The following is a 116,827-nucleotide window of genomic DNA, read 5'->3' on the forward strand; positions in this document are numbered from 1 at the left end:
GAGCAAATATGCCACCAAAGAAGGAGGAGTGGTAGGAGCCAACAAATAGGCGTGCCAGTTTAGTAAAGTCAAGTCTTTAAGTTCATAAGTAACCCTATGATCCCGAACATATCAAAAGTGAAGTGTTGTGCCAACCTAAACCGAGATAAGGATACATGACTTAGACTTGAAAACAAACAATTTGCAATGCCTCGGTCTTAAAGGCAGATAAGTAAGACCTTCTCTAATTACCAATATTTTCATTAACCTTCGTAACAAATCCAAACGCAAAACTAAAAATATGTGAAAAAAAGATCATGTGAAAGCCAAGACATAAAAAACCCGTAGTTCTGTCACCGAAATCATTTGTACCAAGTCCATGCTGTTTTATTAACTCTTGTAGTTGAAACCAATTGAAGGGGGGTGGGGTTGCTATTCAAGGGAATAAATTGAAACACTGAGTTGGCTTTTGCAACTGTTTCTGAAAATTGTACAGAGGAGTAGATCTCAAGAACTCATTGTTCCTGTAACAAACTAGGGTTCCATCAATTTACCCGGAAAAAAAAAAAATTTGTCTTTATCTGAATTTTTTTTGAAAGAAGACAAGCGGGTTGTTTTGCCACGAAAATTCACTATTATGGAAGCCGGAAAAACACATAGAGAGTTGTTATCTGATTTCAATAAGTTTTTTTTCCACCAGAGCCTCTCACCAAATTACCCACAAAATGGAAATAAAATTAGCGTTAATTGACCAAAAATCAACCTTTTATATTTAAAGCCTGAGTCAATCAAATTTTGTGGGACCCCATGCACCATAAACCCTTGCGGGGCCCTTAACATCTAGTTTGCCAAATCTTCCTCTGGTTGGAAAGCCTCACACATTTTCCATGAAAGTGACTAATGGGGGAATTAAAGGACCATCGGAAAAATATCTAGGCTGATTAAATAATTAACAACCAGTTATTCGTTGTGCTCAATTGTATGTGGGCATTGTAGGTTGGATGGATTAGAGAGTTTGTCTCTAGTTACTTAAGTTAAATGCTAACCTCTTAGCATGCGCTATGTGTTTGTTGCTGACGTTTCTCGCATGTATGAGTAAAAAATCTAACATATCAAATGAAAAAGAGGAAAAAAAAGAAAAAAGAAAAAAAATGCAATGATTACTTTACTTGTTTAGAAGGTTAATTATATTTCTTAATTTTTTTTTTTTATAATTGATAATCTACTTTAATCTACATGTATGGAGAAGAATTCAACTCAATCGCATCTAGGAAAAACTCATTTTTTGCTAATGTCTTATGCTTATTTTTTTAATCTTTTAACTATAAAAATTGTCATTTGTTCAACTTATATGAGTTTAACGATAGGATTTGACTACAATGCTTTTAGATGGTGATTGTATTAAATACATATATTCACATGAATTAATTTGATCTTCAAGTAGTAATTGTATTATATAAGTATTGTAATTAATTCTTTAATTGTATATTGAAAATAAATTGCTTGAATTTTTCTGGGTAGATTTGTCAAAACCACTAGAGAGTCATGAGAGAGAGACAGATACATACATACATATATATATATATGCATTTTTTAAATAGGTTTATACGATTGAAAAAGAGGATGAAAAAAGAACTTTGACTCAATGAGTATGTACAAGAAAAGGTTTTCATGTCTGGTAAAGAGAATTAGAAGTGGTTGATTCAAGTGTCTTGAAGTTTGAGACATTCGGTGGAGATACACAACCAATTTATGATTAAATATCATCTAAATTATATTTAAGAAAAATATTCATAATCTTCATTCTAATTTTTAATTAATTTTTCTAACATGACCAAAATGCAGCAAACGTTATAGCGCCACGTTAACTAGAACAAATGTACTCGCTCTGAAAAACCTAAGTCTCGAGTACGATTCCTTCCCCGTGAACTTTAGGTTGTTGCAACTTGGTTTTGTTTTGTAGGTCGGATTTGCCCTAGGGTTTTGAACAACTCAACCTCCATATCTGTGTTACTTGAGCCAGGCACCATGTTTAGTTTATGTCCAAAACAGGTATGCATTGTTTGCTTTGCCCAGACCATCCACTGATGCCATTTTTGGGATTGTATTTTGGGGTCGCGACTTTGCTGGTTTTGTTTGATGGACATTTCTAAATATATTTCAACACACTATTAATCGCAATTTTATTTTCCGTTTTATCTTATTTTGTATTAAGATTACGCATATGTAGAGTTTTGTCCAAAAATAATATCGGTGCAATCAGTAGCATAACTATTTGTTAAGTGTTGTGTTTTATTTTATCAACTTTTTGGTGCGAGATTGTTTACATTATTCAACATTTTGTGTCAATTTTTGCGCACTTGGAGTGAAAATTTTAAAAAAATTGTTACACATAGGTAGCTTACCCAGCTCAAGGCCAATGATTCCTAACTCGAGAGAACCTTAGTAGAGATGCCCTACCAACCCTAACAGTGTATAGACCTGAGCAAGGTCAGATGAGAATAAAATACAAGAGAGCACACTGTTATTAAAGTATTTACAGATGGCGTGATTAGTCCATACTCAACATGTTAATCAACACTTAAATAATAATATAATTATCGACAACCACGTGATATGGTTTACAAAATATGATTTAAACTGGTAGTCTCCCAAGCATAACCCTATTTCGAATAAGCATTAGTTTTTTCAAATCGTAAATTAGAATTTCAAGAATTTCACCGTTTATTTTTAGACAGAGAGTAATTGTCCCATAAAGATAGTAACGGACCAAAATTTTTATTAATTTTCAAATAGAGATGTACTAATCAAATAATTGGATGCATTTACAAACTTTTTGTTTCCCGAATATCATTTGAAGCAAATTTATTTGCATAAAAATCTAGTATACCCAACAGCAGATTAACGTCGCCCGAGTAATTATTTTCATGAAGTATATGATAAGTGAAATCTCTCCATAAATTCACCTTCTATAATGATTAGTTTGGTAAAACGAAGAAAATCATGATTAATTAGCTTGTAATTAATAAAGTGATTAACATTCCTAATTGACCTGGCACACTCATCGTGCAATCTAAGATTTGCTCCAAAACAGCCACGTGGTAGAGGCTATACTATCTGCTTTTTTAACCAAATAAACTCGCTGTTACAAGAAAAAACAGAGTACCGGCCAATCAATGCCAAACAGCAGAAGCATAAAAAATCCCATTTTCGTAAATAAAATGCATCCGGAAGGGCATTTGTTTGCTGTCATAAAGCCTCAGGAAACCTCATCCTTGCCACAGTACCAGTGGGACCCACATTTTGTCTGCTGGGATTAACCGATTAATCACTGCTTAAAATGGGAAAATCCGAGTGCTTTATGTGTTAATTAATCAGTGTTTTTGTAACAAACCTGGGCTCAGAAAGCTTTGGTGTGCCTCCTGCTGTTGCAGTAATGCAGGCGTTGCATATGTTACTACATATAATATATATTATATGTGTGTGTGTATATATTATATGTATTTAATCTGCTATGTAGTCTACCAAGACTTGTTTCATAATATTTTTTAATATCTGTACCAAAAGCAAGGAAGGTGGAGAGAATCTAGAAATGCCCATTTCTTTTCATTTCCTGGAAAACCTATATATATATAAATTATTGGTAAAAATATTGATGGAGAAAAAAAAAATAGAGAGAGAGAGAGAGAGAGAAGTGAAGAAAAAGCAGAGAATAAAAAGAGACCGGATGTTGACAAATTCCATGTCACTGTTCTTAGAAGGTCTTTTGTTTGTGTGAAGATTTCTTATCTGGGATCTCTCTCTCTAAGAAAAAAAAAACTCTTTCTCTCTCTAAAGTTCTGTGCTTTCTTTTTTTGTTAGAGAGAGAGGGGGATAGAGAGAGAGTGTGTGTGGCCCATCAGATCGAAATCTCCTCCTTTTCTTCAACCTGATGACGATCTAGGCTTCCTGAATGGTGTTTGCAAAAGCACCCACTTTGTTGTTCTTTTGTATAATTTCAGATATACAATTTTGGTTTTCAGCTGCTTTGCTATTTTTTTTTTAGTGTGAATTTTCCACCGCGTGAAAAGCTTCTTCTGAATGATTCAATCTGTTGGGGATGATGCTTTGAGGAGGAGAGGTGAACAAAATAGGATGTGGGTCTGAGGTAAAATTCTTATCTGCTTTCTGGGTAAATTGAATTTTCTGAATTCAGATAGTTTTTTTGGGTGATTTGATGAATTGAGTAAATTCAAATTCAGTATCAAGTTTTGGTAAATTGTTGGGATTTATGGGTTGAATGTTTGGGTTTATGGGTTTGTGCATTTGTTTCCTCATTGCAAGTTTTCAGGTTCTTTTCTTTGTTGATTGGTTTGTTGGAAAATTAGATTTTTTGTGTGTATGTGTGTGGGTAATTTTAGACTTGGTTACTGTAATTTCTGGGTTTCTGTAGTCTGCAATTTTTCCAGATCTGTTTAATTAACTTTTATTGCAGAGTTCAATTCTCGAACATATGATTTCTAAAAGTTCCAGTATGTTGGGCTTTTCCCCTCAAATTTCACTCTGGTTTGGTGATACTGTGATAGCTTGTCTCTAGTTATTGCTTATTTTCTTTCAGCTTTTTGGCCTTTTTGTGTCTGCTTCGAATTGCATCAGTTAAAGATACCTCTTTTGTTTTCTTGAAGCTCGCATCCATTAGGCTTGAGATTGAAGGGAATGGTAAATTTAGTTTCTATTGTTGTTGATTCATTGAGGTTTCTACTGTGGGTTGATTCCGTTTTGGTTGGATCGATACCCATTAAACGCAATGGGTTCTAGTTCGTTATAGATGACATCACTGATTTGAAATCATATTAAGTGTTCACTTGTGTGTCTTTTGTAAATTGAATGGATTGGTTTATATTTCTGGTTAACCTGTATAAAATGGTACTTGAGGTCTTTGTGCACGTGCTATTATTGTGCTGCTTTGGCGCAGTTCCTTCAGTTGTCGCTGATTTCCCTTGTAAATGACAGATGTGGATCCCTGCTCTTTTAGCAGCATTGTGTTTTTTTGGTCGAAAAGCAGCAGTATGTTGGATTTTTGTTCTAGATAGCATTCAAAGTCTACAAGGGGACAAAAGCGTTTGTTAAATTTTCAGCTGAAGCGCAGTAATATTCATAGTTGGGGCTCTCAAGCATGCAAAATTTTCTATTTTGGGTGACATGATTCATAAAATAGACTTTAGATAGTAGCTTTAACTAGTGATTTCATATTTGAGGCACTGCCAAGTTTTCATATTGTACAGGACTCAAGACTGTCTGGAGGCCTTTTTGTGTAGCAATCGCTTGCATTACTCTGACAGTTCTCATTGAAGATGGAATTCATGTAATTTGTTTCAAGAAACATTAGGTTCTCAGTTTAGCCATAGTGAAAGCAAACCACGTTGCTTTGTTGGCCCTTGCGCTGATTTTTGCATTAGAATTTCCTCACCTTTGTGTTCTAGTATGTACCAACTCGAGTGGTTAGCACTGTTGTCATTCCGTTCGTCCCACCTTATTTCAGGGTGGGAATGTGGATGATTTAATAGTTCTTATGAGTTAAATCTAAGCATCTTTCTTATTCAGGCTACTGTGTTACACTGCACGGAAGATTGTTGTTTCTTGTATATAAACGAAACTCATTTCCCTCTCCGGTCATATTAAGAGCCAGGATGAGTAGTTCTGCCAAATAGGATTCCTTGACGTGTACTTGATATCATTTTCCTTGTATAGTCCATCAGTTTCCCTGTTTGGTATGCCTTAATTTTGTCACTGAAGTATTGCTTTACTGTTTTCCTTTTCCAGGAATGGGGACAAAAATGGAGTGCAAAAGCTACATGCCCGGGTATTACTCAGTGAGAGATCTTAACGAGGATCCAAACAATTGTAGCTGGCCCTTATATTATGGAGATAAAACCTTGTCAAACAGGCAGTATTGCAACGGTTTCTTGCCGAGGGCCACAAGTGATGCTTTTCCAGGGTATGATAAGGATGTAGTCAAGCAGACCATGCTTGAGCACGAGGCCACATTTAAGAATCAGGTACTTACTTTCTTATCATACAATATTTCTCAAACCTTTACCAATTCTTTGTGATTCTGTCAATTGGATATCTTTGTAAATTAATTGAATTCTATATTTGTAGGACCTTAAGTTGGTATATTGACTGATTGAATCCAAATGCTGTTTGCTAATTTGTTATTCTACTCTATATAGTAGGAACTTGAACATTTATGGATTTTCATGTCTTCTAGGTGATTGAACTTCACCGGCTGTACAGAATTCAAAGGGACTTGATGGATGAAATAAAAATGAAAGAACTTAATAGAAACCAGATACCCATGGAAACATCATTGTCATCAAGTCCCTTAGCATCTCAAATTACATCTGAAGATGCTCGGAAATGGCATGATTCCAGCTTTCCTTTGGTAAACTCTGTTAATGCTGGACCATTGGTTCCAGGTGTTGAAGGTACCCATTCTCCATCTAGTGCTGTTAAAGGAAACAACCAAAAAATTGGTTTATTTCCATACCAAAATGGGATTAGTTCGAAAGATGTTGAGGTGATGGAGTCGAGACCCACAAAAGTGAGGAAAAAGATGTTTGATCTTCAACTTCCAGCTGATGTGTACATTGATTCTGACGAAGGGGAGCAGTTCACTGATGAGAAAGTTTCTGGCACACCTAGTTGTCAGCCGAATAAAAATTGTAAAACTGAACTCGAGGGTGGTGCAAAGCTCTTTTTTGGTGAAGGTGTGAAGACAGATTGCAAAGGACATGTTTCAAGATCTGATACATGTTTGAGGAGCACAAATGGTTTGGCTGACTTGAATGAGCCTATTCAAGTTGAAGAAACAAATGCTTCAGAATACGCTTATCCTCTGGGCCATGACTCTTATCAAGGAAAGATTCAGGGCCCCTATCAGGCTGCTAAGTCGAGGTCGCAGCTTTTAGGTTTGCCAAAGGAAATATCATTCAACAACTCTCATGTTGTAAGTGATAAGGTTATCCAGAACAACATACATTTGGAGAACGGAAGTGGAAAAGGGTGGTTTTCCCATGTCCTTGAAGCAGGTATACATGAAGTTTGGTGAAACTTTAAGTTGGTCCTTTATGACTTCTGCATTTCCTTTTGCTTTAGTATTCATATGTGCGATTATAGTATATTCTAGATTGTTTCAAAGAAATTGATAAAGAAATCAAAATTATAAATAGGAGTGTATTAGAAAACAACAAAGAAATATAAAAGATGAAATAAGGGATTAACCTGAACAACTTACATTAGTGTTCAGAGCTGCAGGATCACCTCATTCTTTCTTAATTTACGATGCACGTAGTTGGTGAATCTTTAGGCACCTGTTATGGGCTATGTTGCCATTCGGCTATGCTTTGAGAATGCTGCATTTCTTGTTATAGATCATTTCCATTATAAAAGTTAATTCCAGCTCTCATGTATTGTATTACAGGGCAAAGTAAAAGCAACCTTAAAACTGTTTCCCAATGTCTCCAAACGGAAAGGTTGCTGATATCGTCCCAGCCAATGCAAGGTTCTATTAACAATGTTCACGAAACTGCTTTCCATCTGACTGATAAAAGCAAGGTGGACTTGTGGAGAGAGAGGACAGTTTGTGTTGTGGAGGATTCGGAAAGAAATCATGAAATTTCCAATAATAAGCATCTGAACAATTTTGTGGCTTCTCATATGCCCAGTCCATATCATCCCGTTCTTCCTTCCTCAGATGTGGCCAGGCCGTGGACTCGCTCGGTTCCATCGTTGGAAAAGCCAGGCAGTGGCGTAAGCCAAAAGCCGTTATCAGTTCAAACTCACCCGTGTTTTCCCTCATCTGCTACCTTGAGCAAGAGTTCACAGTCATCAGTTCAGAGCAATGGGATTTTGGGAGATAGGTGGTATCTCAACAGCAATTCTAGTTCTAACCATGGTTCTGGAAGTGAAGTACCATACCAAAATGGGTTTCACCATGGTTCATCTTCAGGATCTAAGGAACTAGTTCGCTTCCCGTCTCTTAGCTACGACTATCAGAGCAGCAGTAACGATCACAATGGAGGCTCTGAGCACTTGAGGAGTCAGGGTTCAGCAGCGCACTACAAGGGTTCAACTTGCAAGGATGTGAAGTTTGCAAAGGAAGTAAACTTAAATGTAGTGCTTTCAAATAGCTCATCCGATGAGGAAATACCCCAGCAAGGTCTTAAGATCGTAGGGGTAGAACAAAAGCATGAGGACCATCTTGCAGCTTTGCCGTGGCTAAGAGCCAAGCCTTCTTCTAAGAATGAGTTTGCCAATGCAGGCAGAGTTTCAAAGACTGGTGTGGACGATTTAAATCAAGTTTTTGCTCAGGACATAGAATCAGTTCCTTGCGAGAATGATGTTGAGGCCAGAAGGACCGAACTTGGTGACAGCCTGTGCAAGAGAAAACTTCTTGGATTTCCTATTTTTGAAAGGCCTCATAATGCTAAGAACGAGTCCTATTCTCTTACCTCCCCGTCTGTGGAAAATAATAAGAGAAACAGAGGACTGGATATCAACTTGCCTTGTGATCCTTCAGCTCCTGACTTGGCCACACTGAATGTATCAGAAATTGTAGTTGTGGAAGAGAGAATAGATATGAAGGTTGCAAGTTTCAGACATGTCATCGATTTGAACTCGTATGTCAGTGATGATGAAGAATCTTTGAAATCTCCTGCTCCAAGCACCAGTGTGAAGATCACAGTAGGAATAGATTTGGAAGCCCCCACTGTTCCCGAGGCTGATGATAGTGTCGTTCTTGTGGAAGCATCTGCTGAAAAGCAGAAAGCAATGCCTTTATCATCGCTACAACACCCAGCTGAACCTCCTCAGGAGGAACTTGTGAGAGTAGCAGCGGAGGCAATAGTTGCCATCTCATCAACTGGTCCCCACAATCATACTGATGAATCCTCTTGCAGTCCACCCGTAGCTTCTTCAACTGACCCCCTTCTGTGGTTTGTGGAGATAGCTTCTACTTGTGGGAATGATCTTGAGAGCAAGTTTGACATTGTTGTGAGAGGCAAAGATGGCGATGATAATGATGAATCTTTATCAGACGCGTTTGATTACTTTGAATTTGTGACTTTGAAACTGAGAGAGACCAAGGAAGAAGATTACATGCCTAAGCCTCTGGTTCCAGAAAACTTGAAGCTGGAAGAAACAGGAAACACATTACTACCAAATCCACCCAGAAAAGGCCAGTCAAGGAGAGGGAGGCAGCGGAGGGACTTCCAAAGGGATATCCTTCCTGGTCTTGCTTCCTTGTCAAGGCACGAAGTGACTGAAGATCTCCAGACATTTGGAGGGTTAATGCGGGCAACAGGCCATTCATGGCAGTCAGGACTAACCAGGAGAAACTCAACAAGAAACGGTGGTGGTAGGGGCAGGCGACGAGCAGTGGTGAATCCCTCTCCCCCTGTGGAAACTATCCCAGCTTGCGCTCCGCTGGTACAGCAGCTTAATAATACCGAAATGGGACTGGAAGATAGAAGCCTAACCGGTTGGGGTAAAACGACCAGAAGGCCCCGTAGACAGAGATGCGCGGCAGGTAATAATCTCGCGTCATCCGTTCCTTTAACCTAAACAATGGGACGAGGATTTTAACTTATTGAGTTTCTATAGAGAAAAATTAGGGTGGTTGTTTCTGTGGCTGCAGGGGCTTGAGGTTGTCATGGGGATTGACTGCCCTCTGTACATTTCTTAGCCCAAAGTCTGGGTTGGTTTGATTTTTCTGTCTTTGGGTGCTACCATCTTTGTATTTTTCATAAATAATGTTGCATAAATTTTACTCCCGGATAGATACCAGTGTTCTTTTTGTGCTTCTCTTTGGGGAATTGAGATGTGATTTTATCATTTATCTCGGATGTAAATATCCTGCTTCTGATTTTTGTTTATTCAAACCAGTACTCTTCTTTAATCCGATCCGAACTTCAAAGTTCGCAGAAAGGAAATCCGAACTTGGGTGCAGAGGCGGGAGCACATATTTTAGCCAACTTGGCTACACCTCGGTCTACAATAGTAGCTAATTACTAGTACAAACACTATATCCACCAATACAAAAGGGGAAAAGAAAAAAGAGAAAAAAAAAAACACTCAACTGTAATAAAAGATACCATGTGGGATTCATTCTTACCGTTAAGTCACATGATAGGCTAATAATAACTTTGTATCAAACTCAACATTAAAAATCGAATATAAAACTTGTCTCAACAAGTGAAGAAGAATATCATGAAACCGTAGTAGAAATGAAGCGAAGATTTGATATTTTGATCCATTTTGTTATGTTGTTGCCACATAAGCGTGTAAAACAAGAGGTGGGTTACAGGTAACCACATGAGGTGCCTTGTTTGTTTGCGAATGAGGAAAGCGGTTTTAGTTCATTGTCTAACTTTTTACAGAAATTTGGGAAGGCTTTTGGCCAAACATGCCCCACCAATAAGCTTCGTTTAACTTGCAAAAGCATTGACAAAGGTGAAATTATCAAAGAAATAAATATTCTGGACCGAAAAGCATGAAAAATAAAAAAAGGACAAAAGAAAGCCAACAAGAATTGGCATTTGGCGTGTTCGATGCAATCTTAGCCAACCTATGACTTTATCTAACCACCTCGTCTCTGTATCTTCTTCCTTTTTTCAGTAATAAAGCACTTGAAAAGTTTGTTTCATTATTAAGATACCAAGAGAACATGAGAAATGCTGAGGATGCCTTCTTAAAATTGAACTCTTTACGACTGTTTGACACTTTATGTTTTTACACGATTGTTTATAATGTTAATTTAAAAATTGACGTTAATTGTAAGGTGACAGAAAGTCTGTAGAGAGTTCTAATTTTTTTTTTTTTGAGCAACAATATTATCTATCGTAAGAGGTGGGAGAGTGGGCCCAGCTTCATAATGGACTAACCATAATAATGTGATTTAAATTTGTCTTTGACGAGAATCGAACCTAAGACCTCTCAATTACAAATGAAGAGGAATACCACTAGAATGTAATGAGTAACGAGAGTTTACTTTTGAAAGAAGTCATCTTAGCATTCCTCAAAGAATATTTGTATAATTAACTTTTTTCTTATAGAAACAATAAATGCTAAAAAGACTCTTAAAATGAGACTATCTATGGACTCTCTGTCACATATCAGATTAACTTCAATTTTCATGCTAACATTATAAAATAATATGCTAAAAATATGTGAAGGCAGAGAGTCCATACACAATTCTACTTTTAAGAGAGTCTCCTTAACATTTCACAAAACAAAAATAATAATAACAAACCTGGTAATTTTTTTTTTCAGTTACGTCACTTGATATAACCAGAAATAACTCATACAACCTCATTGATCAAATAATTACTTGTACAAAATATGTTTTTATGCCATATTGACGAAAATATAAGAACTACGTTACGAATACTTTTGCGCAAACGTGTGGACTACTGACTCTTATTAATTATATGAAAATTTGAAATATCATTTAATTTGACAATATTTTTATTTTTTATTTATGTAGACTTACTTTGTAATATACTTATTCACAATAAAAAGAAAATTTCACGCTTGTTAATAATTAAAAGACTTTTTAGTCAAAATGGTTTTTAAAATTTGCATAATTTTTTTTTATAAGTATATCAATATTTTTACACTAGAGGGAGAGAGAGTTCGCTAAGCCACAAAATAGGCAACCTAATTTAGTATTGAATTTGTCATCCGCAAGATTCGAACCTAAACCTCTCACTTTCAAATGAAGAAGAATACCACCAGACCGTAATACTAAGGTCATTGAGATTTGAAATCAATAGAAGTGGTCCCTGAGTTAGTCTACCATCAACCATTTGGTCATTCCGTGAATTTTTATTAAATAAAGATCAAAATAACAAAAATACTCTCAATTTAGTAAACAACGGTCAAAATGATTTGACAAAAGTTCATGGTATTTTTGTCATTTTATCTTATTTAATGGAGATTTTTAGCAAATGACCAAAATGATTTGACAAAAGTTCATGGTATGTTTGTCATTTTATCTTATTTAATGGAGATTTTTAGCAAATGATCAAAATGATTGATGGTGGATAAATTGAGAAAAATTTCAGGAACTACTGTGAGAAGTTATGTAAATTTCAAAAATTATTTTGATTAAAAGCCTAATAAAAAATAAAAATGTAATGATATATTTTTTTTTTTTTTTTTTTTTTGTGGGCAATGAATTGATGTCCTAAAAAGAAATTATTATTGTTTGTACGAGAAGTTCTCAACCAAAGAAAACGTAAGAAAAAGAAGCACGCGAAATGAGGCGCGTGGGGAGGACATGTTTCATGGACTGACAGAGAGCGAGCGTGTGAGGAAGGGAGAAGATCTTTCGGGCTGTACGACGCGCTGCAGCAATGAGAGAGAGAGAGTGAGGTGCAACATGGGATGAATGATTGAATCATTGAATGGGACTGTCGTCTGTCGGCATCTGAGACTGAGAGTGGATTTGATTCGCTGGTACAGTGACTACTACCTCAATCTCTACACTCTCTTTGTCCCAATCATCCTAGTCAAGATCTTGCGTGTCAACCAAACAAAATCCCACCACCCTCCCTCCATCATGCCCACCCTCGTGATTCAGCTTATAAGACTGGATTTCAACTTGCGTCGTTATACAAAGTCACAATACATTTTTCACCATTATGATAATAAAATAAGTTGATGTCAAACTTGTCATCCTTCTGAGACTTATTATTTAGAAAGTGAAAAAAAATAAAATTGTAATATTAAGTAATATTATTTTCTTTCACTATCTACACCCTTGTTATTTTGGTTTTTTCTCTATAAATTTTATTAAGTTAAAATAGAAATATTTACATCTTAAACAAGGATATTAAAATATAGATATTCTTTCCAACTCCCCACCAATCACATTCCTTCCCTCACTCCCTTCTCTTTTTATTTGAGAATATTTTTGTTCATCACTCTCAAACGATGCTCACTATATTATTTATTATTATTCAATGAATTTAAATTTTGTAATTTATGAAATAAATAGATATAAATTTCAAATTTTAAATTTTCTAGTAATAATAATGCTAAAGAAACCCACCCCCCCCCCCCCAACTCAAAATCACGCTTCAAGAATTCAACCATTCAACAATTGACAATTTGAATTGTTTATATACTCAGCATGGTACATGTTTATATTATTTTATTATCCTTTTATACGACCTAATAAACAATTGAAAATAAAACGGTCATTATGTGAGAATCGTGATTGCTAACCAACCAACGCTTAGTCTGGTCGTAATCTTGTCCACAATATTTAAATATATTTTAGACTCAAATTCTTCCGATCGCGGTCATTTTATTATTTTTTATCGTTGTGTTCTTTCTATAAAATTGTTCTGGATAACACTTTTTATTGGCGTACAAGAATATATTCTAAAGTTTCAACTCCTCCGTTATTTTCATTGAATTTCAAAATTTAACATTTTCGTAAACCCACCCAAAAAGTAAAACGTTTTATGATTAAATTTGACTACCAACAGGTTTGTTTAAGAAAAAAATTGGATAATCATTGGTCTCTTCAAGATACCATGGTCTCATTCAACTGGGTTTTGTTAATTTCTTTTAATATATATTTTTTGTCTTAAATTACTGATTACCTGTCTGTGATTATGAAACGAGGATGTTGGGAAATCATTTTCAGGCAGCAGATATGTTTGAATATGTTTCCAATTATTTTATTCAGAAATGATTAACTTTCCCTTTCTTAAATCTTATTTTGTTTGTTGGTAAATCTTATTAGTATTAATTAAATTGAAAAAGCAACTATTTAGATGAATGACATATAAAATCAATTTTCGACGGAGATCTCAAAAATTCAACGCGGATTGTTTTGATAAGTAAAAAGGTGGTTTTTCTAGCTTCAAAGGAGATGCCAAAATCCTACATCAATTGACATTTTACACTTTGCTGTCAAATTTGAAGGCAACGTCAAGTTTTTAATTGTTTTATTTTAATGTTCGGCCCACATATTTCTTTATTTTTCTTCGCTTATTGACTATTTTATTATTAAATTTTAACCTACTTGATTTTATAAAAATCAAAAAACATTTTAATTTGACATCGATGCTAGAATAGGAGAGTTTACAAAATGTTATTTTGTTTCATCAGCTATGAAAATAAAATTTGACAGCTTCATTGGAGACGGTCTAACCCCAAAAAATGACACAATCCAAACTAATCGCGTTACTATTTCATAATCCCAACTAATTGTTAGTTAAGATTTTATAAAAAGAATATGTTAATCACAACATGATTATTGATGAAATGGAATGGACCTTGAGCTTCAGAACCAGCCCAGAAATTTTGGGCCGACCAATTTCTCAAGGCCCATAATGTAACGCAAAAAAAAAGATCAGGGCGCGCCAAAACAAACCGTATGGGTGGTTTAACGCATCAGCCGCCATGAATCAACGGCTTTTCAAACACTGAACAATTTTCCGAGAATACTAAAACAAAAGGAAATTTGATGAGGACGACGATGAAGAAATTCATCTCCACCTTACATCTGCAAATACAGAAAACGCCCTTACTTCAATGGCGGACTCAGATGCATGCCATCTACCAATCACCACCGTCGGAGCCTCCCGACTTTTCGCAAACCATTGCGTCGACGCACGCGGTGTTTTCGAACCCATGTTTTAAGCTTCTCGTTTTGTGCAGGAACATCGATTCCCTGAAGAAAGTCCACAGCTTGCTCGTCCTCCACGGCCTCGCCGACAATCTCCTGTGTCGGACAAAATTGATCAAGTGTATATGGGTCATTTGGGTACATCAAGTATGCCAAGCCCAGATATTTTTATTCGTGGAAAGTGATGCTGAGGTGGTACTTTATGCACAATTTGTATGAAGAGGTTATAGGGTTTTATAATCGTGTGAGAATGTGCGCAAGAGAGCATGATAACATTGTTTTCTCGATTGTGTTAAAGGCCTGTAGTGAGTTGCGAGATTTAGATGAAGGGAGGAAGGTGCACTGCCGGATTGTTAAGGTGGCGAGTCCTGATAGTTTCGTGTTGACGGGTTTGGTGGATGCGTGTGCGAAGTGTGGACGGATTGAGTTTGGGCTGTTTTTGATGGGATTGTTGATAGAAATGTGGTTTGTTGGACTTCAATGATAGTTGGGTATGTGCAAAATGATTGTCCAGAAGATGGGTTGGTCTTGTTTAATAGGATGAGAGAGGGTTTGGTCGAAGGAAATCAGTTCGCGTTAGGAAGCATACTTACGGCGTGTACAAAGTTAAGATCTTTACATCAGGGAAAGTGGATCATGGACATTTGATTAAGAATGGTATTGGACTTGAGTCTTTTCTGGTGACATCTCTTCTGGACTTGTATGTCAAGTGCGGGGACATTGGAGATGCTCGTTCCATATTCGATGAGTTTTGTGGGATCGATCTTGTTTCGTGGACAGCAATGATTGTAGGGTACACTCAATGTGGGTATCCCGACTAGGCCTTGGAGTTGTTTATGGATAGGAAATGGGTTGGTCTCTTGCCCAATTCCAAAACAACTGCAAGTGTGCTTTCGTCTTGTGCACAGTCGGGTAATTTGAATTTGGGAAGGTCAATCCATGGTCTTGGGATAAAACTTGGGTTGAAGGAATCTACTGTGAGAAATGCTCTGGTGGAGATGTATGCAAAATGCCGTATGATTAGTGATTCTCGTTATATCTTTGAAAGAATCTCCGACTAGAATGTGATTGCTTGGAATTCAATTATATCTGGGTATTCCCAAAACGGGTCTTCATACAAAGCCCTCCGACTGTTTCATCAAATGAGATCAGAATCTTTCTCACATGATGCGTTCACATTAGCAAGTGTCCTCTCAGCTTGCGCTTCTCTTGGTTTTCTTCCAGTTGGTTCATCGCTTCATGCTCACTCGATAAAGGATGGCCTATTAACTGCAAATATCCATGTTGGCACTGCACTTTTAAACTTCTACTCCAAGTGCGGGATGCTGAATCTGCTCGTCTAGTTTTTGATGCAATGGGAGAGAAGAACACCATCAAGTGGAGTGCAATGATTAGCAGTTATGGAATTCAGGGTGACATTACAGGTTCCCTTGCACTTTTCAGTGACATGTTAAAGAAGCATCTAGAGCACAACGAAGTAATCTTCACGACCTTATTATCAGCTTGTAGCCATACAGGAGTGATTGCAGAAGGGTGGAACTATTTCAATTCACTCTGCAAGGACTATAACTTCAAGCCCTCGATGAAGCATTATGCATGCATGGTCGATCTACTGGCTTGTGCTGGCAAACTTGAAGAGGCCTTGGAATTCATTGAGAGAATGCTGATTCAGCCAGATGTTGGTTTGTTTGGGGCTTTTCTCCATGGATGCGGACTCTATTCAAGGTTTGACCTTGGCCAAGTGGCGATAAGAAGAATGCTAGAGTTGCATCCCGATGAAGCTTGCTACTATGTGCTAATGCGTAACCTGTATGCTTCAGATGGCAGATGGAGCCAAGTTAATCAGGTTAGAGAGCTAATGAAGCAGAGAGGATTGAGCAAGTCCCTTGCATATAGCCAAGTAGAGATGGGCATCAGAAATCACATTGCACCTGTTAGGGTGGCATGTGTTGCTTAGGATGTAAAGAGTCGATTTTCGGACGAGGAGATGCAGCAATACCAAGATTCAAATTGCACTGGTGCCCTGCTCTGGATGCTTAAAAGTTTTAACACATCTCTGAGCTGATTACCAGTTCTTGCATAGGAACTGCATCCAGGATCTGGATGAATGGATAAAAATTTCGAATCCCCAAGAGCGAGGCACTTTCTGCGACCTCAATACTGTTCTACTTGATGGAACGTTCACGGGCATGCTTCTTCAAACAAACTAATGAAGAAAAGTGACAGCATGGGATGCTGCACGGCTACCCTGGATGACTTAACAGCATTCGATAAACAGATCATCTGTGACGATTGATGATGCAAGACTTGGAAGGCACAACGCAGAAGAAGGCATGCGGGTCGAGCGAACAGATTTGAACTGGGATGTGAATGGTGGGGCTATATTTGTGGATATACAAATACCGTGCTTTGAAGGGTTTAAGTTAACTTGTAAATGTTAACGTTACTCTGAATACATCTGAAAAAAGCAGTGAAGGAAGCTAACCCTCATGCTATTTTTTATTAAGAGTTCGTAACCCTTGATTTGTGCATATTTCCTCAAAGTTAAGACAAAATGCCGTCATTTAAGGCAGAAGAAACGAATATATTGACGGACTCTATGTAAACCAGTATCTTATACAAGGTCAGTTTCCGGGATTTGTCTAAACATCACTTCCTTGCCCCTCATCCAGTGGATCATAGGGGATTTCGTGTCGTGGCCTATTGTACTTCTCTCGCAATTGCCTGATGGGGATGAAATCGCCAGCTGCATCCATCCCGTAGAACAAAAATGAAATGTAGGGTTGATCAAATCGATCCTGCACAAGGTTAACAGCAGACCCGATTAATAGGGAAGCTTCTTCTGTTGCTCAAGTGCAGACACCACTCAACAAGCGGAAACCAAACGTTGAGGATGGAAAGAAACAAAAGAAGGGGAGAATTCTACTCACCACATCTGGTTCTTCAGGGGCTAAAAGATTCTCCTCAGAAACTGCAGAAAGAGACGCTGATTGCAGTGCCTAAAAATGCAGCTTTATGGGGTTCCTAAGATGCAGCTTCATGGACAACAAAGCGGGAAAAGAAAACTTAAATCTGATAAGGAATTGGGCCGGAAAGTCGAGTATTACCATATGCCACCAGAAGGTTGGGGTCAGCATGTACATCGATCAAAATCTGAGGAAAGATAATGCAGAGATCATTCAAAATCATATTGCATTGCACGCGATGCTTGATCACCAGCCCAATCAGAAATAGCAGCAATCAAACAGAAGGGCTATAGATAAGGTCTCAAACCTGATAAAATGGCTGATTAGAACCGCGTGTCAGCTTTTCAACCTGTGCAGTTTCCATCCATGAACTTGACTCAGAACACACCGGATCCATTCCACAAACCACGGCTCGATAGCCTGAAAAAGTACATAAGAATTATCAATTATGTAACAGATTCTTTCAGGCTGTACTGGTTAAACAGATTCTTCCAAGTTTTTGTAGTGAATTTCACAGAAATTGTTGCAGATTTATAAAATTCAACCACCCAAATATGCACCCAACATGACTACAGAATCGAGAAGCATACATGTTCAGACTACTTGACACCACAACTTACAAAAAAAATAAAAACAAACATTCAGTGGAAGATGAAAATTTTCAGCAAAAGGCATGGATATAACGTACCAAAAATTTTATGGCTCACTCTCTGTCCCAAACGAAATGAATAATTAGCATTTTCATGTGCCAAAGCTTTGGCGGATGCATCCAGTGACACTGCCTCCAGTTTAGAAATCGCATCTCATAGCTTGGCTGCCACGGCATAATTCTCACTCTCAATTGCATTCTGCAGGTCCGCACTGTAAGAAAAGACAGAAAAGCAGCATACTTTAATGTATAGTTGACCCCATATGCCAAAAGAATCTAAGAGTCAAAAGAAAGTAGAAAGGAGCAACACAGAATTTCACCTTTCTTACTGAATTAAACCCTTAACTAGATAATATGGCAAGGTTTGGGGCATACCGTAGGCAAATGATACTTATCGCCTTATCTTGAGCTTCACTCTTTGGAGACGACCCCTTTTTGCCTCCTGCTGCTTAATAACCTCAGCTTCAACCTTCCAAGAAGAACACTTAATTAGGAAGGCCGCAATTATTTGTTTCTCCACTCACCAGGAAGCTTATGCATATTGATATGGGGCACACCAAAAGATTACATGCCAACGGTCCTTTTCAAAGACGAAAAAATCAGCTACAACCTACCATAGATCTTGGTTACCGCACTTTTTGGTTTTTGTAATGTTAATAAAACTTTAAAAGTAATCCAAAGTTTCGTCGCTGTGGCTCATAGAAAAGCTAGGAACACCAAACCTGCATTAACAATTGCACTGTTTCTCAAGATATTGCTAAGAAACTTGCAATTACGCATCCACTGCAGAAGCCTAAAAGGTCTTCCTTCGTATTCTTTGCCTTTTGTAATTCGACCTCAATTTTTGTCAGATTAAAAGAAAAAAAAATTATAATCTGGAAGAGAGATCTAACCTCAGTCAGCTTGTTTCTTAGTTGTTGTGCAACATCATACTGTTCCGTGTTCAAAGCATACTGCAAATGCATCCCAAAAGGAAAATGCTAGTCAGAATATCAAAACCGAGAGAAACCAATACCACTTCACCTAATACAAAATTTCAACTATCAAATGAGCCCCAACGCACCTGTACTCGAGTTGCCAGGTCTAGCTGGAAAAAGAATATCAAAATATCCTCATTAGCACTCTCGCTCCGCTCCGAGCTTGCATCCAACCCCTGATCACCCCCTTTAAACAGCCACCCAGCTTCCACCCTCACATTCCTTTGTCTTACCACATCGGTGTTACCTCTTACAAATAAGCTTTGACGGCCCACATGCCAGATACCACACCTTTCGACACCAGAACTTATCGGGGTTTTGCTCATTAGTTTGAATTGCTTCCTCCACGAAGGCATCGACCCACATAGCCCACCATAGAAAAACGCAGTCAGAGTGCTCAGTGACAGACCTTGCACCATTTTTTTCTATAGCTTAAGGTGGAACTTACAAGCTTCTCATTGACCTCAATTATAAGCTTAATTCGAAAGACAGCAAAGAAATTACTACTAGTGTAAAGTGTCAAAATCAAACTCGATACCCTTTACAGAATACTACCCTTCCTCAGTTCTTCTTCCACACTTGTGAATTGAAGTATCAGCATCTATACACACAGTAAATCCCATTACATTTCAATTCATGCAGATAAACATCCAATCAAGAAATAAACTACTGATATACTGATATGTACAAAAACAAAGGCAAGAAATCAACTTCCAGGTGTGAAAAAATGGGAAAGTAAAAATAATCACATAAACACAGTTGAAATTCACATAAACCCACTTGAAAACTCCTATCAAAATCTTATCTTTCTAAATTATCACATTAAATACTCCCTATTTGTGTTCTAAATTTTAGCAGAGCAATCCGAAAAGCAAACCAAATCGATTAGCTTGAGTGTTTACTTGCTCACCGGAGAGTGGCCGGAGAAAGCAGAGAAGAAGCAAACTCTAGCTGCCTGGTTTTTCGATTCGTCTTCGTCTTCAAGAGTTTTATGAAAATTAATTTGCAGAAAATGTTGAAAGTAGTGTGTGGAACCGGAACGGTTTCAAGCTGAGTCACAATCTGTTGGATGTGTGAAGTCATTCAGCCTGGCAAAATGTATTTTTTAACTGTCAGAAAATAGTTCGAGAAAAAAAAAATGTACATTAAAAAAAAAAAAAAAAAAAAAAAAAAAAGGATTAACACTCACGATTTTCAGTTTGTTTTGCAAATTCGTACGTAAATCACTGTTCAATCTATTTATTTTCACTTTCGCCTCATTGTGAAGTTTGAAAATTAAGGTGAGATTTTCCGTTGAGATTCTTGAGTGTAGAACCTTATTTGACAATGTTCGAGGCTTCATTACCATATCTTCCACCTTTTTTTTTTTAGTTTTTGGCTTAAATATTATGTTAAATATACATTTGTTACTCAATAAACCATAAAACTGCTTTTAAATTCCTTAAAAAGTTTACTCTAATGCTCAGGAAAAATATTTTGCTAAAATAAAATATTCACATTTTTGTCAGAAAACATAGGTGTTAGGCGGGCTCAATGCACATAAAACGAGGCAGACTCAGATCATGCAAAATGAGGCGAACCATGGCACACAAAATTCCGCTCAAGAAAACGGGGCGGTCTTCTAGCATGCAAAATGAGTCGAGCTTCGTGCACAAAAATCGAGGTGAGATACGTCACACAAATTAAGACCAACCTTGTGCACGAAAAACAAGGCAGGCTCTGTGCACACCAAAACAACACGGGCTCCATGGACACAAAAAGGTGCTAGCTTTTGGCATGCAAAATGATGCATAAACCTTACATGCAGAACGAGGCGAACCAGGCACACAAGATATGGTGAGCTTAGTGGACGCAAAACGAGGCGAATTCCTAGGTGCTCAGAAAAAGAGTTAGGCTCCATGCACGAAAAAATATATTTTGAAGAACATGAATATGATAGTTTGTTGTAGCGGTAAGATAAATAAAAGAAAAATTAACAAAAATGATTCAAATTCTTGGGGTGCCTTTCTTTTATTTCTCATACCACTACAACAAACTATTATACCCATGTTCATCAAAATATATTTTTTCGTCCAAAATCTATTATAATTCGTATTTAAACACTTGTAATTAATGATCTAAAATCTAAATCTAAAGATATTTGAAATTTTTTTTAAAAAAAATCTTCTATCTAAATCTAAATTACATATGAATAGAACTTTTTTTTCAATCAAAAGAGGGTGAAAGACTAATTAACAAAACAAAATTTTGCTATTTTTTATTTAAGCCTCACTTACAGGTGATTTTAACATCTCAGATTTAGCAAAAAATATTAAAAAATATGCACCAAATATACATGTTAACATCTCTATATTTTTCACTTGTTCTTTTTTTTTATATAACTTTTTGGCTTAAATGTACACTTGTTGCTCAATTAATCGTAAATCCACTTCCAAATGCATTATAAAGATTTCCTTAATGCTCAGGGAAAATATTTTGAAAAAATAAAAAGTTTTCATTTTTTACAAAAAAAAAAAAAAAAAAGAAAAAAAAAAGTGGATTAACACCCACAGGTTTTAGACAGTTTTGCAATTTTATACATAAATCATCGTTCAATCTATTTATTTTCACATTCGCCTCACTATGAAGTTTTGAGTTAAGGTGAGATTTTCCATTGAGATTCTTAAGTGTAAAACCCCATTTGACAATGTTCTGAGCCTCACTACTATATTTTTCACTTATTTTTTTAGTTTTCGACTTAAATATTCTACAAAATATACATTTGTTGCTTAATAAACCATAACAACGCTTCCAAATTTCTTAAAAAGTTTAACTTAATGCTCAGGAAAAATATTTACATTTTTGTCAAAAAACATGCATGTTAGGCGGGCTCGACACATGCAGAATGAGGCGGACTCAGATCACGCAGAACAAGTCAAACTATGGCATGCAAAACAAAATGAGCTCCATTCACAAAAAATGGTGTGGACTTTTGGCATGCAAAACGAGGTGAGCTCCACACACAAAAATCGAGGAGGGATACATCGCACAAATCAAGGCCATCCCTATGCCCAGAAAATGAGGTTGCCTCTGTGCGTGCCAAAACGACGCATATTCCGTTGACACAAAAAGGTTTGGGCTTCAAGCATGCAAAACAATGAAGACACCTCATTTACAAAATGAGATGAACCTAGGCACACAAGACGAGACGGGCTCAGCGCACGCAAAACGAGGCAAACTCAAGGGTTCTCAGAAAATGAGTCGTGCTCCACGCACGGAAAAATATATTTTGAAGAACATGAATATGACAATTTGTTGTAATGGTAAAAGAAATAAAAGAAAATTTAACAAAAATGGACAAAAATGATTCAAATTCTTGGGGATGCTAGAAAGTCACTCGTGACTTCTGCCACCCCAAGAATTTATCATTTTTTTACAATTTTCTTTTATTACTCTAACCACTACAACAAACTATCATACTCATGTTCATCAAAATATATTTTTCCGTCCAAAATCTATAATAATTCGTATTTGAACACTTGTAATCAACGATCTAAAACCTAAATATAAAGATATTTGAACCTTTTTTTTTTTTTTTTTAAATTTTCTTCTATCTAAATCTAAACTACATATTACTAAAACCCTCTTTTTCAACCAAGGCGGGCTCAAAGCACACAGAACGAGGCGAACTCCCGGGTGCTCAGAAAACGAGTTAGGCTTCACGCAAGGAAAAATATATTTTGAAGAACATGAATATGAGAGTTTGTTATAGTGGTAAGAAAAATAAAAGAAAAATTAACAAAAAAATATACGAAAATGATTCAAACTCTTAGGGGTGCAAGAAAGTCAGACTCACTTTTATTTTCTTGACTTTTTACCATTGTAATTTTTTTTTTAAAGGATCAACTAGTGGCTTTGCCAGCCTTCTCCTAGCACCATCGTACGATTCATACCATATCGTCCATAAAAATAGACAAAAACAAAAAGTGGATAAACAGAAGATCTGCGTGTATTGAATTTTAAATATATATTTTTAAACCGAATTTTAAATATTAAAGCTGAAAAAGAGTAAAATTAATAAATTAAAAAAGAAAAAGAAAAAAGATATTAGAGTGATTTGGAATGTAGCCAGAACGATGTTCGTTTTGATTGTAAATTTCCTGGTTTATAGCTCTAACTACGTTGACATTTTATTGATAATTCATCCAAGACAATTCAAGAAAGAATATTTATAATTAATTTCCATGTTTAGTTACAAATAATATTTGCTTCAAAAACAACTTTCCAAGAAAAGAAAGGATATCTTTTTTCTACACAAGTAACCGGCAAATTCAACTCCCATCTACCTATAAGATGTACGAAAAGAAAATAGAATCAAGAAATCACAAGCCATGGACCTCCTTCATTGCCTCATGGAACCGTGTATTCGCAATGCTACGGTCGATGATACACATACTTTGTTCTCGGGTCCACGATGAGACCCTTCCCACCGTTCACTTCCAGATCGTGCCTGCATTGATCACGGTCACAAAATCCATCAGAACCAATCATCTGTTTACCTTGTAATACAATCATTGCATACTAGTGTTTTTAAATGCAGGCTGCTATAGAAATCACGATGGTGGAAAGGAACAAAGAAACTCAACTGGAACACAAAGTCGGGGATGGTCAACCGCTCACGAGGAACATATCGAAAGAGCTGGAGTAATCTATCTACATATACCACTTTCTTCCAGACCTAGAAACAAAAGTTAGAATAACATTCACTTACAGCAGGCTTTTTAAATGATGTGAAGTCTTGATAAACAAGAAATCACAAATAAAATTAGGCATACCACATTGTCCACGAACAGTTGCAGGGCAAATATTGCAGCCTTCAGTCCAAATGTCGGGTGAAGGATGTATATTGCCTATGTAAAGAAGATAAAGATTAGAGACGCAGACACAATTGCTAACATATATGGACAAACGAAGTGATACCTACATGCAGATTACGATGGTGTTTACGACCAAGTATCTGTTGTACCCTTCTCATCCACCCCAAGTCTGGCTGCCTGCAATACATGCATGAAAGGAAACTCAATTAGTTAGAGTGACTTGCTATCAATATACGCTATTAAGGTACTGATCATCACTTGTATTCATAGTCAGAAATTAATATTCCACCAAAGAAGTTACGTCAATCTACGTTAATTTGGCAGTCCTTGTGAGAGTTCAAAATTTCTTTTTTCATCTTTCATAGAAACTGAACCGTCACGTGGAGTGTGAGTATAAAATAACATGAAAAACCCTTTGAACCTAGAATTGTTTTCAGTTTTGCATTTTCTGAAACTCAACTGCGAACAACTTACAGCTGTAAAGATGCTGCAGAATGGAAGTATACAATAGTATAAGGCTTTTGTATTAAGGGTTCAAACTCCTGCAAACCAATAAACAAGATTAGATATATAAGTCGCCAACAACATAACTATCAAAGATGCAGTCTCTACAGCATATGCAAATTAACCCCAACTTTAATGATGTACTACCTTAACAACATAGTGTACAAATCGTTCTAGATCAAGACATCGCAAAAGAAAATGTGCCCCCACAACCACCATTACAGGACGACCCTCACTGTCAACCCCACCTCGGTAACTGAAATAGACAGAAAAATAGACAGATGTTTAAATGTATACATCTCATACAGCCATTCAGATTCAACCATTTTTAGATTCATAACATTCTTAGTTTCAGCCACCACTAGGTACCAACATATCAATATTTGCACTGTTTTAATAACATAACAAGAGCTTATCCTTTTTTCTGTGAAAGAAGATATGAGCCAACTGAAGTGCTACTAATACAACAACAACAACAAAGCCTCTGCCCACTAAGTGGGGTCGGCTGTATGAATCCTAGAACGCCATTGCGCTCGGTTCTGTGCCACGTCTTCCGTTAGATCCAAGTACTCTAAGTGCTAGAATAAAAAGCACTTTACATATTAACAGCTGTCCAGCTGTGAAAATCAACAAGCTTAAGACTCCACAGCTGCCACTATGCCAATGATGAAAGAGATAAATCTTACACAATTTTCATTTCTGCAATTTCTGAAAGATTAAGAGAATTTGCTTTAGCAAGGTATCTTGAATGAAGTGAGTATTCTTCCGCAGCAGACAATGGAGGTCCACCAAGGTCGCCAAACCCAAGCATTTTAGCACAATTCCATCCACTTTGTGCTTGAGCATTTTTCTCCCATTGTTCCTTGCGTCTCTGATCTGGGTCTTTTATTAAGGACATGAAGGCAGGATCCAAAAACGAATCCAAATATGATGAGTTCCTATAGAACAACTTCAGCAAGTTAGTTAAGGATTTTAACCAAAAGAGATAATGATAGTGGTATAGCAAAAGGAACAATAAGCTTGATAACCACAAAAACAGAGAACATAAGTGGACAGACATCTATGAAGTATGAAAATTGACATATGAAACATGGAATTCTTCAGAAGCTTTCAGTGGCAAGAATTTCCAAGTATTTCTCTTGATATTAGTCAAAGCCCTAAGTTTTCTCTTTGACATGTTAAAAAATTCTCATTGAGTCATTGACTGACCTTCGTACTAAGCCAACATCACTCACAGGAAGCTCAACTGGAGCCTGGGGAGGCTTTGGAATATTCTTTTTGGGCAAAGGCTTTATTCTGATTTTGCGCTCATCTATAATTGTCTCGCCATTTTCATCACCTACATCTGCAGGAAGCTTCAACACGGCAATCTCCTCTTCGAGTTTATCACGGGGAAAGTAAAGCGGAAGCAATCTAGGTTGGAAAAAAAGTGAAGGGAAATGATTTCTCAATATTTTGTAACAGTAAAACCAAGAGTGGAGTTTATAAGTCATATATATATCATGGTGAAGCAGCATGTGCTCCATAAATAAATAGCTATATTTATCAACCTTTTGTATATCTCTGTATCCATTGATGTGGTAGTACAAAAAACAACAGCTGCGATTTTGTCTTTCTGCTTTTCCAGAAACCGTCGCACAGTCCCTGAAAACAAGCAGAAAATAAATAAGCTGAAGAGTAAAGAATGAAAGAAATAATTGAATCTTCAGTGAACTTTACCAGCAGCAATTAAAACGTGGATGTATGTACATGACTAAAAATTCGAATAATCCAGCACTTAAACGAATGGATAAGCAAGTTATATTTATCACAGAATGCAAAAGACGTGCATATATTTTAAAGATGGGGATCTATGTGTACCATAATCTAACTCATCATAAGAGATTGCATCTGCAAGAGATAACAGAGCCATCCACACATTGTTATCCTTTTTTTTTTCCTTTGAACTTTTATTTTGAATATTGGTTGATTGTTATCCTTTCCACACCATACAACATGAATGTTACGATTTTGTATATAATCCAACAAAAGCTAGTATCGGCCTTTCTATATTCCATGGATGCCCAAATATGCTTAATGTACTTCACGTGCTTCACATAATACATCATTACAAGGAAACTAATTTCTGAAACATGTACGAAAGTAACTCACTTATAGCAACATGGGCGGCTGGCTCACGGGGGTAGTTCTTAGATTCTGTATATATACAACCCATTGCAATGCTACAATATATTGGCCAAACAAAATAAGCTTCATACTTTATAAAGAACAAAACAAAAGGGAAGAACAATTGAAAAGAATACTAAACACAAAATGGCAAAGCAATCATCTGCCAAGCACCTTTGCAGGCCACTGTCAATGAGAAGTTCAAGGCAAGAACGATAACAATGGCTCAGAGCATTTTCTGCAGCAGTATGGTATTTCACTGCATACTTGGGACCGACAGTATGAATAACTCTCCTGGAATGTACAAGGAAAGAAACATCATTCATTAAGTCTAGATACAGAAACGAAAGAGTACTTGTGCACAATGAGCACTCTAAATGAAAACTGCACTGATATACTCACCTAGCTGGAAGGTCGTATGCTTTAGTGACCTTTGCCATCCCTGTTCTACATCCACCCTGCCAACATGAAAAAGGTATATCAAATCAGTTGACTCTTAATAAAAAAAAAAACCGATTCTGACGGAACACCACAGGGAGCTTTAAAAAGCCAATGACATTGAAAGTTCTATGTTGTATCCCATTCAACATCTTCAATTTCACCCATAAATCTGTATTTACATTGCATTTCAAATATCAAGAACCATACGAAGAATGACTGAAGACAAGAACTCTAGTGCAAATAAGTATAGCATACCAGTGCTGCACATTCTTCTGCAAGACCAGGTCCAGCCGCAGCATGCAAACCAGGACTACAATGTGCTTCATCCATGTTCTGTAAATTGTCCAATCAAAAAACTTAGACACTTGTCTCTTTTACCAATGTCACCAGGTTTATACATCAAGAAATCTCTATCAAAGATTCATCGTCACAACCTAGTGCTCACCTCATTTGTAGAATTCACTACTGCATCAACTTCGAGATTCCATGGGTTCCCTCTCCATAGATATGTCTTTGAATTAATTTCATGGTCAACTGGAAATCTTGAGACCATCCCATTGATACTGCTCTCTCCCCCAGATTGGGAAGTTAAGGGATCAGGAAAATACGAATTTGAAAACGAAGGATCTTCATTGTCATATTCCAAGGAAGCACGATACTCTGAATTGCTCCACCGTGGAACTTGATCCAAAGTGACAACACAATCCCCGCTATCAGTTGGAGATCCACCCCGGGTTGCAGTCGTGGCCGTAGCCACAGTCCGGTACATTTTGGTGACTCCAAATTGCAGTCACAATCCCGCAGCGAAAATCACTAGTATACACCAGAACTTTCAAAATTCAAGCATCAACTCCAATGTGAATTCTACAATGCTAACCAAACTAATCACACAGGATTCCCCTGAAACCGAAAGATCGAAGCTATGTGACAATCAAATTTATCACATTTATATACAAATAAGATCATTGATTTCAACAAAGTTACATAATTTAGCTAAAAAAATTGAACTTTACAAAACCAAAGAAACCCTTTACCTAATTTTACCAATTCCAATTCCGCGCGTAATTTCAACCGAAAAAATCACCTTCTCTTCTTCCTCCTTTATTTTTCTTGGCTGAGAAGCCCCAATTCCAATTCAAATTCTGATAGAGCAAAATTTCAAAGCACCAGACAGCTGAATTTGTTACAAATCCCGTTTGGCAGCTGAGAAACTGCAAGAAAATGAAATGAATTCAATTGTCCGTTACACAGACCATGGAGACCGTACATCTAACCGTACGCCGAAATTTGCCGAGAAACTGAGATTGAAGATGAAAATCGAACAAATAAAATAACATAAAAAATTGAAGAAATTGTAAAATTCGTTGGGAAGAGAGAGAGAGAGAGAGAGTACCAGAGAGAGAGAGCTATGATCGCTGGTCAAGCTATGATTGCTGGGTCAAGCTAATGATGGCTGGGTCGGTGAGCTTGCAATGCCCGTGGGATTTTGGCCATGAATAGTACATACACACAAATATTGTAAAACTAAATTATTAGTTATTTTATATTTCTTTTTTTCCTGCTGGACTTTTTATTTTTTATTTTGTTTTCTTGCCTTTTTGTCTTTGACTGACCAGGAATATCAGAACCAAGACAGATTTATCATTATGGATGCCCAAAACACTTTTAAATAAATGTTTATAGGTTTTGAATCACTTACTTCAATCAGAAGCACGAGATATGTTTCTTGCGTAAAGTATTTGTGTGTTTTTGTAAGATTTACTTGTATTTAAAAAAAAAAATTAATTTTAAAAATATTTTCATCAAAAGTGTTTTCTGCTATTTTAAAAGTATTTTCAGACGAATCATTTCTATACATTATGATGAGTACATAAGAAAATTAACCCACATATTATAATTTGAATATAGTAATAACGTCACGTTAACGTGTTTTAAGTTCATCAAAGTTTCTCCGAAACTACCTCTTGTCTAAAATTGTGAGACCATCCATTTTAAAACCAAATTTTTTCTTGTCTAGTTGAATAAATTAGTTTTGGACAAATTTATTCATGAACAATTTATGCGACATGACATGCAGATAATTATATATAAATATAAATTAGATAAAAGCCGCACACTAAGTACGTATATTTTTTATGTTTTTTCATATGTGCGATTTTGATGTAAAGTAGAAAAATCCACATCACTCTCACTATGAAAATGAAATCATAGATTTAAATGTTTGGAACTTTGTAAATTAAGATGGTAAACCTTTACCTACTTTTTAAAATTCAATTTTTTCTTCTTGTCCTACGTCATGCCTGCCATTTTACTAGTCTATCCGTATGCACTTTTACGACGACGTAGACTAAATACTGTATTAATTTACGCATCAATTGGATCGTTATATGCTCGTAGTGGTCGTGATCGTCTACTCATATTACATACGTATCCATGTCTTCAAATGAGAAGCTCCTACAAGTTTGATTTCTACCATTACTTGGAAATTAGGGTTTACACAAAGCATAAGTCGGTGGATATCAATCCTTGACGCCAGCTTTCTCCTTCAACATTGCGATGAACTTGTCTTTCTCATCAGGTGTCATTCCCTCTGCCGAGCAATCTCCAACTCCCCACTCTGCCCCCCGTATGCAGTACTTGTCTTGAATTTCTTTACTATTCCTGCACAGTTTCAGTTTCACACAGAACACGTCTGATTTTGTTTCGACGTTGATATTGTTGCCTCATTCCTTAACAACGCGATTGTTTGACATAAATGGTATCAAAAGCATTGGTCACTCCTTTCAAGCGTCTACTCTCGTTCTACTGTTAGGCCGTTTAGGGTTTATAGCAGTAGCACGAGCCTAGAGCTTTCACACTTCCAATTATGCAAGCAATTAGGAAAGCACGAACCAGGAATCTACTTACTTTTCTTTGTTGAGCTTGGATTTTTCTAGTAGCTCCTTCAGTATTGGACTTGATCCGAATCTTGCATCATTTTCTGCATACTTTTTCTGGTTTTCTTCTGCAATAATATATAATTGAACAACGTTGTGTCACATTTTTCAATCAGCATGTTGAACGTAGATGAATGTAAATATTCAGAGAGAGTTGAAGTCGAACCGTTGAAGCGTTTGAGGAAGTCGATTTGAGGCAACTCAGGACCTGGAACTGATTTAATTCCAGTCGATCCTGATAGAAATCCAGCACTGGCTGCAACACCAAATTCCTCCCACATTCAGCTCCCTAATTTGAAAAATACCCCTATGCTAGAGGACTAATATACTTTCACGTTGGCTCAATAGTAGCAACGGTCCTTGAACTACACCTTAATTTGCATTTTGGTCCGTGAATTCCAAAAATAAGTCTCGCCATCCTCCAATTTAATATTGAGTTGCACCGTTAGAGAATGGCAGACTTATTACTTGGCTCCTTACATGTAAAAGTCATTCTGTCTTTGTACAATTACAATGCAAAAAATTTTACACACACGTCAAATTTTAATAATGACTTCTTAGTTCTTACGCATTTCCATCTTTTTAGGAGCGAAAATGCAACTCAATGCATAGTTGAGGACCATCGCTACAATTAAGCATTTTTTTTTCCATTTGTTATATCATCTGTTATATTCTTCTGCTCAAATCGCAAGGCAAAGATAAAGAATAAATCATCGTATTGGGTCTTTTGAACTGCATACCTGGATTTGAGCCGAGAAGAATGGCAGCTGAAGCAGCCAAAGAAAGAGAGGTTTGGAGAAGAACACGGCGGGGAGACGTCGGCGCCGGAGAAGAACTAGAACAAACTACTACTGTGGTAGGTCTTTTAAAGACATCTAAATTGGTGTGTGAAATATGAAAGGAAGGATGGGAGCGGAAGAGAGCTGAGACTGAAGAGGAAACCATGGTTTGGCTTATACCACAGCCCCAGCCCGAATAAAGAGATAACAAGCAGAGGGATACTTATATGTACGGCTTATATCGACCACAGAAGCATCCAACTGCTTTTGGCGCTTTTCAACGTTTTTTCACTAAACGGCATTGTATTTTTACTCAAGTAGTCGTTTGAGGTGACAAAACAAAAACGACATGTTTTTTTCCCTCTGTTTTTTAGGCTTTTCAAGTCTTTATGATGGAGGCAATGCTAGAAGAGGAGGAAATCCATCTTAGAACTTCGAGTAATGGAGTAAATGCGTTAAATTTTGAAAGTTTTGAACACATGTCATTCATACATACAAAATGCTAGAAAAACACGAGTAGTTTTTTTTAATATGATTATCACACTGTCACGTAATATTATTAATTCATTCATATTATAACACGTGTATACATTATTTTAACAGGTGATACTTGTTTCTATCCAAAGTCCACTTTGTTGTCCACTTAGTTGTGATATTCAAATGAGAACTAAGAAAACAGACGATTCTAATCGCGATACAACCGTGCAACTAGATGAACAAGGAGATGGCGAGGGTGAGCCTCAGTGGGCAGTGGTTTTGGGTTAGCAGTAATGCGGCATGTCGTAGGAGGGGTGTCAAGTGGCCCATGCTGGAGCTCGGGAAAACAATGACATTAGTTTCAGGGGTTTGGAGGAGGCTGCCGGAGTCGGCAGACATCTTTGAAGGGAGGTGGTGGTTATGGTGGTTTCTAAAACAGAGAGATTTGAGTGTGGAGAGGCCACATTGTAAAACTTGCATTAGGTCATAACTGTAAGTAAGAATGCCCAACAACGATACTTTCGACGTCATTTTTTGTGAGAGTAGGCCAACAAGTGGAAGAAATAGTGAAATACTGAAACCGAAATTGACAATAGCCTGCAACAAATCCTTTGGTTAATTACACGAAACTCTCCTATTCTCTCTTTGTTTTTAATGGTCACTCGTGCAGTTTGTTTGCACCTAAAACAAAGCCAGTCGAGAAAATCATCCTTCAATCATGGCCTTAGCAGCGTCGATCAAAAGTGGTCTAAATTCTTTAGAAGCTCGACCGAGCACTGTGTATCCTTCCTTGTCTTCCACATCCACGTCTGCTCCGTGCCTTATTAGAAGGAGAGAAACCTGTCATCGACCAAAAATGAATGGAGATCTGAGAAAACATTGAATTATGCTTTCTGTTAGACAAAACTAGAAGTTAATACAAAGTTCTTTCTTCCCATGTCAACTTGGTATTAAAATTGATAACATAGAAGTGCACCATTAACATGTACCAAGTGTGAAACAGCAAAAAATTATAACCTAAGGTCTCTGAGTACGAAGAAAAGGTTCAAACCAAGAGGGAAACAATATATGCAGGTCATAATAACTGTTGCAACCTCTGCAGAAGGCAGATAATCGCAGAGCAAAACGGTTAAGTTTATTTCCCATTTACAATGGGCCTATTTGTCTAGCAATAACAAAAACAGAGATTTAAAAGAATGCCAGGAATTCGGAAGAAGAAATGAAACACCACAGGGCTAGAGAGAACAGGTTAAGCACTCATTCAACAGGTTCTAAAAAGCCAGGATCAAGGCCAGTGTTTAAAATCAATTGAAGAAACACCAAAAATCTTCAAGCCCTTCTTACAATAGTTGACATTAGCCAGAAGCATTATATGGTATGAAGCCACTAAGATAATAAAGTAAGGCGCATATTACAGTCAAGTCCATACTAGTCAAACAAAGACAGAATGAAATACTGTAAATTGCAACCAAGCATGCATTTCCAGATTTCCTAAGACTAATCTCTTTCCCAACTCTTTATTTCATTGCTAAAATCTGAATCAGAAATGCTCAATCCCAACTGGCTTATTAAAACGAGAGCGCGGAAAGTAGGGTCAACAAGAGCAATAAAAGTGGCATTCATGATGTACTTCTTGACCAACCAAACAAATATATCCATGTGTGCGGCAAAAATAAGAATCTCTTTCTCAGAGTCACCCAAACCTACCTCTTTGTTATCGCAAATCACCGCACCCATGAGAGGAGTCTGACCAGCTCTATCAACAGCATCAACTTCTGCCCCTTCCTCAATTAAAAGCTCACACAGTTCTGATTTTGCAGTGCTAGCTGCCCGGTGCAATGGGGTGCAACCAACCTGAGCACAATGCATACCATATGATCACAATTCAGCAAATACAAACAAATTAAAAGAAGTTAAACACTCCAGCAGCAACGGTGCTCATTAAACTGGATACATACTTAAAGGTTCTCCTTCACCAGATAAAGCACTATTATGTGAAGTTACAAACCTTGTCCTTCAGATTAACATTTGCCCCATGGGAGATCAAACTCTGAGTAATCTCAAACCATCCCTTACTGGCAGCATAATGAAGGGCAGATCGACCGCCATTGTTCTTTAAATTAACATCAACTCCTGTTAAGAACCATAAAATCAGAACACTGAGATAGCACAATCAGCCATGTTCAAGTAACCACCATTGTTTTCAAATGATATTCTACTTTAAACTCGATTATATTTTAAACCCAATTAAACAACGAGGAGGGGGATTTGAAACTTGAGTGCATAGAGGAGCACATCCGCTCTAGCCAACGTGACTACGCCCACCAAGTCTACTACATTGCCTGGTTAACGGTGCTACAAACAACATGAAGTCATGAAGCATATAGCCATGAAATCTGACAAGTGACAAATTTACCTTTGCTTAGCAACAGCTCAACTATTTCCGAATTCCCAATGCTGGCCGCAGAATGAAGCGGCGCCCATCCGTCTTCATCTGTGCTGTTTATCACACTTGTTGATTCATCAGCAGCAATCAGCAACTTCACCACCTGAGTCCCCAAAAAGCCACAAATTCATCAGCTTCAAAGAAGAGAATATTACAACTTAAAATTACAATTGAAGCTAAATGAGAACAAGCTCAAAGTACTGATTTTCAATTGAAACTGAAATCAAATAGAAAGCAGAGGGCACCCTCAAATTTTCTCTAATTTTCCCTCATTTTCTCGGGAACCACACAGGAATTTGAGGAATGTGGGAGAAGACGAACCTCGGAGCGGCCCGAGGAGACGGCGACGTGGAGGATGGAGCGGGCGTCCTCGTTCCTGAGAGAGAAAGCTTCGGCGAGCTGTTTCTGTGAGAGAGATTTGAGCGCCGAAGAATCGCCGGTCTCGGCGGCTTTGAAGAGGTCTTCGGCTTTGAGTTTCTGCTCGGACGGCGTTGGATGATCGATCTCCATGTCCACGGCGAACTGTACGGAGCAAGCTGGGAGTTGGGGATTTTGGGGATTTTACAGGGAGTTCTTCCCGGTTTATTTCGTGTTGGACAAGTTGCAACTTGACGGTGTTAAAAAACACTTCCAAATGAAAAGTTCTTTGGGCCGCAACTCGAAGGCTCCATAACTTACAAGTATGTCAGGCAAAGTTGACATGTAAGCCCAATACTGGCCCAACTTGAAGCCCATTGCATACGTTACTTTGAAGGAGAAATTTTTAATTGTGACAGAAACACAAGTGGTACATTACGTTTTTTAATAAAAATTGTGGAAAATTTTATTTTTTAAGTTATTAACTTTTTAGCACACATATCCCACCATTTGTATAGTGACACGTGATGTACCATCCCGTGTATCGGTCACATTGAAAATTCTCTCGCTTTGAAGGGCCAAGGGTTTGCTTTCCCCTAATTGCATGTCTCGTTTGTGTGCGACCACGTCATCCTTGTAACGTTACTCGTAAAAGTATGAAATTTTATGTGTTTATTAGTATTGATTTTATGTTGTTTGTTTTTTTATAAGCTATAGTGTTAGTGCGATAAATCGTTAGTTGTTGTAAAAAAGATAATTGATGGAGATTGAACTCGCATTAAAGTATGTAGATATAAACTACTGTGGTAAAGCGTCGTCTACAATAATATATTGGGTTTACTTACGAAAATGATACTAATTGGATGATAATATTGAAAAAAATTTAGTGCATTGCTTCAGAAGGTGTCAAAAAATACACATTAATAAATAACATTGATCAAATATTAATCCAATAATATGTATTAATCAAATGTAACTAAACATATGGCTCTTTTGAAAATATTTTTAAATTGATTAAAATCACTTTTAGAGAAAATGTTTTTAGATTTCAAAAGCACTCGAACTGCTTTATGTTAGAAGCACAAGTTCTGCGCTTCTTATAGAAATCACTTTTTTCAAAATTTACTTGAAATTTTACCTAAAATTAATTCCAAAAACATTTTAATTCAAATAGCTTTCAACTATTTTAAGGGTACTTTCAATCTAATATACATGTCAACGTGTCTGTAGGAGTGGACCAAAATGTTAAATATGAAACAGGATAAGATACAGCCACAATCACAAAAATCGTGTGGCTAGCAGGGGTTGCTCATGTCCAAAGTCCAGAACCAAAAGTCCAAAAGGGGTTTGTTGTAGGAGTTATTCTTCGAAAAAGGATCCTCGACGAATTTATTTTTTGGAGATCCTGTAATCGTGTCTGTTCGGATCATTTTCTTTATTCTTCACATGATTCACAAAGAATTTTTTACTGTACTATACGTATCCTTGAATAAAAAAAATCAACATAAAGCTTAGATGCCTAAAAACACTTGGTAAACCATCATCTAAAAAAAAAAACTTAACACAATAATGTACTAAGTTTCAACTCAAGGTTAATTTCTAGGTTAGGTAAAACGATTAGCTTATGTTACGCTCTCTATAAATATGTTGCTAATGCAATTCCATTAAGGATTCATTTGTTTTTATTGGAAGAAATTTTATTACGGTATTGTTTGGATGAGCTATTTTTAAATTCTAAGACATATAGATCAAATAAAGAAGAAATAGATCAGAAAAAATAGGTGGGAATTATTAGAAAATAGAGCTCATGAGCATTATAAAAGTATGTGACACAGATTTGTAAATTATTCATCCCAAATGGTCATATACAAATCTCTTTATCAGGCCGTTTTTATATTCAAGTAATACATTTTTAATCCCTCTTTATCATATTTAAATATTTTGGTTGAAATTTTCAACAAGTATGATAAGTTATTATTGTGAAAAATATCTACAAGCTGACTGAATAAAATTTGAAAATAAAATAAAACCAATGAAATTATAAAAAAAAAATTACTTTAAAAGTCCTGAAATTGGCTTCCACTAAAATAAAATTAACTCAGTCCTTGCTCATCTGTGATTTTTCATCGCTATGTCAAATCTTTATAATTTGAAAATTCGATAAATATTTGTGTAAAGAAAAATGCAATGACTTAAAGGGATTGAAATAAAGAAAATGTTTCCTTTTGGCTTTTGTTCTTTAAGCGTGACGTGGATTTAACATCACCACGTGAAAGGTCCACCGACAATCATAAAATATATCCACCGAGAAGCATGTGCAAGTGAATTTATATGTCACCGGATTCAACCCGTTTTATCAAATCCTCCTTACAAAGCAAAGCACTTGATCTACTTTTCTTCACTCACTGATGGATCGGCTTTCATCAGCTTTCTCTTCCGGGGGTTACGGGGACAAAGACTACGATGATCAATACGATGGCCAAAGAAAATCCGGGACCGAGGGTCACCACCGGTCCGGAGGTTACGGGGACAAAGACCAAGACGATCAATATGGTGGCGGGAGAAAATCCGCGACTGAGGGTCACCACCGATCTGGAGGTTACGGGGAGAAATACCAGGACGATCAATATGGCGGCGAGAGAAAATCTGTGACCGAGGGTCACCACCGGTCCGGAGGATACGGGGACAAATACCAGGACGATGAATATGGTGGCGAGAGAAAATCCGCGACTGAGGGTCACCACCGGTCCGGAGGATACGGAGACAAATACCAGGACGATGAATATGGTGGCGAGAGAAAATCCGCGACCGAGGGTCACCACCGGTCCGGAGGGTACGGCGACAAATACCAGGACGATGAATATGGTGGCGAGAGAAAATCCACGACTGAGGGTCACTACCGGTCGGGAGGTTATGGGGACAAAGACCAGGAAGATCAATATGGTGGCGAGAGAAAATCCGCGGCTGAGGGTCACCACGGGAAGCAGGAGGGCCACTACGGGAAGCCGGGACATGCTGCACCGACGACGAGCGAGCTGATGTCGAGTGCCAAGATTGTGGCGGAAGCAGCCAAATCTTCGATGAACAAAGGCAGCGGGGAAAAGATTGACAGAGCTAGGGTTTCAGAGGCTGCTAGTAACATCCTAAGTGCTGCCGCGCACTATGGGAAGCTGGACGAGAAAGAAGGACTTGGGAGTTATGTTAAAAGGGCTGAGGATATGCTTCACAAGTACGGCAGCGGCGGCGGCGGAAGCGGCGGAGGAGGAAGCCACTACTCTTCTGAGTCTCATAACTCTGGAGGAGGAGGCCACTACTCTTCCGAGTCTCATAAGTATGGTGAGGGGAAGGAGAGAAGAGAAGATGATGAGAACTATCCGGTGAGCGGAGAGCATAAGACTGGGAAGAAACATGGTAAAAAGGATGAGGACGAGGAGGAAGAGGGTGGATCAGGTGGGTTTGGTGATTATCTTAAGATGGCTCAGGGATTCTTGAAGAAGTGATGATCGTCATAATTAATCACTAATTATGTAAGGTTATTATCCTCATGATCCTGCGGCACTCTCACTTAATTTGGCTTTATTAGTTGTTAACTTAATTATGATGTTAGTTAAAAGTTTGTTTTACTTTCTGTATTTGGTTTTAGGCCTTCTTGTTGTTCTGTTTCGGACCCATCGTGTTTTCCTGTGTATTATGTGTATGTATTTCTTAAGCAATTGTGTTTGTGTCATGTAGAAGATTTATCTATCTGTGGGCTCTACTTTTCTTGCAAATAAAACCTCAATCCATATAAGAAATATCGATCGTACATTTAGATGTTGCGTCCTATTGATGTTTTTTTCTCGAGGAATGAGTGGCCGCAAAAATTCTGCTTAAATATTTGGCTTTCTATGATAATTAAAGAATAAAAAAAAGTGAACCATCAATTAACATCACCCAAAATAAAAGTTGTTTGTGGATAGTGCATAAAAAACGGGTACATCACAAAGTGGAGAGAATATATACCCGTTGAGAGTGTCGTATATATTCAACAATAAGCTAATCAATTTCTCATCACTCTATGAAAAAAAATACAAAAATATAAAGCACTGCTACATTTTCTTTGAATTAACTAATGGATCGGCATCATGGGGATGAAGAGGATGATCAGGGCGAACATCGTGAGCGGAAAATGGGAGGAGCGAAGGAGAAAGGCGGGAAGCCATCGATGGGGGAGATGATGTCGAGCGCGAAAATTGTGGCGGGCGCGGCTAAAGGGGAGAAGTACGACAAAGCTGAGGTTTGCAAGGCTGCCAGCACCGTTCTAAGCGCTGCCTCCACATACGGTGGTTTCGACGAGAAGGAAGGCATGGGGAGTTACATCGGCAAGGCCGAAGGTTTGCTCCGCAAGTACGGCGGTGGTGGCACAGAGGGTGAGGGAGGTGGCCACAAAACTTCTCATTCTTCAGCTTCTGAGTCGGAGGAGAGCCGTAAAGGCAAGAAAAGCCACACTAAAAAGGATGACGGTGAGGAGGAGGGTGGGCATGGTAAATTTGGGGGCTATTTAAAGATGGCTCAAGGTTTCATGAAGGACTAATCCAGCAATCGTCGTTAATCATTAATTACGTAAAGTTAATTGAGAAACTTAGATACACAGATATGTCAGGTGACAATGCAAGGCAATGATGCAGTGAACATTATAACGTGATTCATTTGAAGTATATCGTGACAAAACAGTATTTTCGTTTCACAAAAGTTTTTCTAACATAATAAAAGAATATTGTAAATTCCATATGTAAATTCTACATTATATTAAATTTGATTAATGAGAAACAACTAAACTGAAAAAAAATCCGGTGCCAAATTGGTGTCTCTAAACATAATCTAAATAGATTTAGGTGATACTTTTCTTTTGGAAAATAGATTTAGGTGTAGTTAGACGGGTTAGTCTTCAATAGTCCGGTTTACAAAGTAATCCGATTATATATCAATTGAATTGACAAAATGAAAATAACATTAAATTGATTCAATCTTGACTGTTTATTTTTCATATTACTAAATAATTTGGACTGTCGTAATTAGACACATCAAACCATCTATATTTATATGAGGTCTGCCCAAAACTTTGATTTTTCTCGGTTGGTTTCAAACAATTGATAAAAATAAATAAAATATTTAATTTGCATCCTATTCTGCTCTCCTATTGGCCACTCTACTTTTGTTTTTCCAACAGAGGACCTAACCAGAATCCTTGTTGACCAAACAAACCAGAATCCTTATGACACGGGTTTGCCACCTGGCACCCACTCTAATTTTTAACACCGTTACATTCTCTACGGCTCCTTTTCTTTGTTCTTCTAACACGCTAGCTGCAGAGGAACAGATGAACCGAGGAACCGAGCTCTGCTCGCTCATTCATCTGCCGCTCTCTCTGCGCCCTCCTTCTACATCCCCCCATTGCAGTTTCAGTCAATCTTGTCAAAAGGTAAAATTTTGACCTCCTAATCGTCCTCTTTTTATCTTAATTTGCTTTAATCGTCGATTCGAATCTACGTAAATATATGCCGCATTGAAATGTTGAATTTTGGGATAATTGTTTGTTCTGTTCCTTGTTAAAAGCTTGTTAATTTCGCCTGTCAATGCTATGATCGTGCAAATTACTAGAACCCCAAATTATATTTTGCTTAATTATTTGTTGGGTAGTTCATATCCTAGCACTTTGGTTTCTCCACCAGAAATCAATTTATGAGTTTTGGTGGGTACTTTAAAATTATGCTCCATTGTGTTAAAACTTAAGGGTTTTTATGTTAACCTTAGAGAATGGTAAAGTATTTCATGTTCTAGAACCTAAATTGTTGTTGGTTATTCTTTGATTTTTCCCAGTATGCTAAGTGATTGTGCAAATTATAAGGTGTCTACTTCACTGGTGTAATAATGACTCTACTGTGAAATGGGTAATTGAAGTAATTGGGGTGTCTTGATTCGGACGTAATTTTCATCAGAAAGGGATCCTCTCCAGATCCCTTCCACCTAATCCACCGAATCCACCAATCTGGGCCCTTGAAATTTGATTCAACGGCTACAAAATGGGGGCCCCTTTAAAAGTTTTAATAACTTTAGCTGTTAGATCAAATTTCAAGGGCCTGGATTGGTGGATTCGGTGGATTAGGTGGAAGGGATCCGAAGAGGATCCCTTTCCATTTTCATCAAGCAAGTTTGTGTTAAGGATTTTTGGTGCTGGGTTGGTCTGTTGTTGCAGGGGTTGCCAATGTGATGCATGTTTTTGTGTATTTGTTGAATAAATTACTTGTTCACGTCAAAAAAGGATATTCAAATTTGTAGGAACTAAACTAGCTTACTGTTGACAGGGTAAAATTGAAGAATTTTTGAAGATTCAAGTTTCATGGTTGAATGGTGTTGCAGTTTCTGCAGTTTTAGTAATTAACCCCTTATTTTGTGTCGCCCTTATTTATTTGTTACGATGTGGGGTTTTGCTTCAAATGCTATCACAAGCGTTGGACTAAAACGAAGCTCATCAGAGCAGAGTCGGGTTTGCTTGGACTCCTCGGACGATGATGTCTGCTCGAATTCAAGCCAAGAGGAAGGGTTAGAATGCCCTATATGCCTGGAATCTTTCAACATTGTCGAGAATGTGCCCCATGTCTTATGGTGCGGTCATACCCTGTGTAGAAACTGTGTCTTGGGGCTTCAATGGGCTCTCGTAAAATTATCCTCTCAAAAGTTTAAGATCCCATTTTTCATTTCTTGCCCTTGGTGCCACCTGTTGTCTTTGCGGCTGATTTATAAGGGTAATCTAAAGTTTCCTCGCAAGAATTTCTTCCTTCTATGGATGGTTGAGAGCTTTAATGGTGATAGGTTAAAGTTTATTCCTGCAATCAGTGGGGAAAATCAACTAATTGGTTCTCCAATAGCAAGTTTGGCTATTGGAAATCAAGCTGCCAACGGTAACCTGAGGAGGAACCGTTCTAGTTGTCCTTCACTTTCAAGGCATAACCGTGATGATAGGGGTGGCCCTGTGGAGCGGCATCAATTCTCGCTGCACAAGTCTTTGGATTGCTTCATTCACATTACATCCAAGTTCCCATTAGTCATATTGTTTCTCGTGATTGCATTTTTCGCAATACCTGGCAGTGCTATTATTTTGGCAATCTACTTGTTACTCACAGTTGTTTTTGCAATTCCGTCTGTCTTGTTATTGTACTTTGCATACCCGATTTTGGAAAGGCTGGTAAAGGAGATAAGCTCGTGACACATCAAATTGAGTCTTCGCTATCCAAAGCCTTCTCAGATTCTGTTGCATGTTTGACAGTGGAAGCTTCAAGGGTGTATGTGGCAAGTTTTCTTGGGTAATTTGTAAGTTCCGACTTCTGTGTCTAAACGATCAATCACTGATGTAACTATCATTATTTGTTTGAAGTAACTGATTTCCTTTTGCCCAAGCTTGAGTACTCTCAAGATTGTTGCTCATGTTATTTTAGATGAGGTAATGAAAATTATCATAGTGAATTTACATGCATGCTTATTTGAAATGTCTAATTTGCTATATGAAATGAGTGCCTATTAGTTAGTTTGTAATTGGGAAATTCCTCTGTGTTTAATTTATACATGTTTTAGATATGGTACGGCTAATAATGCGGTGGAACTCTTATTATGATTACACTTTCTGAGTGAAAATACAGGATCGTGAAAGAAATGTTACACTCTCGAAACTAGGTGAGCAATTGGTCTAATTACACGCAGAAGCATGTTTTAGGAGCTTTCCCTGTTGTTCTCATTGCATTTGCCTTTTCTTTCACCTTCAAGACTTCTTTCCTATGTCTCTCCTCTGCCTTTGCCCTAGCTTCTTCTGCAATCTGTTTGATAGTTTCCATCTCGCTGCCGAACTTTAGTACTGCTTTTGCTCTTTTTCGCTCTACTTCACTCTGCTTTTCCAATAAGTGGAATATTAGTTCATGATCAGATTATTGATTATATATGAAAATAAAATGGAGCAAAACCTCTATTTTATGGAGATGGTTTGTGCTTTTCTTCTTCTTCTTCTTCTCCCATGCAACTATTGTGGCGTTTATTTTCTCATACCTGACAATGATGTGGCTGTCAAAACCTAAATGTAACATGATGTTTCAATTATAAATTATGAAAATGATCGCCGATTTCTGAGTAGCTACCTTTCTTTAAGTCTAGCGATCTCAGTTTCCTCCCAAATATCTGCTTGTGTTTTCGTTGTTCCAGGTCCTGTTGAACTCGGCCTCCTGGTTTCATTCCAAGCGCTTTCAGGTTTCGTAGTTGTGGACAGATTGGGTTTCGGCGCTGCAGTTTCAGGGTTTACACCGCCAGCGCTGTTTGACTGTTTATCAGCAAAAGTTGGAGTTTTCTTGATAGATGGGGCAGGAAGGACGGCCTTTTCGGGGTTCTTCCCGGTTGTGCTTATTGGTACCTTGCCATGTGGATCTTCTCGTTCTGGAGTCCTTTTCGTCGAACCTGCACCTAATACAGATCATCTTCTTGGTTCTAGTTTGAATGCTGAAAACTCAGTGTTTAGGGTCTGGGTCGTTAACAATGTTATGCGTATAAGATACTTTTACCTGAGAATATTTTGGAAAATCTTCCACTTCCAGACACCGGCTTTGAAATTGTTGTTTCTTCCTTTCCGCTCTTGATCCTCTCGGTAGTTGGTTTACGCTCATAGCCCGTCTTTTTCTTATCAGAGATGGCCGAATCTTCGATTGATTTGATGGCGAATGCAGCAGCTCCCACCGCAGTTGCATGCTTCATTGCATTACTAGCATCATAATCCTGACTCGTTTGTCCTGAGAGCCGTCTCTGGAACCAGTTCTGGGTCTTCCTTTTCTCTGCAAGAAATAGCTTAAACCACTACCAAAATTTGTTCCCTCACCAAACCATTTTGCATATTATGCAGCAGAGACAGAGCCATATGTTACCTTTGAAAGACTCAGTTTTCTGCGGCGGTATTCTTCGGCCGTAGATGCTGCCTGACTCTTCAGTCTTCTCTTGTCCTACGCCGGAAATTCTCACCCTAACAATAGTGATTAGTAATCATAATTACATAATCAAAGTCGAATATTATAAGAGTTAAGGGCCGAATTACCTCATTTGGTTAACTTCCATTCTTTCAGACGAAACGAACTCGGAATTTCTTCTCTGTGAATAAGGGTTTGGTGCTCATAGTTTGGTGTTTATTTGAAGGATAAATTAGAGAAGATGAGAGCTTGAAGAAAGCTAGTTAGTAGGTTAGTTTCAGGGCAAAGCTGGCAAGAAAGCTTGAGCTTACTTTGCACGCAAGTTAGGGCTTTTTGGTGAAGGAAAGTATTGCTTCTTTTCAATGATTCTTAGCTTTCAGAATTCTAAAAGAAAAAAATTCCATGAAACGTTTATGCAAATCTTTATATTTCGAATATCTAAATTAGAAATATCGAGAAATGACTCGTTATCTATAAGGAGCTAAAAAATATTTAACCAAGAAAAAGACTAGAAATGCCAGCCTTCCCCGATGGAAAGTCACTCCTATGATTCTCACTTCAACATTCTCAGCTAAAAATAATAGAATGAAAAACATAGAAAGATGCTTTCATTGAGAGTTGAACTCAAGACCTCCCGCTTACTAAACGGGTGCCCTAACCAACTGAGCTATGAAAGCATTGCTGCTGATACTCTTACCCGAAACATTTTATTAAAACCGCTCAAACCAACACATATGGGCTTTCGAAAACTACATCACACCATTCTTTCCCACTTCCATTACCATCAATTGAACATGAAGGTGTCGGGTGCCCATGGCATCCTACAGCAGCAACAGCACCACCAGCAGATGTCTCCAACTGCTAGAGAAATGCAAGAACATGAAGCACTTGCAGCAAGCTCACGCCCAAGTCTTCACATCTGGGCTCGGCAGCAACAGCTTTGCTTTGAGCAGGCTCTTGGCCTTCTGCTCGGACCCACGCCATGGAAGCCTCTCCCATGCTTGGAAGCTCTTCCAACACATCCCACAGCCCACAGTCTGCATCTACAACACAATGTTGAAATCTTCACTGCTCAGAAATGAACTCATCCTGACCGTCAATGTGTTTACCAAGATGTTGCAGAACGGGATGTGCCCAGATAATTATACCCTCCCTTACTTGTTAAAGGCTTGTGCGAGGATGCAAAGGTCTTGTCTTGGGGAATTGGTTCATGGGTTCTGTTTGAAATTGGGTTTTGTTTCTGATATCTTTGTGGGTAATTCTCTGGTAGTCATGTATTGTGCGTTTGATGATATGAAGGGTGCACGGTACATGTTCGACGAAATGCCTAGCTTAAGTGTAGTTTCATGGACGGTCATGATTTCTGGGTTTGCAAAGGTGGGCGATCTTGACATGGCGCGATTGTTCTTTGATGAAGCTCCGGTGAGGGACAGAGGAATATGGGGTGCCATGATTTCTGGGTATGTGCAGAATAGTTGTTTCAAGGAAGGTCTCTATTTGTTCCGGTTGATGCAGTTTACTGATATAGAACCTGATGAGGCAATTTTTGTGAGTGTTTTATGTGCGTGTGCTCATTTGGGAGCTCTGGATACTGGGATTTGGATTCACTCGTATTTGAATCGGCTTCGGTTGCGGTTGAGTGTTCGTTTGAGCACGGGTCTTATCGACATGTATGCTAAATGTGGGAGATTGGAGTTGGCTAGAGGACTGTTTGACGAAATGCTGCAACGAGACACGGTTTGCTGGAATGCGATGATTTCGGGAATGGCAATGCATGGAGATGGCGAAGGTGCACTTGAACTGTTTAGAGAGATGGAGGATGCTAGGGTTAGGCCAGATGATGTTACTTTCATTGCTTTGTTTACTGCTTGCAGTTATTCCGGCATGGCAGATGAAGGAATGAAGGTGTTTGATAAAATGCATAGGATATACAACATTGAGCCGAAAAGCGAACACTTTGGATGTATCGTTGACCTTCTAAGCCGCGCTGGGCTCTTCGAAGAAGCAAAGGGGATAATTGAAAGAATACCCACTTCAAGTAAACCCTCCGAAGAAGCAGTGGCTTGGAGAGCATTTCTCAGTGCTTGTTGCAATCATGGACAAGCTCAACCAGCTGAGGTCGCTGCGGAGAAGCTCTTTCAGCTGGAAAGGCACAGTGGGGTCTATGTCTTGCTCTCGAATTTATACGCAGCTTCGGGGAAGCATGGTGATGCCAGAAGAATGAGGAATTTGATGAGAAACAGAGGAGTAGAGAAGGCTCCGGGTTGCAGCTCGGTCGAGATCAATAGGGCAGTTCATGAATTCATTGCGGCGGAGAAAACTCACCCGAAAATGGAAGAAATTCAATTAGTTTTGGAGACCATAAAAAAGCACTTGGATTTTTCAGGGAGCGATCAATATTTGTTTCTAGTTGACAAGACTTAAATCAAAGCTTTTATGTTCGACTTCCGAAGTCCTAACATTACCTGCTACTATTTTCCATATAAGCAACTCCTTGGGGAGGTAGCAACATAGGAACTCACCAGTGACGGCAAAACTTCGTCGATACAGATTTCTATTTCATCGATTCAGCGACTATGTGAACCCTTGTTTGGGCAGTACTAAGCACAATTGGTTAAAACAAATAAATAATAGTTCGATGTCTTTTGACTAAACGAGAAATTCCGTGTCAGTGAGCTCGAGAACTTTGTGTATGCCTATTGGTTTTACGCCTGGTCGGAATGCATTCCCTTCAATATACCTGTGATGAACATGCAACCAAGATATCAAATAATCTGCTACATAATTTCAGGAATTAAAAGTTTCCGAGTTCCAGACAGAAACTTACATGTCTTTCAAAAATGGATGTTTGTAGAAGGCATCGGGAATTCTCCCAGAAAATTGATTGTGATCCAAGTACCTAAAATCGATAAAATAAAAAAATAAAAAAAATCTCAATCAGAAATGAAAGAAATTATATATTCATTCCTCAATCTTATGTGAAGGGTAGATCCTTTGTCAAGGTTGTTCAGTTAGCCCAAGGTTTGCTATACTAATGATATTAAGTTCGCTGATATCGCAAGAGTCTAGATTCAAGTTGAATATTGGGATAAAGAAAGAGGAGGCAACTCCTCGATAAGTACCCTTCGACACCAACTAGTATAGCACAAATGCAAAGAGAATAAATATCATAAGAAGAAACTCACAAGTAAGTCAATCTCGGAATATGGGAAAGTCCTAATGGAACAATCCCAGACATCTTGTTGTTCGATAGGTACCTGTAAACAAGCAAAAGAATTAACCCAACAAACTTCTTCTCTGGTAAATACATAATACAATCCATCCTCGATGATGATAGTAACTCAAGAGTTCAGAAGCAAAACTTCAAAGGAGACATACAAGATTTCCAATGAGAAAAAAGAAAGAAAGAAAGAACGAGAGAGAGAGAGAGAGAGAGAGAGAGAGAGATACAAGATTTCCAATTTGGTCAAGTTGGCGAGCTGTGCTGGAATCCCTCCCGTAAGGTAGTTGTTGTTTAGGTAACTGCATATCCCAGTTTCAAAACGATTCACTTAATCTTTCATGTCATTTATACTAGAGGTAAAAGTAATTATGTATTCACCAACTTGGATTAACTTACAGGTTACGCAAAGCTGGAAAGCAGCCCTCAATACGTATGAGTTCCCTAATAGTACCCACCAAATGATTGTTACCAACGTCCCTATGAACAAATAGCATCAACGGCACACACGTTAGTAACCAGATACAGATGCATTATCATTAACAACATACATGTGAAGAATTATCTAAACATACAAATGCCGAAGATTTTGCAGAGTTCCTAGTTCTGGAGGAATCCTCCCAACAAGGCGATTTTCTTGCAGATAGAGATAACGAAGCTCAGGAAGATTAGCAAGCTCCTTCGGGATTTCCCCCTTAAAACTATTAAAGCTTAGATGTCTGCAAATGATTAGTAGACAAAAACTAGTGAATAAGTAAATCATGGTGAATTAGTAGTCCAAACAAGAAAATTTCAAAGACATTGCGAAAGAAAGAATCAAAACTCACTCACAAATGGGTCAAACTCTTGAGTTCACCAATTTCCGGAGGAATGACATCTTGTAGCTTATTCCATCTCAAGTTACTGAGAAGCAACGATAATTAGTAAAGAACTAGAAATCTAAGCATAGATGTTCAGTAGAAACCAAATTAATCTTAAATAAAAAGAAATAGAAAGGGGATGTACAGCATTTTGAGACGCTTCAAACGTCCGATTTGCGGAGGAATTGGGCCGGTCAACTTGTTGTTATGGAGATCCCTGTGACACAGACAGAGTCACTTACATATATAGCAGATTTTTTAAAACAAAGATCATGAGTGTTGACAAAAACTAAGAAACAACTTATGGGTTATTAATGATGTATTTGCAGCTTACAAATTAAAGATTTTGAAACGTTAGTTTGTATTAATTGTGATAATTGCTAAGAAATTACAGACCAGAAGATTGAAGAGGTGTGTGTTCTTACAGCCTAGTGAGATCCAAGAGATTGGTGACGGCAGTAGGAAAAGGCCCAACAATTGAGACTGCATAAACCTCCCTGCAAATTTCCAAACCAAAAACAACACATAAATGCACAATCTTCAGTTAAAACTAAAAACTCTGGGAAATCGAATCGAATGGAATGTGGAAGAAGTGATGTTCTTACAATTCGGTGACGACTCGATAATCCCCTTGAGTGGAGCAAGTGACGCCGGACCACGGCGGAAGGTCGCCGTCTCCGCACGGATCGTCTCCGACCCAGGCGTACACCACTCTCCAACCCAGCGACGCCTTGATCTCGTTCAGTGCTTTCACTGCCCAAAGAAACCACCAATTACCATAACCAAATCACAATCGCAGAGAGGGAGAGAGAGATGGGAGGACTTACTGTCGCGTTTGAGGGTTTTGGCGTCGAGAAGCAGCGGAGGGAAGACGAGGAGGAGGAGGAGGACCAGAGAAAACGCGGCAATTGGAAGACGAAGCGCCATTGTCATCTCCAAAAGAGAATTTCGGAGATCTCTGATCTCGGACTTCTTCACTCGCACACAGTTTCAACTCGGATTAAGCAAGCGGCATTTAATTATCTGATTAGATATAAACCACTGTACTTAATTATGATTTGTTAAGTAATTAGCTGAGAGATTAGTGATAATCTCTCCAAAGTCTTCAGTCTTCTGCCAAACGCGGAATTGGAACTCTGCTTTCGTCCGTCGGTGACTCGTTTTTCTTAATTTTTTAATTTTATTTAATTTTATTTCTTCATTTCTATTGGTCGGGCCTCCTACGGGTTTGTTTTATTTGGGCCTCCTCCCGGGTTTTTCTTTTGAGCCCGGTCTAGTTTTTATCTACGGGTGTACACATGGGCCGTTTTTTGGGCCCTTCATTTTTCTCTTTTCAGTATTACTCGAGCGGTGTTGAGCAACGGGACTTCGAATTCAAATTTCAAAAAAACATAAATGGCTTTAATCAACTGAGTTATAAATTTTATGCATCTTTTGATTCTTCCTTGTATTCTCAAACTTTATTATTCTTAATTTTTCGAAATAACATTTTAATCTTAAGGATAGAGTGTTGTCTTCTACTAATACATTTATAACAAGAACTCGATTTTATCCTTGGTGTTGTTCAAAAAAGTACACATGTATTAGCCAATTTACTCCACGAACTTGAAAGGTATGGTCTGAATATTTTTGGTTACACCCAATAATGCGTTTCATTATTAAATGCACCTTCATGATATATGCAATTTATATTTCACCTTAGTTTACGAGGAAAGCGAGAGATATATGAAATTTAGGACTTTCTTATATTACGAATATCATGGGAAACACATTCATTAACCAAAGAGCAATTGTGTCACGGGATTCACCTCACCTTATATGGGAATGGGAGATGCTATTCTCTTGGTTGACAAATTTATTCATGTACGACACCTCAATTGCAATAAATTTTTTAGTGTATCAGAAACGGTCCAGTACATTAAATGTAATAATAAAATTGGTTGATTTTGACACTTGTGCACCGAACCATATTTCCGCACACTAAAAATTTCCACTGAATTGCAACATGAAACATGTTATATATTCATGGAAAACTTATGAACATAAAGTGAGGGCAAAAAGTCAAAAAGGCAAAAATTGAAAACCCGAAATCTAAATTAAATTCATTCATATATTTCACAGCTACAAAAGCTTCAACTGACTATCTAAATTCGGACCCACATGGTACAAGTCCACTTTGACCTCAGAAAACAAAGCTGTAGATCCAAATGTATTTATGACATTCATGGGCTTCTTTTGAGCTGCATGATCCCGCGAAGAACATCAATTCAAGAAAATTTGAGGACCATTTCCGTGCTCGTTTTTGCTGCTTCCACAAAAACTTGTCTCGTGACTTTAATTACTTACTAATTAAATCGACTTAACTATACTAAACAAATTTAAGGTAGTGATGATATGTTCAAAAACAAGCATGGAAATAGTGTGTGCATGGCGAGAGAACGATCTAGTAGCAAGTAATTAAGAAAATATATAAACTAGTACACTTAATTATAATAAGAGGATGAATTAATTCAAGAACTCGCTAGCTCCTCGATGGTAATGTTACCCCGTGCATGATCGTCGTTCATATCACTTCAGCCGGAAGACGGAAAACCGGCTCGATTTTGGGCGCTCGATCAAGAAACGAGCAGGGCAAGAACGACTTTGGTGATGAGAGATGCCAAGAAACGCTCAAGAACCGATCAAGAACGATAAATATAATATATCCATGGTTAAAAATTCAGAAATTTGTTTTGATGAGGACGTTACTTGGGGTGCAGAGTGACTTGATGAGGTAGTGGACTGGACTTTCAATTGTGAAGAGGGTTGGGACCGGAGGGGACTAATCTCTTCTCCACACCGTATCTTGGATCAATCTCGTGACCATCTTGACGGTCGCCAGGAGCCGGCTGCGAGGGGCCGGATGGGGATACCGGTGACAGCGGTGAGAGGGGAAGGCTGGCGTGGAATATTCTGTGGTGGGTGAGTTGAAGGCACAAAGAACGTAATTGTGCGCTCGACGATTCCGAAGCTGAAGTCTGATGATCGCATTCACCGTGGTGGTGGGTTTCTTGACTATGGAGGCGGTGGGGGTTTCTTGGTGTAGCATCGGTTGGGTTAGAGATGGGTGTGGCAGCGGATGTGACAAAAAGTAGGGAGACGATGACCGCCGCTGCCGCCATGAGAAGAAGCCGCGGGAGGCCGGAAGTGGAGGAGGGAAACGAAAAAGAAGAGTGAGAGCTCTTGGTCATTTTTTGGAGAGAGCGATGTGAAAGGGTGGTGGTTTTGAGAGGTGGAAGGAATTGCAGTGGTAAAGGGAGTTTAATGCAAGGGAAAGGCGCAAGAGACACATGAAGGACTTAAATTCACAACTCATTGTCCATTCTATTCCTCATCACCATTCACCAATATATATTGGATACTTTAACTTACTTTTATGTCATATTTTTAGGTCCGGGTTAAATTATTCTGAGTAATATTATTTAGATACGTAAAATTAATATACACGTATTATAAGATGTGTTAGCGATATCAAATGTTTTATTGTTATTATCTTGTCATATGAGTCACGTAAATATGTTATATAGTACCCTTACTGCCATATACTTTTAGGTCTCGTTTGGCAGCTTGGATAATACAAGTGCTACCAAATACTATTTCAAAATACTTAGGAAGTCTGTGACTCTGAAGCCAAGTTTCTAACATGATGCATAGCAAGTGATTGTTTTTATTGAAACAAGAAAATAGATGCTAACAAAACAGTCACAACTGAACAAAAAATAAAAGATAAAACACAGAACAAATAACATTCTACAAAACTAAAAAACTTCAGAACCGGCCCAGGTTCTGTACACCAGCAACGAGCCCTTCGCTGGGAATCTGGGTCACTGTGAGGATAAACTTCTTGGTTTCCACAACGCAACAGTCATTGAAAATCACCCACTCTGCCTTGTGACCCAAGCAACTGGAGGGATGCAAGCGTACCTTATCCATGGCTCCTGTCAGGTAGTGCCCGGAACCACTGCCGGATGTGCATTGTAGGTGAGCTACCTGAAACGAATATCCGGCTAACATGGCCCTCTTGATGTTGACAGATTAGTCAGGACCAGTAGTACTAATGCTAAATAACTTGAGATCACAACGAGCCATAATGCTCGCTAACTGCTGCCTAATGTTGTCTGCAGCATTCAATGCCGCGTGATTGACAAAGTTGAGCTCGTACCAGGATGGATCCTCATTGTTTTACTTGTAAGCACGATACACATTCAGCAGCGTGAGGTGATCTCCATCGACATGGATAAACCTTGCTTTTCTCAGCAGCGCAGCCGATTTTTGAGCCTCCCCCGAGGCTGAACAAGGGGACTCAACGGTACTGAAAGCATGGCACAAATGGACAAAATCTTATGTGAGCAGTTGAGTTTAGGGCAAACAATAAGCATCTTCGATAGCTGAGGATCTAAGGGGAACTCGCTCATAATCTCCCCCAGCTCGGTCCAGCGGTATTCGTCATCCATTGCTCCCAGACGCTTCAAGATCTCTATCGCTTCCATCATTTGCTCGGGATGAGGAGTCTCCACAAAATCAACTAGCATCAGATCCATGAGAACTATTTTCCTCAAAGTAAGAGCTGCCGAAGCAAATTTGGACCTACAAATTTCTGTCTGTGTGCGTCTTTGAAGATGGTTTCGGAGACTATTCTCAGTGTAAAGTCTGAAACATTTCCCGGGCCGGGTTCCCCCGGCACGTTCATGCCTCAGAGAGGCACTTGGCCTAGAAATTGGAGACACCAACAAAGATTCAACAGGGACAGGGGGGCACTGTGGGCTATATACTTTATGTGCAACCAATCCCGTGTCAATAACATAAACAATTCCAGGTACGGTTAGAGAGGTTTCTGCAATGTCTGTTGAGACGACAATCTTCCTCCCAGGAATTTGATCGAACACTTGTTCTTGATCCGATGGCGCAAGACCAAGAGTTTCCGAATACAGAGGCACGATTTTGACAGGTGCAGATACCTGAAACCGAGCAGAAGCAATTGCAATTGCTTGGTTAATTTTGCAGCACACGCTTTCTATCTCGTCCTCTTTGGGGAGGAAAACGAGTTTATCTCCGGCAGCTTCAAGATCTCCCATCTGCCATTAGATGTGTTATGCCGCAAACAAGAAATGGACTGCTTAGAATCCGATTCAACAACTACATGGTTGAGAACCAACGATAGACCCAACTCATATCCACGCCGCAGAGCCAAAGCTTCAACAGCAGCAACACACGGTGTAGGGTCAACTTATCCTTCGTACTACAAAATTGGATTGTTTGAGCGAAGAGTCCCGAGGGTATATCGAATAGAAGATAAAATTGTCCTTTTTAAAAGCGACATAAGAGAAGGAAGATTCCAAGTGCGGTTCTGTTATTGGCAAGACTTTGGGGCCCGTTGCAAGACTGCTTTACTCTTCCCTAGAGAGTTTCGGAGACAGCACCCGCATGAGATATCGTTCATCAAGATCTAGAGTTTCAGAGACAGCACCCATATGGGATATCATTCATCAAGATCTTTGAAGTTGTATGTCCCAAAAAGGCCTTCCCTTTCGCCGCATATCACCAGGTCTGTTAGCCATTTGGCGGGGTCCTTGTAAAAATCCAGTCCACAAACATCAGGTTTCCATTTTCACTCAGTTCTCGAAGTATCTCCATAGCTTCCAGATCTTTGGTAGTCATGACATCGATCGTCATCGTGCAGTCACTTTGAAGATGGGAAACATCTTCAAACCAACACACTTCTAGAAGATTTTGCACATCACCCTGTTGAATTAAAATGAAACAGATTAACTACTCCACAATTCTATCACAAATTTCAATTTAATTGAGATAAAAACAGATAAGATAAACAATAATTAAAATTAGTATTCATTAAAAATAGATTAAATTAACTGTAATAACCACAGCTGCTCAATTATCGAGGAAAGGGTCCGGAGAGGATCCATTTCCCTCATGAACTTCTTCCCAGCCTTGAATCTGTGATAATCGATGAGCTGTGGTTATTACTGTTAATTTAATCTGTTTTGAATGAATACCAATTTTAATTATTGTTTATCTTATCTGTTTTTATCTCAAATAAATTGAAATTTGTGATAGAGTTGTGAAGTAGTTAATTTGTTTCATTTTAATTCAATAAGGTGATGTGCAAAATCTTCCAGAAGTGTGTTGGTTTGAAGATGGTTCCCATCTTCAAAGTGACTGCACGATGACGATCGATGTCATGACTACCAAAGATCTAGAAGCTATGGAGATACTTTGAGAACTAAGTGAAAATGGAAACCTGATGTTTGTGGACTGGATTTTTACAAGGACCCCGCCAAATGGCTGACAGACTTGGTGATATGTGGCGAAAGTGAAGGCCTTTCTGGGACATACAACTTCAAAGATCTTGATGAATGATATCCCATGTGAGTGTTGTCTCCGAAACTTTAGATCTTGATGAACGATATCCCATATGGGTGCTGTCTCCGAAACTCTAGGGAAGAGTAAAGTAGTCATGTGATGGCCCTAAAGTCTTGCCAATAGCGGAATCGCACTTGGAATCTTCCTTCTCTTGTGTCGCTTCTAAAAAGGGCAAGCTTAATCTTGTATTCGATATATCCTCGGGACTTTTCGGTTAAACGATCCAATCTTGTAGTACGAAGGATAAGTTGACCCTACATCATGTGTTGCTACTGCGGAAGCTTTGGCTCTGCGGCGTGGATGTGAGTTAGGTATATTGTTGGGTCTGGCCCATGTAGTTGTTGAATCGGATTCTAAGCAATCCATTTCTTGTTTGCGGGATAACATCTATAATGGCAGATATGAGGCTTTTTCACTTTTAGCCAAGTGCTTGAAACTTGGACAAGCCTTTTAGGATTGTCGTTGGCCTTGGCTTCCAAGATCAGCCAATATGGCAACTAACCTTTTGGCGTCACGTAGTTGTGTAGAGATGTGTGATTTGTCTTGGGTTGATCGACCCCCATCTTCGCTTGTGCATGTCTTGAGCAAAGATGGATTTCCTTGCCTGCCTTAATGTGGGTAGTGCAAGGGGGGACGCTCAGAGCTTTGCTTCCAATGTCAGGTCTTCTACCCCTTATACTTCATGTCTATTTTTTTTGGTTTTTTGCCTTCTGTTGGACATTCGTTGTGATTTTGGCATCTTTTGCCCTAGTTTATACATTTCCAGTTTTCCAAAAAAAAAAAAAAAAAAAAAAAAAAAAGAAGATAAGTTGACCCTAAGGCCGGTTGTTTTCCTACTTTATAGGTCAGTATTTGGTCTCCCGATTCCTGTTTAATGTCAATGGTCCTATAAAAATACGGAGAAATTATTTAAAATCCCACCAACAATACAAATGCTTATTTTGAAATCCCACTGACAATACAAATGCTTATTTTTTAAAATGTAGGAAATTTACCTGGTTCGATAGAGATCAAACTCTCCCTCCTCCAAAGTTAAACCATCTTTTGGTTTGTTCAAGTCTTTTGGCTCTCCCAAGAAAAGGTATTTTTTCTAGAAACAGTTGTCTTCTTCGGGCTCCCAAAGTTTGGTAACTTGTGCGTCTGAAAACCCATTAGATCAAAGATCAAATCTTTATTAGAAAAACAAGGGCAAACCAAAACCCAGAAATCAGACACCAAAAATGTAAATCCCCAATTCGTAAAATCAAGAGCGAAGAAGAAAAAAACGAACAGAAAAACCCAGAAATTAAATACCAATATTGTAAATCCCTGATTCATAAAATCAAGAGAAAAGAACAGAAAAAATCCAGAAATTAGACACCAGAATTGTAAATCCCAAATTAATAAAATCAAGAGCAAAGAACAGAAAAAACCAAGAAATTAGACACCACAATTGTAAATCCCCAATTCATAAAATTATGAACGAAGAACAGAAAAACCCAGAAATTAGACATCACAACTGAATTGTAAAAATCCCCAACTCATAAAATCAAGAGCGAAGAAGGAAAAAAACCTTGAAGAACAAAAAATTGCAAAGAAGAAATCAATAGCGGAAGTGATGTGAAAAGAATGGCGATCTTCTTAACACGGCGCTGCTCGGTGCTCGACTCGAATTTCAAAATCTTATTTTTGAAGGGAGTAGTGCGGAAAGAATGGCTATTTTCGGTCATCTAGCCGGATTGGTTGGAGATGGCCTAAGAACCCTCAACTCAAATGTGTGACAGCCCGTCCCGAATGGGTATATTATTTTATCCTCGATAACATGAAATGACTTTTATACATTAGATGATGTTGTGTGACATGCATTTTGGTTGTGGTCCAATTCATGTTTTCCTCTCGGATTTCTTTCCATTTCCGTCAATTGTACGGACAATTTCTCAAACCACTTGATCATTCACGGATCGAGGTTGTGGATGTTGTTTTTGGACTCCTTGCAAGCTTAGGAGTCGATTTATACTCGTAGTTGGACGTGAAGATTTCATTTACTCGAAAACCAGAAAACCCCGATGAGGTGCCCTATTCATTCATCGTGATCGAAGAGGTTTTGTCAAGTTTGGAGGTGTTAAAGAGCCTAAGAACTTCTTCTCCAAGCTTAGGGAAGAACTTTGGAAGGTTTTGGACGTTAGGAAGCTCGTGTTTAACAAGTTGCAGAGGTAGCGGGATTACCGTGATTTTTCCGGCGTGATCCCGTGAGTTTTAGGACCTAAAAGTGGTAATGTTTTGTTCCTTTCATCCTAAGCTTCATTTTGGTTTAAATTTCATGAAGTTTGGTTGAAAAATGAAGAAGATATGACGATTAGAAGTTTTTCCAGTTTCCGGCGACGCAGACGGTAGCCGTCGGCGATTCCGGCGAGGATCACTGGAGAAGATGAAGAATATTCCGTCAACTTTGACGGAATATACTAACGGCGTTAGGTATATTTAACGGTATATTTCATTTTTGGACAAAATATTCCTTAAAGCCGTAAGGGTTTCTGTACGTGTGCCAGGCACGTGCCTACACATGGCCGACGCGTGAGGGCGCGTGGGTGATCGGAAAATTTTTCTAAATATATGGGGATGTTTATGGGGTTGAGTAGATCACGTTGGTATATTCAAACATCCCATTTGAGCAACGTGTGAGAAGTTATTACCTAGTTTTGTTTATGTGCTTTAAAATAAAGTTTATATAGTTGTTTCGCATATAGGTGAGACCTATCCAGAGGACGAGCATAATCAAGTGAGACTCGGGAGCTACGACCCTTCCATATATCAGTGAGTAGGCTTTTGGTTTTCAGTATATGTATATATATATATATATATATATATATATGCTTGGTATTTTTCCCAGAAAATTGATTTAAATGATTCATATGTTTTGAAATGCCATGCCAAATGTCTTATAATTAGAATATGTATTTAGTAGTTGCATACATTGTCGTTAACGCTGCGAACGCTCAGGTAAATACTAGGTGAGTTTATTGATTATTGATGTGAGTTGCATGATTATGTTGAGATGTATTTTGAACTCATAAACCTGCACCCTGGTGTTAATGCTCCCGCCGGTGGTTAGGGCACAGTCCTTCACGTGATGTTCACCTCCCGCACCATACGCTTACCTTGGATCCAAAGGTGCAAAGTCATGTCGTACAGACCACTATAGGTGGTTCCGACTTGTAGGTAACCCGCGATTATTCACACAGTCTTCACGTGATCGTAGAACTTGAGCGTATTTATTTACACCTAGTCTTGTCGTACATACCACTTTAGGTGGTTCTGACTCGTGTGTAAGTATATTTGTTGAGATGTGGATTTGAACCGTAAAGGTCACGTTAGGTGACTCCGGCTAGATGGATGAGCTCTAGATTCAGCCGTACATGTCACGTTAGGTGACTCCGGCTGATATATCATTTTGTATTAATTTATATCACCTGACTTACATATTTTTATGTTGAGATATTTGACATGACATATTTGTGGATTTTGCTATTCTGAGCATGGTTGTGGTATAGATATGTATTCTATATTCTGGGAAATTATACAGGTTTTACGGCGAGGGGTTACTATTTTTGATGATGAAACGGTTTTGAAAAGCTTTGTTTTTGCCTACTCACACTTTCTGTTTTGCATCCCTCCAGGTTCTAGTTAGGAGTGCTTATTGGTGGCTTGCGAGGAATCCACGACAACTCTGACGGATTATTACCATTGTACGATCACCTTTGGTGTTGTATAATTAGCATTCGTCCTGTTGGACTGCACTTAGGCTACTTATGATTTGATTGTGAATTCACACTTATTTTCGTCTTGCACTTATTCTTATCTAGTGCTCTAGTTGGTTTGGTTTTTGTTTATTCGCATTTCTTATATAAATATTGCTCCCGCACTATGCACATGGCTACGTCAACCTCACGTGACGGCCAGCACGTCTCGATCTAGGTTGGGGTATGTCAAATGGGCTAGGCCTAAATCCTAAACTAACAAGCAAAATCAAAACAAGAAAATACTAATATTTTCCAACACGCTTGTCAAACTCATGGCGGTACACGACCTAAATTACCAATAAAAAAAATGTGGATGCAAACTCCATTATGTTGACTTCCGATGCCAATTCCCATACAATAAGACAGTGGAGATGGATCCAGATGAGGAAATGGTGCGGGATGCCGGTCTAGTGCTGGTTCATCAGATAGGTTGCTTAGGTGCAGATTAGACACTAGAGTACACGACAAGAACAAATGACAAATGATGAACAACGACACTTTTTTTGGACTACAACGAACAACGATAATTTTCATGATGAATCTAAATTACAACAATCAAACAAGGAAATATGACAACAAACTGATACGGGACAAGAGCATATTAAATCTTGAATTCAAATCTGATATGATATCAAGTTGAAAATTAGAATACTCATAACGAAACAAGCAAACAAAAGATAAACTATGAACATTATTTTATTAAATGGAAAACAAATAAATAAGATTGTCGAGACGGTTACAAATTGAAAATTGCATCTTGACTGACTTATTTATCATACTAAGCTACAAGCTATATCTGTTCAAAAAAAAAAAAAAAAAAAAAAAAAAACTATATGCTATGCTTATAGAGAATAAAACTTAAAAAACTTTCGAAGTCTCAGATGGACTAGGTCCAAATCCTAAGGTAACATGCAAAACCCAATTAATAAAATACTAATATTTTCTAACAAAATCTTGATCAGAAAAACACGTAGTTGATCTTAATTTACAACCAAAAGTAACAATCAAATCTTGACAAAATAGCAGGACTTAAACGTAATTCAACAACAATTCACAATAATAACGGAACCGGCCTTCAACAAAATCAGTAATTTGAACGCAAAACTCAAAGGACTTCCATTATTTTATAATAAAATGATAGTGGATTCTCTCCCAAGTCGATGAGAGTTTTTCTCTCTAACTGAGACTCATTCTCACCTCTTGTGTGAGGTTTCCGTTATTGGTTTTTCTATTCAGGCGCTGACCCTAGCTATGGCTATGGCTATGGCTAGGGGTTAGTGGTAGTCATTTTCTTTTTCTTTTTGCTCTTCCCTCCCTTCTTTTCTGTTATTGTTTTTCCCCTACTATCCATCATGATCAGTGCGACCTATGCACTCTTGTTGCCATTATTCCTACTCAATTAATTCCTCATGTCCACCCAATTCATCCCCCCATCTTCATGCCCCTCGTCCATCCCCCATAGGGATGGCAATGGTTCGGTTTGGAGACGGAAATGCTATATCCATCCCCATAACCACGAAAATTAACCACATCCATAACCGCAAATTAACCATCGGTGATTATCCATAACCATATCCACCGGGTAACGGATTTTCAATTGGTTATCAGTTATATACATCTTCATAAAATATATATATATATATATTCATCCAATTGACGCATTATAAATTTTAGTAGATACTAATTCCGTCATTAAATAGCAACATCCAATTACAAAAAACTAACAATATATTTGAAGTTGTTCATGATAACATGCACCAATTTTTTGACAGTGAAACTCTTGAAGAGAGATGAATCTGATAAACTTGTAATATTTGATAATTGATATATAAAATGATTCAATGAATAATTTAGTTGAGTATAACAATAAGAGTATTGAATTGATGAGGTTGTTGGTATGCCCCATGCATGATGTTTGGTACATAATAAAGATAGTATAGGGTTTGATGCATGCATAACGAATTAGTATAGGAAGGGTTCGGTAAATTGAATAAAATTATATTATATATCAAATATATATATATATATATATATATATATATATATATTCGGGTCGGATTCGGGGATGGATACGGATTGGGAACCCCTATAGCCATATCCAAAATCATAACCGAATAAAGTTCACAGTTTTTCCTCATATCCATACCATACCTGAATTTTCATATCCAAATCTAATCCATTCGGGTGGTTATTCACGGTTATTGGGTTTAACGGTTAGAATTACCATCCCTTATCCCCCACAAATCTAATCTTCTTTATTTTCGATTTGGCTCCATCCTTCATCAATTTATACCCAAATTTGGTCTGCAGTTACTTTTAGCTGTGATCTGTCACGATACATCGAGAAGGTGTGTTGAGCTCTGGTTTACATATCGGCTCAGGTGTCCGCACCATTTTCTTCTATCGGTCTGCCTTTATTGGCAGTGTTGCTTGTGGGATTCTCACAAGTTTCTTTGTTTTCTTCTCCTTGGTGGCTGCCGTCAGAGAGGGTTTCATTGATGGATCACATGGTCTTCCTTCCTCCCATCTCTGAGGTGTTGATTGGTCGGAATTCTGGAGTAAGTCGGTGTACATGGTTCCTGCTGTTCGTGAAGTGTTGTAGAGGCGGTTGTAGCAGAAGGCTAGGGTTCTCTTTCAATGTGTCTTTGTTTTTGGGCTTTAGTCTTTGGGCTTTAACCTCTAAGGTGTTGATTGGTCGGAATTCTGGGGTAAATTAGGTGTACATGGTTCCTGTTGTTCGTGTGATGCTGCACATGCGGTTGTAGTAGAAGGCTAGGGTTCTCTTTCGGTGTGTCTTTGTTTTTGGGCTTTAGCCTTTGTTTTGGGCCTTTGTGTGTAGTTTGTAAGGTCCATTTTTGTGTTATGTATATGGTTTGGACCTTGGTGTGTAGTTTGTTTGGCCCTTTTTTATTTGTGTTTTAGTGTGGGCCTTTGTGTTGTAAATTTTCGGTTGGTAATAATTTTACTATTTGTAACCCAAAAAAAAAAAAAAAAAAAAAGAAACTTAAAGAATCAAACTTGATATGGCATCATCAATAGATCTTGTAGAATAGCATAATGAAATTACAATCATAGACACCAAATTTGTAAATCCCCAATTCACAAAGTCAAGAGAGAAGGAGAACCAAACAAAAATACTATTACACCCTATTGCATTGAGATAAATATTAGAAAAGAAAATTCATAGATATTAAAGTAATTTTACACAAAAAGAATTTTTTTAAAAATTTTCTCATCCACATATCATCAATGCATGTCTCTATCTATATTTCCCAAAATTTAAAAATTAAACTAAAAAATCTTTCATTGTTGTAAAAATTGTGGAACTGTATGTCCACATGCTTTAGCTAATAGTGAGGAAGACTTAAGAATAGTTGTGTTGTTGTTGATATGTGAGATTTTTCAAAAGACAATCATTTCATTTTTTGTAAACCTTCACGGATGTAGCTCTATATAACGAGCACTTCGTATGTGATCACAATACACAGTAAAGAAAAGAAGTGAAAGCAATTATATCAATATCTCCTTCCTCTCTTTACCTACAATCATTTTGTGTTATAGTTATAAAACTAAACAGTGTGATATTTTGCACCCGCGTTCTTGTCCCTAGCAAATGTTATTTCTCTAATTTTTACCTACTTATAACATTCGCGATCTATCTACTTCACATTTTTCTCCCAACTTCTTCCTCCCATATATATTTTCCATTTTCATTTTTTTATACACACACTAGGGCTGGCCCTAAGGGTGTGCAAGTGGTGCCACCGCACAGGGCCCCCAAATCGAAAGGGCCCTCGATTTTTCTATTTTACATGAATATACATATATAGACCAATATGTGTGAAAAAATTATAAAATCAAGTGTTAGCACAAGTGGTACTTATGCTTATCTGTAATCGTTTGGGAATGGGTTCGAGGCTTTATCTTCATCATTTTTTACTTTATTATTATTAAATACGTAAAGTTTCACAAAAATAATATAAAAATTCCACAAAACTAAAATAGAAATTTTAACCCTGGACCTTTAAGTAACTTTATTTTTTAACGAATGATATTATTTACGTTAAGGGGAAGAGGGTGGGCTTAGCCTCACAATAAGCTAACAATAATGTGGTCCAAACTAATATAAAAATTTCACAAAACTAAAATAAAAATTTTAACCCTGGACCTTTAAGTAATTTTTTTTTTTTTGAACGAACAATGTTATTTACGCTAAGGGGAAAGGGGCGGGCTTAACCTCACAATAAGCTAGCAATAATATGGTTCAAACTCGTATTTGGCGATAATCAAACATAAAACCTCTCATTTACAAGTAAAAAAGAATATCATTAGATTGTACTACTAAATGGTTAGACTTTACACTATGTTTGGATGAGGGAAATAAATTTGGAATTTGGATAAAAGTCAGAATTTGTAAATTGACATGCATGAATTCTATTGTTTGGATTCATAAGCATATAAATTTAGAATTTCCGCGTGAAAAAAACTTGAAATTTGGGATCTCCAATTCCCAAGTTTAAATTCCATGTACATAGGTGTTATTTCCCAATTTTTATGATTGAGAGCTTAAAAATAAAAATTTCCGTATTCAATTCCATTGTTCTTTTAGGCTAACCAAACATGAAAATTCACAAATTCTAGAAATAAAATTCCGTCAATTCAATTTCCGTCATTTTAAAATTCCTTGGTAATCTTAAATTTCTTCATCCAAACATAGTGTTAAGTAATTCAGGAAAAAATAATAATTCACCTTTTTGTCAATTCATTTGTTTTATTTTTTTTTTGCTATTACAATTTATAGAAAGCACAACTAAAATTTAAAAATAAAAAAAATTATATTCGCAATTTTGGAACCTCTAATTCACTTTCGCATGTGGCCGACTCTGACACACACAATGGCAGTATTAATGAATTGATTAAGATTAATTAAGATTAAACAGTGACTAAATAGATTTTGATACCGCACAACCAAAAGGAGTATGCCTGAGTATTAAATAAATGTTATTTTGATAGATATTTACCTATCCAATCCCATTGCTCATCAGTCACCGCATCCGCCGTCGCCATGGCCGTTCCTTCAACAACCTTCGTTTTCATCCTCCTCCTCTTCACCTTCTTCCCTCCGACCCACCAAACTGTTTCACTCTCTCTCTCCCCAACCTCCCTCTCCAAATCGGGCGACTCCGTCCTAATCCAATGGTCCGGCATCGACTCGCCCTCCCGACTCGACTGGCTCGGCATCTACTCGCCCCCTTCCTCCCACCACGACAACTTTATAGGATACAAGTTCCTCTCCTCCGCCCCCACATGGAAATCTGGGTCGGGCTCCATTTCCCTCCCTCTGGTCAATCTCCGATTCAACTACTCCTTCCGGATTTTCCGCTGGAACGAGTCCGAGATCGACCCCAACCACCTCGACCAGGACCACAACCCTCTCCCCGGCACCGCCCACCTGCTCGCCACCTCAGATGACGAGCTTAGCTTCGAATCGGGTCGTGTTCCGGATCAGATCCACCTCGCTTACACGGACGGAGATGACGAGATGCGGGTCATGTTTGTGACGCCAGACGGCGGGGAGAGAAAGGTTCGATACGGTCAGAGGGAGGACTCGCTCGATGACGGGGCGGTGGCACGTGTGGGGAGGTATGAAAGGGACCACATGTGCGATGCACCCGCCAACAACAGTATCGGGTGGAGAGATCCCGGGTTTATCCACGATGCGGTCATGACCCGACTGGGAAAAGGCGTCAGATATTATTACAAGGTAAATTTTACATTTTACTGTTCTAGTTAAATTCTTAACGAGATTGATTACGAATGTTTGGAACTTGGAAGTGCATTAAGAGTAGCTTTTTTAGGAGGCAGTTCCGAAAACACTTTAATTTCTATCAAAAGTTTCGAACTTTCGATGTACTTTTAATAAAAGTGCTTTTAGTAAAATCACTTATGAACTGAAGAGAAATGCCTTCTAACAAGCATTTCAAGAGGACCTGATAGTAAGTGTTATGTGATCAGGTCGGAAGTGATTCTGAAGGATGGAGCAAAACGCACAGCTTTGTCTCACGAAACGAGGACTCGGATGAAACTACGGCCTTTATGTTTGGTGACATGGGGACTGCAACACCTTATGCAACGTTTCTTCGGACACAAGACGAGAGCATAGCCACTGTGAAATGGATCCTCCGGGATGTTGAGGCTCTTGGTGAAAAGCCGGCTTTTGTTTCCCACATCGGAGACATAAGCTACGCGAGAGGGTACTCGTGGTTGTGGGATCAATTCTTTAGCCAAATTGAACCCCTTGCATCCAAACTTCCATACCATGTTTGTATTGGAAATCACGAGTATGATTGGCCGTTGCAGCCATGGAAACCGGAGTGGGCAACAATGTATGGGACAGATGGTGGGGGAGAATGTGGGGTGCCCTATAGTCTTAAGTTCAACATGCCTGGAAACTCATCTGAACCGACTGGAACAAGTGCCCCAGCTACACGAAATCTTTACTATTCGTTTGATGTTGGGTCAGTACATTTTGTGTACATTTCAACTGAGACCAATTTTGTTGAAGGAAGCAAGCAATTGGAATTTATAAAGCGGGATTTGGAGGCAGTGGATAGGAGGAAGACGCCATTTGTGGTGGTGCAAGGACATAGGCCGATGTACACAACAAGCTACGAGAGAGGTGATGCTCCGTTGAGGGTGAAAATGCTGGAGCATTTGGAGCCTCTGTTTGTGAAGAACAATGTAAATCTTGCACTATGGGGACATGTACACAGATACGAGAGGTTTTGTCAGTTGGTAAACTATACTTGTGGGAGTGTTGGACCTATTCATGTTGTGATTGGGATGGGAGGGCAAGACTGGCAACCGATCTGGGAGCCTAGACCAGATCATCCAACTGACCCAGTGTACCCACAGCCAGAGCGGTCTTTATACCGTGGTGGTGAATTTGGGTACACTAGGTTGGATGCCACAAGGAAGAAGCTTACACTTACTTATGTTGGAAACCATGATGGGAAGGTGCACGACACAGTGGAGATTCTGGCTTCAGGCCAAGTTCTCGGCGATAGTGGAGCTGGTAGAGGCGGTATCAAGTCTATTAATATCGGTAGCAGTGGTGATGCTGGGGTTATTAGGAGCAGTGGGGAGTCTACATTCTCTTGGTTTGTGAAGGGAGCAAGTGTGTTGGTGCTTGGGGTTTTTATAGGATACGTTGTGGGTTACATTTCATATTCCAGTAAAAAGGCCGTTCCAGGAAGTAACTGGATTCCTGTGAAGAGTGAGGAAACCTGAGCTCCTACAACTGCAGATTGCTGTGTTTGTAAATATTCAAACTTTCTGCACACATTTGGTGTCGGTAGTGACTTTCACTCCCGTTTTCTCTTCCCGCCATCATCCCCTTATTTCTGCCCCGTCCTTGGATCTTATTTGATTTGTTCGATCCAAAAACTGCGAAAAAAAAGGAGTGGAGGAGAAGAAAATAGGAATGCAAAACTATATGGTGTAATCTAGAGCTGTATGGCTTTTGAATCTGAACATAAAGGCTCGTTTTATTGCATGTATATCCCAAATAGGGGGAACCAGTTATATACAATCAAAAGTAATGTGCAAATTTTCTGTAGACTGCTTGCCGGTATTTCTAAGACTGTTGGCCTTCACTCGAGCAAACGGCGTGTACGTTGATTGGCACCTTTCACTCGAGAGTTAACCTCATCAATATCGTCAGAGAGATTATCGATGGCTTTGTTTTGCCTGCATTTTTCCAAATTACTTAACAACAATGTAGAGATATAGATGCAAATCACGAAGAAAGTTCACAGCGAAGAACAAAGATATTGACCTGTCGAGTTCATTTCCCATGTCCATAGCCATACCCTTCAAATCCCCCAAAATGTTACTTAGATCTGAAAGTCCATCATCTTGCTTTGCCTTCTCACACTGTTATTCACAAACCAGTCCCAAAATAAGTAAAATCGGGAGGGCACGTAGCCACCGTAATCGCAAACACTTACCTCGACTTTCTGCATGGCACCTGAGCCTTCCGGAGGAGGCGTCGCAGGAGCTGACCGCCCTTTCGGACCTAAACCCAACTTTTCCCTCTGCTGTGGATCAGCTTTTTTGGTTGCAGAAGCTGAGCATGATCACCATATACAAAAAGCTTCATGAGGTTTTGAAGAATCAGGAAATGAAGCAAGCAGATTATAACAGAACCAAACCTAATGACAGATCGGGTCCCGAAATATCCTTGGTCTTCTTCGGCTTCCAAGGCATTGAGAACATGCCTCCAAGATTGTTTAAAATCTTCTCACCCTGTTTTCAGAATGCATCATTAGGTATTACGATAAAAAATGCTGCTCCTCTTCGGGTTTCATAGTTTCTTGTGTCACAAGAAAAACTAAAATCATCTAGTTACAAAACCCTAACAAGAAGGAGAGATTACCCGACTCAAATCCTTATCGATATCAACAGCCGCCATGTGAGTCCTTGTAATTTGCTCACCCTGCTGGTGCAACATGTCAAGGGTCCTTGTAGCATCCCCTCTGATGTCCTCTGCAATCCTGAGGCAATTGTTGACACTTTTTGTTGTCTCCTCGGACTTGTTAACAGCATATTTCTCTAACTCTTGCATACTCTGCTGCTCTAATGGTTTTTTTTCGTTACTGAAATCCGGGGTGATAAGCATAGGTTCGGAAGAAGTTCTTCTCGCGGGGTTAAACGTGTTCTTCCCTGCGTCTGAATCAGCTTGAAAACCTGGGTCTACAGAACCTTGCTTTCCAATCTTTGCAGGCGATTTCTTAAACCCAAACATTTTGCCTAAAAAACAATAATTGTCAAAGTGGTCGCGCCTGCAAAAGATTACGAATTTAGCAATAGAAGATCAAACTGAAACTTGTCGACCGAAAATTACAACATGGGTTATGATCAAGAACCACAAATGTACTGAGAAATGTTGATAAAAATCGAAACTTGGCAGTGTTTCTTACACAAACTGCCGCGGTCTTTGGGTTATGGGTTTGATTTGTGCTTGAAACAAGAAGAGGAATTAGTGAAGAAATTGGAGAGAAACAAAGGATTTTATGTGGAGAAGTATTTATTTTTTGTCTCTGTGGTTGTGAGAAAAATCAGAAAAGACGTCGCGAAAAAGCAGAGGAATTGGACGGCTCTAACATCCCCCGAGTCCAAGGTCCAACTTTGAGAGACCGTTGGGAAGGATTTTAACTTCTTCCCTCCTCAATTTTTCTCACATTTTTTTTTTTTTGGGGGGTTATTTCTAATCTTATTTTTATAGATAAATAAAAGATTATTGTCAAAACATGTTTGCACGCCACGTGTTGCCACGTGGGTGAACCAGATGGCCACCGAGTACTGTGGTCCATTGGCAATGGGCAGGCTTTGTTGTTGAGCGAATGAAAATCTAAAATGGTCTTTAATTGGGTCCCTCATTTTGGGTTCAAAGAGAGGAAGTGATTGGGTAGCCCAAACCTTTGTTTCATCCTATAATTTGTTTGTTTTAATCTTTTGTGAGAGTAATTGAAGATTGAGACTTCTTTTATCGTTTGTAGAAGTGAAATATCGTTAGACTACCTGATACTTAGTTTGTTCTAGAATTGTTAGGGATCAATCTTTTGTGTTGTGACTACTTTTTTAGCGTGATCGTTAAACTGTCGTCTAATGTTTTTAGCTCTTTTCATGTATAATATGTTTATAAATAATGTACCATAATTTTTACGAAATATCTGTAATGTCGTTGACCCATATATAATACTAACTTAGTAACACCAAGTGACATAAGACTGTCACACTTAACAAAAATTTCTCGCGAGAAATGGATGAACAACAACGTAATCTTTGAAAAAGGATGATTTGAAAATTGAATTAACGTAAAGGAAAAATCAAATTCTCAGCCAAACAAAAACACCACAAAATCAAAGTGGCTAGTTGCAATTTGAAGGGGCAAGAGTCACCAAAAGAAGGTGGTAGTTGAGTTTCCCAAAAAAAAAAAAGGAAAAAAACAAGAAAAAAGAAGGTGGTAGTTGCTTGCATGGTAGCTTGTTAGGATAATGGAAAGGCCCACTTGTCTTGGCTAAAAGTGAGATCAAAATCTTCACATACATTTCAAGAAATTTCAAGGAAACGCAGAAACAATCATCATGCAAATAATTGTGCCAAATTTCCAGTTAAGTGAAAGATGGTTGGTTGAGTTGGTAAATATCGTTTTTTTTTATTAGATCAAAGTCTAGGTTCAAGTCTGCTATTGACAATCGTTCTTGATGGACGATCTGTAAAAATCAAAAGAAGGGCTAAGATCTCCAAGTCCTCAAGGAAACTTGTGAAATGCCCGGACTCTGGAATGGGGTAGCCTCCCCTCCACCTAAACTTTTCAGGATCAAGAGAACATGGAGTAAGAACAAAAAATTTCTTTAGTTGGACTAGCTAATTAATTGAAAAAAGATTAATCGTGGGGACGTTGGAAAATGACGAACCAAAACATTTCCCTCGTCTCAAACATGAGGAAGATAAGCAGCCAAAAGGTAACACACTCTCTCTTTCACTAACTCTCTCCTTACTCTGCTAGTAGCTTTCTCAGAGGGATACTGAGAAAGCAATGGCGGCAATGCCGTCAAAGTTCGTCTCAAGCTTCACAGACTCCAACCACAAAAGGAGAAACTCAAGACTCTTCTTTATAACAACCTCTTGTTCTGGCAGCCGAGCAAGGAGGCAGCTTCGTGTGAAGAACGTGGCGACTGATGGGAAAGATGTCGCTACTCAAACCCAACAAGGTTTGGTTAAATTTGTTTCCTTTTGATATAAAGTTTTGGTTGCAACGTGCATTTTTTTCACAAAGTGAAAAGATTGATGCTTTCATAGCCAAATGCATAAGCACTTTCTACCCATCTTCCCTGGAAAGCACTTCAGCTCAAAAGCGTTTTCTCAGAAGCAAGTTGAAATTCTCTCTTCCATGTATTTTGCTAACCGAGATGCATATTCAATTTTTTCTATGTTGTTAAAGCGCTTTCAATATTCATTCATTTATATAAACTTCATGAAGTTGTTAATTGACGAGAAACTATGAAATTGTTTCATTTGGTCAAGTGTTTCAGGAAGTTTGGCTACAAATCCTCCGGATTCTTCATCCATTGCATTGAATATCAAATACCATGCCGAATTCACACCCTCTTTCTCTATCGGATAGTTCGCGCTTCGTAAGGCATGATACGCCACTGCTTAAAGTGTTCGTGACATGCTCATTGTTACTAAGAAAATTACCTATGAGTACTATGGCGGACCGAACGTAAGCAGGCATATTATCTCTCAATGGAGTTTCTACAGGTTTGCCATAAGCCTCTGTCTCTTTATCCTGACGCTGAAAATCACCTTTATTTTCGGCGAACCACGCACTTTATGAGGTAGAGCTCTCTTATGAAGAACTAATATGTCATAAAGCAGGCATATTAGCTCTTCATGAGGTAGACAGTGTTTCTCCAAACTTTAATTAGCTCATTAAAAAAAAGTATAATGGCCCTATCAAGAGCCGTTTTTGAGGAACCGAATCACTTTTGATCCAACTCAAAGCACAATATTCCGAATCCTGGTTTAGTGTCCTCTCCCTTCAACTAAATGTAAAGGGTATTCCCTCTCTTTCTCATGCTCTTCAAATTGCCTTTCTAAAAGAACTCTTTTACCAATAAATTGGTTAATTTTCCCCAGTTAATAATTAGCTTACTATATTCAACTGAAGTTCAAAACTCAAAAGTTAGCATGCCATTTTCTCCATTAACCATATTTTTGTGAAAGTTATTCGGAGGATCCCCATCGAAGTTCTCTGAGATTCCTAAAGAGAAATGTGTTCACCATTTAAAGTGGATTTGAATTTGGAACTGGCCGCCTAACATTATGAGAGAATATAATTATAAAAAAATAAAAAAAATGCCTCAATTGGAATACGATTCCCTTAACAAAAGTTGTTTTGGAACTCATTCGATCTTTGATTTCTTTGTCCGTTTCACACAATGACAAACTCACCTATCACCTAGAGTTCCTAGACCAGCAACACCACCTTTAAACAGTGAAAAAACTATAGTATTACTCCTACTTTAATAATGCAATGGTTAATTACTGGCCTACTGCAGTAGTTTGCAGGATTTGAACTTTGAAATGTCTACTAAGTTTGTAGATAGAAACATAGCGTGAAGCGTGCAAACAAATTTCAATTTCTTAATGAAGACATTTTATCGAACATTAAGTGAGCTTGTTGTCGTCATGCGAACCATGTTGCACATAAGTCAACTCGACATTTGCCAAAGCAATTTGATGAGTGCTATCAAGAGCATTTGTCGAGTGTTGCCTATGCAACTTGTCGAGTGTTGTCGAGATATACCTATCAGATATTACATCAAACACTTGGTGCGTACAAAGGAGACCCATATCAAATATTCAGAAGGTTCCTAGATGACCTTCAGGTGCTTGTTTCCCGGTCTCCTAGTGATTATGAGAATACCTGAGTCCCAATATACATCCGCCCTTAGTAGTTTGCAAAACCAATATGGTCCATCTCCATTTAAACAAATTTAAAAATTTTACACTGCTCAAGCGCATGTGGATGCATAGTTTCTTTATTTATTTGGTCAAAGAGTCTAAAGAAACAAACCATAAAACTGTTAATCATATCATGCTCGTATACATAGTTAAAAAAAATACTCCACAAACCGTAAGCATAAATTGTAGATGCATATCGGGAGAAAAACAGACTCATAGTCATGACTTAAAAGCTTAATTGAGCATTATAGTTCTAGTGGGACTTGCATGCCCTAGCTTTATAGTTCACAAATGTGTTTGTTTTGCCCAAGCTAGCTAGCTACATCACGAAGTGTCCAGCTTTTCAAGCCACTGATACAGTTGCAAGCTTCTGTACATCAAGCAGAATGAGAAACAATATGTAGTATATCTGTATACATATTTAAATATATTATATTTTAGGTTTTTTCTATCCAAAATGGTATATGAAATTGGTATAACTCTTCACTTTAATCCCTGAGATTTAAAATCGATAAAAGTGATTTCTGAGTTTGACCACCGTCAATTATTTTAGTCATTCTGTAAGAAATCTTTGTTAAATTAGGATATATTTTATACAAAGTTTTAACATTTTTGTTTTCCGTGTCTGGGTTTCTTAAACTTATGATGTGATTGAAGTGGTTAATCAGGCTGGCTCTTTACTATATATGGTAATGCCAATTGTAACTTGTACATTGGGAGGAAGATAGAAAGGAAAAAGGCCATAGGTTCTCTAGTGCGTGGTCCATCCTTAATTTCATAGATTACAGCGCAGAAACAAAGTTATTTGCATTTTAAAGCAGCACCACTTAATAAAAAATGATTCTGTACGATATATATAAAGCTAAAGTTAAAGAGGAACACTCGATCTCCTACAATTATTTGTGCATGAAAGCTAGCTAGCAATTTGGTTCATGCATATACATATTATTTGGTATATTTCACTTCCGACATGCATATATTTGTGTGAGCAGTTAAGATTCTGCAGAACTTATATCTTTTGGTCCAAATGGTTGTGTATGTCCCTTTCAGTGCTAGGGTTTTGCTAAGGGAACTGTACAAAATGGTTGCTCAAGCTAGAATCATGGCGTATTTGCCTCCACTATATAGTGAGTGTAATGATTATAATTTACTAACAATGGAAACTTATGATGACATAACACACCTAGGGTTCAATGCTTCTGGTTATTGGGATGATCCCTGACCTACTTTTTTGTTGTAATATTTATGCTTGTAATAATTTTTCGGTGTTGGCTGTGGATAATTCTTAGCATCTTTTTCTTTTTTTTTATTACAGTAGAGGTTTAGAACAAAAAGAATAGAGGACAACTTAGAAAAATTTGGAAAGAAACTTTAAGAAAAAATTTGGAAAGAGACTTTTACCTAACAGAAGACATGATGCAAAATCGAGCGCAGTAGCGTTTTAGAATTCATATAGCCGACAAAAGGCAGATGTACATTAGGACCAAGGTGGTCCTAGAACCACCTGGAATCCGGGAAATATATATGTGAAGGTCTTTTGATGACCTTCCGAATATTTGGTTCGGATCCTTTTTGTTCCCACCAAGTGTTTCATGTAATGTTTACTAGCATATCTCGACAGAGACCTGTTGTGCTGATAGCACTCGACAGATTGTCTCTTACTTATCAGATTGCTTCAGCAAATGTCAATATATGTTGACATGTGCGCATAACATAGTTTGACTAATGACAACAAGTCCACCAAGTATTCGACAAAATATCTCAGTAAATAAATTGAATTTTTTTGCGCGTTTTCCGCTCTGTTTCTGTCTAAAAATCTTAGAGCTATAATAGCAAGACCACCCAAAATTCAAATCTTTGATCCACCACTATAGGCTATAGCCGACCCGACTTAATGAGATAAGACTTTGTTGTTGTATTATAACAGAACTAGCCCTAAAATTTACACTTTATACAATTATTTTCCATGTCAATCGATGGAGTTAAATATCATGAAAGTGAATTGGATCTTTTTTTTACGTGCCAACTGCCAACTACATGAAATTGCCTACATTTGATCGATAAAATATATGTAATTATGTACGCGTTTATGCGTTCCATTATATTAGGATAGGGGTAACCATAATATACCTCCCCTGTCAATATACATTTCTTGAGAGCGAGGGTAAACCAAAAGTAGAAGAAAAAAAAAACTCAAGGAAAGTGGTCCCTTGCAATATTGATCACAAAAATTTGAGTCTTCATCATATAATTGCTACATAATGAACCAACGATCACCAACATAAACAAAAATAATAAAATTAAAACCAATATGAACAGGACGTGCTTGGCCGAAGTTCCTAAAGTTATATTTCTACTTAGTCGGAACCCAAATCGTTCTTTGTTTGAAAATAATAAAAAAAGAAGAGAAAAACTTGTTCTTTATCGCATTAATTTGGGCAGTGCTAGTGGCTTCTGCAGAGAATACAGATGCAGATCTTTGGAGATTATGAAAATGAGCATATTGGGCCTCATGAATCATGATTTACCACATTAATCCCACAAAGATTTGATTGGTACCTTATACATTTATATTCCATACTATTATAATAAGAAGATTATGCTAGTAATTATGCTAATTATGGTGCACCTATAAATTATCCAATCCATCTGTGTAAATTTTTTAATGTTTAATCTAAACTGTTTAGAACAGTAGAATACATATTATATCATTTATACACGATATACTGGCATGCAGATTAATGTATAATCAAGAAAAGCGCCTTATTGGTGTAGGTTTGTCATGAGCTCTGAGTCATGCATGACAATGATTAAACTACATCAAGACAAAGTTCCAAATCCAAGGAACGTGATATATATAATTGCTTGTTTCTATATGCCATGTGATGTTTATATAGATCGAGCTGGATTTTGGTATTTTGTTTGGTGAATTCTGAATTTGTATTGTTACTTTATCTAAAGGCCGGAGGTAAACTTGAACTGTTGAAGAATTCATGTTTTAGGCTTTTAGTGAGTCACTCTCGTTTTTTTTCTTCTTTAAAGTTCAACATAATGCAGCGCAATCAAGTGCACTGTGCAAATGCATTCAAATAGAATAGCTTTCTGGATCATGAGTTAGGAGTAAATCATCGATATGGCAAGTTGGCAATCTTACTGTTTATTGAAGCAGCTTTTACATTGGATGAAAGTTTGCGTAAAATCGGATGAGATCAAAATACATAATAATTCACGTTTTTTTTTTTTGGAGTTCGTTTGAGAAAGAAGCTTTCTTCACCGGTTGTGCCGGAGATATTGTTAGCTTGGACCCATCCTGCCCTGTATATATGCTAGTATAGACATCATAGAGAACCAATAATTCAAAGATTAATTTGCAAGGTATTGATCTCTTATTGTATTTAATTAATACATAAAATAATTAATATTATTTTAGCAAGATAATAATTGATATGAGATTTGTAATAATAATCAAATAAGAGAACCAGTGGATCCAAAACAAGGGACGGGGAGAGGCTCCTCACTGTTCTCAACTGTATGCTGAGGAGGAAACCGCAACCACTCTGATGATGACATTACAAATTTTGGATTCCGAGGTTAGACTTTAATTCAACCATGAAATCATAACGCATATATTCTCTCCAATTTCCATACATTTTGAGCTAACTTTTCAAGTTAAAGTTCACAAAATAACTACAGAGTTATACTGAATATCAAAGGATTTCGGATAAACATACGATAATCAAATTTGGTATCGAACTCGTTATGTACGAAAATCGTATCTAAGAGCAGAAACTTATAAATAGTGTAACACTATATTTTCTCCGACAAGATAAATGCTTAACATTACTACACCAAATATTCATTAATGACAAATTAAACACTTACTAACCGACTCTACCCGGTGGAATGTGTAAAAAACACAATTTTTGAGTCACCCACTTCTAGGAGGGACCCTAATGTTTTTGGGCAGGCGATTATATGGAGTCCTACAATAGTATGATTAAATATACAAAATACAAAATAAGACATTTCTAAATATAATAATAAACATGAAAAAATAAAGGTATGTATGATATTTTATAGTAGTAAGCACGACAAATCGGATTAGTTAGGTACATTTCAAGTGTCATCCAAATTTTTGGAATCAGAAATATTCACTCAGAACGGAAATTTTTTCTTTTTTAAATTGAAATTTCCATTTCAACTTGTATCTTGCAACAATCGATCCAATTACCCCAACGTATCTCTATAAAATCTTGTGAAATGACATGTGGGTCCCTGGGGTACCCAGTCTCCACACTCACCCTTCTAACAAAATACATAGTATATTAATTTATATCGTATCTTGACAGATCGAGCAACTTACATAAATTGAACGTCATGCGACAGTAAGTTTATTTTATGTAATTAAGTCATTCTCACACTCATACGTAGGTCTTACAGATCATCGATTGCTTAAAAAATAAAAATATTATAGTGTTCCGAAATATACTATCCACAAAGATTTTCAAAGTTAGCAGTTCTTTATATTTGACCAAATTTTTTTTTACAATGGTTGCTCTTTAACAAGGATTTGCATCAGCTTAGAAGGTTGAGCTTCCTAGGTAAAACACATGGATCGTTAAATTTTAATTCAACGGTTATAATTATTATAATTTTAAAAAAAATTTCTGTTTGTAGTTGTTGGATCAAAATCTAACAGTTCATGTATTTTGCTCAGGAGGCTTAGCCTCCTAAGCTCAGGAAAGGATCTATTATTTTTTATTTTGTAAAAATCGGTTGGAACGACGTGCTTGCTTGCTTGCACGAGGCTCAAATAGTTTTTATATCAATTAAAAAGATTTGGATATTAGTCTCTCCTTCGGACCTGGCTTCTCTGCCATTCTGGTTCTCATATACTCTTATTTTCTCTTATTTGTGCGGTTACGATTAAATCACGTTAACATTTTATATCATTATTGTCTTTTGTCTTATTATCTCTATAAAAACAATCAATATAAAATATTGACGTAGCTTAAACGTGACCGCACAAAATAGGAGGGGATAGGAGTGTATGAAAACTGGGAGGGCAGAGAAGCCAGGTCCCTCTCCTTCTCCTCCCCTCGGGGCCTCTCAAAAGCCTTGCCCAATTGAGGGAGTGTAATATTTAATTAGAAAAAACTAATGAAAATGATTTGAAAACTTTAAGTTTTAACGATAAAGACAAAATAAAGGGTAAAGTAAATAGTACCAAAATTGATTTTTTTAGTGTAAAAATGTGGTTTTTCGTTAAAGTAAAAAGTACTGGGAGCTTTTCGTTAAAGTTCCTTATTTAATTTGGGTAATAATATGATTAATATCCTCCAAAACAAAATAAAATAATATCCTCCAAGATTTTGTTTTTTGGTTTTTTTTGTTTTTGAGGAAAATAATATCCTCCAAGATAAATATATTTGATTTATTATTTGTAAAAAAAAAAAGGACACGACAAAGAAATTAAGGTAAAAAGGGATGATGAACTTGGTTAAGTGTTCATCCCCTTATCACCTGTAGGCAAATATTGTTGGTTTGTTTATTTTTTTATTTTTGGTCAAATGGATACATTGTTTGTTGAAATTTAATTTGACAACTGAACCATACTCGTTTGATTTCAACACCTTCTGATATGATTCATTGACTTTAATTTTAATTAATTACGGTTTATGAAAGTTGATAGCAATACTTCATCGCTCTAATCTAGTCATGTGTATCTAGCATTTACCCGCGTGATGCATAGATTGATTATGACGAACTTTACTAAGGAGAAAAATTACGCTATGAATGTGAGTTAGTTACCGCAAGCAAGTATGGAGAGCTTGAGAGAGAAGTTAGGGGTGTTGGATAGAGGAAGGTGGGTAAATCAAATTATATATAAATTGATTTAGAGTAATAATGACATAATAGTTAGTTTATCGTTGTCAAATGGTTGTTTATTTCTCTTGGTTAACAAAGAGTTATCTTCCTATCTAGATATAGCATTTACATGGCAAACATTGGTGAGATTTGTGAGAAAAAAAAACTTGTTCTCTATGAACAAATATAAAACTAGGAGTGGATCCATGACACCGTTTTTTTGCATAATTTTTTACACACATTTTTGTTGGACCCATTCCGTAATGTATGTTAATAATCCAGACCATCTACCTTTCACAACATCATTCATAGATCATCATTGCAAAATTAGACAAATCTAGAACAATTATTGCATTCATTTGTAATGAAGAAAATTGGCAAATACGGTTCTACAAAGAAACCCTAAACCCTTAGTCCACTGTTATATGATTTCAGATGTGAGTAATTTTTGGTAGATATAGACTTTGTGGGAAGACCTAAAAGATACACGATTCAGATCGTTGAAATACATATTACAAAGAGCCCCATAAAAACGTGTGTAAAAAAAAGTAGTGCAACATATCCATCTCCTAAAATTAATTTCTCTAAGAATTACCTTATAGCCTTGTATCATAGAAAAAGCCCACAAAGAAGAGAACAAAACGAATTCAAACTTAATCGTACCATAGATGGATTTTTTTTTTTATATGTTACACGTGTTAATGTTCTCACAATTATTGGTATGAACATGATGTTACAACTCAAGCAACATGGTTAACTAAAGCCATGAATGTTGAGCATTGGAGAATTGTCTAAGTCATTGCAACAGTCGTACATGTAATCAACATCGTTAATTAAACACATATATTGAAAAAAAATCGAGTTTGGGATTCTACAATAAACTTGAAAATAAAATGATGAATATAATGACGAAAATCCTTCACCACCACATGAACCGGCCACATGATGATATATCTTCAATATATATATATATATATATATATATATATATGCGATACACACGCATAAAGGGTAGCATTCACAAAGTACCATGTTACTATTCTTCGATTAAGTTACTCAATCAACATCTGACCCATGCAATAATACACAAACACACATGATGCATTAATTCCGTAGCCAAAAGACATTAATATAAAGAAATTGAAGGAAAGTACATCTCACTGTAATTAACATAAGAGTAATACTAGAAAAATCAACTATTTAAATTAAATTTTGTAAATCATATGATGTGTTTATGGTTAGATTGGTACTTAAGTGTTAATTAACATGTTTGTTTTTTACCTATAACACATCACATAGTACACAAATTTGATTTAAAATTTGGTCTACCTAGTACTACTTTTCACGGAAAAATACATCTAATTGTAATTAACATATTTTTATTGGAAAAATCTTGTAGTCAAAACTATTTATTCCTGAATAACTATTTAAAGTTCATATGCGAAATATCAAATGAACCGGCGATTTTTTTTGTCAATCATATGTAGTAATAAGGTTGAAGTATCAAAACCGTTGGTTACACAAGGATCGTTAAATAGTTTTTTTATTGGTTTTTAGCAAAAGATGATATTTAAATTATTATTAAAAAAATAAATGGTTCTCCTTAATATATTTGTACGATAAAAGTATGTTGCTAACAATTGAGTGGACAATGAAGTGCACCGAATAAGTAGACATGAGCATTAATTGTCTTCATTGTTCAGATACAAGCAATGTTTAGGGAGAAATTCAAACGAATACAAGAATGAAGACTCTTAGCCGGCTGATATGCAAAATAGGCTTCTTCTTTTTTTTTTTTTGTATAAACGCGTGAGGGGCCATTTGCCCCGGTCTCCCCTTGGCTTTGCTTAATACGAGCCTCCCGTACTATATTTGAAAGGTTGACGGCGATTTTTCTAACTTATCTTTTCTCTCTTCCCTCCCTACCTTCTCTCTTCTCCATTTGATTCCTTTTTTCCAATTCTCTCTCTCCCTCTCTCTCTCTCTCTCTCTCTCCAAATATTGCCACTGTGCATTGACGAGACTAAGCTTTCCATCCCTTCTTCATAAAGTTCATAAACTACGCGTCCTTTCCAACACTCACTCACCAAAACCCTAATTTTATCTCTCTTTTTTTTCTTTTCTCTCTCTCTCCCTCGTCCTTCAAATTCATGCTCAATTCTCACGGCCGATTACAATCCACCACTTCACGGCGGATCGTCCTGATCGATTCTCATGGACGACGACAACGAAAAACGACATCCACTAACCACGACCGAGTTCACGACTCAGTCCACCTGGACTCCCGACTCGGACAGCGCCTACTTCTTCAATACCCACGACAGAGACAACAACATACTCAGCGAGTTCGGCTGGATTTTCAACCCGGACGCCTCCAAACCCGATGACTGCTTCCCCTGCCTCGACCCCATCGCCGCCGCCGCCGACACGTCCGATTTGGCGGGAACTACTAGTAGTGGTCCTCTTGTTTTGGAGAACAACAGCAGCAGCAGCGCCGCCTTTGGGAGCCCCGACCCGGCCCCTGTTGTCGGATCCGCTTCGACCAATCCGTCAGCGTCTACGAGCTCCAGCGAGGATCCGCCTGAGAGGTCTACAGGCTCCGGTGGCAAACCACCGCCCGAGATACCGTGAGTTGGGTTTCCATGATTGAGTATTATTGATTAATGATGGCTTAATGCGTGATTAACTTGCTTTTTCGTGGGCTAAAACTGTGGGAGGGGATCTTTTAACAAAATAAATAGTTCAACGGTGAAAAATGAAAAATATCAAGAAGGGAGTGCAAAATCTGCAATTGGGGTGTGCGTCCGTACGCTGTAGAAAGTAAGAAACTAGAAGAAGCTCCACTTCATGCAAGTTGGGGTGGCATTTTCGTAAATCCACAGAGATTTAGGGCGTGGCAAAGCAAATTTAACCGAGATTGAAGGGCTTTTCAAGTTTCTAATTTTATGGACGCGAACACCGCCGTAACAGCGGCGGGATGGCGTGCTAAAATTCGCACTTTTAGGTAAACGCGTGCGGGGAAAAAAGAGGGAGAATATGGTGGAAATAAAGCGAGTTTTTATTATATGATTGTTTGTAAATGATTTGGGTTTAATTAGGAACAATAATGTAATTATATGCTTGCTTTATTTGTTGTAGGGTTTTTTAATATTTTAATATTGATTTGTTTCGTTATTATTGCGACTAGTGCAGTAGCATTTTCGTGAGTAAGTGATCGATGCATGTGACATACTTGTCTCTTAAGTTGCACTACCATAATAAAGAGAGAGTTGGGTGATGATAATTCTGGATTCTTCTTTAATTTGTGGTGCATATTTTTGGATTTCTTCCTAATAATAGGGGTTTATAATTACACAGAGAGATTTTACAATGTGTCGGGAATATGGGTCGGTACAACATGTATCACAATACAAGTGGTTGAACAATATAAATGATTGAATACTTGGAGAAAAAATTTTTTCAACCACTGATTTTATGACTTGGCCGTGTTCCTGACACACTGAAAATTTCAAAATTACATGCACCATCTCACTTATAGTCGCCGACCATGTTGAACCATTTGCTAATGCATGTAAAGTACTGTTTTGAATTTGAGATTTAATGTAATTTTGATAAGAATTAATGGTTTATTCCCTGACAATTTAAGGTTAATTTGGTCCTATACTCTGCCATCCCTCCTCCTGATGTGCACTAATTGTTTTTTTTTTTAGTACATTGATATATTTTTACACAATGGAAGATGGGTAGTTCGGCTAAACTATACAATGAGCAACCTAATTTGGTATCAAATTTGCCATCAGTAATTGTTAAAATAAGTATGTTGTTGTATTTCCAAAAACTCTAGTATTTAACAACTACAAATACCCTTGCATTTTAGATTTAATTAACGTAAAACATAATGCATGATACACACACACACACATAATACACTTGCATATTAGTTTTCAGTGGTAATTGAGACTTAATTAATAGAGCACTACTCTTTCATTGGTATTAGTTTTAGTTGGATCACATTAATTAGAAACTAAACATGCATGAATATGTAGTAGTACTTTATATAACATTTCCGTTTAATTTCCAATATATAGGAAATAAAATTCACTTATGTTTTGCCTTTTTTCTTTGGATTTTTCAAGCTATTGTTTTTGTTGTGATAATTGTAGGTAAAATATTTTGTAGGAGTAAGGTTAAAATGAAGGGGCCGAAGAGAATCCGGCAGCCACGATTCGCATTCATAACAAAGAGTGAAGTTGATCATCTTGAGGATGGCTACCGTTGGCGGAAATATGGTCAGAAGGCTGTTAAAAATAGCCCCTTTCCAAGGTCTAACTTTTCTTTAAATTTTTTTTATATTGTTATTTGGGAAAGGTTCGAAACTATTTCATTAGTTTAGGGAGGAAGAAGTTTTGAACTCTCATCGCATAAATAGAAACCCAACATCCTATCCACTAGGATGTTAGCTAGACCTCATCTGTAGAATCTGATTCATGAGGAATGCACCATTTACATACAAAGCTTAATATATATACACACACTAGTTAAGCTGAAGATACTACGTGCAGCTGCTAGGCAAGCCTGGCTTCCAAGGTCTGTCACTAAATTACTATCTCCACTAAATTAGCTGGCGAGGAACTTGACATTCTTTTCAGTGCTGAATTCAAACTAAAAATGTTGGTTGATTTGATTAAACAACAATTTTCTTATGGTACTTGCTATATATTTGATTTTGAGATTGTTAAATCCTTGTCATCTGTAAACATGGAAACATTTTTCTTAATTTCTTATAACTGATAACTTTATTTATGTTTACCCTAAGTCTCCAAGCCTCAGGAATACGTCTAGAGATTGTATAATTTACGAGCGTGCCATTCCATTATCTAACGACAGAGAATACTTGAATATTAAACAACTAATTTCTTCTAGCTGACGAAATTTACAAATATGGGCTCAAACAACTTCAAATTGAATTATTGAAACAAGAGAATATTCGAACAGTAAATGTATGTACATGCATGCCTTGTAGTTTTTATATGCACATTCTTACACTCAATCTTTTGTTTAATTTACAGGAGCTATTATCGCTGCACAAATACCAAATGCACGGTGAAGAAAAGAGTTGAGCGTTCCTCTCAAGATCCCACAACTGTAATTACCACATATGAAGGCCAACATTGTCATCATACAGTTGCATTCCCTCGTGGGGGAGTCATTGGTCATGAATCTGGCTTTGCAGGCCACCAGTTGGGTCAGCTGCCTCCAGCCTCACAGTTCATGTATTATCCAACAATTCGACCCAGAGAGATAACTAGTCCTATTAATTTGACCCCAACCTCGTCGCACCAAGTAGTAGTCCCACGTCATGACGATGATCAAGCTGCAGGAGGATCATCCCACTCCACTGACCCTCAGCTAACCCCACCTCTTCCTACAGACGAAGGGCTTCTTGGGGACATTGTACCTCCTGGGATGCGAAATTGATGAGGACACGGATAAAATGGTAACAATACACACCAATATTCCACTTGAATTATTTAACTGTTGAATGCATATAAAGATCTTTCTAATTTATAATGCCTAAGAAGAATGACTTTCATGACATAACACGTTATAGTAGCAGTGTACTCGTAGAAGTTGCTCTTACGATAAAAGTTCATAACGTCTGTACTTCCTTCTTAACAATCACCTAGCTTGAACACTTTCAGATATATATATATTAATCACCAGAATATAGGCAATAGTACTGTTGGTTTGAACACCCTAAAAGTTAAAAGGATGATGAAGAATTATAGCAACTTAATTATATAGTAATTTTGATTTCTTGAGATGCATGTTACTTTAGGCGCTTGAATGGAAGAATGTAGCTTTTTAAGGATGAGGATCCACTCCTTTGTGAGGATCTTAGGAATCCTCGTATCATGACCGTTCATAGTACATCATGTGGTCGGTTTTCGTTAGGTACTATTTGTGTTTAATTTTAAATAAACAGTTAGAATGTGAGGATCCCTAGAATCCCCACAACTTGAATCCGAATGGAATCCAAATATTCTTTTTAATTCTATCTCCTTGTTCTTAATCTATATGACTAGGGAAGGGGATCCTCTTTGGAACATTTCCACCTAATCCTCTCAATCAATCAATCCGGGCTTTTAAAATTTGATCAAACGGTTACAGTTATTATAACTTTTAAATAGGCCCTTATTTGTAGCCGTTTGATCAAATTTCAAGGGTCCGGATTGATTGATTGAGAGGATTTAGTGAAAGAGATTCAGAGATGATCCCTTTCCTATGACTAGTATATAGTTTTGGAATGAGGATCCTCTCCAAATCCTATTTGTGAGGATCCAGGGGCTCCTTCAATCACGTCCGTTCATCGTACATCGTGTGGTCAGAAATCATTGTAAATTTATTCATTTAAAATTAAATACAAATATTACATGAGGAATATTAGTCGTACGATTTACGATAAATGGACACAAAGAGGATCCGAAGAAGATCCTCGTTCATAGTTTTGTGCATCTAATTGTGTGCTTGTGGCTTTTGATGCACCACCACTATCATTTATCAACATCATGTAGTTCTCATTGGCTACAAACTTATCTGCTACGCTTGGGATCTAGTGCTAGGTTGTTGACTATATCTTATCTTTTGATTAGAAGCATGCCAACTTTAATTATTATGCCTACACATCTTCTTTTCAGCTGTCTCCTCATTCAGCTAAAACAAGTTAAAGGAAGCTCCATAACATGATAATTCAATTTTTTTTTCCCTTAAAGGGCGTTTGGATTGATTATTTTCATCTCCATATTTGCAATACATATCTGATCATTCAAATGTTAAACTGTTATATTCTCGGAAACCTCCGACGTTATTACAATCTTGTGGGGCGAAACTCAACATTTTTTGTTATGTGAGTTGAAAATTTAACTGACCATTTAATAATCATTTTATTTTTAATTTTAGTTTATAAAGACTATAAAATTATTTGGTAAATGTTTTCAATTAAAAATAAAATAAGATAAATTTAAAGCTATTTTTTGAGTTTTCATACATTGGGGGATTTAAAAAAAAAACAAACTAAAATGGTTATTTTTTGGTGTGTACTAATAAGAGTTTGAAAACTGAAAATAAAGGGTGGTTTGATAACCAATTCATTTCAGTTTTTATTTTTATATTTTTTTTTAACTAAAAACTTGTTGGTAACTATTTTTAGTTTTCCAAAAATTGAAAACTACTACTGAGCCTGGTAATTTAGATTTGTAACTATGCAGCGCATTAAAGTGATTGGTAGTGGTAGAGCTTGAGTTGGGTGGGTAAAGGTGGGGTGCGAGGTTGCATTAAGCACGTCATATGCTACTCGGGTTAGTAGGGCACCCCACTCCTCAAGGGTGGTAGCAAACCAACAAAAATTAAAAACTTTTTTTTCTTTTTTTTTCCTTTTTGAGCTGGTTTTGACTTGGTTAACAAATGGGGTGGCTATATTACTCTCAGGAGGTGGTATGCGCTAAGACTCGTGCATTCATATATATATATATATATATATATATATATATATATAAATAGATCAAAATATGCATCAATTGAGAATTTTGGGATTGACCAGAACATTTTAAAAAGTAAGAGGGAAAAAGCTTACAAAAGAAGAAACGCATACAAATTGATGCCGTACGTTCTCATTCAGAATGGCTGCAGTAAAAAACGCAAAACCCTTTAGTGTGTAATAATCCATGAGATACGCAAATTTCATTTTCAGTGCTGTTAATCATGGTTTAGCAGATAATACGTACTTAATTAAACTAAATCTTTGTTGTGTAGGTAGGGCTGTAGGATCAATATTGTTAAATTAGCTTGGCCAACGTCGTCGTCTCTACAGGCCATGCATGCGGGTAGGCTTAGCAGCTGCATTTTCTTCAGCTTCTGATCTAGCTAGTATATATTAAGCTTTGTATGTAAATTAATGGATTGTACCTCATGAACAGAATCTTTCATTTTTTGTACATATATAATCGAACAAATTATCCCAAGAATATCATATATTTATTCGCAACGTTAATTGCGAAAGTTGATTAACTCAAAACTGAGATTTGATTACCATATTTATTCAGACAGAATTTTTGAAGACTCCACTTTTTGTTTTATTTCACGTGATATTTTTTCAGACATCGTATCGTTTTAGCATGCAGTTTTAGTTCTTAATACTGAGCACATTGGATTTGGTTGGTTTTACGGACTTTAATTTGTATTATTTTATAATATAAATAAAGCATTTATTCAACAAATGATATATATGTGTGTGTATATATGTATATATATGTGTGTGTGTGTGTGTGTGTGTGTGTGTGTGTGTGTGTACCATGCATCGATCGTATTGTAATCATTTCGGTAGGTTTTGTAAAGTAATCGTCAGCTTCAAAACCCAGAATTAATCGCCAAACTAAATTTGTATGATCCTTGAAACATATTGTTTTTCCAGGAGATATGTGAATTGCCCTAGTTGTATAGTTGTCGGCTGAGTTTGCGTACGCGTTGCTTGGCCGACATTGCTTTTTTCACTCTTCCTTTTCACCTTTGTTTCGTCTTTTTCCGGCAATTACGTACGTAAAGCTTCCTTACCGGCAGACTGGTGTTAATTAAAGTACCAATTCCCTTACCCCTGCGCCATTTACCAGAATTGTTAATTAATTGCCGCCTAATATTCTAAAGCTGGACATGATTAATTTATGTATACCTACCGGCCTAGCTTTTTCATGAATAGCAGTTCTACAAATTCGGTTTGAGATTCAGAGAGGAACGTACACTAGTTAATTAACTACTAATCAAGTAACGCAGTGACCAGTGGCCCCCTCTTTTTGTTTGGTGATGGCAGTTGCTTTCTGTCGAACATAATTTCCCTTTAAAAACCCTAGAAAGCACCCGTGAGTAAAGTTACCCTAAGGACGTATAAAGAAGTTATCTTACGTTAGGTTGCGGATTAATCCTGTTATAGTTGATATCGTTGTTATTGTGTTTGCAAGTGCAGCTAGCTGCAACGGAGTATAACTAAAACATAAAAATCCAATCGATTAGAACTAGATGGTATTTATTTTGGTCCAAGTTTTAGAAATTATAACGATGTGGTTAATTTTGATAAATTCTGTGTGCATGCATACATTAACAATTCCAATTCCAACTCCAAAAGAGCGTGTGGAGTTTGCATGATTAAAATGAAGGCTTTCAACATTCATGCATGAACAAGTGGCGTGGTGTCGTGTAATCAGATTCTTCAATGTCAGCATAGCAGATAGCAGAGGACGCGCGCGTGCGGTATTGAGCAGCTCTCTGAGGCTCTGAATCAGTGATGAGTGAATAAGCAGCGTAAAGTGGTAACGTAGAAAATAGAATTGAGGTGGTCCAAGAGATGAGCTACACCTGCCGCTATGTGCGGGAGGGGATATGATCACAGGCCAGGAAATTTCCAGTCTCCCGTCTCCTTGATCGTCGGTGGCATGGAATATGTATATATATAGGAAATCTTTAAAGGAAGAGATTTTATTTATTTATTTATTATTATTTTTTAATAAAAATGGAGATTAGTTGTGGGGTTCACCCCACATCAAACTTTAACGATCCGAATCGTCTATTTTTCAAGTTGCACCGTATACATCATTCTTGCAAAATATTAGCTAACCGGAAATGTTTAAGACATCTAATTGGGTCCAAAGAAATTAATGAATACTTTGTTATATAAAAAATAATAAAATTTTATCTTGATAATTAAATAGGCAAATGGTTTCAGATTGAATTGAATTTTTGCAAGGATGATATATGAATAGAGACTTACAAAATAGACGTTCGGATCGTTGAAGTTCGATGTGGAGTGAGCCCCACACTTAATCCCCATTTTTTTTTAAAATGGGGATCCCTTTACATAAAGAGCCTGTATATATACATAACGTTTATTTCATGTAAATTAATAACACCATGTGGCCGTATAATTGTCATATAAAAAAACTTCTCATTCCCAATGTGCGCATTAGCTTCCCATCGCATCCTCATTCTAACCCTAGCCGCTGTTTAAAGTTAGGCTTAAATGTTAAAATGGTCCCTGTGTTTTAGTTATTGGGTCAATTTAATTCTTGTGTTTTCAATTTGGCCAATTTGATCCTTGTGTTTATCTTCGTTAGCCAATTAAGAACATTTCCATTCAATTTCTGTAAAAAAATTTATAAATTATTACAAACTTATTTATAAAATTATTTTAAAATGAAAAAAAAAATAAATTATTCTCTTCCTAACTCCCCGACCTTCTCCCTAACATTACCCCTCTCTTTTCTATGTCACAACCTTAATCATTTTTCATATTGGAAGCTTTATCTCTTATATGTGTAATTTCTCATTGATTTGCATTTTTCTGTAAAGAGAAAGGGTAATTGTATCTCATATAATTTTTCTTATGGGTTTTTTTTAAAAGAAATTGAATTAAATGTCCTTAATTGGCTAACAGTGACAAACACGAGGACTAAATTAGCCAAATCGAAAACACAGGGACTAAATTGGTCATATGATTATAACACAGGGACCATTTTGACATTTAAACCTTAAAGTGATATAGAGTGGTGGAACTGTCGAATCTTGTGGCCTCCGAAAATGGAGGACTTACCTACACGCGTTTGTACGCCTAGGTATTCATGGCATCCTAGATGATTAATACAATGTCACGTATTTTGAGATTTTTATATGTGATTGGTTTTGAAATATCATCATCTTTGCATTCTAGTTTTGTTTCCTCTCGAAACTGGACAACAAGTGGCAGACCTTATGTCCATATTGTTCCTGTGATTTCAGTTATGTGTAACATCCAATCAATCTATAAATCGTAGCCGATCTCCATCAAAGCAACTGATTGAGAGATTTGAGAGTGACACAACAAATCAAATTATCTTCTTCAATTAATTGAGCCATGTTGGCCTTTCTTGTGGCTGGGCTTTATTACTTTGTAGTCTACAATTTTGACCATGAACATAAGCCCATGTACTAGAGAAGAAGGTTCAAACTCGAGGGTGAAAGGAGTCGGAAATTCAGAAAATTGTTATGATTTTCTCTGGTCCAACTTATAAACAAAATTACTCTCTACTTGGGTTTTTTGAGCACAGTTCCGCGCCTAGACGTTCATTCGATTGCAGGACCACTCTATGTTTTCCAGATCCTTCTGCACTCACTTTGTGATTTTTCTTCTTTTTAAACATATTCTTTTGCGCAGCAATAGTCTTTTCAGACGGCTGCTCAAATCTCTTTTAAGAAGGGGCTGCTAGTATTAGGATGCATGGAGGGACTTTAGTCTCATATTCATGTTGCTGCTTAACTATGAGTACGAGTTGAATCCAGATAAAGCAGGTTATTTGTTGCCGATCCGATTTTCGATTAAGGTCATTTCTTGGTGAATGCGATCTACCATAATCTCTTTGATCCTTCATTTATGTGCTAGAATAAAGAGAGATTTGATAGGAAAGTGGAAGAGACTTTTTAATATATGAAAATCATCCACATTGTAGTATCAGAAAAGGCATGATAAAGATATCCACCCAAAAACAAATAAAAATCAGAAACACAAGGAACCCTAGCTACCCTCAATTGTTCATGTTGGGTAATACATTTCCATCCTCTATGCAGCGGTAAAAATGGAAAAAATAGCCATGACCAACCCCACTCCTAATTCTTCCATTTCATATAAACATTTCTCTATCGGAATAAATGAGTCAGCTTCTCTATCACACCAAACAAATAATGTTTGATGCCATAAAATGGTTACACTTACACATTGATTTAATTAATGGGTACTTATTGCCCACAGGTTCAGAAAAACAATGAGCCTGGTAATTTTTATATTAAGTCTTTCCAAGTTGGCCGGGTATACCAAAATAATTTAGCTTCTCGTATATTTAGACTCTGATTTAAGGGGAGGAGATTCAAATTTGGGTGAGAGCTTGGTAGGTAAGCATATTGTAACGACTAATTCACCTGACTCACATATGCATCAATAGTATTGTGGATTCTATAAAAATTACAGGTTACTCGATTTGGATTGACAGAAAATAAAACAAGTACCAAAATCGCTACTCAAAAGTGACAGAGGTTTGTGATATGATATAGTGACAAGCCAATCCAAGTTGCCTAAAGAGTTAAGAGTGTGCAATAATGAATGTTTGGTTTTGAAAGATTTGGTGTTTCCATATGAGTTCATAATTCTATTTACATAAAGCAATTGATACTCCTCTCAAGTGCTTCTTGATTCGAGTTGATGCGAATGCAATGCAAAGCTGACTCGAGCTTTTATTTCCCCATAAGAAAAAGGTTGTCTTGAGGGCTGAGGGCTGAGGTCATCTACAGAACACACACTACACTAAGATGATGGAAGGAACATATTAGTTGGAAAATAATGCACAAAACAACCCCTGTGTGCTTTGTGAAGAATAAAGGTAAATAAGCAGTACTTCGATTTTGTCATGTAGTATAACTAATTTATTCGTTAGTTATAATTAATGTTTAAAATATCGATACAAGTGAAAATATCAATATCGGTTGATTTTGATAGAAATTATGAAAATTTTGGGATGAATATATCAACTCATTTAGATTAGTGGTAATTAGAGAAAAATTTCTCAACAAAAATCCAAAGTTCGAAACCTGCAATTGGTTATGCCAAATTTTCTATAGTGAATCGGTAAATATCATAGGTTAAGTTTTCATTTCATGGCCCATTTCTATATGACAGTATCAAACAATGATTCTTCCAAACGGATATGACCGTTTTGGACCAAAGTTTCACTAACACAGATGAATTAAAACAAACTCAAATGCTTAGTGGTAGGTGCTATGCAACCACCTTGAACCAAAATTTCTTCCCCATCGATGAAAAGTGCAAAATGGACTTTGATTCCTCATGATTCCACAAACTAATTATATTTCTTTAGTCCAATATTTCAACCTTGATGCTTAAGACATATCCATATCTCTAACAACCCCAAATTCTATTTGCAGAAGCTTTTACTATTTTAGGATCCCCTAATTTACAAGTTGTAAAGTGAAACAATTTTGTTTCTTATTTTATAAAACAGAAGGGTTGTTCCTTTGTGACCGAGATGTCACAAGTTCGAGTCATGGAAACAGCCTCTTTGCAAAGTAAGGATAAGGCTACATACAATAACCCCAACCCTCCCCCCCCCCCCCCCTTCCCGCCCACTGCCACAAAATTGAGAGCCTTATTGGCTTAAGGTTGCCATTTTTTATCACATTGAAAGAAGACTCTACAAGGAAGATTGGCTAGAAACTTTCTTCTATGTAATCATAATTTTACAGAAATGCAAATGCATATCTGAATGTGAAAACACGGTGTGAGTGATTTAGGGATGTAAATTATGGAGGAAACTTCTCTTCCAACATTTTAAGTGGCATCACTTTTTAAAATTTCCTCATAAAGCAGGTGGTCCTTGAAGAAACTTTTGGATAAAACAGTTTTCAACACTGAATTTGGTGCTTAATAGGAAATCAGTCTCAAGTTTTGAATGGTCACAATTACAAGTGGAGTTGATTATGTAAGGTGAGAAACAATTAGTCCTTTCAATTTGTCTCTATAATCTTTTAGGGTTAGTCTAAATGAGATCTACATGATGTTTCGAATCAATATTATTATAATATTAATTAAAAAAAATAAAAACACATGTCATTATTTTATCAGCTACAGATCTCGTTCTAAAATCCAAAGAAATGTATAAATGTAAGTTTTTTTCTTTTCGGTTCAGCGAAAAATTAAACTAGTGTGAATTACAATTTCCCTTGGTCTTTAAACTTTTCCATTTAAAGTTACAAGTAAAAGAGGGGAGAGAGTATGTGCTCTCGAAAATTACCTTATTTATGAAAACCGTATCTGATGAAGTGTCACTTTCCATGACCTAGGACCCCATGACTTTAGCAATTACGTTCCTTTTTTGGTGCTGTGAACTATCATGGGCTAGATTATTTCTTTGGGTCATCCTAGAGTCTCTCGTAAGAGTTGAAATCTTCTGTACTCAAAATTCTCTATAATTTTTCTATCTTATCTACTTAAGTGACGCATATTTGTTTGATTTAATTTATCTTTAATTTTTTATTTTTTATTGAAGAGAAAAGTTGAAAAGTTAACACGGTTAAGTATAGTTTAAATAAATAACTTGATGTCAACAAAAGATATAGGTCGCAGAAGTCACATAGGGCTTTGGGTGCAGAAGATTTGATGTCCTCTCAATTAGTCAGGGGCTAGATTATTAACATACTGATTTACTATTGATGACATATTATATGATTTACAAATTTGATCTAAAAATGTCAATCCAGCATTACTCTTAACTTTTGTTTTATCCAAAACACTGTAGAAGAATATATAATAATTTAAAATTCCAAAACAGTGCACTACAAATGAGAAAGATGATGAAATAAATTATTCAGAACAAGCCAAAAACTAAAAGATGGAAAATTTGCAAGAATTACTCAATTCTTCCAAGTCTCTGAAACTAAAAATGCACCCATTACCTCTGCAAGGCATTCCTTTGAACGGATGGACCCAAAGAGAAACAAAAAATTCACCACATTGCCTGTACTTTGCCTTCATTTGCGTCACTACAGTAACAGATAAAGAGACCCACCAAAAAAGTTTCACGCTTTTGTTGCATCTTCTTCCACGAAAATTCTAAAATCAACTAGGTGAATGAACGGCTGGAAGTGCAATTAAGGATTCAACGTTCAAGGATTCTGGTGCATACTGTGTTTCGGTCCATACTTGAAAAACCCTGTCTTCCAATCTACCATGCCATGTACCCAAAATGGTCATTTGCTTCATCCTCCATTGGAGCTGGAAGATTGAGATCAAATAGTGCTGTGATTTCAGCCTCATGAGGAGGGGGTTGATCAGGTTCTTGCTGCCCAAGTACCACAGTTTTGACTTCACATCCTCCAACAAAATGTGACCTTTTGTGACCTCCCAAAGCTTGGCCTGACTTGAAAACCTTGAAGCAGAATGGACACTCATGCCCCTTGCTTTTCTTGGTCCCTGAACTTCTCTTTGCACTGCCACTGAAGTCCTGATCATTCATTGGTTTTTTCCCACTGCAATGCTGATCAGCAAGCTTGCTGCTTTCGGGTGTTGGAACAGGGGAGGGATCAGTGTCTATGCTGTTTTCCCCACTCTCATACATGGACTCAGAGTAGGCATTGGTCTTGGTGTGACTTGCTCTGTGCCCCCCAAGAGCCCTATGAGAATGGAACGTTTTGTTACATGTCAAGCACTCGTATTTTCCGCTCTTTCGCGCATTTCTGCAGGGTTCGACATTGGAAGAATCATCAACAATTGGTCTGTGAAAAGTTGCATTCTTGGTTGTCTTTCTCAGTGTATACTTCATAGTCCCTCTATCTCTATGCACTTGATCAGGACTACGAGCTTCTGCATTTGACACATCCTTCCCTAATTCAGATTCGACACGAAAACCCTTCCTTATTTTCACATCATAGGACTCATATCCCACAATTCTGGATCCAAATTCTGCTCTACCCTTGTGAAATTCACCATTCCTAAAAAACCCATCAACCGAAACATCCGAATCAACTTTCTTAGGTTGCTCATGTCTAAAATACCCAGAATCAGAATTGTCAGAAACCTCAATCTCCTCAGACTTTAACTTTTTCTCTCTAACTCTCTTCATCCCCATAACATCACTCACTTTATAGGTACAGTACAGACCTTCCTTAGTATTAATCCTCGTATCGATAGACGAAGATTTGGCCTCCAAAATCACAGAGTTGTTGTCTGAAGATTCAGCAAACGAATTCAAACCCCCTTTACCACCCGAATCGCGTGACAGCATCATCAAACTAAGAGCAACCTCTTGCTGTTCTTGCTCAATTCCGGAACCACCAGACGAAGAACCACCATTTGCCACAGAAGAGTAAACATCCAGATTCTGCTGCTTCAATCTTTTGGAAATCCTTCTCTGCCTCGGAGGAGCCGATGTCTCAGTATCCGACTGACTGTCCATTACATCAAGCAGCTTCTGTTTCTCACTGAACTCTGAGATTTCTTCAAACTTGTTCATCAGCTTCTCCTTCTCCGAGTGACAAGCCATGTGACCACACAGAGCTTTCAGTGACTGAAACCCTTTGCCGCATTCTTTGCACACTTTCTCCTGCTGCAATTGGAAAGTGGGGCCCGCATCCGAAAACCTCCATGTTTTCTTGGGATTTTCTCTGAGAGAGTACCCAGAATTCCCACCATCAAAAGGTGAAAACTTTACAATCCTAGCAGCAGCTTTGGCTATAATTTCATCGTCTTCTTCCTCTTCTTCTTTTTCAATAACTGGCTTTTTGTTCAGAATCTTCAGATGGGTTCTTATGTGACCGCCCAATGACTTCCCACAACGGAATCTTTTGCTGCAAAACCTGCAGACAAATTTATTTTTCTGGTTCTGATCGTTCCGATCTTCTTCTTCCATGGTTGGATTTTTTTTCATCTCTCAAGAGTTCAAACCAAAAGATGGGCAGCAGTAACAAAGTAAAATCAGCAAAACTTACCTCGAACAAAGTAGCTAGAATGCAGCATTATTCGGTTCCCTGATTCCAGCAAAAAATACCCAAATAGCAGATAGAAACAGAGGCACAATCTCTCTCAGATCGAGCGAGCAACTGAAGAAACAGATCACAAAGTTTGTAGCTTTATTGGAGGTGATGAACAGATGGGAGAATCAAAGTGCTGAGATGTGACAGTTTTGTGAAGTACGAGATCCGACCCAACAAAAAGTAACCCTTTGAATTCCATATCAAAGTATAACCCACAATCCCCTTCTTCAATGTTGAAAACAAAAATTAGGATTAAATCGAAAAGATCAAATTTTGAAGAAATGGGTTTCTTCACGCTAATGATGGCGATGAAGAGGCCTCTAAAAAACAATCAAAAAGCTAAGCCATGACTGATTCAGAGATTCTTCTCTCTCACTTTCTCTCTCCAAAGTCTCTCTCTCTAACTTGTGTTATACTCGGAGGAGAATTCCATGCATGGAAGCAAAAGATAAAACGGGAATAGAAGATTGGCAGCACGTGTAGTCAAGTGAGACGTATTCGCTGTTCAATTGGACGGCCAGGATTGATGGGTGTATTTTGAGGATCCCAAGGTTTGAGGAGCAATACTACTATTAGTCTAAAATAAAATAGAATCATCATCGTCCAAACTAGGGTAAGGATAATCATTGTAAATTTTTTTTATTTAAAATTGAATATAAACAATAAAAACTGATCGTACGATATATAATGAATGACTATAATTAGAGGATACTCACAATCCTGACAAAGAGAATCCGGCTAGGATCCCCCTGGTCCAAACTATGCCTTAACCTTGTATTTGCTTGTAATTGTAGAGAAGCACAATCCAAAGGTCGGATCTTTATTGTTTTATAAGCTTCCTGTAGTCATATAGTCGGAAGAGTGCTTGAGACAATCTTCTACGCACGCACAGGTGACGCTCAACCATTGGTGCAAGTGCGAGCCCATATGAGCCGGTATGAGTAATTGCGTCCAGCACAATCCGAAAAGGAAATGTATTTGCATAGGTGATAGGGGCATGTCAACATTTCATGAATTTTCTTTGTTTTCAATCCCTTTCCCACTATTAGTATATGACTGGTGTTTTGTAGTCTATCCACACTTTCATATACCTTGTTTCTTTGATGTTAGTCCACATTTTCATACTTTGAATTTAACAGCTTTTTCACCGTATAATTCAAGTTTTAAAGTAATTCAACGATTGAGATTGAAATCAACAAACAAATCTTGAAGTTGGATGCTGATTAAGATGACACATGTTGTTCCCAATTCTTCAAACACCAAAATAAATTATCGTTTAGAAATGCTTTTAAAATAACTAAAAAGATTTTTAGGAAAATTGATTTTGAGTTTCAAAATCACTTTAATTATTTTTTGGAAGAAGCACCAGATATATATTTCTTACATGAAACACTTTTAAGTATTTTTCCAAGACCCATTTGATTTTTACTAAAGATTAGTTTTTAAAACATTTTCAACAAAAATGTTTTTAGTCTTTTTAAACACTTCCAAACACATACTAAGTTCCACTGTTCAATTCATAGAAAGGCATATTTACTTAGTAATTACCAGTTCCATTGATTAAGTCAATCACCCTTATTGTACGGATCTGATTGTCATATATCCATTTCAGATGTTTTTTCTTTTTTTTATTTTCCTGCTTGGCATCTTCCATATCATGCATTATTCTTTTGTGGGTCTTATTTTTTGTTTAAAACTTATATGAGTTTGGATAACAAATACAATTGCCCAAAGAGAAAATAAAAGACGAAAAAGAAATTTATCTGCTCGATTGTATCTCCTAATTTATTTTATTTGTATCCATTAACATAATTCAAATTTTAATAAACAGACACACTATTTTAATCAATTGATTTAATTTTGACCTGTGTTTGGCCAAGCTTAACCTAAATATGAGTTCTAAACTTTTTAGAGTTGTTTGATAAATTATCTAGTGGTTGACCAAAATTTGCCAACCCAACTCAAGAGAACCACCTGGCCAACACAAAAAAGTTAAAGAATTCAACCACCCATTTTTTGAAAGGAATTGGATCCTCTACTGAGCACAAGCTCATGATCCTCCTGATCAGCACACGTGAGCCGTTAGATTTTGATCCAACGGTTATAAACAGGAGATTTATTTAAAAATTATAATAATTGTAACTGTTTGATTAAAATTCACGTGGGCTGATCAGCTGGATCTTGAGCTTGTGCTCAAGAGAGGATCCAATTCCTTTTTGGAATTGCAAGCATTGACTTGGAAGATATGAGTCGCAATTGCAGTGTGCATGTCAGTCCTCCCTCATTATATATTCTCAGCAGAGTGCTTGGTCGGCTGACGCAACTAATACATTTTTTATTGGAGGAGAATTCTCTATCTTCCTAATCTCTCTACCTTTTCATGTTCTCTTATTTGAACGGTCACAGTTAAGCCACATTAATATCATATATTAATTTTTTTTTTTATAGAGATAATAAGACAAAAAACAATGTCTGAGAAGAGGGGATGGAAGGGGATGGGAATAGGAGGGTAGAGAATCCCCCTCCTTTTGTATTATCTCCCGATTCATGTTTATCGTGATGCCAACGAGATCTTTTTAAAAGTTCGATTTTTTATGAATTTTATATTATTTCATATTTTTGGTACGAAAATACATAATATGAGAGAATTATCGTTAAATTGTAAGATGACGGTAAATTCATAAAAAGTCTCACTCTGTAAAAGTCACCTTAGTATTTCTCATGTTTGTTTTTCTTTACTCGACTTCATCTATTAACCCATGAACCTAAATAACAAAAAGAAAAATTTCACCACCCGCAACTTCAAAAGTTTGAAACACTTTCTTCTTTTTTTTTTTTTCACACAGCGAATATGTTAGTGTTGAAGAAAAAAATTGAAGGTGTAAATATCATTGTTCCGAGACATCGAAAAAGGGGGAAGTATTGATAAAAATTCTCATGAGGGTGCCTGCTGTGGGACTATAAATAAAGAGCTAAATGAAGCTGCGGTATTTCTTCGGTGCAGGTTGGCATTTGTGCCGAATTTTTGTGGCCGTCAGATCCCATCCAAGGGCCCAAAATCATCACCTGGCGGCGGGAGCTTTTCTTCGGAGTATGATTTTCTTCCATTCTATTCTCTTTTCCTTCTCTCCTATCACATTTTTTATTTTGTCTTTCTATATAAAAAATTAATATAAAATATTAACGTAGCTTAATCGCAACAGATTAAATAGGAAGGAAGGAGCGAAGAAGGAACAAATGAGGGAAGAGAATCCAACTCCGTTTCCCATCTAATCGCAAAGCCAGGTGTTTGATGCAGAGTTGGGAAATTTGCTTAGAAAGTTGGGAATTTCGAATAAGACGAGGGGAAAGGTCGACTTCTTTTGTACGATGATGATGAAGAGAAGAAAAAGAAGAAGAATAAGAGAACAAGGAAAAAGACGATGTATTTGATGACGAGTTTAACCACTCAACATTTCTTTTCATATTTTTTTATTAGCAACTAACTGGGGTTAAAAGAATTATTTCGTAAGCCACCTAGCCACCGGCCGGTGCCTTGCGCTCATCCGTCATCTTGTAATCCGCCATTCCTTGATCAAATATGTCTTCAATCATACTCCACGTTGGCAGTAGATCATCGCCTTTCATGGTGTCCACCGCGAACCTTCCGTCCCAAACTTTAGCGTTGCAAGGCTCCAATAAATATGCATGACCAGCTGCATTAGGTTGGCTATCCAAGCATTTGCTGCGAGAATCATGGATATTGGACTGAAATTCGAAAGATACACACGAGTCATCTTGGAAATCAAATTCCTCTCCAGTACACCCTGAATTCTTTTCCCAATCCCTAAGTGTATCAAACTTTCCTTCCTTAACTGACTTCAGCATGTATGATTGTGATACATGATCTATCCTGCCATCCGCTTCGCTAGAATCTCCTTCAACATGCCCCACATCACGATCACTGTCGCCACCATCACTACTATCACCTTCTTCAGAGTAATCTTCTTCATTGCCCACACGATCATCTTGATAGTAAGGAGACTCAATAACGGAGTCTTCATCATTTTCAGCATCTCGCACATCATTGGAACCTCCATCGTTTCCATGCCACTCATCATCATCGCTATCTATTTCTAGTATACTAGATCTGTTCTGAGTACCCCGCCTGCGATGCATAAATACATTAAAATAATAGCTGACCAGTTCCCTTTTACTACGAGAAGGGAACACTGCAGACAACTGCTTCCAAAACTTCCTCCCCAGTGATGCAGGATTAGAGTAAACAACCTCAAGATAGGCCTGCTCTTCTTCTTCACTCCATCTTCGTGCCACTTCCTCCCCCATGTCACAAAACCCCAACTTGACAAACTTTTCATTTCCAAGAGTTCTTCTAAGTTCTTCCCTTGCTTCCATGACATGCTGTCGCACACACCTGACTGTACCTGCGTCCAGGCAGCTACAATCTGTTCGACCAAATCCAACCTTATCACACTCAAGTGCTGAGAGGTTTGAGTCAGGCATTGGAATGACACAAGTCCCTAAACGCTTTTCCTCACTATCATTGTTCACAGTCTTTTCTGATTCCAAAGATTGCAAGGAAATGTGGTTGTTATAAATCTCATCTTTCTGATCCGTCGATTTCATGCGTCCACTCCATAAAGGTATCCTGGCCTGATGATCTGGTCCAACCGGAACTTGTTTCCTTGGAGAGCAGTCAAACAAAGAAGAATAAGCATCCTTGAAAGGGACACATGTTCTCCTTGGGAAGTCAAATTTGAAATCCTCAGCAGGAGGTGAATAAGCATCTGGTCCAGAACGCACATCTTCTTCACCATAACTCCTGGTAACCGATGAGAAGGGAACACAACCCTTGTTGACAGCTGTTGAATCAGCAACAGTATATTTTTCAAGAACCCCAAGCCACTGGGACTTACAATCACCACTCCCATTCTCACCTGTTTTATGAAGAAAAAAATTATTAGACTTCAACATGAATCAGTCAAAGCAACCGTGTTCAGTAAGTTAAAAAGCAGGCTATATTAGCTACAAAAGGAACATGAAAGTAATGTAACGCCAAAACAACATTACCTGAAACATAAGTTTTTCGGGGAGCACCATAACAAGAAACAGCATCAAAGAATGGTGAGCACCTATCACCGAATTCATGTTGTCTTGAGTGCTTATAAGGAAGCTCCTGGAACTCGACATCATCAAAGGGCCTTTTGAATCCCATATTAACCTGAAGCCCAAATAATTAACTTCTATGAAAAATTCGAAAATATGCATGACAACACCAATAACAATAATACTTATGCAATTAGCAGGAATAAAATACTACATTTGTCATAACAGATTTTCCAAGACAAGAACTGCAGGCATGTAATGTTGCTAATCTAAATCCGCCAAAACCCGGGTAACTTGCTTTCAATTGCTCACTCACTTAATCAGAACACCAACATATCTTCACTTGATCACAGACCACTTAAGCCATTTTCACCAGACCACGCACTCCAACTTAAGCTAACCAAAAACTTCCCAAATATTTTGAATAATATCAATATCAATCTCAATACTGTTTCCAGTTATCACATTTATTTGTCAGCATAAGAATAATAATGATAACTGATGGGGCAAAAAGCTTCCAATAATTACAACAAAAACCCATCACAAGATTATAATGACAACAACAAAATTGTACCTCTATTAATTCTTCAGAGGAACAGCAGACGGCTTAAGTAATACAATTGAACGCTGGTTATGAACAGAAACGAATTTATCGGCCTTAGGAACCGTAACCCTAATCCAATTTTACCAAATAAAGAAGCTGGATTTTTTCAGAAACCCTAACCCTAGAAATTGCAATTGACAAGTGAAATCGTGAAATTATTGACAAAAATACATACGAAATAGCGAAAGAAAGGTGAAGCGAACAAAACCCCTACAAGATTTTACACAAAGAACAAACCCTAACGAGATGAACTCTACGAAACCCTAGAAATTTGACGCGGCAGAAAAAATTTACAAAATTAGGACCAAATTCAAAAGGGCAAAGCAAGGAGACAGAAATTAGATCCAAGAAACGAGAGGGATTGGAATATTACGAGACGCAAGGAGCCGATTCAGAGTCGAAACCCTAGAATTGTACGAGGCCAAAGGATTTGGTCGAATTTGGGATTAATCGATAGAGGAGATTCGGATTTAAACAAACGGACATCCGATTCAACGATTATGATAAGAAATTAGGGGAAATCTGGGAAATAAATTTAGATCGATCTGCCTGGGATCGAATCGAAAGGCGATGACGATGAAAGATAAAAGGGCTACGGTTCGTATTTTTCTGTAAAGGAAGCGGTCCGGATTTAAAAAAAAAAACCGGTTTAACTTGATACCGTGAGAGAGAGAGCTTTGGTGTGGGCTGGACCCTATATAAGGCGAAAGGGCTGAAGCCGGCTTTTGTGGAATTGAATTTACGATAAGGTCCTCACGAAACTTTTTTTTCTTTAATCATTAAAGAACTTGTAGCCAACTGGTTTTGTTTTTATTTTTATTTTTATTCTTTGAACGTAAGAAGTACTGTACTTTTTTACATTGATGACAAACTAATATTATTATTATGCAATCCTAACATTATATAAGGAGGTACTGTACTTTCGATCACTTAGTTAAAAGATACGCAATATAGATGATGTTTTCAAAAATACATTTGTGAGTTTGAACTCGTCATGAAAATTTCAAACAAAAAACTATTCAGTATACAACTCCTCTCTCAATCAAAATATTCTAATAACAACATGACAATATATCCTATACATCGAATTTCTTTTGAAAAAATACAAGAGAAAAAAAAACTCATGGTACACTTGAGCGAATTTGTTGAAGGGCCAGGGGCATGTGCCCCCTCATTTTTTTTGGGTTAAAAAAAATATATGCTTGGTTTTAAGTAATTTGTCCAACTACGTTTAAAATATCTCTTTTGAATTATTTTCTTGTGCAAAAGACGAGTTCAACAAAAGCTAAAAGCATCGACAACTCTCCGGTGCAATTCTATCGCTCGATTCTCATCTATGATCATGGGAAAAAAGACGTATTTATTTTTAGCAAAACGACATTGTTTCTTTAGTGAAGTTTAAAGTTCGTCATTTTTTCTTAAAATTAATAAAAGAACCGCTAACTCTCCCTCCTCCAATTATCTTATAGATTTGAACTCTCGGCCTTGTACATATATAATTTTACTCTTTCGTTGACCTATAACAATATTAAAGTAAAATAGTATTGCAACATAGTATCATTTTACATAAATTAATAATATGATTCCAAATGTGAGGCAACGCTAGCATTCATTTGGGAGCCATTTGTTCATTCGGTTCGAGCCTTTTTCTTCTAATCATTTACACACACAGCGTTGTTTGTTTAGCACGAGATGTCATGGTGACAGAGCACACGTGTTTTTCTCCAATTGTAAGCGACACTACTTTGCAACATAACAAATAAGGAAGACCAAAAGAATTATAATTTCCTGGTTTCTGATTTTATTACATTAATCTAAGAGAATAACAAATTGAGATATATTCCACTAAGCTGAGAACAAACTCAGGAACTGTATTAAGGGTACTATTACAAGTAAAATACGACGCAACATAACCCCCAACTTTAAGAAAGCTGAAATAACAAATTAATACAAGAAGATAAAAATAAGGACGAATTAAGCATCCACTCTCAGTAACAAACTTCAGAACTGAAATAACTTTCACCCACAAGGGGATTGATCTTCAAATTACTGTGCTTCTCTCCTCATCATCAAGTCTTTACGCCACGGCGGGCATGTCCTTGAGCCACTCGTCCAGGGGCTTTCCGATCGAGTAAACAATGAACCCAATTTGCCTCAGCTTCTCAGCATCCACCACGTTCCTTCCATCGAACACAAATGCAGGCTTCTGCATCTGATCATAAATCTTCTGGTAATCAAGACTCTTGAACTCATCCCACTCGGTCAGGATGCAGATTCCGTGAGCATCCTTTGTTGCCGCATAAGCATCCCAGACTACACCAACTTGCTTCACAGCAGGGGGGCTCTGAGGTTGAAGATGAATGGGATGGTCCCAATCAAACTTCTTCATAGAAAGATCCCTCTGGATCTGATCCTCACTCACCTGAGGGTCATAAATGCTCAACCGGGCCTTGTCACCCAACAGCCCTTTGCACACATCAATGGCTGGGGTCTCCCTGGTGTCACCAGTGTCCTTCTTGAAGGCAAATCCCAGAATTGCAATCTTCTTACCCGAAACTGTGTTGAACATTGAGGAAACCACACGGTTCACAAACCGAGACTTCTGGTAGTCATTGATCTTAATGACCTGTTTCCAGTAATTTGCTACCTCAGGAAGGCCATTACACTCACAGATATATACCAAGTTCAAGATATCCTTCTGGAAGCAAGACCCGCCAAAACCAACGCTGGCATTTAAAAACTTGGGCCCAATTCTTGTGTCCTTGCCAACAGCATGTGCCACTTCTTGGACATTTGCACCAGTTGCCTCACAGAGTGCAGATATGGCATTAACAGAAGATATCCTCTGTGCCAAGAAGGCGTTGGCAGCAAGCTTTGAAAGCTCAGCAGACCACAAGTTAGAGCAGATGATTCTTTCTTCAGGGACCCAATGGGCATAGACCGACTTGAGTGCTTGAATTGCCTTCTGACCCGCTGGTGTTTCCCGTCCTCCAATGAGGACACGGTCTGGCTTAAAAAGGTCCTCGATCGCAGTTCCCTCAGCAAGGAACTCAGGATTTGAAAGAATTTGGAAGTTGATGCCTTTGCTGTTGTGGGTCAGAATCTTTTCGATGGCCTCAGCTGTTTTGACTGGGACTGTTGATTTCTCAACCACAATTTTGTCAGACTTTGAAACATCTGCAATCATACGAGCAGCACTCTCCCAGTAGGTAAGATCAGCTGCTTTACCAGCTCCAAGACCCTGGGTTTTGGTGGGCGTGTTGACAGAAACAAAGACAATGTCTGCCTCCATAACATGTTTTTCAACATCAGTGCTGAAGAAGAGGTTCTTTTCTCTGCGCTGCTTCACCACATCATCAAGGCCTGGCTCATATATGGGGAGAGTATCACTGTTCCAGGCATTGATCCTCGACACAGAAATGTCAACAACAGCTACTTCAATATCTGGGCACTTAAGGGCAATCACAGCCATGGTAGGCCCACCAACATATCCAGCTCCAATGCAGCAGATCTTCACCATCTTGTTCTGCTAATGATGGCCTACAGACGAGAAGACCAAAACAATGAGATAAGGTACAGTATTTTGAAGCACTGAAATGCTAGATCTTTGTGCTGTTGTGGAATTATTATAGATTTGAAGGACTAAATGCTTCTGACCGACCTTTAACTTTTCTTAACATAACGAAAACATTTACAACAACTTGCAGAAACATAAATGAATTAAGAACAAAGGGACAAATACACCAATATATAGAATGATGACTAACAAGCTTTATTACTAATCGAACTTCATATATTCCATTGAGAATGCAGTATGATATCCAAATCTAGGAGAAAAATTGGTCATCCATGGTGAAGCAAAATAAAAAATAAAAAAATCGAAAAAGATTAGAAAAATTAATGAAAATGACTTAAAAACTTTAAGTTTTAATGAGAAAATAAAAGGTAAAATGAATAGTACCACGATTGACTTTTTAGTGTAAAAATGTGATTTTTCGTTAAAATAAACAGTACTGGAAGCTTTTCGTTAAAATTCTCAAAAAGATTAACCATGAAAACAAGGGCCGACTTATCTAGCAGATTAAACAAAACTAATGAATCAATGCCTCCCCTACCGACAACCATATCACAGCATGGGCTCAAAACTTTATCTATTTCAAAGTATAATACTGATTCATGAACCTAAAACAGAGCACTGTAGTTAAGTGTGAGGTAGGTACATGCAAGATCTACAAGTTTACTAGAAAAAAACGCATTACGATTTGCAGATCCACAATTTTTTAAGTGCAAATGAAAGAAATTTATCGAGAAGGAGGACGATTTCTTCAAATTTCAGCTACACAATCCCATTTCTACAACCCACACAAACAAATCTCAAACTATAAGATCCAAATTCCCAATTAAAAACCGATCCCAATCAGATCTACAGCAATCAGTGAGAAACTACAAGGATCTACACATTCCATCACACCCAAACAGCATCACAAGTTCATAACACAAGTAAATGAGCAATCTTTCCCGAATCAAACACCTCAATACACAAAACCCAAATCGAATTACGCAAAACAATATCCAAAATACCCAAAAACACAAAAAAAAAAAAAAAAAAAAAAACCCAAATGAGCAAAACCACTGAGCTTGATGAAATACCGAACGAGCAAAGCAGAGGAGTATTACCTCAATCAATGTGAGGCGGCAGGTCTACGGCGGAGGCAAAAAGTGAGAGAGATCTAATGCGGAAGAAGAGGAAGAGAGACGACAGAAAAAAAAAAAAGGGAGGGAGCTCTGTTTTTCTTCTTCTTCTGATGGCCGAGAATGTAGGGGATCTGAGGGGTATATATATATACGCTCACAGCGTGGTGAGGAATTTTTAAGATCCAACAACCGAGATCTGCGTGACCCGGAAACAGCAGTGGTGGTGTGTACCCCGCGCCCCGCCCGATCCACGTCGATTCAACACGTTTTCGTTTCACCTTTCATTTTCCCAACCCAAACAAAACAAATATCACGTAGTAAAAAGAAAGTTCCCACCGTTAAAGTCAACCTAGTCTTCCCCATACGTTTTTTCCCTTGTTTGTTTTCGTGCGGAGATAAGTGGAAGTAACGATATATCATGTCATGATATAAGTAGAAGGAACGATATTTTTTTTATGTTACTTGTGACATCCCACATCGTCCAGGGGAGTGATCCTTATATGTATATTCCCTTCTTTACCTAGCACGAGGCCTTTTGGAAGCTCATTGGCTTCGGGTTCCATGGGAACTCCGAAGTTAAGCGAGAAGGGGGCTTGAGCAATCCCATGATGGGTGACCCACTGGGAAGTTGCTCGTGAGTTCCCAAAAACAAAACTGTGAGGGAATGGTAAGCCCAAAGCGAACAATATTGTGCTACGGTGGTGGAGTGGGCCCGGGAAGTGATCCGCCCCGGGCCGGGATGTGACAATTTGGTATCAGAGCCTAACCATGGTTGTGGTGTGCCGACGAGGACGTCGGGCCCCTAAGGGGGGTAGATTGTGACATCCCACATCGCCCAGGGGAGTGATCCTTATATTTATATTCTCATCTCTACCTAGCACGAGGCCTTTTGGGAGCTCACTGGCTTCGGGTTCCATGGGAACTCCGAAGTTAAGCGAGAAGAGGGCTTGAGCAATCCCATGATGGGTGACCCACTGAGAAGTTGCTCGTGAGTTCCCAAAAACAAAACCGTGAGGGAATGGTAAGCCCAAAGCGGACAATATCGTGCTACGGTGGTGAAGTGGGCTCGGGAAGTGATCCGCCCCGAGCCGGGATGTGACATACTCTACCTATTTTATCACATTTATATGTGGAAAAATTTCTCATTTACATGATTGATTTAGAGTTACAATAACGTCATCCTTGATGATATCTTATTTCTTTCGTCAATGGAATTATTTGAATACATTGAATTAGCTGATTTGTCTATTCCCTTGTTAACATAGATGTTTTGTTAGTGTATTTAGATCCAATTGTATTTAAAAATGTATAAGTAAATGTCTACTTATGTGATTTGGACTAAATCGGACAATTTATTAGTAATTATAATTAATTAAAAATCAAGCTCATCATCTATTTAAAAAAAAATAAAAATAATCTCGTTTCAATTTCCAATAAGGTAAGGAACATGTCATTTTATTTACTACTACTTATAATTGGAATGTTATTTTCTGCATTTTTTATTTTTTTATTTTACTATTCTGAAGACCTTTGGATTTCATGCTAGTTTTGTAAGGCACATTACAGTCTTGGGGTCCAAATAAAGACCTATAACCTTAAACAAACACATAACCAGGGGCGGATGGAAGTAGAGATTAAGGTGGTCCCAGAACCACCCAAGTCCAAAAAATATATATGTGAAGGCCTTGCGAGACCCTCCGAATATTTGGTACAAGTCATTTTTGTGCCTACTGGAATGCATGTTAAGCATATCTCAACATGTTTTGTTACAGGTCTTTTCTTTTTCCTCCCTAAAAAAACATAGAGCCATGATATACATTGTACAAAAAAGTCCAAAAACAAAATGTCAAATTTCATTAAATATTAAACCTATAAAAATAAGTATAAAAAAGGAGAAAGTGAAGCGTTTATATATGATTAAATCATTGGAACATTTGGTAGGACCAAAAGAAAAAAAATGATGGAGTACGATGCAAGGCAAGGCATGCATAATGCAAACAACATGTCCTCACCCTCACTGGTAGGTACAGATCCGAATAGGAAGGAAAATTATGAATGAATAATTAATTTATTTATATAAAACGTGCTGTTGCATGCACTTTCACCAATATTAATTTATTAAACGAAATACCAAATATTTATTACACCAAATAAAAGCTATCAAATATTTATGTGAGAAAATTAATTGGAGGGTATTTTTAATGTTAGACGTGAAGGACATTTGATGTTAATTTGTGAGAGAGTGACAGAGACGAGGAGGAGGACAAGGAGGAGGACAAGGAGGAGGACGAGGACGAGGAGGACGAGGATGAGGATGAGGAGGAGGACGAGGACAAGGAATTGTTGTAAAAGAATTAGGTCCACTCCTTTCGCGGTCGGTTTGGTCATATGACTACGATTCCCAAACACAGAGTGTTTTTTATTTTGTTTGTTGGAATTTTGGAGTAATTACTACGCCAACAACTAGTCCTCCATTTATGGGTTTCAATTGAATTAGGCAGCTAATCATTTTCCAGGCCAAACAATACCATCGCAGGATGCGCGTTAAGGACATTAATAAGTTCAATTGTTAATATCATTTGTCGGCAATGCAGTATTCTCGAACTCGAGTGCAAGAAGATGAACACACTCAAGGGCGGATATACGTTTGGGATTAAGGTGGTTCAAGATCACTTGGAGTTTCGGAAATAAACATGTGAATATTTTTCGAGGACCTTCCGAATGTTATGACGGGTCTTTTTTGTTCCTATCAAGTGTGCGTCGAGAATACTTGACAAATTATTTCGATCTCACTCATCAAATTTGTTTCGACATATGTCAATATTTGTGACATTAACGCAATATAGTTTGGTTGACGACAACAAGTCCACCAAGTATTCGAAGAAATATCTCAATGAATCAATTGAAGAAAAAAAATTTGCACTTCGTGTTCTCTTTTTATCTAGAAATTTGAACATTTAACATTAGAACGTCTAAAGTCCGAATTCTAAATTGGCCCCTGAACACATTATCCATCCAATTGGCCTAGTCCGAATTATAAATTGCATGACTCGTTATTTTTTTTATCGGCACTGTTTGACATGTCCATGTGAATTGGATTTGGATTTCATCCGGATCCAAATTGCTAGGATCCTCACATTTAAACTATTTATTGTACATCATGTGGTCATAAATTATTTAACTTTTTTTATTTAAATTTAAACACAAATAGTACCTAACGAAAACTGGCCGCACAATGTACAATAAACTTAGAATGTGATAATTCTTGACTAAAATGTGAGTATTCTTAGGATTCCCACAAAATAGATCTGGAGAGAATCATCTTCCATGCGAATGAAATATATTAGACAGTGATTGGTTGGAAGAATGACAATAGTACTAGTGAAATCAACTTAAATAGGATCGAAGCGACGGACGTGTCATATTTTGCCGCCCTTGTTCATGGTTAGGCCAATTGGCATATTCAATAGGTTAGATTTTGGCTACGCAATCCTTATCATGGAGAAGGATTTGAAACTATAAGTCCTTCCTGGTCAACACAAAGATTATGCAAACATTGACCCATGTTTAAACTTTGGTGGACTGGTTGATTAGGACAGGTGGAACTGAGATAGAGTTGAATGTGGGACCACAATACAATTAGGTTTATATTTTTGTAAGTGCCCTAGAAAGGTCGGAGATTCTACATAAGTTTTCTACCAAATGACCTAAAACCAACTCTAATGGTTTACTTATGGCTTATAATTTAAGACCAACTCTAACATAGAGTTAGGTGGGATAAAGATACAAGTGTTTTTATGCTTTTGTGAAAGGTGTCAAACGAATGATGTGATTGGAAACTCTTGACAGGTCTTTCTCAATCTAAGGACCTAAGGTACTAGCTGACTGTCAATTGGGCTCGAGTGTTGGAGAGCAAACAGTATTGATAGCTTGAACATTGGATTATGATCGCTTCCTCGACGCGACAAGAACATGAATCAAAACAACCCTTGTGTGCATTTGATGAAACCTTCTGGTGTAATTTAAATGAGAATTTCGCGGAACGTAAGGAGCATCGGTTCATCACCTCCTTGTTCAAGTAGAAGAAGCCAAGAAGTTCTTGAACCATAGAGCAGAATCCTTAAGGTATCTCTTGAGATTGTCTTTGTAATCGACAAAATATAATCCGAATCTGAGTTTGATTGCCTTCAACGCCAGTTTGATTAGCGGAATGAGTTGCTTGAATCCCAAGGGATTGGAACGGAACACTCGTTCCTGAGTTTGCTTGCCTTTCCAGCCTTTCTCTGCTTCGCAATGTATATCGTGTGCACTAATCACACCTTTTATGTTTCCAAGTGTAACAATATATTGATTGCAAAAATAAATCAAAAGCTTGTAATTTCAAATCATATTTTTCTTTTCATAGAATCATAAGCTATTTTTGTTCCAAACGTCTGTCCACAAACTATGATCTGAACACTGTTTATGATGGCTTGCTCGATCCCAAAGAAACTTGAACTGCAACAATCCTCGTGTACTCGATGAGTTGGGGTGCAAGTGCAGGACTTCAGATTCACAACATCAGATGATCATTCCCTTGTCTGAGTAGAATTCAAGAAATTCGTGAACCATTGAACGGAGTCCTTTGGGTATCTCTTGAGCTTGTCCTTATAATCCACAAAATAGAGACCAAATCGAGAAGTGTATCCAGCCGCCCATTCCCAATTATCCAGCAGAGACCAAGCAAAATAGCCTTTCACATTGCAGCCGTCTTCTCTGCATTCCACGAAAACAGAATGATATCAGCTTTTACACCACAAAATATGGACAAGGAGGAGTAGATTCATAGCTAGTGGATTAATAAAAGATGGTTAATACTTGATTGAAGCTAGCAAATTCGTAAGATAGTCATGGTGGTATTTAATCCTTTTCGTATCCTTTAGAGCATCCTTGAGCGAAATGAATGGGCTATTCGGGTCATCCATGCCTGCGGAAATAATGAAACCAAGAAGATTAACTCATGAAATGTCCCATGAACATGAAGAACTTTTGGATTTCCCATCCCTTCTATTTGGAAATCGAAACATTACCATTTTCAGTGATAATCACTAGAGGATTGCCGTACTTTTTCTTAATGTAGTTCATTAATTTTCTCATCCCCTTTGGCACTATGTATAACCATATAGAATTCGCCTGCAATTTCACACAAGCATTCATGTCGGATCAATTAAAGGTAATTTACAAGAGTTTAACCATACTACATACCCTATCTCCGATAGGTTTCCCGTCTTTGAATGCTGAAAACATGGAAAAAGAAAGGAAATCTTCAGCTAACAACAAAAATTTGAATGATAACAAGTTATGGAACTCTAACATGTTGGTCTTTGACTTCCCTATCTCTGAATTGGTGATTCCGACAACTTATGGAATAACTGGAACATAGAACGGTTAAGAGGAATATGTAACGCGTTCAATGTGAGTACTTACGAAGAGTAATGGCACCAGAGTCTGCAAGGCTGTCATTGAGTAGATGTCCAATTATATCAGTGGTATCGTTGCTTCCATAGAAGGTAGTGTAGTGATTAATGCCCACAAAATCCAAGGACCCTTTAATTAGAGCAGACTCGGATTTGGAAAAGGTTGGCAGCCGACTTCCAACCCTACTTCTCATAGAGCTTGGATAATCCCCAAACATAAATGGATCAAGAAACCTGCCGTTCCAACATAGTGATTACACAAATTATAACGCAGTTCCTAGTCAAATATAACTAAGTAGTAAAATCAAATTTGTGATTACCAGCCAAGCTGAAAATCTTGGGCTATTTTAGTTGCAATGACGTCTGCTGTCGAGTTTGTTGCTGATTCATACCAGATAACATCAAATGATGCCCCAACCGATCCACGCTGTTTTGACTGCAAAGACACCAAGTAGCATCATTAATCAACTTCTGTTGTTAATAGTTACGCGCATGAATATTTCTCCATTCCATCATTCTTACCTTATACTTTCTCCGGTAAATATCAGCCGCAGTTCCATGAGACAGGATGACATTGTGAGCAACTATGTAAGGCTCAGTTGCTGAGTTTCCTGCCCTGCAGAAAAGTAAAAGGGGGATAGAGCACCTTCCCGGTGCCTCGAGCCCTACATCATATCCTTGTATAGAAAATGTATGTGGCTCGTTGAATGTGATCCAGTGCTTCACCCTGTCACCAAAATTTTGAAAGCATGCGTCCGCGTATGTTGCAAAGTCCTTTCTGCAATGGACTAAGGTCATATGAATCACTTGAATCCAAAACTCATCGTTAATCAAACTTACAAAAATTAGAGGAACAAAACTGTCAACGTTGATTACATGACTTGAGGGTTGAGCCACCCGTTGTATTTGTCTTCCAAGGCTTGAGGGAGGTCCCAGTGATAGAGGGTCACATATGGTTCAATGCCTGCACATACAGAATCTCATAGTTCAGTCCATGATTCTATCCTGATAAATAAACGTTCGATGCTGAAACTTCTCCGTTGCCATTAAGAAGTGTGACGGAGCTTAATGCAAAGTCAGAAGTACATACAAAACTCTGGAGAAAAATGAAAATGTAAGGCACCTTTGGCTAGCAATGCATCGATGAGACGATTGTAGTAATCAACACCCGCCTGATTAATATGCCCGGTTCCATCTGATATACGAAAAGCTCGCAGTTAAAATTTGATGAACTAATCTTGTATGTGAAGTAAATATGAACTCATAGAACTGATAGAGCTTACTGGGGAAAATCCGAGTCCAGGATATCGAAAATCTGTAAGCATCCATTCCCATGTCCTTCATACGTTGCACATCCTCCTGCTTGCAACTAACTTAACTTTTGCTCAATTTAACAAAGAAAATGCAAGGGTTAGTTTTGAGTACTAGACTTGCCTTATAACGGTGATACTCATCCACAGCAACATCTGCATTACTGGAATCGGTTATTTTACCTGCAGCACAAGGCAAATGATCCGCATGCGTTAGGTGTTATATATTTCTGAATTGCTCCCTAAAATATGTACGATTTGAGTGTCACATGGAATATATATACGAGCGTCTCTTTTTTTATTTAATTATGATGTGATGAGTGAGATACTTTGTAATTGGTAAATATTTCAAAGTACGGCAAAATATAATTTAAAAATAAAACTAAAGATTGACGATAAATTAACAAATTATTACCAAAAGTATGTGAAAAGGTGTCCCAGATAGAAGGCCCCCTTCCGTCCTCTTTAACTGCACCTTCGTACTGACAAAAAATCAGAAGGTAAAAAATGTAAGTAATTTGTTTTTTTTAGGGAAAATTTGAAATAGGTCCAATTTTATAGACTACTTTTTGAAATAGGTCCAATTTTTAATGATTTTTTACTTTTGAAATAGGTCCAATTTTTAGTGACTTTTGACTTTTGAAATAGGTCCAATTTTTAGTTACTTTGTACCCATATCAAAAAACCCCTTTTTTTTTATAACCATAGTCCTCAAATAATTGTGTATCATATCAAAAGTACAATTGATATAAATAAAAGTTTAAATAAATTATGAAATAAAACAATATCTGGTTGATGAAAGACAAATTCTGAATGCTTTCGTGGTCACTATATATACGAAAAGTTATAAGCATCAAAAGGCTGGTTTGCAAATATCGTGAAGGAATGAAGAAAAGTTCTTTCTCAATTTACCTTGTCACGGAATTACGGAACTGTAATCAGAGTCATTAATATTATAAATTACTTATACACAAACAAATGAATAAATTTGATAAAATCATTATGTACTGTTATTTGGATTCAAAATTACACCATCGGCCCGTGCAATCGAGATCATTGATTGAGCATAATTCTAGATCGTCGGATGGGAAAAAACGAAATGAGTTGGATGCGAACAAAGAATCTTTAATCCAAAAACAGTGCAATTCAAAGTAATTTTGGATACGTGGTATGTGGGCATACGGATTGGTTCCACTTGGGAAGTTTTGGGAACCAAGGGATAAGGATCAGCATTTTGGGAATGATTAGCAGCACGTGGCATGCTATAATCATTATCATTTTGGTTAATATTGTTTGTTTGCCCAAGGTCGCTTTGCTGATAGGATTGGGTTTTTTGGTTATTATTATCCATTTAAAAGTGGGTGATATTGATGATGGATAAATGTTGCTATGCATGTGGCTCGGAATTGATCAAGATGGTCTAATAAGATGCATGCATGAGATGAAATTTTGATAAGAAGCCTAGATGGAATAGGATTTTGGTCTGATGAGATGCATGTATGGGATACCGAACTGAAACCTTAGTCTCGATTTCCAAATCGAAAATTTCGGAATTTCCAATTTCAAGACCGATCCCAAACCAAATTTTCGAGAATCCTAAAATAGTTTCGGTATTTCGGGACAATGGAAATCCCTAAATATTTTTGGGCTTTTCGACTTTTCGGCTATAATAACTTAGTTGTGGCTGTGCAGTGTGCAGAATAGCAAATCTGCACTGCATATCTTGGCTGTGCAGTGAAGTGATCATCATAAAAGAAAAGCACCACCTATCCATTAAACACCACGAAATGAGCAAGACCATTTATTAATTTGAAACATAATATCAACACATGAGTCATGACTAATAAATTTCCAGATTAACTATCAATTTTAAGTTTTTACTACTTATTTCAACTACTTAACAAATACACACATTGCCCACAATTATATTCCAAAAAGGATGTTGTGTAAAGCAAACCCAAGTATACAGTATACTACAGAAAGTGTTCACCTTCAGCTAACATTTGAAGCCAGACTAGTGATAAAGATAACAGTAGAAATTATGTTTCACCAGGCTCCAGTTGTAGTGATAAACATCTGTAGAAACACGACTCCCACACATTTTACATTATTACATATATAGTTGTTGGTAAACCTTTTCATATGCCATGATGATCCAAGTGATTTCATTCAAACCAACCGCTCACCATTTTTTTTTTTTAAGATATCTCATTTCAGATTTGTCCTTCCATACCACCAAATATATATACTCTCTCAAGACTCATCATGTGAAGTTTGAACAATCGTGTATACGAAAAAACAAAATAGCTTATAATTATATCATGGGGCAAAAACCAGAGTTTACTAGGTTCCTTCATAATTTCTTTTACGACTGACATAATTTGAGTCAGAGAAGCGGGATATGAACTTATAGTTTACATGTGTGCAAGTGTTCCCGTGAGCGAGGATCATCGCATGTGTAAACAGTTTAAAAGCACAAATAATGTCATGCTTTGATGACCATTCCAGCAAAACATTTTACAAGGAACAAAGAAACAAAAGTAAAAAAGCTCTGATTGCAGAAGGTATTTTAGAAAACATGACTTACGTCAAGCTTCCTCCCCCTTTAACCTCTCATTCCCTCTATAACCTTTCCGTCGATTCAAAATCCCTAATTCCAAAAGCCCTAATTCAGAAACCCTAATTTCAGAATTCCTAATTCAAAAACCCAAATTCAAAATCTCTAATCGAATTTGGAATCAAACAATTTGTATGAACTTTGGTTGAGTTTATTGCAGGAATTTCTTACCTTTTGTAGTGAGGAGAAGTGCGGACCGAGACCGAGAGCTCAATTCAGAAGCTGGATTCGGGTGATATGGACAGTGGGTGAAGGCGCGATTCTGGTGAGGAGTGAGGACTGTGAGGAATGAGGACTGGTGTGGGTAGATTCGGGATTAAGGCGATGGATGTGGGAGGAGAGTGGTGAGGTTCCGTTCAGAAGATACTAAGGTGAGGTGAGGTGAGGTTTTGAGTCTGAGGTGAGGTAAGTGTCAAGAGACCGAGAGAGAAAGTCAGAGACTGGGTTTGATAACTTTGATTTATATTCAACGGTTAAGATTAAATCTCAACAAAACCGACGGCTATTAAAATTCTAAATATATATTTAAAAATTAAATAATATATATTTTTCGGTTCGGTTTGGGATTTCCGAAATCCCAAAAACTTGAGACCGATTCCCGTACTGAAATTTCGGGATCGGTTCGATATTGGGTATCGAAATTTTTGGGAATTTCGGTTTGGGATTTTTTCGATTCAGTTTCGAGAAATTTTCGGTGATGTGATAAACGCAGATAAGCTCGGATAGATGACACGCGGATCAGTCTCCCTTCCAAGAGTTTGAGTTGCAGTTGAATTCTACAAATACCATCAGACTGCAAGCAGATGCACAATCACTATAAATACAAGAGGTCATGCAACATGGAAAACATACTCCAATTCAACACACAAATTGTATTGGGCAAACCTCTCAAACATCTTGAGATTTTTTTATTTTCTTTTTCCGCCAACACACCTTCAGTTTGGATAAACAACACTGTGAAAGCAACCGGTGACATCTTCAGTTTGGATAAATAGCACTATTGCCGTATAATCAACCGTTCCTGGAGCACCTTCAGTTTAGATAAACAGCACTGCGTCGAGACCGACTGGTTATCTATCAAAGTCTCGGTCAAGAAGGATTTTCAAATCCTTATTGCCATAGGTCATCTCATTGGCCATCTTGGCGAAGTGAGGTGTTACAGGTTACTACATTCGGCACATTGAAAGCCGAATTTGATATTGAACTTTGCAGAACTAGCAGCCTTGTCTTCAGACTCTATACCTCAAAGGCCGAGGCGTGTTTCTTCCTTGGCCGCAGTCGCAAGATCAAGAAGTCAGCAGCGCGCTCAACGTAACATCAACACATTTTACTCCTCGGCCGACGAGTTGGCACGCCCAACATACAATTGAAAGACGTAGTTAGCTTATTAATTACTCGGCTTGCCCGCCATGTAGACTTGGTAGTTTTTAGGATCAATAACTGTCTATCTATTTACTGTCGTTGATTGATTGAATGATCTTAAATTTAATTTTTTTTCTTTAAAAATCCATAAAATAAGATTTATAATATAAACAGTTCTGAACACTATCTAAACTGAGGATGAACTCTTCTTCAATGTTAAGAGCCAGCCAAGCTCCTCTCTACCTCTATCGTAATAAGTAGTGGTCCTTTTTTTAGGCCAAAAACTGGAAAACTCCCGAAAATGAACTGGAATTCCGGTAATGACCCTCCTTTCTCGATTGCATGACTTTGTGGACTCCGGCCCTCAACCGTCATTTTGATGTGAGCTGAAGTACTTTTTGCCTTTTAAGTAGGGGTGGTATTGGTACGATTACTGTACCAAAACCCATGTACCAATTATCATACCAAACTTTTGGTATAACAAAATCTATTATCATTACCATGCTAAACTTTCTGTATACTGAATTTCGGCATGCTAAATAGTTAGGTTGGCATGATATGGTAATAGTAATTACCACTTTGTTTTGGGCCAATTTTTTTTTTTTTTTCCAACCCAATTCAAGGCCCAAACGTGTTTTGGTCACTCCCTTTGGATTTCTAAAACTTTTTTATTTAATTATGAGAATTTTATAAGATTCATTTAAGAAACAAAAAGTAAATAGATGGAAGAATTTATGATAGAACCTAATCTCCCTAAAAAATAGTACAAAGATTCCTAAATTTCATCTCTACATTCTTTAAAATTGTACAAAAATTAACTTGATAGACGAAGTCAGGGAGAAAGACATCCCAATTTGATGAAGGAGAAGATGAGATGAACTCCGGAAAGAGATAGTCGCCGGAACTGGAGCTATAGAGATGAAGTCGGTGGCTAGATGAGTGAAAAGATGAAGAGTCGCAGCGCAAGAAGACTTAGGTTTTTTTATTGGGAAAGTAGAGATTAGAGGGTGAGATGATTGGATAAATGACTAGGAAAAAAATATAAGTGCATATATAATGATAATAATACATAATTATATATAAATGAATAAATAAATGATATAATATTAATAGTAGTGATACGGTACGGTATACCACTGATAATAGTTTTGAATACCATTACCGTACAAAAAATGTATGGTACAATACAAATACCGTACAAAAAATGTATGGTACAATACAAATACCGTACCATTACCAATGGTACAAATTTTTTGACACAACTTTGGTAGGGTAATTTGGTAAAAAATTTCACCCCTACTTTTAGGTGGGTTTATTTAATAACAAAATTGAAAAACCGGAAAAGCTCCTATGCTCCAGCAATTACATCACCATTACATTCTATCTTCACGTGATTACTGTGAATCTGCAGATGCAATGACTTGCAAAAACTACAACTACAATTTTGTTTCAAACATGCAATATTTGTAACGATGAGTCAAACTCGGAACCTTACGTGCTCGGGCGCTCAAATACGAGTGGACGTGAATACTTTTAATCAAGTGAGCTATCCGCACTCGCACGAGGAACGGAGCGAGAAAAACATCAAAACTCAGAGTATAAGATGCAAATGCAAATCCCAGAAATTAATCACTGATTACTGGAAACCCAAACACTAAAAAACAGAAAACTATAATCACGAGAAATAATGAGCAATTAATGATCTTTAACCACCACGTTAATCAAAATGGCAAAAGAGTCAGTTGAAAAAGACGAACCTGGAAAGCAGAAGACGCAGTTCCGAAGACAAAACCTTTGGGAAAGCTACCCCTGTTGATATCCAAATCCGACAAACATGTTGGAAACCCAACAGCCAATAGAAATGCTGTGACGACCAAAGCTAGGCCTCCTCTTTCCGACCCCATCACTTCTCAACGGCGGCGGCGTGGCGGCGGAGATATTAAGAAGGAGATTGGCTTCTAATCCCTGCTTAATTCGAGAGAGATTAACGAAAACTACAGGGGAGGAATTTGTAGAAATGGGTGAGGGAATAAGGGAAGAGCATTTATAGTGGTGAGTATATTTGCAGTGAGAGACAGACAACGTGAAAAATGGGTGGTTGAGTTCGATAAGGCATTAAAAACGTAGTACAGTGGGTGGTGGTCACCACCAAAAGTGGCGGCGCGCTACCCCAGAGAGAGAGAGAGTGGTGTTATTGGACAGTGGGGAATGAAAAACCAAACTCCTGAGTTCACACGTTTTCATACCAGAATGATGAGCATGGTGGATGCATATATATATATATATATATATATATATATATATATATATATATACACATATATATGTATGTATGTACATTCATATCATAAATGTATTTGTGTATCCAGTCCATGAGGATTCAGATTTCAAATTGCAAATCGATTCATTTTACATTGCCCTTGCCTTTATCTATAATCCTGGACTGTAGTGGATTGTTTTACAGCCATTCCTTTGTTTTTGGAATATATAGTGTGCCTTATAGTCCAGCTTGGCATTCCTCGTAGGAAATGTACCACATTATCTGGAAATAATTTTAAAATGATTGAAAACGTTTATTTTTTTTTTAACAAGCGATATTATATATACTAAGTAGGAGGAGGTGGGCTTAGTCTCACAATAGGCTAACAATAATGTAGTTTAAATTACCTTTGACAAGAATCGAATCTTAGACCTATCACTTACAAGTGAAGAATAATATTATTAAACCGTAGTACTAAGTAGCGATCAAAAGCGTTTTTAGAAAAAATGTTTCTGTGTTTTAAAAACACGTGAAGTGCTACCTATAAAAAAAAACATCAGTTATGTTTGCACATGCCATTTGTTTTTCACACACGAGGTCACAAGTGATGTACATATGTCCTACCAGTTACTGATATACTATATTCAAATGTAATGTAATATAAATTGTGTTCTATCTAACATTATTACAATATAAATAATAACATAACTAGTCATTTATGTAACATCCCACATCGCTTAGGGGGATGATCCTTATATGTATATTCTCATCCCTATATAGCACGAGGCTTTTTGAGAGCTCACTGGCTTCGGGTTCCATCGGAACTCCAAAGTTAAGCGAGTAGCGCACGAGAGCACTCTCAGGATGGGTGACCTATTGGGAAGTTCTCGTGTGAGTTCCCAGAAACAAAACCGTGATGGCGTGG

The 116,827-nt window shown here is 37.5% G+C and overlaps 16 protein-coding genes, 1 non-coding gene and 4 pseudogenes across 25 annotated transcripts; 8 read left to right on the forward strand and 13 right to left on the reverse strand.

Annotated features, from left to right (window-relative positions):
• Positions 1-3,479: 3,479 nt before the first annotated feature.
• Positions 3,480-9,856, forward strand: LOC137737577 (uncharacterized). Its single transcript, XM_068477107.2, has 4 exons — positions 3,480-4,126; positions 5,782-6,017; positions 6,230-7,049; positions 7,442-9,856. Exons 2-4 carry the CDS (start codon positions 5,784-5,786, stop codon positions 9,580-9,582), a joined length of 3,195 nt encoding a protein of 1,064 aa, XP_068333208.2. The 5' UTR covers positions 3,480-4,126; positions 5,782-5,783; the 3' UTR covers positions 9,583-9,856.
• Positions 9,857-14,430: 4,574 nt separating this feature from the next.
• LOC137736601 (pentatricopeptide repeat-containing protein At2g03380, mitochondrial pseudogene) lies at positions 14,431-16,753 on the forward strand (annotated as a pseudogene).
• A 368-nt stretch (positions 16,754-17,121) lies between these two features.
• LOC137736610 (clp protease adapter protein ClpF, chloroplastic-like) lies at positions 17,122-20,329 on the reverse strand (annotated as a pseudogene). The gene is made up of 9 exons (XR_015954900.1): positions 20,165-20,329; positions 19,341-19,855; positions 19,171-19,230; positions 18,653-18,746; positions 18,317-18,489; positions 17,936-18,048; positions 17,770-17,815; positions 17,593-17,633; positions 17,122-17,460 (listed from the first exon to the last, which is right to left on the reverse strand). The product of XR_015954900.1 is annotated as a clp protease adapter protein ClpF, chloroplastic-like (transcript).
• A 3,118-nt stretch (positions 20,330-23,447) lies between these two features.
• On the reverse strand, positions 23,448-28,750 carry LOC137736602 (uncharacterized). Its single transcript, XM_068475840.2, has 16 exons — positions 28,615-28,750; positions 28,256-28,432; positions 27,667-28,121; positions 27,477-27,554; positions 27,183-27,238; positions 26,955-27,074; positions 26,766-26,836; positions 26,165-26,258; positions 25,824-26,027; positions 25,301-25,552; positions 24,762-24,870; positions 24,585-24,652; positions 24,218-24,287; positions 24,069-24,143; positions 23,880-23,971; positions 23,448-23,743 (listed from the first exon to the last, which is right to left on the reverse strand). The coding sequence occupies exons 3-16, from the start codon at positions 27,988-27,990 to the stop codon at positions 23,668-23,670; spliced, it is 1,689 nt and encodes a 562-aa protein (XP_068331941.2). The 5' UTR covers positions 27,991-28,121; positions 28,256-28,432; positions 28,615-28,750; the 3' UTR covers positions 23,448-23,667.
• An 834-nt stretch (positions 28,751-29,584) lies between these two features.
• Positions 29,585-31,151, reverse strand: LOC137736608 (uncharacterized). The gene is made up of 4 exons (XM_068475846.2): positions 30,898-31,151; positions 30,324-30,413; positions 30,129-30,225; positions 29,585-29,882 (listed from the first exon to the last, which is right to left on the reverse strand). Exons 1-4 carry the CDS (start codon positions 31,100-31,102, stop codon positions 29,741-29,743), a joined length of 534 nt encoding a protein of 177 aa, XP_068331947.2. The 5' UTR covers positions 31,103-31,151; the 3' UTR covers positions 29,585-29,740.
• Positions 31,152-31,980: 829 nt separating this feature from the next.
• Positions 31,981-34,470, reverse strand: LOC137736609 (uncharacterized). Its single transcript, XM_068475848.2, has 5 exons — positions 34,181-34,470; positions 33,830-33,962; positions 33,422-33,546; positions 33,121-33,267; positions 31,981-32,253 (listed from the first exon to the last, which is right to left on the reverse strand). The coding sequence occupies exons 1-5, from the start codon at positions 34,367-34,369 to the stop codon at positions 32,119-32,121; spliced, it is 729 nt and encodes a 242-aa protein (XP_068331949.2). The 5' UTR covers positions 34,370-34,470; the 3' UTR covers positions 31,981-32,118.
• Positions 34,471-36,443: 1,973 nt separating this feature from the next.
• LOC137736319 (uncharacterized) lies at positions 36,444-38,010 on the forward strand. Its single transcript, XM_068475606.2, has one exon. The coding sequence runs from the start codon at positions 36,625-36,627 to the stop codon at positions 37,714-37,716; it is 1,092 nt and encodes a 363-aa protein (XP_068331707.2). The 5' UTR covers positions 36,444-36,624; the 3' UTR covers positions 37,717-38,010.
• A 211-nt stretch (positions 38,011-38,221) lies between these two features.
• On the forward strand, positions 38,222-38,984 carry LOC137736320 (nodulin-related protein 1-like). The gene has a single exon (XM_068475607.2). The coding sequence runs from the start codon at positions 38,328-38,330 to the stop codon at positions 38,787-38,789; it is 462 nt and encodes a 153-aa protein (XP_068331708.2). The 5' UTR covers positions 38,222-38,327; the 3' UTR covers positions 38,790-38,984.
• A 560-nt stretch (positions 38,985-39,544) lies between these two features.
• On the forward strand, positions 39,545-41,729 carry LOC137736607 (uncharacterized). Its single transcript, XM_068475845.2, has 2 exons — positions 39,545-39,677; positions 40,561-41,729. The coding sequence occupies exon 2, from the start codon at positions 40,674-40,676 to the stop codon at positions 41,460-41,462; it is 789 nt and encodes a 262-aa protein (XP_068331946.2). The 5' UTR covers positions 39,545-39,677; positions 40,561-40,673; the 3' UTR covers positions 41,463-41,729.
• A 116-nt stretch (positions 41,730-41,845) lies between these two features.
• Positions 41,846-43,470, reverse strand: LOC137736606 (uncharacterized). 2 transcript variants are annotated; one of them, XM_068475844.2, is made up of 6 exons: positions 43,323-43,470; positions 43,156-43,250; positions 42,799-43,065; positions 42,382-42,694; positions 42,211-42,292; positions 41,846-42,135 (listed from the first exon to the last, which is right to left on the reverse strand). In XM_068475844.2, exons 1-6 carry the CDS (start codon positions 43,340-43,342, stop codon positions 41,944-41,946), a joined length of 969 nt encoding a protein of 322 aa, XP_068331945.2. In that variant the 5' UTR covers positions 43,343-43,470; the 3' UTR covers positions 41,846-41,943. The 2 variants fall into 2 exon arrangements, with proteins under 2 accessions (XP_068331945.2, XP_068331944.2); XM_068475843.2 differs by having other exon boundaries at positions 42,382-42,700.
• Positions 43,471-43,797: 327 nt separating this feature from the next.
• TRNAT-AGU (transfer RNA threonine (anticodon AGU)) lies at positions 43,798-43,871 on the reverse strand. Its single transcript has one exon. It is a non-coding gene; the product is annotated as a tRNA-Thr (tRNA).
• A 40-nt stretch (positions 43,872-43,911) lies between these two features.
• On the forward strand, positions 43,912-45,644 carry LOC137736603 (pentatricopeptide repeat-containing protein At5g66520 pseudogene; annotated as a pseudogene). The gene has a single exon (XR_015954898.1). The product of XR_015954898.1 is annotated as a pentatricopeptide repeat-containing protein At5g66520 pseudogene (transcript).
• Positions 45,545-48,433, reverse strand: LOC137736604 (uncharacterized). The gene is made up of 11 exons (XM_068475842.2): positions 48,102-48,433; positions 47,880-48,027; positions 47,700-47,771; positions 47,420-47,491; positions 47,246-47,317; positions 46,990-47,133; positions 46,814-46,894; positions 46,645-46,716; positions 46,380-46,451; positions 46,022-46,093; positions 45,545-45,934 (listed from the first exon to the last, which is right to left on the reverse strand). Exons 1-11 carry the CDS (start codon positions 48,205-48,207, stop codon positions 45,844-45,846), a joined length of 1,002 nt encoding a protein of 333 aa, XP_068331943.2. The 5' UTR covers positions 48,208-48,433; the 3' UTR covers positions 45,545-45,843.
• A 2,524-nt stretch (positions 48,434-50,957) lies between these two features.
• On the reverse strand, positions 50,958-52,532 carry LOC137738373 (putative pre-mRNA-splicing factor ATP-dependent RNA helicase DEAH3 pseudogene; annotated as a pseudogene).
• Positions 52,533-62,358: 9,826 nt separating this feature from the next.
• Positions 62,359-65,091, forward strand: PAP2 (Purple acid phosphatases superfamily protein). Its single transcript, XM_068476405.2, has 2 exons — positions 62,359-63,237; positions 63,489-65,091. The coding sequence occupies exons 1-2, from the start codon at positions 62,539-62,541 to the stop codon at positions 64,761-64,763; spliced, it is 1,974 nt and encodes a 657-aa protein (XP_068332506.2). The 5' UTR covers positions 62,359-62,538; the 3' UTR covers positions 64,764-65,091.
• Positions 64,994-66,600, reverse strand: LOC137737055 (putative SNAP25 homologous protein SNAP30). The gene is made up of 6 exons (XM_088682872.1): positions 66,455-66,600; positions 65,911-66,316; positions 65,687-65,780; positions 65,483-65,601; positions 65,311-65,408; positions 64,994-65,222 (listed from the first exon to the last, which is right to left on the reverse strand). The coding sequence occupies exons 2-6, from the start codon at positions 66,277-66,279 to the stop codon at positions 65,126-65,128; spliced, it is 777 nt and encodes a 258-aa protein (XP_088538998.1). The 5' UTR covers positions 66,280-66,316; positions 66,455-66,600; the 3' UTR covers positions 64,994-65,125.
• An 11,142-nt stretch (positions 66,601-77,742) lies between these two features.
• On the forward strand, positions 77,743-85,478 carry LOC137737723 (putative WRKY transcription factor 57). 5 transcript variants are annotated; one of them, XM_068477273.2, is made up of 4 exons: positions 77,743-78,502; positions 80,039-80,198; positions 80,945-81,372; positions 83,688-83,998. In XM_068477273.2, exons 1-3 carry the CDS (start codon positions 78,259-78,261, stop codon positions 81,351-81,353), a joined length of 813 nt encoding a protein of 270 aa, XP_068333374.2. In that variant the 5' UTR covers positions 77,743-78,258; the 3' UTR covers positions 81,354-81,372; positions 83,688-83,998. The 5 variants fall into 5 exon arrangements, with proteins under 5 accessions (XP_068333374.2, XP_088539316.1, XP_088539315.1 ...); XM_088683190.1 differs by lacking the exon at positions 83,688-83,998 and adding an exon at positions 85,051-85,478 and having other exon boundaries at positions 77,744-78,502; positions 80,055-80,198; XM_088683189.1 differs by lacking the exon at positions 83,688-83,998 and adding an exon at positions 85,130-85,478 and having other exon boundaries at positions 77,744-78,502; positions 80,055-80,198.
• Positions 85,479-90,234: 4,756 nt separating this feature from the next.
• On the reverse strand, positions 90,235-92,908 carry LOC137736321 (uncharacterized). The gene has a single exon (XM_068475609.2). The coding sequence runs from the start codon at positions 92,384-92,386 to the stop codon at positions 90,686-90,688; it is 1,701 nt and encodes a 566-aa protein (XP_068331710.2). The 5' UTR covers positions 92,387-92,908; the 3' UTR covers positions 90,235-90,685.
• Positions 92,909-95,892: 2,984 nt separating this feature from the next.
• LOC137737575 (uncharacterized) lies at positions 95,893-98,875 on the reverse strand. Of its 2 annotated transcripts, none has more exons than XM_068477106.2 (3): positions 98,173-98,875; positions 97,563-97,713; positions 95,893-97,429 (listed from the first exon to the last, which is right to left on the reverse strand). In XM_068477106.2, the coding sequence occupies exons 2-3, from the start codon at positions 97,705-97,707 to the stop codon at positions 96,009-96,011; spliced, it is 1,566 nt and encodes a 521-aa protein (XP_068333207.2). In that variant the 5' UTR covers positions 97,708-97,713; positions 98,173-98,875; the 3' UTR covers positions 95,893-96,008. The 2 variants fall into 2 exon arrangements, with proteins under 2 accessions (XP_068333207.2, XP_088539068.1); XM_088682942.1 differs by lacking the exon at positions 98,173-98,875 and adding an exon at positions 97,813-98,114.
• Positions 98,876-99,980: 1,105 nt separating this feature from the next.
• LOC137736638 (UDP-glucose 6-dehydrogenase 5) lies at positions 99,981-103,231 on the reverse strand. Its single transcript, XM_068475875.2, has 2 exons — positions 102,880-103,231; positions 99,981-101,742 (listed from the first exon to the last, which is right to left on the reverse strand). Exon 2 carries the CDS (start codon positions 101,720-101,722, stop codon positions 100,280-100,282), a length of 1,443 nt encoding a protein of 480 aa, XP_068331976.1. The 5' UTR covers positions 101,723-101,742; positions 102,880-103,231; the 3' UTR covers positions 99,981-100,279.
• Positions 103,232-107,269: 4,038 nt separating this feature from the next.
• On the reverse strand, positions 107,270-115,696 carry LOC137737991 (beta-glucosidase 40). Its single transcript, XM_068477584.2, has 13 exons — positions 115,400-115,696; positions 110,079-110,145; positions 109,788-109,846; positions 109,637-109,712; positions 109,477-109,548; positions 109,230-109,317; positions 108,876-109,131; positions 108,674-108,789; positions 108,364-108,587; positions 108,142-108,173; positions 107,967-108,069; positions 107,755-107,863; positions 107,270-107,652 (listed from the first exon to the last, which is right to left on the reverse strand). The coding sequence occupies exons 1-13, from the start codon at positions 115,544-115,546 to the stop codon at positions 107,466-107,468; spliced, it is 1,536 nt and encodes a 511-aa protein (XP_068333685.2). The 5' UTR covers positions 115,547-115,696; the 3' UTR covers positions 107,270-107,465.
• Positions 115,697-116,827: the final 1,131 nt, after the last annotated feature.

The sequence above is a fragment of the Pyrus communis genome, chromosome 13 (genome assembly GCF_041283825.1).
Source record: "Pyrus communis isolate YQ-2024b chromosome 13, ASM4128382v1, whole genome shotgun sequence".
NCBI lineage: Eukaryota > Viridiplantae > Streptophyta > Magnoliopsida > Rosales > Rosaceae > Pyrus > Pyrus communis.

What these genes read in the sequence shown, in the direction of transcription:
- LOC137736606 (XM_068475843.2), bottom strand. Translation starts at nt 43,342, where the DNA reads ATGGAAGTTAACCAAATGAG. An exon ending in ATCGCTAGACTTAAAGAAAG is followed by an intron (nt 42,293 to 42,381) that starts GTAGCTACTCAG and finishes CATCATTGTCAG; the next exon opens with GTATGAGAAAATAAACGCCA. An exon ending in ACCATCTCCATAAAATAGAG is followed by an intron (nt 42,136 to 42,210) that starts GTTTTGCTCCAT and finishes TTGGAAAAGCAG; the next exon opens with AGTGAAGTAGAGCGAAAAAG.
- LOC137736321 (XM_068475609.2), bottom strand. Translation starts at nt 92,386, where the DNA reads ATGAAAAAAAATCCAACCATGGAAGAAGAAGATCGGAACGATCAGAAC.
- LOC137736638 (XM_068475875.2), bottom strand. Translation starts at nt 101,722, where the DNA reads ATGGTGAAGATCTGCTGCATTGGAGCTGGATATGTTGGTGGGCCTACC.
- LOC137736607 (XM_068475845.2), top strand. Translation starts at nt 40,674, where the DNA reads ATGTGGGGTTTTGCTTCAAATGCTATCACAAGCGTTGGACTAAAACGA.
- LOC137737055 (XM_088682872.1), bottom strand. Translation starts at nt 66,279, where the DNA reads ATGTTTGGGTTTAAGAAATCGCCTGCAAAGATTGGAAAGCAAGGTTCT. An exon ending in GGGACCCGATCTGTCATTAG is followed by an intron (nt 65,602 to 65,686) that starts GTTTGGTTCTGT and finishes GATCATGCTCAG; the next exon opens with CTTCTGCAACCAAAAAAGCT. An exon ending in ATGGGAAATGAACTCGACAG is followed by an intron (nt 65,223 to 65,310) that starts GTCAATATCTTT and finishes GGAAAAATGCAG; the next exon opens with GCAAAACAAAGCCATCGATA.
- LOC137736320 (XM_068475607.2), top strand. Translation starts at nt 38,328, where the DNA reads ATGGATCGGCATCATGGGGATGAAGAGGATGATCAGGGCGAACATCGT.
- LOC137737577 (XM_068477107.2), top strand. Translation starts at nt 5,784, where the DNA reads ATGGGGACAAAAATGGAGTGCAAAAGCTACATGCCCGGGTATTACTCA. An exon ending in AGGCCACATTTAAGAATCAG is followed by an intron (nt 6,018 to 6,229) that starts GTACTTACTTTC and finishes CATGTCTTCTAG; the next exon opens with GTGATTGAACTTCACCGGCT. An exon ending in TTCCCATGTCCTTGAAGCAG is followed by an intron (nt 7,050 to 7,441) that starts GTATACATGAAG and finishes ATTGTATTACAG; the next exon opens with GGCAAAGTAAAAGCAACCTT.
- LOC137736602 (XM_068475840.2), bottom strand. Translation starts at nt 27,990, where the DNA reads ATGTACCGGACTGTGGCTACGGCCACGACTGCAACCCGGGGTGGATCT. An exon ending in TAGTGAATTCTACAAATGAG is followed by an intron (nt 27,555 to 27,666) that starts GTGAGCACTAGG and finishes GACAATTTACAG; the next exon opens with AACATGGATGAAGCACATTG. An exon ending in GATACAGAGATATACAAAAG is followed by an intron (nt 26,028 to 26,164) that starts GTTGATAAATAT and finishes TTTCCAACCTAG; the next exon opens with ATTGCTTCCGCTTTACTTTC.
- LOC137736604 (XM_068475842.2), bottom strand. Translation starts at nt 48,207, where the DNA reads ATGACAATGGCGCTTCGTCTTCCAATTGCCGCGTTTTCTCTGGTCCTC. An exon ending in CAAAACCCTCAAACGCGACA is followed by an intron (nt 48,028 to 48,101) that starts GTAAGTCCTCCC and finishes TTCTTTGGGCAG; the next exon opens with TGAAAGCACTGAACGAGATC. An exon ending in CTGCAAAATCTTCGGCATTT is followed by an intron (nt 46,895 to 46,989) that starts GTATGTTTAGAT and finishes ATTTGTTCATAG; the next exon opens with GGACGTTGGTAACAATCATT.
- LOC137737991 (XM_068477584.2), bottom strand. Translation starts at nt 115,546, where the DNA reads ATGGGGTCGGAAAGAGGAGGCCTAGCTTTGGTCGTCACAGCATTTCTA. An exon ending in CTGGACTCGGATTTTCCCCA is followed by an intron (nt 109,549 to 109,636) that starts GTAAGCTCTATC and finishes TTCGTATATCAG; the next exon opens with ATGGAACCGGGCATATTAAT. An exon ending in AGTGATTATCACTGAAAATG is followed by an intron (nt 107,864 to 107,966) that starts GTAATGTTTCGA and finishes TTATTTCCGCAG; the next exon opens with GCATGGATGACCCGAATAGC.
- LOC137736609 (XM_068475848.2), bottom strand. Translation starts at nt 34,369, where the DNA reads ATGGAGATCGATCATCCAACGCCGTCCGAGCAGAAACTCAAAGCCGAA. An exon ending in TCTCCTCGGGCCGCTCCGAG is followed by an intron (nt 33,963 to 34,180) that starts GTTCGTCTTCTC and finishes TTGGGGACTCAG; the next exon opens with GTGGTGAAGTTGCTGATTGC. An exon ending in TGATTTGCGATAACAAAGAG is followed by an intron (nt 32,254 to 33,120) that starts GTAGGTTTGGGT and finishes GGTCGATGACAG; the next exon opens with GTTTCTCTCCTTCTAATAAG.
- PAP2 (XM_068476405.2), top strand. Translation starts at nt 62,539, where the DNA reads ATGGCCGTTCCTTCAACAACCTTCGTTTTCATCCTCCTCCTCTTCACC. An exon ending in GCGTCAGATATTATTACAAG is followed by an intron (nt 63,238 to 63,488) that starts GTAAATTTTACA and finishes TTATGTGATCAG; the next exon opens with GTCGGAAGTGATTCTGAAGG.
- LOC137736608 (XM_068475846.2), bottom strand. Translation starts at nt 31,102, where the DNA reads ATGGTTTCCTCTTCAGTCTCAGCTCTCTTCCGCTCCCATCCTTCCTTT. An exon ending in TCTTCTCGGCTCAAATCCAG is followed by an intron (nt 30,414 to 30,897) that starts GTATGCAGTTCA and finishes TTGGTGTTGCAG; the next exon opens with CCAGTGCTGGATTTCTATCA. An exon ending in TCCAAGCTCAACAAAGAAAA is followed by an intron (nt 29,883 to 30,128) that starts GTAAGTAGATTC and finishes GAAACTGTGCAG; the next exon opens with GAATAGTAAAGAAATTCAAG.
- LOC137736319 (XM_068475606.2), top strand. Translation starts at nt 36,625, where the DNA reads ATGGATCGGCTTTCATCAGCTTTCTCTTCCGGGGGTTACGGGGACAAA.
- LOC137737723 (XM_088683190.1), top strand. Translation starts at nt 78,090, where the DNA reads ATGGACGACGACAACGAAAAACGACATCCACTAACCACGACCGAGTTC. An exon ending in AAACCACCGCCCGAGATACC is followed by an intron (nt 78,503 to 80,054) that starts GTGAGTTGGGTT and finishes AATATTTTGTAG; the next exon opens with GAGTAAGGTTAAAATGAAGG. An exon ending in AAAAATAGCCCCTTTCCAAG is followed by an intron (nt 80,199 to 80,944) that starts GTCTAACTTTTC and finishes TTTAATTTACAG; the next exon opens with GAGCTATTATCGCTGCACAA.
- LOC137737575 (XM_088682942.1), bottom strand. An exon ending in CCGAAAAACTTATGTTTCAG is followed by an intron (nt 97,430 to 97,562) that starts GTAATGTTGTTT and finishes TTCATAAAACAG; the next exon opens with GTGAGAATGGGAGTGGTGAT.